Raw genomic sequence first — 144179 nt, 5'->3', positions numbered from 1 at the left:
CTCAGGCAATCCACCCACTTTGGCCTCCCAGAGTGCTAGGATTACAGGCATGAGCCACTGCCCCCAGTCCTCCCTGCAGTTTCTTCAGCTGTGTTCAACATTAGCAATAACTGAGGGTGCTTCAGTAGTCCAAGCTGTAGAAATTTGTGGCAGCAGCAGTGGTAGTGTAGGTTGTTAAGGTCCTCAGTAGCAGGGGCTTTTGTGGCCTTCCTAGTATCATTTTCCCCACAAGAAAGAGACTTAGCTGAGGGAAACCCTTGGCTTCAGGTCTTATATGGCTTACAGGCAGCTATAGTATTGCTGGGGTCCAGATGCAGGTGATCAGAGCAGTTGTAGGGGTTGGGCTCCTAGGCTCAGGGTATTGCAAACCTATTATGGTACCTGGGTCTTAAAGTGCAGTTTTGCGCACTGTGGCAGGGTTGGATATAGGTTATCCATAGAGCCTGGCTTGGTATTCTGAGGCACCTCTCTGCCGGCTCAGAACCAGTGGACCAGGTTGTAGCTGTGATTGTACTCTTGGGGTCAAGCCAAGGTATAGCACTGGCCTGACTCAGTGGAAGAAGGCATGCTGTGGAAATTTGGGCCTGGAGAGTAAGGTACAGCTGAAATTTGGGAACCTGAGCCAATAGAGTTTAGTCAGGCCCCAGGAGATAAGGCACCATGCCATGGTGACTCTAGACCCCAGGAGGGTGGGGTTTGGCTGTATCCCAGACTCTGTGAGGCTCAGTGCAGTGGCAGTAAATACTCCAGAATGGCAGATTACAACTGTTGTTTGGACCCTGGGGGGCAGAGGGGGCCAAGAAGCAGCACAGCAATGACCACGCCCTGGGAAGTGGGGAATGGAGCTTGGCATTTAACATTTTTGCATTACTCATTGCGTGACCTTTAAATTGTTTAATTTCTCTGGGTCTCCATTTCTCATTCCGAAAATAGGATTCACCTGTAGTTCCCCCAGGGCGTTGTGAGGATCATTTAGTAAACTTTTGCATGCTTCACGAACAGACATATGAGGTCTGAGTCTTCTACAAATTAACTATTTGACGGTGAATAAATCATTTAACCTTTCTGAAATCTTTTAAGAATAACATATACCTCATAAAATTGTTGAATGAAAATGTAAATGAAACTATGTAAAGCACCTGGTACAATGCCTAGCTTAGAGATGCCCAATAAATAGTGGCTATCACTATGTTTCAAATTTAATTGCCAAGTTTCAAGTTAAATTTGAAGCATTGACTGAAAGGTTCATCGATATCTTTCTACTGCTGTCTACGTGAGTAAGAAATTTTTTGAAGGAAATGCCGAAGTAGGAAGAAGCAAAGTGCAAGCTTTCAACATGTTGGCTTCCTTTTTTTTTTTTTTTCTTTTGTAATTGAGATTTTATTGGTTGTTTGGAAGTTCAGTACAGACACTGTAATTTGTACACAATTCTTAACATATGTATCCCAAATCTAATAAAGGTATTTATTGTAATTCTTTTGATGAGCAGGTGCATGAGTTGCCTTTTGGAAGTGGGGGTTGTTATTAGTTTTGTTGTTGTTGTATGGAGTCTTACTCTGTCCCCCTGAGTGGAGTGTCATGGCATCATCATAGCTCACTGCACCTCAGACTCCTGGGCTCCAGCAATCCTCCTGCCTTGGCCTCTGAAGTCGTTGAGACACTACTTGAGCAGCTATATCATGTGCCATGACGTCCAGCTGGGATGTGTGTGTGTGTGTGTGTGGATGTGGGGTCTGGCTCTTGCTCAGGCATATCTCTAACTCCTAAGCTCAAGCCATCCTCCTGCCTCAGCCTTCCAGAGTGCTAGGATTAAAGCCTTGACCCACTGCACCAGGCTATAATTCTCTTTTAAGCAGTTATTTCAGTGACTTTGCAGCTTAAAACCTGGAGGCAAATTTTCCTTGAGAGGCTATGAAGTACCAGTATTTTCAAATATCAATAAGAGGTTACATAAGTGCCGCCAGTCACAATTTATTTTAATACATACTATATACTCAAATTTTCAATCTTTTTCAGTACATGAACAAAATTATTAGGAAAACAGGGTGACTAAAGGTATTACAGAATGAATGTAATTCTGAAAGGGAGAGCCATGATCAAGGGGGTGGTTTTCTTTAGGAAACAATTTCTACTAAAAAAACAATAAGGGAATAGAAGTAAGTTAAAATGTTTAGGACATTCAATGCAGGACTGGAACTCCATATTCCCCATTTAGTATGTTGTGTATTGTAGGATATAAAAACTAGTATCATCTATGGAATGTTAAGCTGACACCCAAGACAGCTAAAGCCTTCCATAGTCAACATCCCACAGTATTTTCTGGTTGTACCAAAACATAAACAACCAGCAAAAGATTTCACCTCTTAAAAAATATTTTTACACTTAAAAAATAAGTTGAGAATACAGCAGCATCTCAGGTTACAAAATCAACATTTATAAATCGGTAGCCTTTATATATACCAACAATAGTCAAGCTGAAAAAACACTTAACGACTCTATTCCATTCACAGTAACGCCAAAGAAGATGAAATATTTGGGAGTTTATCTAACAAAGGACGTGAAAGATCTCTATAAAGAGAACTATGAAACTCTAAGAAAAGAAATAGTTGAAAATGTTAACAAATGGAAAAACATACCATGCTCATGGCTAGGAAGAATCAACATCGTTAAAATGTCTGTACTACCCAAAGCAATATACAATTTTAATACAATCCCTATTAAAGCTCCACTGTCATACTTTAAAAATCTAGAAAAATAATACTTCGTTTTACATGGAATCAGAAAACTCCTCGAATAGCCAAGACATTACTCAGAAATAAAAACAAAGCAGAGGAATTACACTACCAGACCTCAGACTATACTATAAATCGATAGTGATCAAAACAGCATGGTACTGGCACAAAAACAGAGAGGTACATGTATGGAACAGAATAGAGAACCAAGAGATGAACCCAGCTTCTTACCCTTATTTGATCTTTGACAAGCCAATGAAAACATTCAGTGGGGAAAAGATTCCCTATTTAACAAATGGTGCTGGGTGAACTGGCTGGCAACCTATAGAAGACTGAAACTGGACCCACACCTTTCACCATTAACTAAGATAGCCTCTCACTGGATTAAAGATTTTAAACTTAAGACATGAAACTATAAAAATACTGGAAGAGAGTGCAGGGAAAACCCTTGAAGAAATCCGTCTGGGCGAGTTTCAAGAGGAGGGCCCCACGGGCAATTGAAGCAGCTTCAAAAATACACTACTGGGACCTGATCAAACTAAAAAGCTTCTGCACAGCCAAGAACGCAGTAAGTAAAGCAAGCAATCAGCCCTCAGAATGGGAGAAGATATTTGCAGGTTATGTCTCAGACAAAGGTAATAACTAGAATCCACAGAGAACTCAAACGTATAAGCAAGAAAAGAACAAGTGATCCCATTGCAGGCTGGGCAAGGGACTTGAAGAAAAACTTCTCTGAAGAAGACAGGCATACAGCCTACAGACAGATGAAAAAATGCTCATCATCCTTAATCATCAAAGAAATGCAAATCCAAACTATTTTGAGATATCATCTAACTCCAGTAAGATTAGCCCATATCACAAAATCCCAAGACCAGAGATGTTGGCATGGATGTGGAGAAAAGGGAACACTTCTACAGTGCTTGTGGGAATGCAAATTAACACATTCCTTTTGGAAAGATGTTTGGAGATCACTTAGAGATCTAAAAATAGATCTGCCACTCAATCCTATAATTCCTCTACTAGGTATATACACAGAAGACCAAAAATCACATTATAACAAAGATATTTGTACCAGAATGTTTATTGCAGCCCAATTCATAATTACTAAATCATGGAAAAACCCCAAGTGCCCATCGATCCACGAATGGATTAATTAATTGTAGTATATGTACACCATGGAATATTATGCAGCCTTAAATATATATGGAGACTTTACCTCTTTCATGTTTACATGGATGGAGCTGGAACATATTCTTCTTTGTAAAGTATCTCAAGAATGGAAGAAAAAGTATCTAATCTACTCAGCCCTACTATGAAACTAATTTATGGCTTTCACATGAAAGCTATAACCCAGTTACAACCTAAGAATATGGGGAAGGGGGAGAGGGAGGGGAGGGAGGGGGAGGATGGGTGGAGGGAGGGTGATTGGTGGGATTACACCTGTGGTGCATCTTATAAGGATACATGTGAAACTTACTAAATCTAGAATACAAATGTCTTAACACAATAACTAAGAAAATGCCGGGAAGGCTATGTTAACCAGTGTGATGAAAATGTGTCAAACGGTCTATAAAATCGGTGTATGGTACCCCATGATCGCATTAATGTACACAGCTATGATTTAATAATACAAAAAATAAATAAATAAAAAGAAAAATATTAAAGAAAAATAATAAGGTGAGGTGGCATTCTATCCTTCTTAAAAATGTTTCTAAGGTGCCACACGGTGGCCCACGCCTGTAATCCTAGCACTCTGGGAGGGCGAAGAGGGTGGGTTGCCTGAGGTCACTGGTTCAGGACCAGCCTGAGCCAGAGCGAGACCCTGTCTCGAAAAACTGTGGGGTGTTGTGGTGAGTATCTATAGTCCCAATTACTCGGGAGGCAGAGAAAAGAGAGTTGGTTGAGCCTAAGAGTTTGTGGTTGCTGTGACAACCATATGAGCTATGACCCTACGCCACTCTATCAAAGGTGACAAAGTAAGACTCTGTCTCAAAAAAAACCCACTAATGTTTCTACGACTACTAAAATACTTGCATTTACAAAGTAGTTGATGAAAATATTCCTCTGGATTGTACCAAAAGAGAGACAGGGACCCCTGAGAAGACACGGTGTTTGATGTTAATCAGACTTGGCTTCTTTCTCTCCAAAGCGGCTGGATTCTCTTCAGTTTTAGTTTCTTCTTTTGCTCAGGTAAATCTTCTGTCGTTTCTTGGTTAGCTGCTTCAGCCTGTTTTCCCTTTGCTCCCCTTTTTCCTTTGGTCGCTCTTTTTTGTCTGAAGATTTACCCTTTCCTGCTTTTCTGGCTTCATTTCCACTTTCGCAGGAGCAGCTGACAACCGTGCGGATCTCCAATCTCCTCTGAGTCTCTTCCTTCACCGCGGTTTCTGCTCTTGGCGGCCTGGAGGGCGCCTGTAGTCCCAGCTACTCAGGAGTAGCCTACGCCCAGGAGTCGGAGGTTGCTGTGAGCTGTGATGCTGTGGCAATTACTGACAGCGATAAAATGAGACTGTCTCTAAAAAATAAAATAAAATAGGGCGGTGCCTGTGGCTCAGTGGGTAGGATGCCTGCCCCATATATAAAAATAAAAATAAAAATAATTTTAAAACAAAAAAGGGGGGGATGTAGGGGGTTAGGGGAGATAGAAAAGAAATGTGACATTAGCATTTTATATCAGTAGATGGCAGTCAAGGATCATTGCTAGCATCATGTAGCACTTACCGGGCCAGCGCGGGGTGTGTCAATGAAGTCCTTGGGAAAAGTTCCAGCTTTAGAGAACTCAAGTAGGAATGTTTTTGTATGGCGGGGAGATGGAGATAGAGAATCTAAGTCAGAAGAAGGCTTGTGAGGTTTGGCAAGAGGTCTCTATCTACTGTTACCATTGTTCACCTACCACCTCAATTAAAGCAGACTGGTCTCAACTCCTTAACTCAAGCAATCCTCCAGCCTCAGACTCCCAAACTGCTAGTATTATAGGTGTGAGCCACCAGGCCCAGCGACTCGCTGCACTTTGAAGTGAAAACCACAGAGCTCACACACATCCCAGGAATGAATCATCAGCTTTCCAAATACCTTTCTTTGTAAAGTTTTTCTCTAATATATTTAACTCTTAACAACCCAGCCACCTGGGAGGGTTTGTCAAGAGCCTGCAGGACCCTTTGCTCAGTGAGAGCTCTTGGTGGCACAGAGACGGAGCCATATGACATTATCTTTTATTTTCAATATCTGAAAAGATCTTCATCTACCCATGTGTTCATTTTCTATGGGCCTTCACTAGAATGCAAATACCGTGAGGGTCTGCCTGTCTGACATTCGGCAGAGAAGTGCGCACACAAGTGGCTGGGACTGGCCATGCAGTGTTAGGCTTTCCCACAAGAGGGCGGCCACAGGTTTCCTTTCAGTTTTTGCCTAGGAAATCTCCCTAGGGTAAAAAAAGAAAAAAAAGCCTGACTCAAATTTCACGCTTGACGTAGCTGGGTATACATACTATCATGTTTTGAGGGGTTTTTTTTTTTTTTTTAAATGTTTGCCTTGAGAGTTATAAAAAATGTTTTTCTGTGGGACTTCAGGTATTGCCCTGAGATGGGAAAAGGAGACTGACGGGGCCGCTGACTCCCTGTCATCCCTCTTCCCCATCGTGCTACGCTTAGGTTGACTTTGGCTCGAAGGAACCTGTACTTAAGTCCCAGCTGACCACATCCCGTGATCTCCAGATACATGGACATAAATTAACATTTCCTTGGTCATAACAGTGCCTTTAGTAATGACCCCAAATTTCCCAGTCAACTGGGTAATACTAAGAAAGTTTCAATTCAGTTTGATAAAGAGTGCTAAGGGCTTAACAGATGTAATAATGGAGGGGCAGACAGTGCTGGTTGGTTATTAATCTTTGCTGTAATTGAAGGTAGCTGTGGAATAGTGAAAAGAGCACTGGACCATGTCAGAAGACACAGTTGTGAAGGAGGGGCTGTGAGTCCTGACTTTGTCCCTTTCTAGCTGAATAACTACAACCCTGTAAGCCTATCTCTCCCATTTGTGTGAATGTCTGTGCTTCAATAGACGTGAAAGATGTTTTGAAAACAGGTGTGCAGCCAGTGGTAGTAAATTAGGGGATAATTATAACCGTTGCTAGCACAGTCATATTTGAGATCCCTGCAAAACTTGGACAGAAGGGTCCTGTGAAATGTGGACTTGAGAAGGGACCTGAAGAGTGTCTGAATGTGTTACCCAAATAAGGAGGAGGGCCAGAAGTTGTGTGGGAGCTGAGAAAGGAAGCCACAGGATCCCAGAGCAAGCAATATCATAAGAAGGGATGGTTTAGGGAGAGGAATGATTCTAGAAGAATATTTTTCATAGCTGGTTCCTGATGCTGAGACAGCACAGGTCTAAGCAGGTTGCCTAGAAGGGGACTGGACATTTTCTAATTTTTTTTCCAAATAGAAAGTATGTTGGCTTCAATATAGGAAGCTAGGGATATATATTTATCATTAGTAGGCATTTTGATTATTTTTAAAATCTGCCTCGTCATTTTTATAGTCTCTTGCTTTTTGTGCAGTTTTTCTTCTTTCCTTTATTTCTTTAAACCAATTAGACAAACAGTTTTGTAGTCTGTATTTATTCCAACATCTGAAGTCTTTGTGGGCCTGGTTCTGTGGTTTGCTGTTTCTGCAGTCCCTAACTCATGGCAGTCTTTTTTCTTACATGCATGGTGATTTTGACTGTGAGCTCCTAGTTTTTGGAATCTTATAATTCTGTACGGCCTTGAAAGTGCATTCCTGCAGGGAGGACTTGTGATTGCTTCTGTTAGGCACCAGGATATACTGATAATAAACCAGGGCCTATATTATTTTCTTTTTCAGATTCTACTTTAACTGATCATCTTGGGAGTTTTAAGACCTCGTGTAATGTAATGTCATTTTAGACACCATAATCACGCACTGGTCAGCCAGTACCTCAGAAAACTCAAAAGACTATTTTCCCCAACTACCCTAAGTCAAGAGTGACACAGACACTTTTCCTTGCCTCTTAGTTATACTATGCAGGTTTTCTGTTTTGTGTTTCATTGCTCACCCTTTTCCTTGGGGTATATCTCTTCCTGAGTAGTGGCTTTATGTTGTGCTCTCCAATTTGACTCTCGGCACAACATGGGTTAAAGGATCAGTGCAGAGAGTAGAACTTTGCCAGGAAATTCTGATTGTAGCAGTCCTGGGCCACTGGACCATAAAGAATCCCCCAAAGTGTATGACATTTTCTTCCCATGTATTCTCTTGGATCTGGCTTCAGTCCTGGCCTTAGGTTCCTCTTCTTTGAAGTCTCTTCCATTGATTGTAAAACATGTTTTCAAAAACTTTTTGTAATGTTGTTATATGTATCATTGACAGAGAGTTTCAGGGCAACCTCAGCACCACCTGGGGGCTCATAAGAAATGCAAATTCTGGGGCTCCACCCAGATCCTCTGAGTCAAAGTCTGCATCTTCACAGGAGCCCTGGGTGACTTATCCAGATTGGGCAACATGAGCTTCCCTTTACCACATGATCTGGACAGAAACAGGACATGCGCTTTGCATGGGTGTTCTAGGATGGGGGCATGATGAAGCTGTTTCTTTCCCTTCCTCCTGCCTCTCTCTAGGTCCAGTGGCTCAAAGAGAAGAAAAATGATAGGATTAGCCATGGCATCTCTGTCAGCTGCTACCTTTCTCAGTCCCACAGAGCCCTAAGTGGTTCCAGAGCAGGAGGGACCACCAGGAAGTTACTCAGAGGTCTCAGCACTGTCCTAGACTGCAGGGCCAGTGAGCCCACGTGCCCTCATGCCTGCTGAGTCCTCTCCCACTCCCTCCCTCTTGTGTCTCAGTCTGTATAACTGATTTCCTGCTCTCAAGAGAAGTTGTAGCCAGCCTTGAATACCAGTCCCCACCCCTCCGACCCTCAAGGAGAACTAGACTTTGAGTGCCTTCTCTCTGGACACCATCTGTCGGCCATTCACCCCCTAGTGTAACTAAGGAAACCTCCAAAGAGTTGTACACTGGTTTTTGGCCGAGTGTGTGCTTGTCTGGTTGATATAGTTTCCATCATTAGCAGAAGACTCCCATGGGTATCCACAGCACAGTGAAGCTGAGAGGACTTGGTCTCTCTGAATGCAAGGATCTATTTCCCTGGGGAGTAAGCAAATAAAGAAAGCAGTCCAGAATCCACTGTTAGGAACCATAGAATTAAATAAGGTTACTTTAAATTCCACTTAATAGAATGCCTCATTGTCCTGCTTGAACTTGACCTTGTATTAGCTACATCACGTGCTCAGTATCCCTGACTTTTCCAGTGCAGTGGCAACCCACTGAGTTGGTGCTGATGCTGGGTCAGACCCTGAGCTCGTTGCTTTATATACATCTCTTTGTTCCATCTCCACAACCTCCCCACACAAAGATGAGACAAGTGTGGCTCAGGAAGCTTCCATCAGTCAGTTGTCCAAAGTCATGGGGTTAGTAAGTGACAGAGCTTGGACTAGACCCCAAGTTTTTATGACACCAAAGCTTATTCTCTTTCCTCTCTTCTGTTTTGCTGCAAAGCACCTAGCACAAAGTAAGCACTCAACAAATGTTTTAAAAATAAACAAATCTTGCCATATAAACATGACTGTTTATTAAATGCCTACTATGTATGGGTTTTATATGTTAGGTCCTCACAACAATCCAGAAAGATATTTTTCCTGAAGATAAGTACACAAACAATCAGAGATTAAGAAAATTTCTCAAGGTCACACAGCTAATGAATTATTAAGCTGGGATTTGAATTCAAACCTTTGTGATGTCTAAAGCTGTGCATTTTCAGCTGTACCAACCTGTCCCTCAGGATTGACATGTTACCAGGGGTGCTAGGGTAAGCATATGGTGACTACAACCCTGTAAGCCTGTCTGTTCCATTTGTGAGGACATCTGTGCTCCAACAGATGTGAAAGGAGTTTTACAAATAGGTGTGCAGTATTGAAAAAGGTTGTCTCAGGGTTGACATGAGAATTGGGGCTGCGGGTGAGAATTACATAGAGATAGATGGTGGCTAGAGATCTGGAGCAACTTTTAGCAAGTGTTTGACAATGTGAGGGAGTGAGTCCCCCATCACTGGGGCTGACAGATGACCATCTCTTCAGAAATCCCAGAGAAATCCATGCCTGGAATGGCTGGCAGAGAGTGACCTCTGGGCTACCTTTGGCTATCTTAGGAAGATTAGAGAGAGGGAAGGAGGGAGGGGGTGGGGTCTCAGTGTATGACACATCTTGTACCCTCAATGAATCTCCAACAATAGTTTTCAGAAGAAAACTATCTTAGGCGCTGTCAATTTCTTGGTCAGCCCTGGACATCTCTCAAGAGAACAACTCAGTCATCCTCTCAGAGCAGGTTCATTCAGAAGGATACATTCTGGTTATTCCAGGTTTTGGTGAGTATGTGGGAAAGTCTTGGTTGATGAGGAAATCATCAGGGTGTGGATAACAACTCTTGGGTCAGCTCTTCCCTCCTGTGCCGCCTCACCCATTGGCCTTTCATGGGCCCAGTTACTTCCACACACACACACACAAGTAGAGAATGTGACATATCGATCTCCAGTACTGAGTCTCAGCCAGGAAAAATTGAAAGCTGAAACAAATAGAATCCATTTTTATTTAAAATTAAATTTCAAATAATGGGTCCCTTAAAATGCATTCTTTTAACCAAAGAATCTGAGTTCAGAGCTGCAAATTCTCTGTTTTAAAGACAAGTGATGTAATTAGTCCCCAGTCTGCCAAGTATTCTGAGTCTGTTTCCCTAAAGTCCACTGGCCTGGGACTTCCAGCCACTTCCTCTTCCATACTGAAAATCTTCTCAACTGCGAATGATAACTGTAATGATCACATTTGCACAGAAGGCTACAATTGACAGAGCATTTCCCCAACACTCCCATTGAGCCTCCAAAGACTCCACATAAAGGATAAAGTCAAGAATGTCATCCCACTATCCAGGGATGAACCTTGGAAAGATGGAGAGGTTGAGGCACTTGAGCCAAAGGCACATGGCTTCTAAAAAGCAGATCCAGGACCCCAATCCAGATCTCTTATTTTAAATTCACCTGTAGGTACTGACTGCCCTTCTCTGGGACAATCATTTAACTATTTTCATTAGTGTATCCTTTCAGAATGATTAAACCTTATTTAGGAAAAGAGTTTAATTTTGGAAAGGAAGAGCAGAGAGAGGGAAGGAGGGAGGGGGTGGGGTCTCAGTGTGTGATACATCTTGTACCCTCAATGAATCCCCAACAATAGTTTTCAGAAGAAAAAAGAGTTTAATTTCTGTAATCATGAAGATGGAAATGCTTCGGTGGATTATCTTAGGCTACAGCTATTCCCCATTCTCTTCCGCTCCTCCTCTCCTGTACCCCAGCAGAAAATCCTTCAGGGCTCCCTTGTGGTTATGACGATGTGCTTTCCTCTTTTCACCAGGGGAGGCAGTGTTGCATGAGCACCGAGAGCACAGGTTCAATCCTGCCTCCTCTTTAACTAGTGGCCTTGAACAAGTTAACTAACCAAGTTGAAGCCCAACTTAAGGGGATGTGGTGATGATTAATGAGATAAAGTATTGGAGGGCTTAGCACAGTATCTAGCACATCACAGGAGCTCAATAAATACAGATTGAACACAGCTATATAAAACAAAGACAATGCGTCAAACTCTGGATCTGCCAAGACTCCATTCATTCCAGCAGCACCAAATGTGCAGTCCCTAATGGGTGCTTCTGTGTTATTACTCATTGACTCCTCACTACTACCCTACGAGGCAGGTGTTATTATTTCCATTTTATACTTTAGGAAGCTGAGGCGTACTTGCCAGCTATGATATTCCATAGGTGTAGAGATGCGATTTGAATTCAACTCTTTGTGACTCTTATTCAAGTACTCCATTGTGCAATAGAAACTCACCAGCATGCAGAGACCTGGATCAGGCACAGTATAGACCAAAAGTTGTGGCAGGAGGCCCCACTGGGAGGTGTCCAGGGATTAGATCTCTAGGCCTGTAGCTCTGCCACCCTTGCTATGCAGCTTTGAGCCAGTCACATCCAGGTACATGATCCTGGAATGGAGGAAGTATAACAGGGGCCCCTAAAATTACAAATCAGTTTTGCCTTTTGAACCCATACGTTTGTGTATGAATTCAGAATCTGCCAGAGGAAAGCTCTCTAATTATCCTACAGGGATTAGCCCAGCTAGTAATTACCCTTATTATTTTTAATTGTATTTTATATGGTGCCTTTCATCCAGGATCTCAAAGGACTTCTCAAACATTCATTAGCTGAGCCCTACCTCCTCCCTGTGTGGATATGAAAGGCAGAATCTGATTTTAATGTCAGAAAGAAGATGTGAGGGGGAGAGAGAAAGGGGCTGAGATCCTGGGAGCAATTTTACCTCTGAGTTTAAAGGAGATAAGAGTAGAAACATGCCAGGGAAATTCTCTCCTTTGGGGGACATTCAGTGCAGAGCAGATGGATCAGGAAATGCCCCTCTTTAAAAAAAAATAAACTTCTAACTGTAAGTGCCCTGGAGAAAGTCATTCAGTTTGTGTTGGTTCGATTCTATTTGCTTCATTTCACATTAGATTTATTCATCAACAGCTATCTTTTGAGCTGAACTCCAGCATATAGACCTGTGCAGGATAATATGAAGGATGTAAGTGAAGCAAGATTGCAGTTTGGGCACATTGGTGTAAGCAGCAGGGGCCACAGGAGCCCCCCCAGGAGAGCTCTAATTGGCTGCCTTAAACAAATTGCTGAAGCCAAGGGTAAGATGCCTGAGCATGTGGCCAAGGCTTCTCCAACACCTCCCTGGCAGTAGGTGGAGAAAGAGTAAGTCTGGGCACTTATACTAAGTGCAGGGACCTGATTGACAGATACCATAGAAGAAAAGACTATTCTGAGCAACTCTTTATAGGTCCACACTTCTCTCTCTACTCCCCTCCACCAAGGTGCCTAGTGTATGCTGGCATGAAGTTCCTATCACCCAGGTCACTGTGAAGCCTGAGAAGCTTCATTCTTCAGAGTTGGGTGAGGGGCTAACAGTCTTTTCAGCCGGTCTGTGAGTTCCTGGACTCTGCCTATCTATTCATAATTCTCTCCCCAGCACACTAGCTAGATGCTTAGAACATATTTGTTGACTACAGGAGTAGTTCACAAAGCTGCCAACTTGTTTCTGGCCTTGAGAGATGGTCTGAGACAGGCCCCTCCAGAGAAGGGTCCTTTGCTTCCTCCACTTGGAGATGGCTAGATCCTAAGGACAGCCAGGGCCACTCAGTGCCAGTGACTTTAGGAGCCACACACAGAAATCATCACTGCTAATCAGTAGATAAGGATGCCAATAATGTGACTGAGGGCCTCAGGTGAGATGGAAGTGAAGCAGGTGCTGTGAGTTAGCAAAGAGGAAGACTGTCCTGGCTGCCAGAAGGATAGGGAGCTGTCAGTATTCCACTGATGGGGGCTCCAGGGGCCTTAGTTCCTTTGTTGATGGACAAAGGAAAAACAGGACAAAACAGCCTGGAGGGACATGGGTGACATGAGAGAAGGATGAGTCACGAGGAGCTAGTTTTGCTTTGGAGATTATACTTGACAAGGAGATCAGTTAGAGAACAATGCAAGAAGGATATTTGTCTCTGACTAAACTGCGTGTTTAGGAGAGAGAGGGTTGTATGCACTGCAGTATTTCTTGTTGGCCTGGCAAAGACCTGGGCACTTTTTATGCTCCAGATGCACATGAAGTTGAAGGGCATGAAAAGTTAGGTGGAATAATAGATGGGGAAAGGGAGGCACCTAAAGGCCAAATGCTGGGATAGCTTCAACAAGGGGGAGAAGCTATGGCTAGTGCTGAATAAAGGACAAATGAAAGTATGATAATTCCCACTTTGTCAAAGGCTTTCCCATAACAAGAAGCCTGTGCAGCGAGACAGTCAGGGAGAGGACTGAGAGGTTCTAAGTAGCAGAAGAACAGCTAGCAAGAGGACATCTAAGATTTTTGCCTGCCCAACAGCCATTCCTTTCTCTTCTGGGAATGCCACCCTGTCCTCATTCTTGGCCCATGGGTTTCATTCCAATGACATCATATGGCAGACCCAGCCAATCAGAGCACTGCACCCTTTGGCACAGAACTTGTTTAGGGCTTGAGCACATGACCCAGGCAAGGACAGTGAGAATTCCCTTGAGGGCTTTTTCTAGAACTCTTTTTTGTGGGGTTGCAAAACTAAAAGAATGTAGGCCTGGAGCTGTTGGTGGTAAATGTGGGCAATAGGTGGAGAAAGACTAAGGATGAAGCTAACATGGGGGAAAATACAGCTGCACAAAAAAGAGGAACTTCTGTAAACTAGTGATAATTATTTAGATATATTAGTCAATACATTTATTTTTTATTCCCCTGCAAGCTACTTTACATTTTTGTCACTTGTAACTGAAAAACTTTTTGTTTATGTGCCTAGTAGATGAGTGATGTTGTAGACCAGATCCTGGCTCTTCTAGTCCATTGTCAAGCTCCCTCCTGAGGATTTTCCTCATTCATCTCTCATCAATTCATCTATGTACTCATCCATTTGTCCACTCATCAATTTATCCATCCATCTTCCATCCATCCATTTTTCCATTTATCTATCCTTCCATCATTAATCATCCACTCTTCTATTTTCCCATTTATCCATCCTTCCATCCTTTCTTCCATCCATGTATCCATCCATCCCACATGTATCTAATGTATAGAGAAGTTCCTCACTGCACATTTTTTAAGTAATTAATGAACAGCTAATTTGCCATTATGTAGTCAATGGCAAAGATACATCTACTTCCCTTTAATACTAGGTGGAGACTGATCAACAGAGAACAAACCAAGTTACAAACTCGGAACTTGGAATTCAGTCACAAACTCAGTCCCTAGCAACACTGACTTTCATCAGTGTCATCAGCACCCAACCAGGCCTGAGACTTCCTTTGCCAAACATGATTCGGTCATGCTGATGCCACAGTTCAAGTGGGATGGGCCAGAATGTCATTGACAAGCATGTGGTTTTTCCTGTTGGAGCTGATGCCAATGCTTTGAGTTCTCCAGTGACATGAGTGATAACTACCAAGGAGGACTTCTTTGCCCTACCTGTTTATCCTCTGGTACCTCAGTAGCCACATTAAGCTTGGAGCTGCCCAAGAACCACAGAGATGAGTGCCAATTCTTTTAGGATGACTCTTACACTCAAGAGTCAGGCCATGTAGAAATAAACCAGTCACCTATTTCAAATTCCTGTGTTTCCAAGGAAAACTGCAACTCACAGAGAAAAAGGGTTGTGCCCAAACACACATAAAGAATTGTGTAGAGACCAGCTCTGAACTCCTAACTTCCAGTTTGGTGCTTATTATACTGTGCTACTCTCCATCCTTGGACCTCATGTCAAAATAGGTTAAGTGTGTCTCAAAGGGCTCATTTCTTTCTTTCTTTCTGTCTTTTTTTTTTTTTTTTTTTAGACAGAGTCTCACTTTGTCACCTGAGCTAGAGTGAAATGGTGTGATTACAACTCACTGCAACCTCCAACTCCAGACTCAAAAGATCCTTCTGTCTCAGCCTCTCAAGTAGCAAGGACTATAGGCAGGGGCCACCACACCCAGCTAATTTTTGTATTTTTTTGTAAAGACAGGGTCTCACTCTTACTCACGCTGTTCTCAAACTCCTCGTCTCAAGTGATCCTCCCACCTTGGCCTCCCAAAATGCTAGGATTACATACATGAGCCACTGTACCTGGCCTCATTTTCTCTTTGATCAGTTACTGGTGTTGTTAGGTTAGGGTAAGCTGCAGCTACTACACTGTATTTCATAGATATTCTTCCCATTGTCTACGACCATGTGCTTGTGGACCACATGGTGCAGTAATGATACATGGACACAGTGATCACAGAATTGGTAGGAAGAAACCTCAAAACTCACTTTTTCCAGTGCCTTTCTGATATTTTGATTTTCTCTATAGTACCCAGTGATCACCTGTCAGATTTGCACACAGCAGATTGAAGAGAAAAGAGCTTGGCTGATGGCCCTTTTTCTCCCCTGGTCCCTCCAGGATATAAATCCATCAATTCTCTCCTCTCTCCCTCTGTAAAATCTTCAGCCTTTTCTTCCTTCACCCTTCCTCTTGATTAACAGATATTTTAGCTCTCCTTCTCTTACAGAATACAAACCAATAAACAGTGATTCCTTCTTTTGATTTTGTCAAATGTCCAGTTATCTTCCTATCTTTCTTGTTTTTTTCCACTAAATTTCTTGAAATAATATTCATTTTTGCCTGTTGTTCACACTTCTTTATGATTCACCCATTCCTTAACATTTAACAGCTTCACTTCTTCCAGAGGTCACTAAAGATGTTCTAATATGAAATATTTTTGGCATTTTTTAGCCTTAAATTTTCTTGTTCCCTTTATATTATTTGAAATGCCAATTACCCAGTGCTCAGTCTCCCTTGACGTGATGTTGCTCAAATTTTCTTTCTTCACCTTGGGCCTGGGTTCTGGTTACACCTCTCTTGTCACTTCCTTGGCCCATTTGTTTTAAGTCTCTCCCAGAGAACTTGTCCAGTCATTGATAGCTCTGTCCATTCAGTTCCTAATTGACTGTCTGGTACTATGCTAGGAACTGGGGATTCTGAGATGGATCATATCTCGTTTTTAACCTCAGTGAGCTTACCTTCTATTGACAGGGATAGTTAACTCATCCCGACACCATGTGATGCTACATGGTGCACCAGCTACTACCTAGATTCAAAGAAATGCAGAAATTAGAGCTGAAAAGGACTTTAGAGGTCTCCTATTTCAAATCACATATTCTACAGAAGAGGGAATTGAGGCACAAGGAGAGGGGAGCAGTTGCCTGAGGCCTACAAAGAGATGGCAGAATAGCTAAGAAAAGCTGAAATCTCTTCAAATACATTCTTGTGAGACTGACTCTTGAGAGAATGACCAAAGATGACTTTCCAGTGAAAGGAAGGTATTGGCATGCAAAAAGGTACCTGGAGTTTGCTCTTATGTATTTCTCTGAGTTCTTTCTATAAGCAAAGATCCATCAGTGGAACCTATATCTTCCTTCACATACTCTGGCAAGAGAACATGCAGTAAAGACCCTAGAATTGAACCTTCCTAATGGAAAGAAAGAGAAATAATATTCACTGAGCACTTATTATGACCCAGAAAACTAAGGCTCAAACGCTAAGTGACTCACATCAATTTTGCAGCAAAACCAGGATTGGAGATCAGATTTTCTGTCCCTTGCCTATTGCTCTTTTCATGAGATCAAGAGCCATAAGCTCTAGGAATGCTGGCTTGCCACCTGCCTAGGACAAAGTATGGGAGCCCCCTGCAGAATCACTGTGTGCACTTGGATAAGAACCTGCCAGACAGGGCTAGCATCATAAGCATGTACCTATGAAGTTACATGGGGACTTATGCTTAGAAAGGCCCCATGTTTGGCTTAATGTTACTATCTTTAAATCCTTAATAATTTGTGAACAAGGGGCCCTGAAAATTACGTAGTCAATTCTGCACCCAATGCCAGCTTTTATTGTTGCTACTCTACAGCACCTCCCAGGTCATCTATTTGAATAGTTTGTTCTTTTCCTTGTTTCGATTCCCCTGGGAGGGCTAGTGGAAAGGTCACCTGAAAGTGAATTAAAGCTAGGTCAGGCAGGTGCCTTTCTGCATTCCTTGGACTACATAGTTTTTTTGAAGGATCTTATTCCTCCTTGGGCAGTATTGAGCTCTGTCCTTTGGGTCACATCAGAACATAGGATTTACCAGACCCCAAAAGCAAACGTCCACCATATCAATTATCTTCTCTGGTTCTAGAGCTCTTGGAGGCTCCCCAGCCTATAAAAGAGTCGAGCCTCCATAGTGGCATCCCAAGATGGTTCCAGTCCACCTGGGCAGCATCTCAGTGTTCACATATGGAGTCTGCACTCTGGCCTCAGTGTCTTCTTTTCCTTTTTCAGGTCCAGCTAGGACACCCTGACCTCTGCACCTTTCTTTTTCCATCTGAGCACATTGTCTTCATTCTTCTCACCTGCTGATGTTCCCCTATCCTTCAAGGCCCAGCTGTGGCCCCTTTTTCTCTGGAAAGTGTCTTCTCTGATGATCTCTTCTCTATCCTCACTCCCAACAAGGCTGCACACTTCTTGAAGACAGAGCCAGTGGTCCTGCCTGTCTACCCTCACCCCAACACTCAAAGTCACACAACCAACAGTGGTCAATAAATAGCTGCTGGTGCCTTGATTCTCACTGCAGGAGAAAATGCAGGAAGCCATTTTTCTGATGAGGCTTGGTCACATGCTCCCAGGACCCATCTTGCCCGTGGTTGGAGGGTGAGTCAGTGAAGGCCTTGTCTAACCTGTTTACCTAGCTCAGACTCTATATCCACACCCATCTCCAGTGCCCAGGGGACACTGGGGGATTTGGGAGCTGTTGGTTGGCTCAGATGTTCAGAGAAGGGAGGCAGCTTCTTTAACAAGTTCAAAAGAATGTGTGGATGCTAGGGGTGGAATCTCCAGGGCACAGAGAGGTTGCTTACAGTTCTCTGGCTGATCAGATTTAACCAGAATTGAGTGGGAGGTGGAAGGGCTACAAAGAAGAGGAGAGGTAGGGAAGCCATGCTAAATGGGAGGTGGCCGTAGGTACTAGGGTGAGTACATTAGAGGAAAGAAAGCTTGAGAGGATGTGACCCATGTCTTTAAGACTGTGGAAGGACTGCTGTGGACTAGTAGAAGTAGACTGGTTCTGCATAGTCCCTCAAGGCCAACATTGGATCAAAGCAGAAAAGTTACAGGAAGCAAAGTTCTGGAAGGGTCATGGAAGGGTCACAGGAAGGAGGGATCAGCTGGCTCTTCCTCAAAGGGAATGTCCGAGTAAAGGTTTCAACCTCCACTGCTCCTTCCCTACTACCCTTCTTTTTCTCTGCAGGACTCTCTCCCCTCATTTCCTAAATCAATCTTTAAAACTGCATCCTCCTCCTTAAGTCTCAGGTTCTACCCCACTGTAAATGCCTCAACCATGCTCTACCCCTATGGCCCCTCTTCTGGTCCCATCACCTCAATCTAACTGATGCCCCAGCCTGCTGCCTGCAATCCCACCAATCTACCTCCGTGTTGTCAGAGAGAGATTTCTAAAACCACAAATCTTGATCTGTTACATACTTGCACAAGGCTTCTGGTGGAGTCCTTAGGTCCTCATGAAATGGATGATTTCCTTACAGTGACCTTCAAGGTCCTTCGTGGCCTGGCCTGGCCAGCCTCATTCCTTGCCCTTTCCCCTGTACCTTACACATCAGTAAGACTGGACATTTTAGATCCCATACTCCACCATGCTCATTCTCACCTCTGTGCCTTTACTGATGCTGTTTCCCCTCCCTGCAAGACTTTCCTTTCTTACTACAACCTCCTATCTCTCCCACTGCATTCCACCCAGATCTCTGCTATATTCATCTATTAAGTTTCAGGTTCAGGGTTACTTCTTCCAGGAAGAATTCCTGGATTTCCTCAGCATCCTATCACTAGCTTCTGGCAAACAGTATCACATGTACCTATATTATTACCTGCACTCCACCCCTCCTCTCTCACTAGAGGGCAGGGACCATATTTTCCTGTGTTCACATTTATCTTCATTGACTAATTTCTGACACATAGTAGCTACTCAGTATATTTTTGTTGAATAAAACATTGTCCTTCTTCACAGAGAGACTGCTTAAGAGACTCCCACTTTGGGCCCTTTCCACATCAGCGATCATGATTCTACAAGACACACCTTTCCCTACCCTTAAATGATACATCATCATGTGTAACAGCAACTTACAGTGTTCACTTCCTGTTTCAAATAGAAATTCGCTGTAGGCTGTGATGCAAGAGGTAGCTGGAGTATCCTCGAGGATCCAGTATAAACAGAATTAGGTTGCACAATATGATTATAGAGAAAGAGTCACAGGTGAAATGTTTGGTTTCCATAGCATCAAGCTCACTCTGGATACACATGGGAGAGTAATTAATTTCCTGCAAGGGACTGGACAGCCATGCCACCTCCCTGTGGATTCTCTTACTTCTTTGACTCCTATAGAAACTGGTGGTACTCTCTCACTTGGCAGAAATAAATAAACAGAAATTCGATATCCAATAAAATGAACCTTGACATACTCATCCCACCTTGCACATGAACTAAAAGTAGATCATAGATCTAAATGTGAAATACACAAACATGAAAATTTTAGAAGAAAAAAAGAACATGAAAGAAAATGTTGTGATCTAAATTTAGGAGTAGAGTTCTTAGACATTAGTTCTTAGAACATCAGTTCTTAGACATTAGACAATCCAAAAAGGAAAAATGAATTAGCTGAACTTCATTACAATGAAAACTTTTGCTCTCTGAAAGACTCAGTTAAGAGGATGAAATGAAAAGCACTGACTGATAGAAAATATTCACAAATTACCTGACAACTTGTTTTCAGAATAAAGAACTCTCTAAGCTCAACAGACAATCTCATTAGAAAAAGCAAAATATTTGGACACGTCACTAAAATAAATGGGGGGAGGGCAAATAAAGAAATGAAAAGACATTAAATGTTTCTAGTTTTTAGGGAAATTTAAATTACAGAGATACTGCTGCATACCTACTAGGATGGCCAAAATAAAAAAATACTAATCAAGCAAATTCTGAAAAATATACTAAGAAACTGGATCTTGCTCATGGTTTTGGTGGGTGTGTAAAATGGTGCAACCATTCTGGAAATATGTAGGGCAATTTCTTTAAAGGTTAAAGATATATTTACTATGTGACCCATCAATCACAATCCCAAGCATTTATTCTAGAGTTATAAAAGTTGATAATCACACAGAAGCCTGTGCACAGATGTCCATAAGAGCTTTATTTGTAATCACTGAACACTGGGAACAACCCAAGCATCCTTGAATGGGTAAAGCTTAAATTCTGGTACATGTATACCCATACCATGGAATAGTACCCAGCAATAAAAAATGAATGAATTATTGTTCCATGAAGCAGTAACAATTTGGATCTTAAGAGTATTGTGCTGAGTGAATAAAGCCAGTCTCAAAAACTTAGACACTATAAGATTCTGTTTATAAAGATTCTCAAAATGATCTTATGGAGGTAGAGAAGAGGTAGGTGGTTGCCAGGGTTGTGGGAAGGTGAAAAGAGAAGCGTGACATAAAAGGGGCAGCACTAGAGAGCTTTACTGTGATGATTGATTGTATCTTGATTGTGGTGGTGAAGACATACAAAACACGTGCATGGATGCTGAAACTGGTGAAACTGAGTCGTGCTAATCATTGGTGATGTACTCATTATAGGTATATAAGAGGTCATCATGGCAGGTAGCCAAGTGATGGATCTGTGGAACATTTCTATACTATTTTTGAAATTTTTTGTGAGTATATATAATTATTTCAAAATAAAACTTTTAAGGAGTGGACTGGGAAGGAGGAGGCAAAGGAAACTCTTATAGGTTTAACTTGTGCTGGGGGCTTTTAGTTTGTTCATTTATTTATTCAATGCATTTGTTGAATGCTTTCTGTACACCAAGCATAGCATCTGGAATATAAAAGTAAATAAGATCCCTTCCACCTCTTCCACCATGTGAGGACAGATAATTTGTCCTTTCCTTTATAAAAGGATGCAGCAAAAAGGTGCCATCTATGAAGCAGAGAAGACTCACCAGACACAGGATTTGCTGGCACCTTGATCTTGGACTTTCCAGGCTCTAGAACTAGACTTGTTTAAGAAGAGTCACATGATCCTTCTGGCCAATGAAAGATAAGGGAAGTCAGCTGAAGTTGCTTCTCAAAAAGGCTTATTCTTAAAAAGAAATGTGTTTGAAGAAACAGAAACTCTATGCTGACTCTGGGTGTGGCTAGATGAGGAACTGTTGTCTAGAGCTGTTGCAGCCACTTGGGCCATGAAGAGAAATCACATAAATTAGCAAGCTGATATGCCAAAAGTAGAAGAAAAAGAAAGTGGCAAAAATCTGTTCCTTGATGCTTCTGAGTTTAGGAATTAACCAACTTTGCAACTCCCTATGTTAGTACAGGTTCTCCAGAGAAATAGAACTAATAGAATATGTGTGTGTGTGTGTGTGTGTGTATACATGTATATAAAATGAGGAATTAGCCCATGCAATTATGGAAGCTAACAGGTCCCAAATCTGCAGATGGCAAGGCAGAGACCCAAGAGAGCCCGTGGTATAATTCCTATCCAATAGTTGGCAGGCCTAGGAAGAGCTGATTCTTCAATTAGAGTTCAAAGGCAGGAAGAAAACAAAACCCCTGATTAAAAAAAACAAACTTTAAACAAAAACCCAATTTAAGGGCAGTCATGCAGGAGAAATTCCCTCTTATTGGTAAGACAGTCAGCCTTTTTGTTCTATCCAGGTCTTCAATTGATTGGGTGAGGCCCACCCACATGTGGGAGGGCAATTTGCTTTACTCAGTCTACTAATTTCATTGTTAAAGGCATCCAAAAATACTCTTGTGGAAACACCCAGGATAATGTTTGAGCAGATATCTGGGCATGCTGTGGCCCAATTTTAAGTTGATGCATAAAATTAACCATCATTCCCTACTTTTGTACTTTTTATTAAGCAAAATAATAATCTCTTATCGTTTCATAGAATAAAGGCATGAAAACCCTTCGGAGGGAGGGAGGTGGAGCCTTGGTGTGTGTCACACTTTATGGGGGCAAGACATGATTGCAAGAGGGACTTTACCTAACAATTGCAATCAGTGTAACCTGGCTTATTGTACCCTCAATGAATCCCCAACAATAAAAAAATAAATAAATAAAATAAATAAATAAAAGTAAACAAAAGTTAAAGTATCTTAGGAATGGAAAAATTAACACCACATATTTTCACTAATAAGTAGGAGCTAAACAATGGGCATACACTGCCCTAAGGTGGTGGAAAGAACATTGGAAACTAAGGAAAGGGGAGAGTGAGAGGGAGGTGAGGGATAAAAACTTAACCTTTCAGGTACAATGTGTGTTATTCTGGTGATGGGCACATGAAAAGCCCTGACTTCAGGGCTACACCATTCATCCATGTAACAAAAACACTTATACCCCATTAATATTCTTAAATTTTAAAACAGCAAGCAAAACTTTATTGCCTTTTTTACATTTATAGTCTAGCCCAGAAAGGTTAAGTAGCTTGGCCAAGTTCATGCTCTAGTAAGTGATAAAATTGGATGCAAACTTGTACAAAGCCAATGATGTCTCTAGAATTTTTAAAGTACCACATGGCCCCATAGCCCTCCTTCCACTTTTCTCTTCAATCTGCTGCTAACTCCATCCCCCTAGAATATCCTCAGATAATTAGCAATCCTATTTCCAAGGCTAAGATTTCTACCCTGGCCAGGTTTCCTCCCCTCCCCTCCCTTCTCTCTCCTTCCCTTCCCTCCCCTTTCCTCCCCTCCCCTCTCCTCCCCTCCCCTCCCCTTCCCTCTCCTCCTCTCCCCTTCCCTTATTTCCCTTCCCCTTCTCTTCCTTTCCCTTCCCTTCCCTTATTTCTTTTCTTCTTTTTTCCCTGTCAGATTGTCTCAGCCTTTTTGTCACTGAAGCAAAGGCTACTGTGGAAAGATGTTGGAACAAGAACTGATTTTTGGTCAAGCACAGTGGTATATACTTGTAGTCTCAGCTACTCAGAAGACTGAGGGAAGAGGATCTCTTGAGCTCAGGAGTTCAAGATGAGCCTGGGTAACACAGTGCAACTGGTCTCTTAAAAACAAAAACAAAACAAAACTGATCTTTGTTTCCATTTTTTTCTTTACATGAGACTTTAGGACATCGAACAATTTCATTAAAATTTTAGGATTACTTGAATGTTTGTTTTTTTTTTAGGATTACTTGAATGTTAAAAGTTGGTTTTCAACAAATATTTCTATACTTGTCAAGAATGAATAATAAAAAGAGAATAATATTTATAAAAAATAAGGACTGTTGGCACCTTGTTCCAACCTCAGTAAAATGAGAGTAATCCGAGTTTTCAGAAGTGTTCCTCTCCATTTTGCATCCCGATTGTGCTCTGACTGACTCATGGCCCCCGACTTATGCTGTCAGCTAGGAGTGTCCATCTCTCCTCCCTGGGGACTTCGCCTGTCCGAGACCTGTACCCTCTTCCCATAGTAATTAAGTGTGTTGAGATGTCTGTGGGCTGATGTCACTTGACTCTCAGGACAGGGTAGAACCAAGGAGAGAAACTCATTATTACTATCAGGATGTGTAACAGAACAGTCCAAACAGTGCCAGTCATTGAGGGAAGATGGGACCTTCCCAAGAGCAACTTGGAACCAGCAGCACATCCTTCCCTTAATCCTAAAGTTTCTGTTTTCTCTCCCTCAATATGGTAATAGGTTTTTTATTTTCTAATTATAAAATTAATAGACATAGTTTTTAATGTAGAAAAGTATAGAAAGGAGAGTAAAAATCTACTATAATCTCACTGTATCCTTCCAGATATATCACTATACCTTTCCTTTTTCTAGACCTACTTAATATCTGAAAGTACTAAGCAGACCAATATTTAGCAGGTTAAGCAAAAACTGTAGTTGAAATAATAAATGATAATAATAATAAAATATATACATAGTTTAAGTCTTTTGTTTTAACTTAAAATATATCAGTGTTTTGCTATAGCCTTTTATGTGGCTGTCAGTATGCTGGAAAAAGTTCATCTTTGTCTTTCTTAAAAGACATCATAACATTTTGTCTCCAGATTCTTGTTTTGGCTTCTTTCAAGAAGAAGAACTTAAAAACATTTGTGAAGCCCTGTAAGAGGGGAATCTTGAAGTTTTATGATCTCACTCCCATCCTTTGAAACTACCTCATCTACACACAATACGATAATTATTGAGGTCTTCAAATCACTGGACTTAGGTTTTTTATAGCTTTTTCTTGTTTCCACTCTTCCTTTTTGATCTATAGAAGAGATAGCAATGAAATTACAAGAACTAAGTTGGCATAAAGAAAGCTAACCAGAGAACTATGTAACTGTTTCCTAAAAGCACATGAGCAGTCTGGTGGGAGAAGGAGGTAGGTGCCTAGACTCCTCCAGAACCTCCAAAGGCCCAGAGCCTTGGCCCCAAAGGCTTTCTGGTTGCAAGAAAGGACTGACTCAACTGGTGAGTCAACTAAGTGGTTGGAAGTCAGTCAGAAGAAAGAGTTCACACTGTGGAAAAATACACACACCAAAATATAAGTTATTTACAAAAGATAATACGGGATTGTATGATACAGATGGTCTATTTTTTTGTTTATTGTGTTATTTATTGACATACCAATAAAGATAGACTGATAGTAACACTTTGAATTATTGCATAGTATTCCACTATATAAATATACCATCTTTTCCTAATCTCTAAGACCTGTTCCAGCAGTTCTTAACCTGTGGGTCACAGCATTAGGAAGGTTGAGAACCATTGTTGGACTTTATTTTGTTTTACACTTGTTTGTATTTTTATATTCTTTTTTCATTATTTCCTCAGGATAAATTTCTAGTGGTGGAATTACTGCATTAAAAGCTATCCATGGCTTGGTGCCCATAGCACAGTGGTTATGGTGGCACCAGCCACATGCACCAAAGGTGGAGGTTCAAAGCCACCTGGGCCAGCTAGACAGTAATGACAACCGCAACAAAAAAATAGCCAGGCTTTGCAGTGGGCACCCATAGTCCAAGCTACTTGGGAAGTTGAGGCAAGAGAATCCCTTAAACCCAAAAGTTGGGGGTTGCTCTGAGCTGTGATGCTATGACACTCTTCCGAGGGCAACATAGTAAGACTATGTCTCAAAAAAAAAAAGAAAAAGCTATCCATGTTATTAAGACTTTTCATGCACATTGCTACCAATTCCCAAGAAAATGGGTCCCTATTTACATACTTCCAGTAACATAACCCCCCAATTTTCTATTCTATAGCTATTCCCCCTCTTACCCAGCCTCTGGTGACCAATAAAACTCTCAGAGGAAATGGTTTGAAGGGTAATGAGACTCCCCCATAGAGATGCCAAATGGGTTTAACAGTGGTGCCAAAGTAGTAGATCCATTAGACACAGAGATTACTGAGAGAAGAGGGAGTAGGATGAGACCACTTCTTTCTTTCCTAGCATCTCAATGCAGCATGATGTGGCAGAGAGGGCCCAGGATGAGACCTCAAAATATCTGGCAAGCTGGATGACTCTGTCATTTATAGGGTGTATGACCTTCAGGCAAGCCATTTAACCTTTCTGAGCCTCAGTTTCTTCATCTCTACAGTAGTGTTATCCTTTGTTACCACATATATGTCAGTCTGCTATGCATTACAGCTGGACAAGTACCAGCCTGACCTTTACCAGGGAATTGCCACTTGGGTGTGGGGAAGGAATTAACCTTGGTCTTTGTGCTTACAACTTGGGTCCTGTCTAGCTGCTAGAAATAAGTCCTTGTTTGCTCCCACATTTGCTACCACATTTGGGGTCTCGGCCTTGTACCTGATAACCACATTTTCCATACTCTTGATTCCTATCAGGTGGGGGCCAGAAACACTAGGATGGAGGGTGATAGGCAAAGGGAGAGCACTGTTCCGTAGTATGAAGGTACTATATTGACAGATGGTGGTTAAAACCATTAAGGCATAGAAGAAAATCATGTGAAGGCATGACTGTGAGGTGGAAGTTGGTCATAGGGTAGAGTCTTTTCAATGGTGTCTTCCTCCACATACTATAATTTTTTGACCATGCAGTCTCAATTCACACTGCATCCCCCAGATGCTGGCTGGTGCTTTGCTTCAACAGTGATGGTTCCCAACAAGCCCACTACCCTGATCTCATCTATCCTTATGGGTCCCTATCCCTGAGGCACTTGGACCTCAGTGGGAATCCTCTCCCTTATCTCTCAGCAGTCTGGGATTTGAGGGAGTGGTCCCTGCCCCTTTCTGTCTGGCCTTCCCCAGTAAGCTTCAGTATCTCTTTTCCAAATCCAATATCACTGGGACAGGTCCCAACAAGACTGGGACCTAGTGAGTGTGAGAATGGAATATCAGTCTCCTCTTTTTGTAGACACTAAATATTTCCATTCATTTTCTTGAGATAGGGCAGATACTGTTCCTTGCCTGCCTTTCTACCTCCTTGTTTTCATTTTCTACAGGTCGTGGCTAGAGACCCCATGTCATCCACAGTGTAGCATAGGTGCTTACAGCAGCTCCAGAGGATGAATTTTTACTGGTCAAAGCAGTTCATAGTGCTTTCCTGCCTCTTGGCCTTTGATTGGTCTAATAACAGGCAGGTGACCCAATGTTTCTTGCCAAAGAAACAAAATGTGTGTCTAAGGGCAGGGGCAAAACTTAAGCCTCTACCAACTCCCCTTCGCCCCTTGTTCTTACCTTAAACAAGAGAAAATCTGGAAGTGCAACAGCATTTTTGCTACAGCAGCCATAGGAAACTAATGCGCTCAGTGAATATTTTCTCTCTTTTAGCTGTCTTTCTGGGCTCTGTAACACACACACACATACACATACTCATTATATAACAAATAATATATATTTCCATATATATTCCATTACCAATAGGAAAAACCTCTATTATTAGTTGGTGTGTTTGTTATAGCTGTTTTCTACACAAAGATATTTGTTTACTCTGCATGGATAGTAATTAAGAATTAATCAGTTTGCTTTATTTCCTACCAATACAGTTATTTGCCCACTGTCTCCCTCAGTCCATTTTCAGTAGCCCATGTATCGAATAATAGCACTGTGAAAGAATGTTAGCCTGTCATTCCAAGAGAAAGGCTTTGCTTCCACATCCTGGAAGAGGTTTTTTATTTGTTTGCTTGCTTTTTGTGTTGAAGATGTTAGGGCTGTCAGTTTTCTTCCTGTGGAAAGAAGCTGGTAAAGAAGCTGAAGTTCAGTGTGCCATAAAATTAGTACACAGGCAGATCAGTCCAAGGCCAGGAAATTGGAAATAATAAATCATGTAATCTCAGCTCATTGCCTATGGAGCCTGAGTTAGAAAAGAAAATCCATTATGAGAAATGAAATTCTTAATAATGCAATTTTATTCATGGATGAATGTGTGCAGGGGAGGCTATGGAATATGACTGAGGAGAGGTTTGGAATCTTAATATCTGAGGATTCAGTAGATGACTGTCAGAGATAATCAGAATGCAAATATTAAATTTTAAGTCACAGAATCATTTCATTCTTTTTTAATATTCTACACATGCCATACTCAGGAGAAAACACCTGATACAAGAAGATGCTATCAAAAATATTGTCAAAAGAGCCCCAGTGAAGACTCTACCTGGGTGGACTCGCTTGATAGCCCATGGTTCCTGGTGCTCTACATAGGCTGATTCTAGGAGGTGTTTAAATCTCTACCCCATTTCACAGAGGAGGCTGAAGGTCAGAGGAGCTCAGTTCCGTGGTCTGTAATGAATTAGTGTGAGATAGAAACTTGCATGCTAGGCCCATGCATCTTCCCAGTCACCACACTACCTCCCAGGACACCCCCGATACACACATACACATCCACTGCTTGCCTTATCAGAGCCACTATGGGCCTCAACTTCAGCCTTTTACACACTTGTTGAATCAGGCTAATCTGTGACAGACATTTATCGGGTAGAATTAAAAAACCTGGCTACTGGGTGGCACCTGTGGCTCAAGGAGTAGGGCGTCGGCCCCATATATCAGAGGTGGCGGGTTTGAACCTGGCCCCGGCCAAAACCTGCAAAAAAAAAAAAAAAACTGGCTACTTTATAATTGGCTAAGTAAAAAAAAAAGGTACCATTTAGATGTTTATCTGGTTTATTAAGCCCTACTGGTTACACTTGGCAAACAAGGTTCAAGTTGAGTTGGAGCACACTAGAACATCTGGATATGAGCAGGATTTCATAGCTCTTTAGTTGAGTCAAATCTTCTCTAGCCTAATACAAGCTCAAATCACTGTTGTCTTTGTAAACAGAAACTCTAAAGGAGCCTCACTTGAGCTGAAGCATCACATGGCTTCATTACCATCCCAATACCTGTAAGATCAAACTCCTCCAGTTTAGGCAAATGCAATATTTTATTTAACAAGTGGGAAAATATCCTGTTTTTGAGACTGGGTGATTTATCTTAGTAGCTGCAAAGTCCTGAATATCGTGACAACTACTTTCTCAATGTGGCTCTGGCAAGTCCCAGGGAAATATAGCTGATGAAGTCCATGTCAGGTTGATACAGAGCAAGTGCTTAGGAAAATTCTCATGTAGTCAAATCAGCAGTTGAGGGATATTGAGCAAGTGAATACCAGCTGACACCATTATCCATCATCCTCTCTGCACCTGGTAGTGGGCTTGGCAGAGATGGTTGTAGAGGAGAACCTCTACCCTATAATAGCTTCAGATTCCCTAACAAATGATCAGAAAGTAGGTGAAGAATGAGCAGCATTAGCAATATTTATTTGTTGATTCATTCATTCAACCAATCATTCTCAGAATTCTCCTTTCCCCTGGCTGCCTATTTTCTTGTAGGGGAGATTACAATAATACTTTTCTCTACTCCCTACTTTTCCCTTCCCATTTCCCTCTCTCATCACAAAGAGAGAAGAGACTTATATAATAAGAGAGTTTGGGAGACAAGTTTTTCATACTCAGATTAGCCTCTTGTTCTTCCCTTTGGGGTCTGCCTACCTGTGGACAGCATCCCTTTTGCTCCATTCCACATGTGCTTGGTCACTCAGATGCTTGAAGTGGTCCAGAACCACCAGAAATTGCAATAGGTAAGTCTCTAATTAAAGAGGTGAAGTATTAGAAGCCCATTGTCTAGAATACCTAAGCCCCTTTGATAATACCAGTTTTCATTACTAGTGAAGCTGGTATTCTCATCTATGTTCTGACTCTGTGTGTGTGTGTGTGTGTGTGTGTGTGTGTGTGTGTGTATCTTAATGGGTTCTGACCTTGGGTAGAGAAAAGAAGGTATTACTTTTTGGTCCCCACAACTCCCAAAATAAGCAGCTGCTTTGTGTAATAATTATGTAAGACCAGGGATCAAGCTGAATAGGATAGGATTCAACCTGAAGCCCCCCCGCCAATGGGGGACAAAGAAAAGTAGGGTGACCAAACTTGCCGCAGGTTTAGCACCGAAAGTCCAGTGTCCCAGGAAATCCCTTTGTCCCAGAAAGATGAGATGTTTGGTCATCTAGAAAGTAAAGAGTTCATTATGGGTTAATGCAATAATTTAACCACAAAGGGGCATGCAGAACACTAAAGAAGAACAGAGAGGGAAGTGTATGACTTCCTGGAGAGAGCAGGGAAGCTTCCAGAGGAAATGCCATTTACCTGGCAGTGAAGGGAAAGGACATGAAAGTGTAACTGGATGAACTGGATTGAGTTAAACTAGTTGCTGCACTGGCTAGCTCTCTGGTATAGCCAGAGGTAAATTTCAAAGAAGACAAAGCTTTTTATTTATTTTTTTTTAAGGCTCTTTTTTTTTTTAAGTTGCATAGTGAGTTAGCCAACTTGGAACCTGAAACTAGACCTCTTCACTCCTTAAACCAAGCCCCACAGCCCTTAAGACCCAAAACTAGTTTTCTAATTAAAGAAATAATCTTCCAATGTGTCAATGGGTGATGAAGGACTCGTAGTCTATTCCTGTTATTTCTTCCAATCTGTGACCTTCTGGAATTAAAATACCATGGCTTTAAAAAAATAGAAAAAATAAATTCCTAATAGTTAAAGTTGTACGTGCAAACTGCACCACATCCTGCTCCGAAGGATTGCTACCAGGACTGGCTGATACAGATGGACAAAGCCCACCCACCTCCTTTGCTTCAAGGCAGGGCAAACTCTGTGAGCCAATTGTATACTCCAGACCCTCCAATGACATCGTGTTGATACCAGACTGCCTAAAACATATTCTTGCTGTTTCTTCTTTTTTCCTGTATTAGTCATGGTTCTCCAGAGAAAGAGATCCAATGAGAAAGACAGATAGTCTTGATTGATCAATTGTAAGAAATTGGCTCATGAAATTGCAGGGGCTGGTCCAAAGCCATGGGGCAAGTCAGTGGGCTGGAAGCTGAACAGGTAGGAGTTGCAGTTTTGAATTTGAAGGCTAAAATTTCTAGGTTGCCCTTTGAAGGCAGAATTTGTTCTTCTTTGGGAAACCTCAGTGTTTGCTCTGGAGGCCTTTAATTGATTAAATAAGGCCTACCCGCACCATGTTGTAATCTGCTTTACTTTAAGTCAACTGATTTTAAATGTTGACTAAACATATCTACAAAAACCTTTATAACAAAATACCTAGACTAGTGTTTGACCAAGTAGCTGGTCCCCGTAGATTAACCAAGGGGACATAAAATTTAACCATCACATCCTTTCTCTCCCTAGCAGGTATTTTTAAGAGCACTGTCTTAAGAAATCACTCACATATCAGGCTCAGCCTCCTAGAGAACTTGCACTGAGACGAGTGATGTTTTGTGTCCTTGCTTTTAGCTTTCCTATTTATAGGCTTGCTTTTTTATTATTTCCCACCCACTCTAGATTCAAGTTGCTAGAGAGCCAGGATATAGTCCAGCTTGCTTACTGCTGTACCAGAGGTACCTAGAACAAGACCTAGCACATTACACATGGGGCTGGTCTTGTGCCAGATTTCTCTCACCCTCCATCTCCACTTACTTTTGCTCTGCTCTGATTTTAGGGAAACTTGGACTTGGAACTATATTCCCTAGATCTTGCCAACTGGCTTTCAGATAGGCTTTGCCAGTAAGGCACTGGTGGGAAATTGGAAGAGAGAAGAGGCACTTTTCTTGCTTCAAACTTCTCTTAGCAACCCTCCAGCAGACATAGAGAGCAACACATGTTTTGGGAACTTCTAGTACCTGTCAATGGAGCCACTTCCTCACAGCCTACACAGCTCTGCAACCAGTGTGGAGAGTCTACACTGTGGTCTTAGTATCAGCCACATGCTCAAAGCACCATCCCAGGCCTCCCTTTCTCCCAGGTTCTGGATCTGATAACACTGTGCTCTTTGTTACTCATGCCTTAGGGTGGAAGCTTTTTCCCCCTGCAGCTGTTATGTTCTGGGTTAATTGTAAGTCCCTTTTTGCTTTCCCAGCTCTTCCAACATTGTGTAACCACTTTCCCACATTAAATTCCCTGTGTTTAAAATATCTAGAGAGGTATAATGTTCTCATAAATGGATTGTCTCCACACTGACTGATATTTAGGCCCTCAATAAATACTTCTTGAACAAACAAATTATAGCCCCAAGCTCATATTCTTAGAATTCATAATTCAAAAGAAAGAAACCTGTCTTTTCCAGTATCTATGGATCAAAATACATGAAAGGACTTCATCCCACTTTGGCACATGCCTCTGCCCAGCCCTCTGGACAAGGGGATGGAGTACCCTGACTGGTCAGGCCAGCTCATGGCCTCATCCCTGCCACACAGTAGGCAGGGTGCTGAAATTGACAGTCTCACCTAAACTACTTGGGGTCAGGGAGAAGCACTATCCCAATGGAAGGAGGGAACTGGGCAAACAGAAACAGCATTTTCCTCCCACAGTGAACCTATAGTTTTATGAGGAAATAGACACATTGACAAATTGCCATATTACATAGTAAAGCACCAGGTGTTCTGAGAACACAGGGGAGCATTTGTTCTAAAAGCACTTTCACGTATGTTATATAATTTGTTTCTTGTGATGCCAGATGCTATGAAATAGGCATTCTCATCCTCACTTTATAGAATCTTCTTTGGCTTCCTGTGATCTGTCTCTTTTCTTTTTGACTTTAAGCCCCTCTCTGTCAAGTTCTCTTGAGAGATAGTCCTAGATTTCTTTCAATTCCCAAATATTTCAACCCCATTCCTTTTTTATGTAGAATTATTCTGATGGAGGAGGATGGCAAATAAGTTGTCCCTGGTCCCATAACAATATTGGCACTTACCATCCTACCCTGAGGCAGACACCATGTCATATACTTTTCTTTCTTTTTTTTTTTTTTTGTAGAGACAGAGTCTCACTTTACTGCCCTTGGTAGAGTGCCGTGGCATCACACAGCTCACAGCAACCTCCAGCTCTTGGGCTTATGTGATTCTCTTGCCTCAGCCTCCCGAGCAGCTGGGACTACAGGCGCCCGCCACAACGCCCGGCTATTTTTTTGTTGTTGCAGTTTGGCAGGGGCTGGGTTTGAACCCACCACCCTCAGCATATGGGGCCGGCGCCCTACTCACTGAGCCACATATACTTTTCATATATATTCTCTCATTTAGTTTTCTAAACAACTTTGCAAAATAGTAGTAGAATTGTGTGATTTAGCAAAGGGTACCTATATTCAAAGCTAGCTCTGTCTGGCTTCCAGATGGCGGTATTTTTGTCCTCCCCTCCTCCCCTCCTCCCCTCCCCGTTTTGTCTCCACATCAATTGAGGAATGGTTGAATGAACTGGGGATGTCTAACCAAGAGGACAACACACTTAGGGGGTTTATCACTCATTCCATTGTCTAAAAGGCTAGGATGTAGAAGACAAAATTCATTGGAATTTTGTGGGCCCATAAACTATGAACTGGACCAATTCTAGACCTAACAGTGAAGTAGACTTCTGCTCAATATAACCAAGTGATGGAAGATAGTGAGTATCCCATCACTGTGAGTTTTCAAGGAGATAGTGACAACAAGTGTTAAGGGGTGTGGGAGAGTAAAAGAACCCTAATTCAGGGAGCAGATTGGGTAGGAGATTTTAAAGATCCTGCAACCGTGAAATTACTCCTTGCTTTCTGCCCACCTTATTTTCTGAAGTTAGAATCCTTTCCAAGATTCTGAGTCAACTCCAGATGGTAAATTGATTTTTTCATAAAAAGTAAGTCAAAATGACACATTGGTTGGAGGGAAAAGTCGGGTGTTAATAACATGAATACCATTGAGACATTTTGCACATTTTTATGCATCTTTAAGCATTTTGATATGACTCAGACTGTCTCAGAGTTTTTAGTTTCATGCTCATGATTTAAAACTACTCAATTATTATCCAATTAAGATAACTCTACTTGTCTGAAAATATTTTTTCTGATTTAAATAGTCTGCCTCAGATTCTAAGTGAATTACCTTAGAATGAAAGGGCCCTGATTGGGTATTACGTGAGGGGCTGGCAAGAGGGCAGAGTCTAAGAGTTCTTAGAGGTGTCTTGTAGGCATTTTCATCGGTCTCCTTCTGCCAACACATGGGTTCATCACCTTAGGCTCTGCTCTAAGGAAACAATGTGGGACTGTTTGTACCTTACCATGAGGATAGTATCCTATAAATGTCCAAAGATGTTTGGGACTGAGATCAAACTAACATGGCCTTGGAGCTGAGAACTCCCTTCTTTCTCATCTGGGGCACATGGGGACTTACTGAGTTCAAAGTTCCATTTAGCATGTGAAAAAAACTGAGACCCAGAGAGGCTCACTGTCTTGCCAGAAGCCATACAACTGGGAATTAAGGAGTAAAGACTTGAAAGTTGGGTCCTGACACTCCTTCACCAGGTACCAAGGTCCCCTCTGATTGGTGGAACAGGAAGCCAGCCCTCTGTGGGTCTGTGATGTGGCCCAGTGGGGTCCCAGCTAGAGGCCTGGCCTCTGGTGCCCCGTATTCAGGTAACCCAGCAATACTGTGTATTGATCCTCCTTTCTGATCCACCCCACCCTTGGGACATGCCAACCCTAAGGGTTCTTCCTGCTGGGCCATGTGCAGCCTCCATAGCCTCAAGGTTCCCGATGTGGCTGGTGTCCGCACCTGTGTCATGAGCTTCACCCTCTCTCCCCCCAGCTCCCCACAGCAAAGGTGACCATTCTGCTCCTGAACCCTGAGGGAGGCAGAACGGGTTTGGAATTTGAAAATGAGTCATGTGACTAACTGAAATTATGAGCTACTGTATCCTGGATTAACCTCCAACTTTCAGCTCTTTCTTCCCTGTTCCTCCCCAACCGTGTTTTTAAGATGAGGTTCCTCATAATTTTTACTCCTCACCCAATAACGATTATTGAGTGCCTACTATGTGTTATATTCTGTACAAGCTCCAGGGATGCACTGATGAACAGAAAGAACCCTTAAATCAGAGTTGTGGACGGGAGGCAGAGACAGATGAGTAAACGGACAGTTATAATCCCCGGAGACAAATGCCGTGCCAGCATGCTGTGGGGGTGTGTAGAGGATGGTGGTCACCACAGCCCCAGTGATTATGAGATGTTTGGCACAAGAAGTGACATCCAATCCCTCCCAGCCCCAGCCCTCTTTCTGAGTGCTTATGCCCCAAGTACCTTTTATTTACTAGATACTCTCCTAGGTGCCATGGAGGGTTGGCTCTGGATTCCTGTGACCCCACTCAGTGGGTTCTCAATCAAGTTCTAAAATAAGTAAAGCTTGTCATCTTCCATTTCCTGCTACTTTCATTACCCACCCCACCCCCTACCCCACCCCAGAACCCAGTTCCCATCACTTCCTCCTACTTGGCCAAAGTCCTTCCTTATACCACTTTACCATGGCCTCTCCCTCTTGGAAGTGCCTCTAGTCTTAGAATGACTTCTAACTCACAACCCTTCACTCATAATCTGAAACTGCTCTTTTCTCACAACCTCTCAGAGAAATGCAATGAAATCAGACGAATTCTCCTTACTGACTTCCCTTACCCTCTATTGCGGGTTGAACTGTGTTAAAGTCCTAACTCCTGGCATCCATAAATGTGGCCCTATTTGGAAATAGGACTTTTGTAGAAAGAATAAAGGTAAAATGAAGTTATACTGGATTAGGATGGACCCTAATCCAATGACTACTATCCTTAATAATAAGAAGAAAATTTGGACACAGAGACAGGTACACAGGGAGAATGCCACTGTTGAGGCAGAGATTGGAGTGACATGCCAACAAACCATGGAAGGACAGGGATTGCTAGCAACCATCAGGAGAGAGGAGGAGGCAAGAAAAGATCCTTCTTAGAGCCTTCAGAGATGCTATGGCCCTAACCACACCTCAGATTAGGACTTTGAGCATCCAGAATTACTTGAGAATACATCTCTGTTGTTTTGAGCCACCCATTTTGGCATTTTGTTGAGACAAACCTAAGAAACTGACACACGTCCTGAATATGTTCACTTGTAAGGGCAAGTGAATCTCTGAGTCGTGGAATTTCAGGTAGTGTAGATCCCCCTTCTCTGTGAATTGTGCCCCTTTATGGTCCTTGCTAAAGCCTTTGGTGATCAGAGCAAAAATAAGCCACTCCTTCACAGCTGACTGGTCAAGGTAAATAAGTGACTGAGGGGCATCTAAGCCATTGAGTAAGTAACTGAAAATGGATTCTCCCTTCTAAGAATCTTCATGAAGAATCATATGGACAGTGGCCGGCAGGTGGTTGGTGCTGGCCTATAAAGTCTGGTAGAGTCAGAGCTGTTGTCAGGATCATGTGCAAGCAGAAGTTGTAGGGAAGCAGGGACCATGAGTAAGCAGAGGGACCCACTCTACCGAGAGAACAGAACAGGTGTGGAAGGCACAGAGGGAGAGAGAGAATATTGAGAGTGGCTGCCTTGGTCCCTGAGGGTTTCTCAATGCCCTCAATGGAGTCAAGACTTCACAGCAGGCAACAGGGAGCCACAGAGGGTTCAAGAGAGTAGCAGAATTTCACTCTACCATTCTGTTAGGTGTTCTCCCTCTCTTGTCATCCTGCCAATTGCCCTTGCTTATAATCCAAAAATCAGATGCATCAGGGACTCAGTGGCCTTGGGAATGACTCCAGTGCCTTCAGTTTGGGAAATCCAGATTATGTCATGTTTTGCCATCTATCCAAAGCACAATGAGGAATTATCTTTTATTTAGAAACTGAGGTGATAGTTAACCAAGTTGGCCTCAGATGGTGCTGCCTTCTATACGCTGGAGCAACTTGCATCACAGCCAGCCAGCTTGGCCAAATACCATGGGAACTGCTCTATTGCTGTAATTGGAGCAACAGTTGACAACAGATTTAACCAGTGCCTCTTTCTCTAGTGAACATAGAGCTGCAGGGAATGCAGTTTTCCTCATGAATACAAGTAATTTAGTGTGCAGGGCAGCCTGGTGATAGAAAAGAAGAACAACTGGATGGCACCTGTGGCCCAAAGGAGTAGGGTGCCGGCCCCATATGCCAGAGGTGGCGGCTTCAAACCCAGCCCTGGCCAAAAAAGAAAAAACTGCAAAAAGAAAAGAAGAACAATCACTCTTATTAAATGTCACCTGTTAGAAATATAAATAAATTTTGGCCAGTAGAACCTTGGCCATTATATTTTCTGTAAAGTTATGAATGTTCCAGAGCTAGGTTCATGATCAATGTTAAAGCCAAGTTTTCCCTAAGATTAACAGCTAACGTTTATAAAGCACTTACTATGTACACATTGTATTTAATCCTTTTTTTGATCCTCTATAAAGTAGATACTATTATTATTTCCATTTTACAGATGAGAGCATGGAGGCTAAAAGTGGTGTGGTTTCTTCCTAGGAGGAAGTAAGCCTCTAAAATCCATAACTCACCTTGACTCCCGCAAGTAGGTGTGTGTTTGAAGAAATCTTTGAAAAAATACCTGCAAAAGGCCCTAAACCTGTAGCTAGTAGTTCCTGGGCTTTGAACTTCTTGTCAATGACAATATTGATAGGGTCACACCAAGGGAACAGCACTGTCATTGTCATTGAATGTTCTTTACTTCAGCTCTTTAACCTTCTCCAGCCCGATGCTCTCAGGCAACTGCTTAAAGCTTCCTGAGCCATGTCTTTAAAGTGGGATGTTAATCCCTGTTCTCCCCACTTCATAAAGCTGTTAAAAATTTCAATCTAAGAGGAAGCAAAAGTGTTTTGCAAATAGCATAGAGGCAGAAACTGAGATTCTTCAATGCAGGTCAACATTTTTGAGCATAGCCTGGGTTAGGAAATATGCTAGGTGCCAGGAGTATAAACAAAATTGAATAACATGGTCTTTTACTATTCAATGACTGAATATTGAGTGGCTTCCATGGGCCATGCAGTGTGCTATGGGATGCAAGGGCTTTGTCTGAAACAGCCCCAGGTTCTGTGCTCACAGAACTGCTTATGCTGTGCAGATAAGATAGAGGTCCTAAATGTGAATGCAATAAAGCAATAATGTTCTATGAGGGCTGCGATAGGAGCCCCAGGGCAAGCTATGGGAGCACTAAACAGGCAGTCAGAACCTGTCTAGGAACCCAGGAAGGCCTTTCTGAGGAAGTGATGTTTAAGTGTCTTCTGGTTGCACAGGGACAACTGGAGGTGCAGATGGATCTATAAGTAAATAAATACACAGCTATGACGAATGGACATAGAAGCTTGAGGAGGGAGGCTTGCCACATCTATGTCAGAATCAAGGTGGATTTACTGACTAATTGTGAGTGTCACTGTCATAATTTGGACACATCCAGAAAATTTTCCATAGGAATAGATATTTAAATGTATCATGCAAGGAGGTGACTAAGACGCCAAATAGTAAACACTGAAAAGTAGGAACCCTTCCTTCTTTACCTTATCCCACTCCCTCTCACTTGTGCTGCACGTGCACGTGTGTGTACACACACACACACACACACACACACACATGTGAATCTGGTTAATCTGGCAAGTAAACTATAAAACATACACCATGACCTCCTAACCCAGCCCACATTAACTATGATTCCTAATACATCTCATGACTGGACCTTGGTGATCTGTATATAAAATGAAGTTTTTAACTTTTTATAGGTGAAGCTTTTTCATGGGTAGAAGACAAAAGATGGAGCATGACCCTCAACAATCCCTTCCCTGGCTCCTAAGCTTCCCAGCCACAAGAGTGTATGAATTTGGTGGTAGTTAGAAAGCCACTGCCCAAGGCTGGTGAGGCATCCATAGAGGATAGAGGAGTCTTCCTAGCCCTGTCTCTACCACTTCTTGGCAAGGGGCTTTGGTCAAAGCATTTTCCGCCCTACGCCTCAGTTTTCCCTTTTGTAAATAGAAGTTAGTGCAGTCCTTTTGAGCTAGTTTTATGACTTTCTGAAAAGGACTCTCTACCCCACCCTATCCCCAGATGCTAAAGGGGTACCTATGTTTATATTCTAGGCACTTTTCCTTTTTAATGCTTACCATCACCTTGACTCCCTTTTATCTATTTCTCCATCCATCAGTATTTGCCCCCCAGAAGAGCAGAGGTTGTGTTATCCACCAGTTTACTAGTATGTTTAGCCTGGACCTGGCACATGTTAGGAGTTCAAAAAACACCAGCCTGAAGGACAGCAAGCACTCACCCCACCCAGCCCCTCTGGCTTGGTACTGCAGAGGATCGGGATGGGATTTGTGACAAGCTTTCTGCTGACAGATGTGTGGGGTTTTCTTTTACATTCCAAAGGATTATTTTGGTGTCATTATTATTATTATTATTTTTTAGATAGAGTCTCACTTTGTCACCCTTGGTAGAGTGCCATGGCATCATAACTCACAGCAACCTCAAACTCTTGGGCTCAAGTGATTCTCTTGCCTTAGCCTCCTAAGTAGCTTAGACTACAGGCATCCACCACAATGCCCAGCTATTTTTTTTAGAGATAAGGTCTCACTCTGGCTCAGATTGGTCTCAAACTTGTAAGCTCAGACAATCCACCCACCTTGGCTCCCAGAGTGCTAGGATTACAGGTGTGAGCCACCACGCCCGGCTGGTGTCACTAATGAAATGATTACAACTACATGCCCCTTAAAAAACACACTGGTCCTTAATTGTCATTAATTGTCCTCATATCAAAATTGAGTACATAGGATTCATTCTTCTCCATTCTTGTGATGCTTTACTAAGAATAATGTCTTCCACTTCCATCCAGGTTAATACGAAGGATGTATGAATCCCCAACAATAAAAAAATAAAAAATAAAAAATAAAAAATAAATAAATAAATAAAAATAAAAATAAAACACATTGGTCCTTTCCAGAGGTGTAGAAGAAATGAAACAAGAATCGGAAGTTCAGTCAGAACAAAGTCAGTTGCCACCTATATTGTGACAGTGGAGACTAGCAAACCCAACACGGAATGTTTTAATGCAAGAATTGTTAAACATTGTGAAATCAATACTTCTTAGTGTGATTTATGGAATTAAGCTGTTTTTGATGTCATCTTACAAACCACTTTTCTAGTTGTACTTATTTATTTGTTCATTTGTTTCAACAACAATTCTTTTTCCGCTTCACCATGCCTGTATCAGACCTTGTACAAAGCATGATGAGGACACAAGTTGGATGTACACAAGTAGCTGACGGCCAAGAGGAAGAAACAGGATCCACAACAAGGCTGATGATGAGAGGTGTTTGTGAGCCTGTTTAATCAAAATCTGTCTCCTGCTTCTAGACAGTAAGCCTTAGAAGGCAGGAAAGAGGTTTATCTGTCTTGCTCAATCCTGAATCTCCAGTGCTGAACAGTGCCTAATACATCTCATGACTGGACCTTGGTGATCTGTATATAAAATGAAGTTTTTAACTTTTTATAGGTGAAGCTTTTTCATGGGTAGAAGACAAAAGATGGAGCATGACTCCTCAACAATCCCTTCCCTGGCTCCTAAGCTCCCCAGCCACAAGAGTGTATGAATTTGGTGATAGTTAGAAAGCCACTGCCCAAGGCTGGTGAGTACACAGCAGGAGCTCATTATATGTTTCTAGAATGAGGGGAGCAGTGCCACCTAAAACAAATCTAAAAGTGTCCGGGGGACTAGAAAGATAGAGCATGGTTAGAGCATGGTCTCAACTGGGGAAATTACCTGATCAAAGCTGAGAGGGACCACAGATGTCCCTCTGCTCTCACCCCTATTGTACAAATGAAGGCACTGTCGTGGAGAAGGGAAGTGATTTTCCCAGGGTCACATAGCATTACAGGATAAATTTTGTAATGCTGAAATTCATATATTGAAGTCCTAGCTCTGAGTACCTCAAAATGTGACTGTATTTGGGGATATTCTTTAAAGAGGTAACTGTTAAAATGAGGTCATTCAGGTGGGCCATTAACAAATATAACTAATGTTTTTATTTATTTTTTTATTTTTAGAGACAGAGTCTCAAGCTGTCACCCTGGGTAGAGTGCCATGGCATCATAGTTCACAGCAACCTCCAACTCAGGCTCAAGTGATCCTCTTGCTTCGGTTTTTCTATATTTAGTAGAGAGAGGGGTCTCACTTTTTGCTCAGACTGGTCTCGAATTCATGAGCTCATGCTATCCACCTGCCTTGGCCTCCCAGAGTGCTAGGATTACAGGAGTGAGCCACAGTGCCTGGCAACTAATGTTTTTATAAGAAGAAGAAATTAAGACACAGGTACATGCGGGGAGTCCACGTAAAGACTCAGGGAGAAGACAGTCATCTATAAGCCAAAGAGAGAGGTCTCAAAGAAACCAACCTTGCCAACACCTTGATCTCCGATTTCCAGCCTCTAGAACTGTGAGATCAATTTCTGTTGTTTAAGCCTCAAAATCTGAGGTACTTTATTATGACAGCTCTAGTAGATGAATACACATGGAAAGTGAAGGCAAAGTTTGAGCTAGAAGCCAAGTCTGCTGAATTTCTATCCTTGGTTTTTGGTGCTTTCCCCAACACCCCTTCTTAGGAGGACAATGATAACCCTAAAAGCTAACTCATTTATAGTGCTGAGTATTTACCAGGCACTCCTCCAACTATTGATACTTTATATACATTAGTTCATTTCATTTTCTCAATAGCATTGTGTAGCAAGAACTGTTCAGTTACCCCATTTTTACAGAGAATGAAACTGAAGCACAAAGACATTTAGCAGCTTGCCCAAGGGCACACAGATTCCAGGTGTGGGAGCTGGGATATAGATTCAGGCAGTCAGCTCCATCCAACAATATGCTTCTACCATCAGGCTCCTTTATTGGGGTTTCTCTATAAGCCAAAGGCATTTTCAAAGGTGAAAGGTAATGGCACTTAGTGGCATCACTGGGTTGGCTTTTATATAGCCATTAGATATAGATACACTCATCCCAATCTGAACTAGCTCATTGGAGGTACAAAACAAATGAGTGGAGGGGAACAGCCTGGCTAAGGAGTGGGGTGTTAGCCTTTATTTGCTCTAGAATCTTCCATTTGTTAGATATCAACGCAGACCCACTAAAGTAGCAGATTTTCAAGCCTCCCTTAGGTTCAACATTTTCTAAATCAGTCTTTGAAAATGTAAGAGCCAACCTGCTTTGGGCCAAGCACTTTTCAGTAAGAGACATGGGTTTGAATCCTCCCTCCCCCACTTACCAACTGGTGAGTTGAGGTTTATGAAACAAGTCTGAACTTCAGTTTCTTCTTCTGGAAGATGGAGAAAATAACAACCACTTCATGGATTAAACATAATGTATGCAAAACACCAGCATAGGTGCCAACACATAGTGAGTGATCAATAGCAAGAACTCTGATTTGTCAAGAGGAATGACCACAGCTAAAATGTCTCTCCTCTGAAAGGCTTCATGCTAACCTGTCTGAATTAATTTCTTTTTCTTCTGGCTTTTGATGGAAATTGCTTGCCCTTACATTTGTCATGCCGTTTGTCCTTCTTTGTATCATAGAAGACCCGGGGAAGTGGGAGCTTAGAAACACTGAAAATGATGATGGGGATTCTTTCCCAGGTGGCACACCTATCCATTCATCCAATCAGTGAAGTTGTCATGAGCACTTTCCATGTCCCAGTGCTATGTTGGGCAGTGGAAGTTCCAGGATGAATACTACATGGTTCCTGCCCTCAAAGAGCTTGGACTCTTGGGGTAACCTAGGGCTGGTATACCTAATAGGCAGAGACACTACAGTAATATTAATAATAACGAATCTACAATTTTCTTGTATCATGGTAGTACTTTTCATGGGAAAACTCAGCACTTCGGATTTCTAGACTCTTTAAGGGAGCCAGTGTTGTCACTTCTTTTACAAATTAGCTTCCCAAGATGAATGCTCTGGTTCAGCTTAGCAACGGATACATTACAAAGAATAATTACAAACAACTATTAAATATTGGACTAGAAAAACCCCAGTGTTTCCTGGGGGCTGAGGTAGGAGAGTCCCACTGCCCCACTGGAGGGCCCCAAGGGCAGGAACCACACTTATCTTTGCTTAGTAGACCTTCACGCCGGACAGGGCTTAAATGCCAGCTTCTTGAGTATGGTCCTCCAAAGGGCATGCGGAAGTGTACGCGTATGTGTGTGTATGTGGAGGGCGGGGCAGGTCTTGCCTAGTCCTCTAAGCTGCGTTGTGGAACAGTAATATTTTTTGTTTTGTGTGAAGAATCAGAACTCCAAATGGTAGAAGTAACTTGCCCAAGATAACGCGAATGGAGAGTGGCAAATATTTTAACAGCTAGTATCTACTGATTCCTTTGTATATGTATAAGCAGTGGCGGAGGGGATGTACATGCTTTTTCTAACTCCATCCTTCTGGCAATTCCATGAAGTAGGTTCCCTTATCTTCCCAATTTCACAGATAAGGAAATGGAGATAAAAGATTTTCACAAAGTCATCTAGCCATTAGGTAGCCAAGTCCTTATTTGCTCTCAATAGATGGTGGTTTATGTTGCAATAACAACCTGAACCTACCTGTGTGAACCATAGGGCAGGTGGACCCCAGGTGGAGGGTGGGGTCTCGGGCTAGGGCCCGGGGAGGGCATACTGCGGGGCGGGTCAGGGGCGGAGCCTCCACTGGGTCTTTCATAACTGGCCTCAGGGCTGCTGGAAAGTTCCGCCTCCAGCAGAGGCTAGACGGGGATTGGTTCTCGTGGCTGATTGACAGCTCAGGGCGCGAGCGCCGACCTCCGCGGCAGAGGCGGGAGCGCCAGCAGGAAGTGTGAGAAGAGGTGGCCCAGGGTGGGCTGGAGAGCGGGCTATTGACGGCTCTTTCCTACTTTTCCGCGGCCGCTGTGGGTGTCTGAGGAGATGGAGGGGCCGGGGCTGGGCTCGCAGGTGAGTGCGCCCGGGCGGTGACTGTCGGGGGAGGAGGGGCGGTGGGCGGAGAGCGGGTGCGGCTGTGGAGAGAAAGGGGGTTGTGCATGTGAGGCAGCCCGGTGAGGGGATTTGGGGGGCGGCGGGGCCTGGGCTGGGGAAGCGGGAACCTGGATACCCCAAGAATGATCCTGGAGATTCTTTCCCAAACGACCGAGGACGAATGGGTGAGGGCCCTAGACAGCCTCTTCAGCCTCCATCCCGGCACCAGGGCGCCCCCTAGAGCCGGCGCTCCGAGCCCAGCTGGGACCGCTGTAGGGCCTAGCGAGGAGAGGGTGGCGGTTCCCGGGAGAGGTGTCAGGTGACACACCTGAGTTGGACCGGCCCCGCTTGACCTTGGCTGGGAGTCTGAGCGGTTTTGTTGATTTCTTTTTCATCCTAAGCGCCTTGGCACCCGCCTTCGCCCCACCCAGCCCTGTCCTTAGCTCCTGTTCCTACATTCTTGCTTACTCCTTGAAAGAACTAAGGCTATGATGGAGGAAAGGGCATGGCTCTGTGATAGCGACCTGCAAAATCCCAAAGGACTATATTCTTTGGAGAAGGTATATAAGAGTTATATGTAGTTCTAGAGACCAGGAGCGGCCCAGTTGTAGGTAAATGTTGGGTCCAAAAGAACAAGATTTTTGTCCTTTTTGTTTATGGTCCTTTCCCAGTGCCTAGAATACCGACTGGCATATTGTAGACGTTCACTTATTTGTTGAAGAAATGAAGAATTTCCAGATTCATCCAGTTTTAATGAGTGTTTTGCAATTCCAATTGCTTTTATATGCATTATTTTATTTTATGATTGAAGCATATATTATCCCCATTTACAGATGAAAAAACTGAAGAGAGAGTTAGGTGGTAGATTTTCAAGCCGTTTGAGATAATCAGATTATTTGATCTCTGAAAAGGGCTTTCTACTCCTTATGCTCCCCCCTTTCCTTTCTTTCAACAGTCCAGTGTACGTTTAAGTGAGGAACCAGACATCTGGAGACGTGTCAGGGTGTCCTTATTGGGTAGTCTCGCATTTTGACAGGAAAAAAATGGTTTGCAGACATACCTAATTTTACAAAAGGGTGTTGAATCTTCACGTGGAAACTATGCCTCCTTCTTTTTCTCAAAGGGCCTCAAAGAAAAGTTGGTAGGAATGGCTATTGTGTCTTAATCGCTGGCACTTATTTACAAAAGCCTTCAAGTGCTTAAAAATTCACTGTCTTATGCTGAAGGCGAGACAGCCCTGCCTTGGTTTCCTGACGTATGGATGGAGAGAATAATTCAGAGGTAGAAATTAGTGAAGTGAGGCAGAGAGATCATTGTTGTTAATAATAATCATTAATATTTGAGTAATAATTAAGTTGTTCACTTTTTCAATAATAATGTTAAGACTTTACCTGTCTATGTTGCTTTACAGTTTGCAAAATACTTCTATGATCCTGTGATGTGGGGAAAAATGATTATTATAGTTTTAGAGTTGAGAACTGAAGATCAAAAAGTTGGAATAACTTGGTACAAGCCAACTAGCTGCTAAGTGATACAGACAAGACCACCAAGACTTTGTTCATTCAGCAATATGTTGTGAATGTCTACTAGGTATTAGACACTGTTCTAGGTGCTGGTGTTAATTTGTCAAACAAAATAGACAAAAATATTACTGCTGTCGTTGATTTTGTTCTCTTGATTCCAAGTTCAGAGCTAATGAGTTTGTGCCAGAATTTGCCTGTATGATCTGGTGCTGGGTTTCCTTCTGACCTCATCTTTTACTATCTTGCTTGCTCAGTCAACCCCAGCTCCGGGCCTTCATATTTGCTCTGCCTGGAATACTCTTACACTGTATAGCCATTTGGCTTATTCTCCTACCTCTTTAAAGTCTTGACACATTGTCACCTTAGTATGGCATTCTGTTACCCTCATATTTGAAATTGCAAGCCCAAGATGTAGAAAATCAAATTCAGAACTCTGCACTGTCAGCAACACTCCTTAGCTTCCCTTCCTTTACATTTCTTCTCAGTGTTTAATACCATTTAACATACTTATTAGTCCTATTTATTGTTTCTTTACCTTCCACTGACTATAAGTGCAATAAGGGCAGTGATTTTTATCTGTTATGTTCACTGCTGTGGGTCTGGCATCTAGAATAGAACCTGGTACTGGTGGGTACTCTGTAAATACTTGTCCCATGAATGAACTGGGAAATTTAACTCTGGTTCTATTAACATAAGGAGTTTTAATAACCATCTGCCAGATCTCTATTTCTCTCTCTCTCTTTCTATTTTTCTTTCTTTTTGTTTATGAATCTGTCAGGATAGTGACCCTCATCAGAGTTTTGAATTTGATTTTCTAGATCTTGGTTTTCTCTTAAGCTAATGCCCACTGGGGCATCAGCAATACTTAAATACTATTTAGAAAAATAATTGGATTCATGACATCTTTGTGTGAGAAATACTATACGATCCCCCTTATTTCTTAAAGATGCCCCAGTTAACTATTGTGGTATAAATTATCCCAGAATATAAGAGTATAAAATAGCCACTATCATGCGTATGGGTTCTATGTGTCAAGAATTTGGACAGACTTGTAGGAGGGTAGGTTTGTTTCTGTTCTACCACATCTAGAGCCTCAGCTGTAAAGACTCTTAAGCAGGGGATGACAGTTGGGGCTGGTATCATCTGGGAGTGGGTTTACTCACATCTGGCAGTTGATGTTTACTTTCAGTAGGGATGCCTGCATGTGACCTGGGCCTACATGGTGGCTGGATTTCCAGAGCAAACATCTCAAGAGACAGGGAGAGGAAGCTGCCAGTTTCTGGGCCTGTAAACTGACATAGCATCACTTCTGCAATATGTCATTAGTGAAGCAGTCAGAGTTCAGTCAAGAGAAAGAAACACAGTCCTCTACCTCTTGTTGGAGAAGTATCGAAGAATTCTGGGGCTGTGTTGTAAAAGTCACCACACATGTAACCATGTATCTCTTAGTTTTCTTATTATTTTGTTATTATTTTATCCCCTTGTGGAGAAGAGCCAGCAAACTACATGTCTCTCTCTAGGTCCTTGGTATCCCCTTTTCCCCCTCTTTTTCTTTTATTTGCATACATATTTCAATTAAAGTGGTGAGAACAACAAACATGTTATCCTTGGATCTTCTTGAGCCAGTGTTGTAGACTGGAGTCTTAGGAGGACTAGAGGAAGTAAAATGGAATAGAATACTTGGCACTAGAAGGCTTTTCTGTGACTTGCCTAGTTTTTTTTTGCAGTTTTTGGCCGGGGGCTGGGTTTGAAACCGCCACTTCCGGCATATGGGGCCGGTGCCCTACCCCTTTGAGCCACAGGTGCCGCCCAGTTCAGAGATTCTTAAACTGGTATATAGAAAGATAAATGTCAGGGCATTAGAGAACATCTTGAAATTATATTCAGAAGTTAGGTTTATATGTGTAGTTATATATTTCTCTGAGACTTAAAAGATTGACCTTAACTTGGTAACATTTTCCAAAAGAGCCATAACATTAGGTGTATCTGAGAACCATTGATGTGGTCTAACCTTTTTACTTCTCCCACTGAGACTTAGAAATAATAACTTATTTTCCAAAGATCTACAGCAGAGCCCAGATCTTGGGGCTCCTGAAGCAGTGCCTTTTCATTGCCATTCAAGTGACCTAGTCATGATGGTGATTTTGATTGATTGTTTGCTGTCACCTGGAGTCCACCCATTCTTCTGTTCAAGGCTTGAGGAGTCTGTTTACTACACTCTGAGGATGGGGAAGATAATATCTTACTAAGTAGGATGTAAGCTCCTTAAAAACCAGGGATCTTGTCTGTTTTGTTCATTGCCATATCCCTGAATGAATGATTAATGAAGACTCTTACGACTTTACTGGTGTGGTAAGAATTTATTCTGTTTTCTTATGTAGACAACCATGTAACAGTAAAGCTTCCGCATCCATAAATGGTGTTTGTTCATGCAGTGAAAGCTTAACCAGTGCACAACTCAATAATGATATTACTGTTAGGACCATACAACATGGGAGTTAAAAGAACTTTATAGCTATATTCATCTATCCCTTTTATTTTACAAATGTAGAAACCAAAGCTAAAGATAGGGTAGATGATTAGCCACCATTATACAACCAGCATGAGAGTAATAGGAATCTGGTCAGTTGACTTCTGTGTGATCAGGAGAGATTAGGCTGAGCAAATATTGCAGAAACAGAGACTCAGTCTCTTCTTCCCTACCTATGAGATTGAGAGTTGCTTTTCTACTTCTCTGTATGTCTTTACCCTCCTTTTCCTGACATCCTTCAACTTTACAAACAATAAATATTTCAGGTCCCCTCTGTTTGAACAGGGGGACAGGAACAGGTTTCAAAGTTTATATTATCATGGGTTGTAAGTAACTCCATGGGTTATAACGTGGGTCATGTTTTTATAAGAATTGACAATGTATTTCTAAATTATATTTGTTAATTAATAGCTCTATATACTAATGGCAAGATTTGAATTAACAGTTGTATCCCAAAGGGAAGTGTCAGGGACTCACATCACTGATGTTTTTGTATGTTCTATAGTTCTGTATCAACATACACAAACTAAAACATTGGTGGGGTCAGTCCCTGAATACCCCTGCCCCTAGAGATATAACTGTTTTAAAGATAGCAGGGTATAAATCTACCTCAACTTAGCCTTTTTGATAATTTTGAATTTTTTTGGAGAGTGGCTGACTTGTCAAACTGGATTAGATTGTCTTTGTTTATACTTCCTGTGACTGATGAAGAGCTGCTATGAATAGAATTGTCTGCTCTGCCATTTTGTTGCTTGCCTATGGGGTCCTCAAAATTTTTAAACAGGGGACCAGTTGACTGTCCCTCAGACCGTTGGAGGACCGGACTATAGTTTAAAAAAAAAAAAAAACTATGAACAAATTCCTATGCACACTGCACATCTTATTTTGAAATAAAAAAACAAAATGGGAACAAATACAATCACACTGCCTCATGTGGCCCGCAGGCTGTAGTTTGAGGACCCCTGGATACTGTCTATTACCTCAATTCATGGCTTCTTTGTAGAAATGAGTTAAGCCATTTGCTCATTTTGGGAGTGGTAAGTTAGTTAAAATTCAGTAATATAATTTGAAAATTACTTAACCTGGTCTATATCTATACAGTAATATCTTGAGGGTCTTGCTGTCACCTCCTCTGTTTGTAGAACCTTTACTCTGCCCTTATAAGCTGAGTAGGAAGAGTGGCCTGCTTGATATACACATCAGTGAGATTGCTAGTGTTAAAATTAGTAAAGCTTAAAAAAACTCAAATTTATAAATTTTATTTTTCTTATAATGGAAACGTTAACATTTCCTCCTCCCATATGTGGGTATCTGCACATATGGCCTTAAATATACTTTCCTCACTTTGGAGACCATTGACTTCATTGTCTTGTTTTTATAACATAATATGTAGGCTTTGAATTTATATAGTCATTTTAGGTTTTATTTTGATCTGGATATAGGTAAAAATTGATTATATGAGCAGAAGGTGCCCTCTGTTCTCTCTTCTCTTACTGCTATTTAGTTATATAGAATCATATATTGCCTTTTATCATCATTTTACTTTGATTGCCTCTGTTGTATCTTTGCTGTTAGACTTAAGCTCCTGGAGGATAGATACCCATGTCTTCTTTGTGCCCCTAACATAATGCTTTGAACGTCGTAACCACATTGTAATTAATTGCTGAATAAATAAATTCTCTGAATTATGGAAATTCTTTACTTTGAAGTGTATGATCCTTCTCAACTTCATACATTAAAAATGAAACTGGGACCCTTAACCTCTTAAAACTTTATAAGAAGCAATAAATTTGTATTTGTAGGATGAGTCAATTTTCCTATTATGAAAAATCTGTATATAAGCAAAGGATTAATCTTCCTAACATATAAATAGATACACATAATTCACTAGAAAAACAAGTAAACTGTGAAAAAGTACTGCACAAAAAAGGCCAATATACAAAACACTGACTCATTAGCAACTAGGGGAGGGCAAATGAAAAACAGGATGCCATCTTTTAGCCATTATATGGGCCAGATTGCAAAAAAATTGACAATATCCAGTTCTGGGAAGGTTTGCAGGGAAAAAGAATACTTATGTACTTGGCTATTGGATTGAATTGGAGAGGGTATTTGGTCAGTATCTATATTTATGTGTAAGATGGCATTTATTTTTTGATCCAACAGACCTCCTTTGGGGGAATCAATCCTATAGAACTAAAATGTACAGTATGTTAATTGTAGGATTGCTTATAGAATTGAAAGTCTGAAATCAGCCTGTACCTTAGAGCAATGGTTGAATAAATTATGCTCTATCTATACCACGGAGTAATATCCGACTATTACTGACCTGCAGGGCTGTATGCGATACATTGTTATGTGAGAAAAGCAAATTGAAGAATAATGCGTACAGTATGATCTCATTCTTTGTTAAATATAAGAAGAAAATTATTTTAAAATTATGTATATTCATTGTGATACATATGTTAAAATATAACATAAAAACAAGGAAGGATACACCAAACTGTTAATAATGGTTATTTCTGACAGTATAGTATTAGAGGGGAAGGTATCAAGATTCTTAGCACTTTATTGACTTATGTATTGCTACAAAATTAATATATATAATTTTATAATTTTAAAATTATTGTCTGGGTACAGTGGCTCATGCCTATAATCCTAGCACTCTGGGAGGCCAAGGCATATGGATTGCTTGAGCTCAGGAGTTTAAGACCAGCCTGAGCAAGAGCGAGACCTCATCTCTAAAAAAATAAATAAATAAATAATAGCCTGGCATGTGGCGAGCACCTGTAGTCCCAGGTACCAGGGAAGCTGAGGCAAGAGAATCACTTTGAGCCTGAGTTTGAGATTGTTGTGAGCTATGTATAATGCCATGGCACTCAACTGACAAAGTAAAACTGTCTCTAAAAAAAATTTTTTTTTAGTTAAAAAATTAAGTTTAATAGGCCAGGAGTGGCGGCTCAAGCCTCCAATCCTAGCATCTGGTAGGCCAAGGCAGGAGGATTACTTGAGGCCAGAAATTCAACACCAGCTTGGGCAACATAGGGAGACTCCATCTCTTAAAAAAAAAAAAAATTATCTAGGTGTGATGGTACATATCTGTAGTCCTAGCTTTTCCAGAGGCTGAGGCAAGAGGATCACTTGAGCCCGGGAGTTTGAGGCTCCAATGAGCTATGATGATGCCACTTCAGCCTGGGCAACAGGGTGAGACCTTATCTCTAGTTAAAAATAAAATAATAACTTCCATATAAAAAATAGACTAATTTCTCCATCAGTATTAGCTATACTTTTTTTTACATCTGTTACTTATTGACAAAATTCTTGAGTATAGTACAACTCTTCTTCAACTCTTTGTTGTTTTGTAATTGAATATGATTATAATTACTGTGATATCATGAAAAGAATCATAAAGTAATGTTCTTATTTACATTTTAATCTAACTGCCTACATATTTATTTTTAGCTGTGTGTCACCGTTTGTGTGTTTATTTACCAAATAAAGCAGAACTTACCTATTAAGAAGAGCAAGTAGATTGGAAAAGAAAAACACCAGAATTCAAAAACCACTGAACCAGTACTTCTTTTCTCTCTGGGTTGCCCCCAGCTTGAACTTAAGTCCTGGAAGAAAGCATCAGTGCAGACAGAGAGAGAGCAGAGAGCTCCGTGAAAAGCCATCTTGTTCAAGTTCAAGGAGGAGGAAAGTGGTCTGCTGTCAGCATAGACACCAGATATTCTGGAGGGAGAAATTTCTGAGGAATAGTGATTCCAAGACAGTACTTAGAAGTGACACCAGAAGTATAATTCATAAAAGAACAGACTGATAAGTTGGATTTATTCAAAATTTAATACTTATGCTCCTGAAAAGAGGCTTTGAAGAAATGGAAAGGTAAGCTACCAAGCAAGAGAAAATATGTACAACATAAACATTTCTCAAAACTTAAAAGTAAGAAAACAAATAGTCCACTTAAAAACTGTACAAAAAGACTTGAGCAGACCAAGTCTTCAAAAGATATACAGTGGCATATAAACATCTGAGATGATGGTCACTTCATTAGCCTTAGGCTAATTAAGATCATGATGCGATACCGCTATACGCCTATTAAGCTGATGATACCAAGTGCCAGTGTACATGCAGTGCCATTGGAACTTCTGTGCTTGTTAATGACAATGTCAGGTGGTACAGCCCCTCTGGAAAAACTTTTCACAAAGTTAAATAGTTTGGGCAAACAATCTCACTCTTAGAGAAGTGAAAACATAGTTACATAAAAGCTTGTACATGAGTATCTATAACAGTTCTATTTATAATTCCAAAGCTGTATACCAAAAAGTCGATTTTATATAAGTTGACTTTTTTTAATTTTGATTTTAATTTATTTTTTTATTGTTAAATCATAGCTGTGTACATTAGTGCAATCAAGGGGTACAATGTGCTGGTTTCATATACAATCTGAAATATTCTCATCAAACTGTTCAATGTAGCCTTCATGGCATTTTCTTAGTTATTATATGTAGACATTTGTATTCTGCATTTAGTGGGTTTCGCCTGTACCCATTCTAAGATGCACCGTAGGTGTGGCCCCACCCATTACCCTCTCTCCACCCTAACCTCTTCCCTCCCTTCCCCTCCCTTGGCCCTTTCCCCATATTCTTGTGCTATAGTTGGGTTATGGCCTTCATATGAAAGCTATAAATTAGCTTCATAGTAGGGCTGAGTACATTGGATACTTTTTCTTCCCTTCTTGAGAAACTTTGCTAAGAAGAATATGTTCCAGCTCCGTCCATGTAAACAGGAAAGAGGTAAAGTCTCCATCTTTCTTCAAGGCTGCATAGTATTCCCTAGTCCATTCGTGGGTCGATGGGCACTTGGGCTTCTTCCATGACTTAGCAATTATGAATTGGGCTGCAATAAACATTCTGGTACAGATGTCTTTGTTATATAAGTTGACTTCAAAACAAAACAAAACAAAACCCTTTGTCCCTGTAGAGAACTCCTTGAAGGGGTATGAGCTTATTTCAGTAAAATTATCATTTCTTAAACCTTTTTTTTTTTTTTTTTGAACTCTTAGTGAATAGACTTTGGCAAAGTATTTCAAATGTCTTCAATTTTTTATTTTTAATGGTATATTTATCCATTAAGATTGATTTTTTTAAAAAATACTGAAAATTTATTTAGAAGATCTGGTGAATAAGGTGGGTGAAAACTGGGCAATTTTATTTATGGTAAATAAGAAACTGGGATTACAAAAATAATAAGCCAGTTTGATTTCTAGGAATAGTTTGCCAGGTATAGTCATATATTGTGTTATGAGGTTTTAGATAATGCATAGTGGTTGGAGTAGTAGACTATACCGTATAGCCTAGGTTTATAGTAGGCTGTACCATCTAAGTATGTGAAAGTATACCCTATGATGTTCATACAATGACAAAATCGCCTAATGACATATTTCTCAGAATGTATCCCTGTTAAGTGACGTGACTATATTTGATATGATCCTTCCATTGAACACACCAAAAGATGCTAAATACAGTATCAAAACATTGTAAATATTTTATATTTTTTTATGCTATTGTAAATATTTTTTAAATATTCTTTAGGATATTCTGTGTATACAATCATGTTGTCTGCAAATAAAGGTGGATTTATTTCTTTTCTAATCTGTATGTGTTTTAATTTTTTTTCTTACTCTGTTGTACTGGGTAGAACTTCAATACGGTATTCATTAGAAGTGGTGATAATGGACATCCTTGCTTTGTTTCCAGTCGTAGAGTAAAAGCAGCTAGTTTTTTGCCAGTAAGTTGATGGTAGCTGTCAGTTACTTATAAATCTGTTTATCAGATTGGGGAGGTTCCCTTCTTTTCCTTGTGTTGAGAGTTTTTACCATCACTGGGTATTGAATTTTGTTAAATGTTTTATTCTACTGTGATAAGTTTGTATTTTTTCCTTTATTCTGTTAATATGATGAATTACATTGATTTATTTTGAGATGTTGAAACTTTATGTTCCTGGATTTACTTTGCTAATATTTTGCTTAGGATGTTTGCATCTATGTTCATAAAGGGATATTGGGTCTATAGTTTTCTTTACTTGAAATGTCTTTGTTGGTTTTGGAATAGTATAATGTGAGCTGGAAAGTTCTGTTTTCTGAAGGAATGGTATTATTTTTTCCTTAAATATTTGATAGAATTTATCAGTTAAGTTATATAGGCCTGGAATTTTTTTTATGGGAAAGTTTTTAATTATGAATCCAGTTTCTTTAATAGATATAATGTTATGTATTTCTTTTTAATCTATTTTGATACTGTGTGTCTTTGGAGGTATTTATACATTACATTTAAGTTGCTAATTTCTGACATAAAGTTTAGAATAGTCCCCTGTACTTTGTAGGATATTATAATGATATCCCTTTTTAAAAACTTTATAATTGATATCTTCTCATTTTTCTTGATAAATCTGATTAGAGGTATATCAACATTATTGGTTTAATGTTTGCAAAGAACCAGCTTTCCAAAGAAAATACAACGTGTTTCTGTTTTATAATTCATGGATTTCCTCTCTTTTTATTCTTTTCTTCATTGTATCTACTTTGAATTTAACTTTCTCTATATTAAGGAAAAAGTGCAGATAAATTATTATAGACCCTTCTTAACATAAGTGCTCAAAGCTGCACATTCCCTTTAGATACTGCTTAGGCTGCATCCTACACAATTTGATGTGTTATGTTTTCATTTTGATTCTGTTCAGAATATTTTTTAATTTTTCTTTGTTTTTTTCTTTGACTATGGATTATTTATAAGTATGTTTTTTAATTCCCAAATATTTGCTTAGTGTTTTTGCATGGCATATCTTTTTTCATTCTGTTACTCTACACCATGTATGTTTTTATATATAAAGTAGGTTTCTTATAGATAGCATATAGTTTATTTTTCTTTAATCCAGTCTAACAATCTTTGTCTTCAGGATTTTTAAGACCATTTGCATTTGATGTGATTATCATTATAGTTGGGATAAATATGAGATCTCACAATTAAGTTTGTAAGCTTATCCTAGAGAAAGTGCTACAACCTTATTGCTGAATGGTCACCTTGGAATTATTACCCTTTGGAAGTTATGTACTGATAGCAGTGCCTAGTCCACCCTTTAAAGCAATTTTGGAACTCTTTTTCTGGAATGACCATCAGAAGTGTCTTTTTGTAGCACACAAAAATATGTGACCAAAAAAACACCCTTAGCTTTAAAAGAAAAAAACGGCCACACAACCACAATAATGAGCATCACTCAGCAAGACATGGACACAAACACAGCTATGAGATGCTGATATACTAAGGTTATGAAACCTGAGTTGTTTATACAGTGCTGCCAAGGTAAAGCACACAGTGGCAAGTTTGTGAACTTAATTGTCAGGCCTCATATGCTTCTTTGAACATAATATATCTTTTTTTGTAGGCCTGTTTTTAAAATATTCTTTTTATCTTTATCATTGGTATTTTAGTGATTTGATTATGGTATTTCTTAGTGTAGGATTTTGGAGTTTGTCCTGCTTAGAATTCTTTGAGCTTCTAGTTACTGTGAGTCTATAATTTTTACCAAATTTGGAAGATTTTTGGCCAGTAGTTGTTCAGATATTTTTAAAAAGTTCTTCCTCCTCTTCTCCAACTCCAATTGCATATATTCAGTCTTTTCTGTGTTCCATTTTGGATACTTTTCATTGTTGTGTCTTCAAATTCAGTGGTTTTCCTTACTACTAATCTGCTATTAATCTCATCTAGTGTAATTTTTATTTTAGAGATAGTTTTTTTTTTATCTGTAGACAGTACCTAACCTTTTCTTCATGTCTTCAATTTATTTGCTCATTTTGTTCATATTTCCCTTTATTTAAATATTTCTCCATAGTTATATTAGCTGTTTTAATGTCTTTACTGCTCATTTTCTCATCCTTATTTCAAAGTCTATTGTTCTGGTTATGAGTCACATTTTTACTGCTTCTTTGGTATGTTTAGTGAATTTTGAATTGATTGTGGACTTTGTAAGTGCATGGTGTTGAGTATCTGGTATTCATTGCCTTCTTAAAAAGAAATGAGTATTATTTTGGCTGATGGTAAAGTTAATGCTACTCAGTTTGAGTCATTTGAAGCATGGTTTTAAGGCTTATTTATAGTGTTTCTGGGTTAGCCTTTACTCTTGGTATATAGTTCAGCCCCATTACTAAGGTATAGACCTCCAATGTCTTCACTGAATAAACCAGGGGGTCATCAAAGACTCTCCATTTTGGCTAGTCAGAATTTGGACATCTTCCTGATGCATCTAATTGTTCAGCTTACAACCCCTGGTCAATTTTTTGCCTAGCCTTATGGAGTACTTAATTGGTTTAGTGCTCACCAATACTCACAGGGCCTCATGTATAGAGTTTTGTTACCTTTTTATCTGCTTGGCTCTCTTCTTTTGAAATCTGGCCCCAATATCCAGCCACCTCAGCCTTTCTAACCTCCAATTTCTGCCTCCTCAATTTAGCAAGATTGCTGGGTACTAAACAAAGTGATTTCTTCTCAGTGCCCATAATTCCAAAACTGCTAGGATGATGGTGGGGCTTATATTATTTGTTCTCTTCTCAGCGATCACAGTCCTACTTTTCTTTTTTTTTTTTTTTGTTGATCACTTAGTTCCATTCTATTTATTTATTTTTTTATTAAGTCATATATACATCGATCATGAATACATTTATGCCTTTGTGGGATTCAATGTGTTGATTATTTGTACAGAGTGCTTACATCCAACTAATTAACATAGCTTTCACCTCATTTACTGAATCGCAGTGTTAAGACATTTGAGTTCTGTACTTGATAGATTTGACTTGTACCCTTGCAAAATGCTCCATAGGTGTGGTCCCACCATTAACCCTCCCTCTATAGAACCACCCCCTCCCTTCCCATCTCTCTCCCCTTCCCTTCTTCATCCTGGCTATAGTTGTAATTCATCTCTCATATGAAAATGTGAGTGATTATAAATTGGTTTCATGGTAGTACTGAGTACATTGAATATTTTTTTCCCATTCCTGAGATACTTTACTAAGAAGAATGTCTTCCAGCTCCATCCATGCAAACATAAAAGAGCTATAGTCTCCATCTTTTTTTAATGCTTCATAGTATTCCATGGTATACATATACCACAATTTATTAATCCATTCACAGGTTGATGGGCACTAGGGCTTCTTTCATAACTTGGCAATTACGAATTGAGCTGCAATGAACAATCTGGTGCAAAAATCTTTGTTACCAAATGATTTTTGGTCTTTTTGATATAAACCTAGTAGAGGAATTGCAGGATCAAATGGCAGGTCTACATTTAGATCCCTGAGTGTTCCCCAAACTTCTTTCCCAAAGGAACGCACTAGCTTGCATTCCCACCAGCAGTGCAGAAGTGTTCCCTTTTCTCCATATCCACGCCAACATATGTAGTTTTGAGATTTTTGTAGTTTTGTAGTGATGTGGGCTACTCTTACTGGAGTTAGATGATATCTCAAAGTGGTTTTGGTTTGCATTTCTCTGATGATTAAAGATGATGAGCATTTTTTCTTGTGTCTGTAGACCATGCGTCTATCTTCTTCAGAGAAGCTTCTGTTCACGTCCCTTGCTCACAGTGAAATGGGATCACTTGTTCTTTTCTTATTAGTATGTTTGAGTTGTCTGGTTATTAGACCTTTGTTGGAAATATAACCTGCAAAAATCCTCTCCTATTCTTTTTTTTTTTTTTTTTTGGATTTTTTTTTTTTTTTTTATTGTTGGGGATTCATTGAGGGTACAATAAGCCAGTTACACTGATTGCAATTGTTAGGTAAAGTCCCTCTTGCAATCATGTCTTGCCCCCATAAAATGTGACACACACTAAGGCCCCACCCTCCTCCCTCCAGCTAAGGAGACAATAACCAAAGCAAAGAGACAACCTACACAATGGGAAAGGATATTTGCATATTTTCAATCAGACAAAAGCTTGATAACCAGGATCTATAGAGAACTCAAATTAATCCACATGAAAAAAGCCAACAATCCCTTATATCAATGGGCAAGAGACATGAATAGAACTTTCTCTAAAGACGACAGACGAATGGCTAACAAACACATGAAAAAATGTTCATCATCTCTATATATTAGAGAAATGCAAATCAAAACAACCCTGAGATATCATCTAACCCCAGTGAGAATGGCCCACATCACAAAATCTCAAAACTGCAGATGCTGGCGTGGATGTGGAGAGAAGGGAACACTTTTACACTGCTGGTGGGACTGCAAACTAGTACAACCTTTCTGGAAGGAAGTATGGAGAAACCTCAAAGCACTCAACCTAGACCTCCCATTCGACCCTGCAATCCCATTACTGGGCATCTACCCAGAAGGAAAAAAATCCTTTTATCATAAGGACACTTGTACTAGACTGTTTATTGCAGCTCAATTTACCATTGCCAAAATGTGGAAACAGCCTAAATGCCCACCAACCCAGGAATGGATTAACAAGCTGTGGTATATGTATACCATGGAATACTATTCAGCCATTAAAAAAAATGGAGACTTTACATCCTTCGTATTAACCTGGATGGAAGTGGAAGACATTATTCTTAGTAAAGCATCACAAAAATGGAGAAGCATGAATCCTATGTACTCAATCTTGATATGAGGACAATTAATGACAATTAAGGTTATGGGGGGGAAGTCCTACTTTTCTTATTGTCCAGAGTCTGAATACAGATTTTTTCATACACAGTAGAACCTCCATTAGTTGCCCAACTCCTTACAATGACTACCTCTTTAAATTGACCTAATTTTAATAGACCAGACATGTACCACATGTACTCAGTGGAAGACTGACTCTATATATTGACCACCTCTGTAAGTCGTATCTTAACCACTTGAACTGTGACATATAATATTAATTTATCCTCTATAACTTGACAAGTTGAGTCCATTCTACACCAGGGCAGAAGGTGTGGGCTTTGCCCCTTTGTTGTATTATTTTTTCTCTAGTACACATTCTTTTTTCATGTTTTATTATTACCATGTGTTGGATTAGGCCTAATGTCCTATTATTTATCATGTGTTATGGAAGATTTTTTTCAACATGAAGAAGTGGTCTGAATTGTAGATACACCCTACAATTACTGATAAAATTTACAGTTAAGACATGATGTTTTAAAGGAAAGAACTCAAAGAGTTGGCATTAAAAGTAAAGATTGATCTTCTGCATTTTCTGGAAAGCAGCAGCCATAGAAAGATGGTGGAACATTTTGGTGTTAGCAAGACCACACTTAACAAGATCAAAAAACATGTAAACATGAGTACTTGGAGAGATATGGTAAAGAAAGTGGAGACCTAGAGTGAAAACTTCCCTTGATAAAGTCAATGATGCCACAATAAGGTGATTCAAATAAATGAGGGCAGTTAATACCTGGATCTCTGGGCCTATAATCCAAAAAGTTGCTAAAAAATTTGCACAGGAATTTGGGGTAGCAGGTTTCCAAGAATCAAGTGGTTGGCATGAGAAATTTGAACTGTGATGTAAGATGTCCCAGAAAGTCTAGTGTGATGAATCCAGGGAAGTTCCAGTAGAAGTTGTCAATGAGTTCATCACAAAGTTTCTGGATTTCTCTAGAGGCTTCAAAGATGACAACATCTTTAACACTGATGAGTGTAGACCCTTTTCAAAGTGCTGACTGGAGCCTTTTCATGAAGGGTAACAATTGTAAGAGAAGAAAACATTCCAAAGAACTTGTCACAGTTCTGCTTTGCACTAGCTCAGACAGACAGAAACTAAAGCCCTTGGTGATTGGTAAATCGGCAAAGCCACATGCATTCAAGCCCAAAGACTTCTCCATCACTTGGAGATCAAATAAATGCATAGGAATGACTGCTGTGCTATTTGAGGAGTGGCTAAGGGGTATCAACTGAGAAATGAAGAAGAAACCATCTATTCTAACAGTAGACAACTGTCCTAGCCACCCTTAAATAAATTATCTGAAAGATGTGACACTGAAATTTCTGCCTCTAAACATGAGTTCAAACAGGTCTTGACCAAGGCATCATCAAAACATTCAAAATGAATTACTGAGCCCAGCTTCTGCAGTGGGTCATTACTGAAACACAAACTAGTGGTCCACCTGTGGAAGCAACTTCATGTGCTACATCATTTAACAATCTGGATGCTGTCCTCTGAATCAGTGCTGCTTGGAGTAAAGTTCAGCCAGAAATGTTTTTAAAAAGTTGGATTTGTCACAACCTGAGAGCATGACGTTTTAGCCCCATCACGCAGCCTATCTCTCATGGCAGAGTTCAGGAGTGGATTTTGAAGATTTTGTTGGCAATGGATGATGAGGTGGCAAACTATAATGAACCTGACCCAGAAGCAATTTTGTAAGTGATGTTGACCGAAGTACAGACCAGCATGAAGCAGCTGATGAAGTGGAAGAATTCTGTGAGGATAACACAGAAATTGCCGAGACTCCAGTAGAAGAGGATGTCAATCATTTGATAATGCAATTGAAGTCAATTGCTGTAGAAAAATGCCCAGGTATGCTGAGTCGTATAACTAGCATTGAAAGTGCTTTCTTCACTTATGTTTATAATAAGGACGAGAAGTAGACCAAGATCAACTCTTCCTTCAGAAAGAATCATTAAATCATGAAAAAATAGTAAATATATTGATTTTATATAATTATGTATGATTTTACTGTCTTTTAATTATGGATGAGTTCGTATGATATTCTCTAATAAAGGAAGTATAAGAAAGTACATGTATATATCAGTACAGTAGGCCTAGGTCCATGTGTCAAACACCTCCATTTGTTGACCAGTTTGTTACAGTCACTTGAGTGATCAGCTTACCAAGGTTCTACTGTATTTTGTCCAGTATTCTAGTGTTGTTGTTTTTTAACGGCAAGACCTCAAAAGTTTAAGTACAGTTCTTGCTATGCCATCACATATAGAAGAAGACCTTACTTCATTTTATAACCAACATATAGCCAACAAAGAATATCTAGAATGTATAAGGGCTGCTATTCAAGAAGAAAAAAACAGAAATGCTGTGAAACAAAAGTAGAAGAATTGTTTAAACATGGACTTTAGAAAAGAACAACTCTGAATGGCCAATAAACATGAAAAAATATGCAACTTCATTAACAATTACAGGGAAATACAAATTATAGCCACTGTGGGGTTATTTACACATTCATCAGCTTGGCAAAAATTGCAGAATTTAATGATTAGAGCAACAGAAGTTCTCATACCCTGTTGGGGAAGTTTAGATGGTATAACCATTTTGAAGGTTAAGATAAGCGTATCTTAAAAGCCAACAATTTCACTTCTAGATATATCCTCTTGAGATTTGTTAGAATGTGTAATCCTAGAAACATGTACAAGAATGCTCATCACAATATTTTTTATAATAGCCCCAAACTGGTAATAAGTCAAATACCCACCCACAGTAAAATATATAAATTAATTGTGGTATGTTAATGTATTGGAACATGATATAGCAATGAAAATGAAACTATTATAGCTTTCATAACAATATGGATGAAGCTTATAACTCCAATGTTAAGCAAAACAAATTATAGAGAATATTATGTACATATAATGTGATTCCATTTATATAATGATTTAAAAATGTAAAACTGAAATGTATTCTTTAGGGTTGATGTGTAATGGATAAAATTATAAAGAAAAGCAAAACATAATTATTACTGAAGTCAGGAAATGTCCTTTCAGTGTGAGAATGTGTTAGAGTATAGCACTTGTCGGGGCAATCTTCTAGGGTGCTGGCAATAGTTTTATTTCTTAACTCAGGTGATATTCTCATGGAGGTTCTTTTTCTATTCTTTACACTTTAAGAAAGAAAAAAATCCCTATGTATATATAAAAAATGTAATATTTTAAGAGTTTAAAAATGTAATGAGTCTCATTTTTTATATGGCTTTGAGTACAGTTTCAGAAAGGAAATTCTAAAATCATTTCAAGGTAATGTCATTGGAATAATTAATAATCTCCCAAGGAGACTATTTTGAAGATGTAAGTTCTGGTGTAATTGTTTTTTAAAAAACAGCTATTTCAATTTTGGATAGGCACCCTTTAATTTGCTTAATAAGTACCATTAAGGAAGGTTGTACTTTAAGGTGTCATTTCTTTAGAGAAAGCAATATAATATGATACGTTTTATTAAAGTTGAATACTTTCACTTGAATCTATTCCTGCTTGGGATTCTCAGTAGTTTGAGATTAGTTAGATTGATTATCATGTAAATGAACAGTAAGATGTCTCACCATTATTAGGGTCACACTGGAGATCTGGCTTTTTTTTTAATATTTATTTAAAATATATGTAAACAGTATATACACTTGATATATTTGTGTTTGGGGGAAACTTTGAGAAATGTTCAGCATTTTATCTTTAGCTGAAATAGTCTTCCCAAGTAAAGTACGTCTTTGTTTTGAAGTGTTTCTGTGAGCCTCATTTATGCTAAAGACTTTAACCCCCTGCTTTTCCCTGTTTGTCCACCAAATATTTTAGCAAAGTTGTTGACAAGTGTCAAAAATTGCTGATTTAAATTTATTTTCTACCCTAGAGGTGATAATGAATCCAAATGGCCTTTAGTGGAAAGAAGAAACAAAATACATCTACAAAATGGATACTTGATCTTAAACTACTTTGGGGGGACTTTTCCCCCCCTTTTTAATAATGTTAGTCCTGTATTGGGTTTCTACTAAGGTCTAAGTTCAGTGTTTGAGATTAGAAATGCTCAATCTATTCAAATAGCCGATCTAAGATAATACTTCATTGAAAGAGAAATTTTTTAGGTTATCATTTGCTGCTACTTCTAATGGGTTGTCTGAATGTAACATTTGTAGATTAAGTTGATAGGACTGTCTTGGCAGTAATTCTTTTTACCCTCACCAAACCCTGCAGTCACTTCTGTATTAACTACATAACAAATTACCCCACAATTAGTGGTTTAAAAGAACACCTGTTTATTAGCACCATCTTCTAATCAACTGAGTTAGTGGCCTCATATCACACCTATTTATTACCTCAGAGTTTCTGTTTGTCAGAAGTCCAGGCATGGCTTAGCTGGGTCCTCTGGTTAGGGTCTCACAGGGTTGATGTGAAGACTGAACTGTGTTCCATTCTGGAGCTCAGGGCCCCTTTTCATGCTTATGTGGTTATTGGCAGAATTTGTCACGGTCTCAATTCTAGAATTTGGCAGAATTTGTTGTCATGGTCTGCTTTCATTTCTAGAAGCTGCCCACAGTTTGTTGCCATGTGACCCATAATGCATCTTGCTTTTCCGAGGCAAGCAAAAGAATCTATTTCTTCATTAGGCTAAGACAGTCTTATATATGTAATATAATCATGGGAGTGATTGTCTTACCACTTTTGTCATATTCCATTGTCTAGAAGCAAGTCACAGGTTTTGCCCATACTCAAAGGGAAAGGATTATACAAAAACTGGATTCACTGGATGGGTCTCCTTATGGTGTATTCACCACAAGCCCACAAAGCAGGAGCTTGGTGGCCTTCCTTCTGTGTAACGAGCCTCTATCCACTACAAGTAACAAGGTCCATTGTGCCTTTTCAGATGACCTTAGTTTCATGGCAAAATGTGTAATTTGGATTTTTCTAATATTAAATATTTTCCCTAGTGAACAGAATTAAGATAATTTTCTCTAGGATATACTTCTAAGACTCAAAAAAAAATTAAATTTATAGGTAGTGTTGACAGTAGCAAATGCTTCATTATATAATTGAATGTGACATTCTTTTCTATGCTTTGTCAAATTGCTCTTGTTCTTCAGTGCAGGAATCACAGCCATGGCCCCCACCCTCCAGGATTTGGTCGATGTAGCAACTGTACACATGAAAACAAGGAACTTGCCAAGGCAAGAGAAGCTCTTCCTCTTATAGAGGACTCTAGTAACTGTGACATTGTAAAAGCTACTCAGTAAGTCTTCCAAATGCTTTGTTGTATCCTTATGCATAAATTAATAATAGTTTATGGTACTCCATATGCTCACTTTCCTCACTTGATCATGGTGTTCATTAACACCAGCACTAAGTGTGTTTGTCATACCAGCATCAGAGTACTTAGTATAGTGTCCCTTACCTGTTTACACACTAGACTCTCCCACTAAGATTATGGGCAAACTTGTTAATAAATGTATATTTTCATCTTTGTCTTATATATGGGGTCCAACAAATGTTTGTTGAACGAATAAATGATTTAATTGATGATACTAAAGCTAGACTTTTTTTTATTAAATCATAGCTGTGTACAATAATGCAATCATGAAAGCTAGACTCTTAATTTGAAGCACAAATCTGAGTCTTTAAAATACACTGCAAGCTAAGTATGTGGATAGGATGAAAAATAACAGCTCACACACATTTATAGATATTTTTAAACAGTCATTTGTTTGTTGAGTACTTTCTATATGCTTATACTGAGTATGCTGGAAGAACGACAGTAAGGTAAGGTGGAAATATGTTCTCTGACCACTTGAAACATACAGTGTATTGTTTTGCTTACACTAAAAATAGACGTACATTTTGAAAGTTTTCCCTCAAGATCTCCCTATGTGGATGTTAACCTTAAGTCAATTATTTCCAGCATTTTTACCCTTGTGGATTATCAACATCCACCCTAGCTCTTGCCATTAAACATATTTTGAAATATTTTCTTCATCAAACTACATTAATTAGTAGTCTATTTTCTTAGTAATCAAACATAATCTGCTCTTGGGTTACTCATCATATATACTGTAAATCATGCCCATCAAATTAGCATGAAAAGGCCAGGCATGGTGGCTCATAACCTGTAATCCCAGCATTCTGGGAGGTGCGGCAGGTGGATTGCTTGAGCTCAGGAGTTTGAGACCAGCCTGAGCAAGAGGCAAGAGCAAGACCCCGTCTCTTAAAAAAAAAATAGCCAAGCATTGTGGCTGGTGCCTGTAGACGCAGGTACTGGGGAGGCTGAGGCAAGAGAATCGTTCGAGTCCAAGAGTTTGAGGTTGCTGTTAGTTATGACGCCACAGCACTCAATCCCAGGGCACTGTCTGAAAAAAAATTAGCGTGAAAGGAACTAATGTTACCACACTAATGTGGTATAATTTCCCTATGCTAATTATGAATATATATGAACTCTAGAAGCTCTGGGAACCACTATTTTAAGTGAATATTATTTGATATTATTTCTATTCATACAAATGAAAGTGTCCTTACGGTAAATACTTGCTTGAATGAGAATGGAAGCATTCAAATCTTTTTTTGCTACCTCTGGTCATGTTATGTGAGAAATTAGGCTAAATTCACAGGAAATCTGTGTAAAAACTCACATTTTGTATCTCTCCTTAAATGTTCTTCAGGCCTTGGACTTTCCCAAGTAGTTGTGGGGGGATCTGTAAGGTAGTATTTAGAAAGGACAAAAGAGAGCTGGATATGTATGTGTGTTTGTATATGTTTGTATGTGTTTTCTAAACCGCCAAAATCCTAATTAATGTTTATTCTTTTTTTTTTTTATTGTTGGGGATTCATTTAGGCTTAATGTTTATTCTTACTATGCTTCTCAAATAAAGGGACTTTTTCTTTTCCCCTGAAATGTTAAAGATGACATTTAAAAGATGGAGAGTATAAATATATGTATGTTTCATTATCAAAAATTTACTTATTAATATTTTCCCTTGGTACTGTCAAACAGATGTCTCTGTCTTATAAAAATGCCAAAAAGACAAACACACACACACCCAGTTTAGTAAGGCTGAAATTATTTTTAATTCAACAGTGTCAGAAATAGAGGAAATTCTGCCATTTGGTTTGACTTTTGACTCTTGAAACGTTTAAGTCCTTCTAAATAGAAATAAATTTTAAAGCAAGCGCTCAATAGTTTGGACTTCACAGTTTCTGTTGAAAAGAAATATTGCTGATGAATGATTTTTCTTTTTGTTGTTGCAGTTTGGCCGGGGCTGGGTTTGAACCCTCCACCCTCGGCATATGGGGCCGGCGCCCTGCTCACTGAGCCACAGGCGCTGCCGATTTTTTTTTTAATTGTAGTATTACATAGAGGCATTTGTGGGACTACAAACTAGTACTACCTCTTTGGAAAGTAGTATGGCAATACCTTAGAGAACTAAAAATAGACCTACCCATTTGACCCAGCATCCCACCATGGGGTATTTACTCAAAAAAGAAATATCATTCCGTAAAAAAGACACTTGGATTTGAATGTTTATAGCAGCAAAATTCACAATTGCCAAGATATGGAAACGACCCAGTGTGCCCATCAATACGTGAATGGATTAATAAAGTATGATATATATACTATGGAGTATTACTCAGCTATTTAAAAAAAGGCTGAACTAATACCTTTTGTTACAACCCAGATGGAACTAGATACCACCTAAGTGAAGTATCAGAAGAATGGAAAAATAAACACCACATGTGCTCACTTTTAAAATGGAACTAAATGTGTGTGTACATATGGTAGCAAAATTCAATGAAAATCAAGCAGGTGGAAGTGGGGAAGAGGACATGGGTAAATTCACACCAACAGACACAATGAATACTATCAGAGGGATAGACATAATATAACTTTGACTCAAACCATACAAAAGTAATGCATGTAACCAAAACATTTGTACCCTTATAACATTCTGAAATAAAATAAGCAAATTAATTAATTAAATTTTTTAAAGGAAGTCTTTCTCACCCTAACAGTCAGTCAGTGTCTTTCAAGTCCATCCTTGCTTTTACATTCCAATTGCCTCTCTTACTTTAGGCTCTCATTTGCTCTCACCGGTATTTATTACTGTAGCCTCTAAAGTGGTCTCTCAGTCTCTGTCCTCACCCTGTTCTAAGCTGCTTTCATACTGCCACTAATGTGATCTTTCTTAGACTCCAACATCTGAGTGCTTTCCTCTTTTAAACCCTTTCTTGGTTTCCCGTTGAACTATAGGTAAAGACTAAACTTCATAGCATGACATAGAAGGTACATGTGGTCTTTACCTACTGCTTCTAGCTTCATCTCTCACCATTCTCTCTCTTATGGTTTATGCTTCAGCAATGCTAAATTTTTATTTTTCCGAATATCCATGTTGTATCATATCTCTGATTTTTGTACATGCTATTTCCACTGCCTGAAATGCCCTCCCCTTCCATCAGCCTACAAACCAGTAGTTCTCAACCTGTGGGTCAGACCCCTTTTTAACAATGAAAACACATTGCATTAGGAAGGTTGAGAACCACTGCTATAAACTATATCTTAGTTTATCTCATTGAAGAAGGGCTAATCATTCCTATTTCTGCTATACTTATATCTATATTTTGTTGTTGAATTTATCCCATTCTGAGTTTCCTTTTAGTCTTTCTTCCTTACTGTGCAGTTATTGCGTGGGTTTGGTTGGATTCAGGGATAAAAACTACAGTGAGGAATCAGCACTATGTGTTTTGGCACATGGTAGGGGATCAAATAAAACTTAACTGAAGGAAGGCAATGTAACTGTTAAAGTTTATTTAAAAAGATTAAGTTCAACTCCAAATATATTAATCTTATAAGTAAGTTAAACCAGGTTTACTTTTGTTATTTTGCTTTATACCATGTCCTGTTTGTGAGTATCTTTGTTGTTAATTATTCCATTTGTTGGCCAAAAGATAGTTTGAATAAAGGAAAAGCTTTGGTAAAAGGAAGAAATTTTAATATTTGAAATTATTTTAACAATATCAATTATACTTTTTTTCTTATTTGAGATATGGGATTTTTGAACGATGTAAAGAGTTGGTAGAAGCAGGATATGATGTCCGACAACCAGACAAAGAAAATGTGTCACTTCTTCATTGGGCTGCTATTAACAACAGGCTGGAACTTGTAAAGTAAGATGGGATATATGTGTGTTAATTGTGTATTTTTATAATTTTAGACCTCTCTTTCATTTATCTTTTTCTTCGAGTGCAAGTATGAGCATTGAGCCATCTATAATCCTTTATTATAAGCAAAGTCCTGAAACTTTCTGCCACACACATCAGTTAATGTTTTTTTTTTAAATAAATGTGAATACAGTTGTAAATGGACATGGCTTGGATTGTATAAAGTATTTACCTTTTATAAAGCACGACTACTTATTTTTTTTGTTTTATGCCTTAGCATGTAAAATGTATATGTTCATGTGACTATGTATGTTTGTATTATAGAATTATATACAGGATGGCTATAATGGCCATAACTGTATGGCCATCCTCTATTTAAAATATTCAAGGTTTAAGAAAATGAAAGTATATAAAGTTTAAAATATTCTAACACAAATTACACTCACAGGCAGACTCCTTTTCTGTGGAAATAAACTGATATAATGTTTAGATAATACAATGTATGAAGTATAACTTTGGGGTAATGAAACTAACTTTTATAAACCATAGAAGAAAATCAGTCTTATTAACTTACACATTTACTGTATGTAATGTATCCCATGCCCCCAAGGAAAGAGCAAAACACTCAAAATGTCTAACTTTTCTGAAAGGACTTTAACTTTTAACTACTTTTAGAATTCATACCCTATTAGTAATTCTAATTTTGAACTGTTGAAAGTGACATAATTTGCCTTTCTCCTTCCAAGTTAAGTAAGAATGTCTGATCCTAAGTCTTTTGCATATAAACTATTTCAAGAGTGCCATGGTAGGTAGTTAGACTATGCAGAAAGTAGTGGTTATGTGTTTGGTATATAAGTTATAATGGAATGCTAATTATGGCAAGAGTTATTACCTATATTCTAAGAATGTTTCACCATGGATATGCCTGATACTGTCAAGTGAATCTTTCAGACTTCTATAAATCTGGGTGCTTTGGGGAGGGTTATTTTCATAATTTTAATTATCTAACATTAATTACTAAGAAAACTTTAGTGTATTTTTTCTAAATATGTATTTTAAGTTTCAAATCTTATTTTTATATATGTTTGCTTTTAATAGGTTTTATATTTCAAAAGGTGCTGTTGTAGATCAGTTGGGTGGAGATTTAAATTCAACTCCTCTTCACTGGGCTGTCCGGTAAGATTTTTATAAACACTGAAATTAAATAGGGGCATGTAGCTAGTGGTCACCATATTGGAAAACACAGTTTTAGATGATTCAAAGGACTTTCTTTTCTTCCCCCCCCCCCTTTTTTATTTAAAAATAAATGACAGCTTTAAAGAGTTTTCAGAAAGGATACTTGTGATACTTGGTTTAGGGTTCCATTATGATTATTAAATCTAAATATGTGTATTATACTTTTTTATAATTAGGATAAATTTTTTTTCTATTTGTTCACATCAATAAAAGCAGTAGTTCAGTGAACTATAAACTCTGTCAGTTTAGTCTTATAACAGAGCCTATTTGGAAACTTACAGTTGTAATTTTATTTTAAAGAGCTGGATTTTTCTCTCAGGTAAATGTAAAGTATGTATCAAATGGGTCAAATGAGTCAACTCTTTTGAAAATTGCTTCAGGATTTGTAAGAAATTTTGAGTATGTCAACTTAGAACATTTATATCCTTTGGTCACTGTCCTCTTTTCTCTGATGTGTATTGGCCATCTGAAGCTGAAATTAATAAGGCTTGATACTTAACAGCTTCTTCTTTTATTTAAACTCTACTTTCTGTGGTTGGTGGGGTTGACATAAACCTGAAACTGAAGTTAATAATTGTTCAGGTAATGCAAAGAGTTGAATCTTTTCTCCATAGCCAAGAGATTTGTAGAATCTATGGGTAACTCAACCTCTTTAAGCTACTGAGGTATAGTGATTTACATGACAAATGAACCATATTCAAGTGTAAGAATGTATAGTTCTTAAGAATATCATAATGTAACCATAGTTTGTGAATATTATACTTCTGTATATCTGACTCATGATTACATTTTGCTTTTAAAATAGCAACAATAAAGTCTAAGTGATTTTAAAGTCTTCTCATTAGCATGTTATATAAAATTATTACATAAGGTTTAAAGTAGATTGTGAAGTTACCAAGTTTATCATTTACACTAAAGAATGACTATCCATATAGTTCTAAGTTTGAAATATCTAAGTAGAAGATATATTTGGCTTAGAAATCTGAGTTTCTCACTGTATTTTTTTCTTTTTCTGCATGCTACAGAATAATTTTTTGTCTTTTATTTATAGACAAGGACATTTACCTATGGTTATATTATTACTCCAGCATGGTGCAGACCCCACTCTCATTGATGGAGAGGGATTCAGCAGTATCCACCTGGCAGTATTATTTCAACACATGCCTATTATAGCATATCTCATCTCAAAAGGACAGGTATATTTTAAAATGTGTACTATACTCCACCTATTATAATTTGAAGACACTAGGGAGATTATTAGTAATTTGTCCTCATATTAAAAGTAAAGGTTAATTGCTATCCAGGTATTCAAATATTAGCCTCAGTAATTGAATACTGCTTTTTGAAGTAGCTATTGAATACTGCTTTTTCTGCTTCATTGGTAGGAAAAGGACAAGTCATTTAGCTCAGTAACATAAAATTGATGTTTCTGAAACTTATTAAACCTGTAATAGTTTTTCTCATGAACCCAGTAATTTGCTTTGTTTTTTAAAAACATGACTTCAAAGCCCATATTTTCTTCTGGTTGAATATAAAAATGGTAGTCAGATCACTAAATTAACCCATAATTTGCTTTCATTGTTTGAGCCTAACTGGGAGGCCAATTTGAATGTATGCTTCTTATTATTCTCCTAAATAATTCTGTAAAAAATGATTTGCCTTAGAGGCACAGGTTAAACTTGAGGTTATTGACAGCAGGAGTTTCACCGTCAACTGTACTTGTCTGAAGTATGCTTTCTGGTAGCAAAGTAGTTTACGTGCTAACAGACTTGTGAAAACATGTTTGCACAAATGCTATTGGAATGATTGCACTCTCTAAATAAGCACTTTTTCTCAGACTTAGCCTATTGAAGTAGAATAATTATAAGTCTTGGGCTTCATTTTGGAAAGAGGTATGAGGAGGTATCTTTCCTACTTCTCTTGGGACTCCTTCTTAAGTTCTGTTTCTCCAAAGTTCGTAAGAATCTTCTTTTTTATTGGCTTGGTTGGAACCATTATTGTACACATTTAACTGGACCTGTTTTGTTATAAGGAACATATCTTCATGGAGATATGATTTCCTTTTTTTTCTATTCCAGAAAATAAAAAAATATTTTTGTGTGTTTTACTCTTCAAAAATTCATATTTAATTTCAAAAATACAAGTTGCCTTAGAAGATGGGGAGGTCACTATTACTGGAAGTATTTGAGTAGAGACTGGATAACTTTGTACTGTGTATAAGAAATGGTAGCATGAATTAACGTTTCAACTAAAGTCTAAAGTAGATGACTTTTAAGGTTTGTATTGTCTCTTATATTTGATGGTGGCTGTCAACATCCTACTCTTTTCCTTAGCTGTCCTCTGTTCACATCATACAATGTTTTACATCATATATCCAAATTTTCCCCTTTAAAAATATTTTGTCAAAGCCAAGTGCAGTGAGTGGCTCACGACTGTAATCCTAGCACTCTGGGAGGCTGAGGTGGGTAGATAGCTTTAGCTCAGAAGTTCCAGACCAGCCTGAGCAACAGCTAAACCCTGTCTCTACTATAAATAGAAAAACTAGCTGGGTGTATTGGCGGGTGCCTGTAGTCCCAGCTACACAGGAGGCTGAGGCAAGAAGCTTGCTTAATACCAAGAGTTTGAGGTTGCTGTGAGCTATGGTGCCATGGCACTCTACCAAGAGCAACAAAATGAATGTGAAGCTAACTCTGTCACAAAGAGTATGTATATATATTTTGTGGAAATCCATGGATTTTTTAGTACATGGATTTTTTTTTTTTTTACCCTATGGAAATGAAACAGAACTTTCAAATGACATTTGAACCCTTCATGGAGACATAATAGTAATATTAAATGTATTAAAGAGATATTTCTATTGAGAAGAAACAAAATTTTGAGTATGTTTATATTTATACAAATTGTTTTCTTTTCAACTAGAGTGTGAATATGACAGCTGTAAATGGGCAGACACCTCTCATGTTATCAGCTTATAAAGTAATTGGGTAAGTAAGTTCAAGTGAATTGCCTCAATCTGATTCTTGGTTTCAACAATTTCTTTCCTGTATATACAATTTTAAGTATCTCAGTCTATGTGAGATGGTAGTACATTGTAAAGAAAATGAGATTTTACACTGTGACAGTAATATGGAATTTTAGGGTAATTATAATTGGAAAAGTACCATAGAAAAGTACCGTATTTTTTTTTCTTTTCTGGCAGTTTTGGTGAAAAGTTTGAAAGCTACTAATAAGAGAAAAATGTCTTTGCAGATCAGGTAGAGTTTCCTTAGCATATAATTGTTAACATGGCTTATATTTCTTCTTTTGCATTTAAAAAAATGCCTACAAATTTGAACATTCTGATAATTTGAAATCTAGATTATAAATCTGTTTTTTGGAAAATAATAAATTTTTAGATTCTCTGACATCAGAGTATTAGTATGTTTAGATTTTTGTATTCATTTTTATAGACACATGTGAGTCATGACCACTATCTAGTCCACCTTCTAGTATTCATCTATGCACATACATGCTACAGTTTTCCTCTATCAGTTTGTGTCTATGTTGTAGTAAATCTCTGATTCTGCTTTTAACTAGGACTTCTCTTCTGGGAATTGAGTTAACTTTAATACCATTTTCTTTTTGATCATGGAGTGGTGGGGCTAGGCGTAGAATTTTCTTAAAAAAGTATTTTCTGCTTTTCATTGATAACTTTGAAGTCAGTTATAGTTTCTAAAGAACCTGATGGAATAATTAATTTAGAATATTGTTTTATTAATAAAATCTCCTGGAGTCATGAAGGAAGGGAAGGCATTGATGATGAAGTAAAAATATTTTATGAATTCTATCTTCTAGTTTATAACTTTCTAAGATATAAAATACTTTATGTCATAATTTATATTTGTTTTATTTAATAATTGATTAAAGAGTGTGAAGCTAACTCTTGGTTTATCGCCTCATATATAACATACATTTAGCCTTTAATTGGATAAATGACATAGTATTTAATATTACCCAACGTTAAATCCACAATTTTAAAAAATGTTAACCAGTAGAACAATAACATGAAAGTAAACATTTGAAAAACAAAAGCAGTATTCTACTGTATTGATGTTAAACTTATCTAGATAGCAGGCTGTCACTTCATAGATGTCCTTTATGGAGTGGAGGGATATTCCTTACTAGTACCTAGACTAGAATTTGGCACAAAGAGCATCTTCGCTTGTTCAGAATACTTACTGATTGGTTAATTGATAATTAGCTTAACAAATTCATTATTTGCATTTATTCCTGAAATCATCATGTCTCTTACTGAACTTTGGTATTTTACTGTTTTGAGACAGGCCAGAACCAACTGGATTTCTTTTAAAGTTTAATCCTTCTCTTAATGTGGTTGATAAAATACATCAGAACACTCCACTTCATTGGGCAGTTGCAGCAGGAAATGTTAATGCAGTTGATAAACTTTTGGAAGCTGGTTCTAGCCTGGATATTCAAAATGTTAAGGTATGACCAGGTATTTATCTCTTTTAGTGTCTTACATCTTCAGTTAGAAGATTGATAAATTAACACAAAGATAAGCTATGTTTTCATTTACCACTATACATATAGATAGACAATAATAGCTGGCTAAGCTTGAAATAAATGTGTTGAATATGATTGTGGTTAGTTTTAAAAAAATTATTTAGCACCCACAGTATATCAAAAATATCACTAAACTTCTACTCCCTCTTTTTTTTTTTAAGGGAGAAACACCTCTTGATATGGCTGTGCAGAACAAAAATCAGCTCATTATTCATATGCTAAAAACAGAAGCCAAAATGAGAGCTAACCAAAAGTTCAGACTTTGGAGGTGGCTGCAGAAATGTGAGGTATTTTCATATGGGCCCTGTTCTGTGGGATGTAAGAACCTTTTGTTCATTTGTTTTGTTTTGTTTGTTTCTTAAGGCTTCAGAGGAAACCAGAGAATTGCATTTTTGCTGCATTATATGTGCTGATTATATCTTTTCCATGTATCCCATGACCCAAAGTTAGAAATTTGGCATTTCCATTGGCTTTTTATTGTTCCTCAGCTAGATGGCTCCAAAACTACAGGTTACCTTTTGAACATTATGGCATACTTCTGTATTTATTTAATGAATTAATTGAAATGCAAATAGCTTGATTCTTAGAGAAGCAAATAAAGCACACCTTTTTACAAGGAATTTTATAGAAGCCTATCTTAAAGTGCTTATTTCTTATTAAATTTTTTCTCAAACTGAAAGTAACAACATTTAAAAATTTTTATTCAAATCCTAAAGACTTGGAAAACTGACAATATTACAAACTTTAAGTATATGATGTCACTTCATAAGATAAAACATCTAGAATTTTGAAATTTGAAACCCAAATTTTATTTATTCTCTTAGCAATTCTGACTGGTATTCTTTTAAAACTTAAAGTGAATTGATAATAGAAAAAGTTAGAAAATTGAGCTTATTCTCGTGAATGGCTAGTAAAAGTAAAGTCACATGTAGTGAATATATGAGGTCTGACCATTAAGTTTGCTAACTCATCCTAGAAAAAGTGCCGCATGCCTCATTGCTGAATATCCTTATAGTGACCTTTGAAGTACTCTCCTTGGCCTTCTGAATAGTAATATTCAGCAATGATATATGTAGCACTTTTTCTAGGATGAGTTCACAAATTTAATGGTCAGACCTCATACCATGATAGCTCTGGTGGCCATTCCAGAAAAAGAACTGCAAAATTACTTTGAAGTGTGGACAAGGGGCTGGCATCAGTGCATAGCTTTCAAGGGGAGTAGCTTAAAGGTGACTGTAGTAACATATAACAAGCAATGAGACATGTAGCTTTTTTTCTAGGATGAGTTTGCTAACTTAAGTGTCCGACCTCATAAGTCTAATTGTTAAAAAGAGATAGTGGATTGATTCCCTGTTTCTAATGTTTTCAAATATGATACCATAATCTTATCCAATAATAATTAGAAATTATACTTTCAGAGTGATTCTAAATTAACACACACCAGGTTTCTCTGTAGAACACCATCATGAGTGCTACACTTGTTTTGCATTATGTATGTGAGGAGGAGAGAAAGAAGAAACAGTCACCTCTTAGTCTCTTGCTAGTTCCTCCACTTCTTCCTCATCTCTTATTGGTAGGGTGCCATGGGATTTTGTGCTTGAACCTCTTTTCTATCTAATCTTTCCCTAAATGCTGCCTATGTGTTGGCAACTACCTAATTTATCTCTAGACCAGACCTTTCCAGACTCATATAATATTTGATATATCCATTTACCTACTTGACACGTCCATTTCCATATCCAGTGGGCATCTCTTAATCTCCACACCTCACCCCAACTAAGCATCCCCATCTCAGTAAGCGGCAACTCTAGCATTCCAGTCAACTTCCCCTTTCTCTTTCATACCACATATCTAGTCCATTAGAAAGATATGTTGGCTAGTTCTGCCTTCAGTTCATATCCAGAATCTGAGCCCTTCTCATCATTCCACCAATGCTGTGTTGGTCCAGCAGATGAATCTTTTAAAATATAAGTCACGTCATACCAGTCATCTCAAATTCCTATGATGTATCCCCTTTTTTCCCTAAGTAAAAGCAAAGTCATTACTATGGCCTGCAAGGTACCATGTGATCCAACTCTTTTATATGCTATAAAATTTACGTAATACATTTATCTATCTTCCCTAGCTAGAATTTAAAATAATTGATATACTCAAAACTCATTGATGTGTTCTAAATGCTCAGAACAGTACCTTCCATATAGTATGTCCTCCAATATTTGTTGAATGAATATAACATCTTTGTCTTGCTCATCTATAAGAGTGTTATATCTGGGATTTAGAATTTTGAGGTTCAATTTAATTGTCTCTGTTCTGAGATTATGTTGCTTGTGGATTCTAAGTTGTTTTTTTTTAATCTACACTTGCTCATTTTATGTCATTATGCCAAATGAAATTGGAAGCATTTTAAAGATTTGATGTCATTTGAAATTATCCTCTCCCAGATATAGCTTAGAGATATGAAAATGGAAGAAGATAGGGCAAAACACATTTTTTTCATCTTCGTTTTTACAAAAGCCCTGCTTGCTTTCAAGGTCTGGTATCTTGTAGTTAAGGGACTGCATTGCACAAATGTGGAGTCTGGCATCAGTATGACTGTTGGTTCATAGTAGTTTGATTCTTTTAACTTTGCCAAGAAAGACCTGAATCAGTAGCATTCGGAAGACTCATTGCACTCTATGATCTCTGTGTCACATTTCACACTAAGAACTTTTCCCTTCTTGAAGCTCTGTTTCCTGGTTTCTTTAAAACTTTTCTTTCTTATCCTGCCTTTCTGATCACTCTTTCTTTGTTGCCTTTGGAGACAGCTTTTTTCCCCTTAGATGTTTATTTTAGGTCAGATTCTGCACCTTTGTACCTATACATAGTCTTTGGGATATTTTTTGCTTATGATTTTACCTATAAACCAGTAATTCTCATATCTTCCAGAATGATAGGTAGAACTTCCTTTTTTTATTGTCTTCTAGATATCTCCTAGATATCCGTAGGCATTATAATTCTTCATTCCCCAAACAAAACTTTTGCAAACTTATTCTATCTAATCTTCTTTATTATGTGGTGGCACCATCTGGTGCTCAGGTTGGAGCTTTTATACTCCCCTCGTAAAGGATGTATTGATTTTTATGTGGTTCCCCTATCTTGTTTATGCTTTCTGACATAGAATCCTGTTTGCAAGAAATTATTTTTAAATTTTCACCTTTTATTAGCACTTTTCTAAAACTTGACTATTTCTGATAGGGAAGAAAAAGCAAAACAAAATATGTTTAAACAATATTTTATAAAAGGTAGGTCTTTTAAAAGATTATTTCCAAGATATATAATTTCTCAAACTTCAGATTTGTCAATTAGCAGTTTTGAAGAAAAACTCTGATAGTTCTGTTATTATATTAATTGCTATATATTTGGGAAGTCATTCTTATATTTTATATTAAACTGATTATTAGTGGATACTTAAGAGGTAAAATCCATAAAGTTCTAAAATTCTGCATCTGTTAATAGCTCTTCTTACTGCTGATGCTTTCTGTGATTACCATGTGGGCTGTTGGATACATATTGGACTTCAATTCCGATTCTTGGCTTTTAAAAGGATGTCTTCTAATAACATTGTTTTTTCTAACATCTTTGTTTCCAAGGTATGTATGTTAGTCTTTGCAAGGCAAGTTATTGTATTTTTAATTTAATTGCTCATTTCCATTGTTAATTAGCTGGAATCACAGATTTTTATCAAGCAGTAAATGTTCCTTACCACATAAAAACATTCTGCTGGTTGGTGGGAGGAGAGGGCTTTCGTAGCATATGATTTGGCTAAAAGTAAATTGTTTAACCTAGTAATTTGATTGAATTGACAATTGGTGGAAAATAAATATCCTGTGTCACTTTTTGAGTTATTAATTTAGTAAATAATGGAGAAATTTTTGTAATCATTTTACATCTTAAAGCAAGCAATTTTGCTCATTTTTCAGAAATCTTATGGGTTATTTTTTGCCTAAATCTAAATTCATTTTAAGTTAGTTATTTTTGCTATCAGGGATTTTTAGTTAAAACAGCCTAATTAAATTGTGGGAAATTATAAAAAAGTAAATTTTGTTATGTTTTTATTTTTAGGAAAGTACTTATACATGATTCTGTATAGTTCATGGTTAAGAGTCAGGTTGCCTGGATTCAAGTCAAGCTTTGCCACATAGTGGTCTGGCATTCAACAAGTTGGTTTACTTCTCTATTCCTCAATTTATTCATCTATAAAGTGAAGATAATTATTTTAATAATGTCTGAGTCATGTTAATACTACATGTATATGCTTACAACAGTGGCTGACACATAGTACTCAATAATCATATCACACCCCATCTCTTCTCCTTCTCTCCTTTCTCAGTAAAATTACATCTAGTTCCTCACATGTATAGAGGTGTCATTCTGGGATTCCTGTTATCCTCTCCTCACCGCCCACATCCAGCCCATTACCAAGTGCTCTCTTCTCTGCTTCTGTTTATCTCCACAACTGGCACTGACCTCAACTCTTATACCTCTTGTAATTCACCCTACTTAGCAATCAAGGTGGTCTTTTAGAAAGGCAGATCAATTTCTGTCTTTCTCCCTGCTCAAAACCCTCTAGTAGCTTTCTCTTATACTCAGAGTAAAGTCCAAACTCCTGCCGATGAGCTATTAGGGGATTCATTCCCTCCCTGCTGATGTAATCTCTCCTCCCACCCTCACTACACCGCACACACCTTCTGTTCCTGAAACACATCAGGCTCAGGCTGGGAACTTGGCTTTTGCTTGTGTTTTTGTCTGAAGTGTTCTGACACCATAACTTTGCATTGCTGCAGATGTCATTCAGGCCTCAATTTAGGTCTCACCTCCATAGTGAGGCTGTCCCTCTACTGTTTCACCCTGTTTTACTTTCTTCATAACTCTTAATAACTTTCCTGCAATGTAAGGCCCACACAAACAGAAAACTTGTTTCTGCTGTTAAACATTTTCACTTACTGAGTGAAAAAAAAAAAATACATATAATAATGTTGATCCATAGAAAAGGATCTAAAAGGAAATATAGTGTTACTCTTTGCCAGGTGTTTTTATGAGTACACCTATGTCTTTCTGTTGCTTACCAGCACTTTCTGGAATAAGGATGCACTGATTTTGTCATAAGAGAAAACAGAGTATTTAGAAGGATCTTACTACCATGTCACCCAATAACAGGACAATTGTGTGGAAATGAATTAGAATTTAAATGTACAATAAAAGTTCAAATTTCTGAAAAATAGCAAAATGCCTAAATTTTTCCATTATTCATAAGACTTGTCACTTACAGATATTCATTCATTTTCCACTAATTGGATTGATTCAGTCTCTAAATAAGGTTTAAGTCAAGTCACTAGGAATCACAATCATTACTCTTTTTTCAGAGAGGAAGCAAGGGATGGCAACATCTACTCATCCAAGATAGGAAGGAGCTTTTGAGATTTTGTTTGGCTATTGTTTATTTTAGTCAAGACCTACATTGTAGGGAGGACCAGGCACACTGGCGCACACCTATAATCCCAGCACTCTGGGGGCTTAGGTGGGCAAATTGCTTGAGCTCAGGAGTTCTAGACCAGCCTGAGCAAGAGCGAGACTCAGTCTTTAAAAAATTGCCAGGCTGTTTTTTGTGGTGGATGCCTATAGTCTCAGCTACTTGGAAGGCTGAGGCAAGAGAATCACCTGAGCCCAAGAGTTTGAGGTTGCTGTGAGCTGTGACACCACAGCACTCAACCCAGGGTGACTAAGTGAGGCCCTGTCTCCAAAAAAAAAAAAAAACCCTACATTATTAAAAACCATGTAAAAACTTGTTTTTGATGACAGTGAGTTGAAGGCTTACTATACTGTGCTTAGCATATGGACATAATTTAAATGTGAGCCAATTACATGTGGTAACTTTACCATATTGCTTTTATTTCTCTCATACTCCTCTATAGGAGTCCCAGTGTCATAGAGGTAAGCACCTGTGAACTTCTATTATCATTGTTATTATTGCAGGGGTAGTAGTTTATTGATCTTCGCTGTTAGGTGACACTTGTCAGAAGTAGACAGGTAGTAGTAGCAGGCTCTTACAAATTAGTAATTTCATTACACTATGTAATTAGGTCACATGCATTTTTTGCTACAAAATCACAGGCCATACTCTGGAAGTTACATGGGCTCCATTTGGCTTATTTTGGCAGCATATTGGATATTTGAGGTTTGAGGATATCTTTAGTTCTTCTCAGATATGAACTTAACATAATTATGGTTATGATCCTGATACCTATTGTTAATCATTGCTTTTTCCTGGTATATATTTTAAAATATATTCAGGTAAGCTGTATTCACACATAGATTGCCACATTTAGTGTAAAAGACAGATTTTTTTTTTCTCGCCCTTGGTAGAGTGCTGTGGCATCACCGCTCACAGCAACCTCAGACTGTTGGCTTAAGCGATTCTCTTGCCTCAGCCTCCCAAGTTGCTGGGGCTACTGGTGCCCCCACAATGCCTGACTATTTTTGTTGTAGTTGTTGTAGTTGTCATTGTTTTGCAGGCCCGGGCTGGGTTCGAACGTGCCAGTCCCAGTGTCTGTGGTCAGTGCCCTTAGGGCACTGAGCAACAGGCACTAAATCAGATTTTTTTTTTCTTTTGAAGTTATAGAATTATAGTATTAAACATTTCAAGTAGAGTTTTATGTGGACTTCAAGTTGCTTGTTACCCAAGTGCGATTGTTAGTGTTATGATGACTAGCATCACTTATAGCCTTTATGTATCTTTTCATATAAGGTATCTGCTTCTCAACATGGGATTGCAGGATGAAAGTACATAAGATTGTTTACATCTGTATGTGTCATAAATACACTACCTCTGGAAGAAAGCTTATCAAATGTATCTAAATTTTTGCATTTTGGAGTATTTAAAAATATATGCCAAAAAAGAAATTCAACTATAAGTCTCGGTAGAAATGTAAAAGATTCATTGAAAATGTATGTTAACTTATTGTGAATGACATAATAAATAAGTTGGTTAGAAGAACTAAAACATATACTTCTTGGGAGTCATTTTGTGTCAGTTTTTTTTTTTTTTTTCCTTTTGAGACAGAGTCTCACTTTGTTGCCCTTGGTAGAGTACGATGGCATCATAGCTCACAGCAACCTCAAACTCTTGGGCTTAAGTGATTCTCCTGCCTCAGCCTCCTGAAAGGCTAGAACTATAGGCATCCACCAGAATGCCCAGCTATTTTTTTTTTGGCATTTTTATTTATGTATTTATTTATTTTGACCAGGGCTGGCTTTGAACCTGCTGCCTCCAGTATATGGGGCTGGCACCCTACTCCTTTGAGCCACAGGTGCTGCCCCCAGCTATTTTTTTTTTTTTTTTAAGAGAGGAGGTCTCACTCTTGCTCAGGCTGGTCTCAAACCTTTGAAATCAGGCAATCCACCTGCCTTAGCCTCCCAGAGTGCTAGGATTACAACATGGGCTGCTTGCTTCCATTTTCTTATGTATACAATGGAGTGACAATGGTACATAACTCATATTACCCCATGAAAAATGACACATAGTAAGTACTCAGTATGTGAAAGTTATTGCTACTGCTGCTACTATTATTATTACTGTCATTATTATTTAGAGAAATTTAAAAGTAGAATTAAAATGAGCCATACTGATATTTTATTCCACTAATGCCTTATGTTTATCTTTTTTTTTTTCTTTTAGGTTCCTGGTTGGTTATAAGAATCTTGTATACTTACCCACAGTCTTTCTGCTAAGTTCCGTTTTTTGGATATTTATGACTTGGTTCATCTTATTCTTTCCTGATATCCTTTAAGCTCAACTTTAGATGGATATCTCATTTTGCCTTTAAAAAATAGTACTGCCATTGCTAGGAATTTAAATATTAGAAAAAATACAGAAATGCAACTTACATTTGCACTCATATATTTAATGATTCTGGTTGAAGATGTTTGATCTGTTCGATTCTAGATGTAATCTAAAGCACACTATAGAAATAGTATGTGTCCAGTGTATATTACTCATAGGAAGGGAACAGTAGAATGAATTATTGTTTCATTTGGACCCATAAAAATTTGTTGGATTGTTTTGATACTTCTTCAAGGTCAGATGGTTCTTTTAACTGAGTCAGCAATTATTTCTGGGTGCCAAGATGGCCTGTATGGGAAGGATATTGGAAAATGTGGCTTCCTGCATCATGGTAAGTGGCAATGATGCTATCTAAGGCAGTGATTTGCAATCCTAATTAAAAATAAATTTATTTTGTCACCCAAAATACAAGTGAAACCAAAGTTTCAGAAAACAGTACTCCTAATGTGTGCTTTACCCTATTTTGTTGTTTTATCCTATTATCTTTAAAGATTTTTTTTTTAGTCACAGCCCACTTAATTCCTTGATGACCTACTGATGAATGGCAGCCTGTAGTTTAAGAAAACTTAAATATGAGTTGAGGCAAGATGGCAGGCCAAAAGGATCGTTCAGCTGACCTCTCCTAGAATGACTGGGGAAAAAGAGAGAACTCAGCCATACCTGGCATAGGGACCTTACCCAGAGTCATAGCTCAGGGAGCACAGTGAGGAGGTGGTAAGCTGGATACAGCATATGATCTAGAGTGGTGGAAATCTGATGAATTAGGCAAGTGATGGTAACCAGCTGGGATCAGCCGCATCCCTACAAAGGTCCAGGATGGGAGAAAGTCTTTCTGGAGTTTTCAATTGTTAGGGGAAGCTGCATATTGTGTAGAAAGCTTGGAAGAGTGGGCGGACTTGAGCAGTATACAGCAACCAGATTTGAATGCAGGTTGGAATGGATTTGCCATAGGTTTGGTGGCTGCCAAGGCAGCCATACTGAGAAGGTCTCGGTGGCCATCTGGCCGCCCATTGTGGGAAGGTCATGAGAAGGTCTTAGCAGGAGCCTAAAGCACAGCCATCTTTATTCCACTTGCCAGGATCAGAACTTCACTCTTGGGACAGGCTGAGTGACTCCTGCAGCGCATGGAAACTGGAGTCAGGAGGCAAGTGAAACCAGCCCCGTAAGGATTCTTGTGAGCTTTAAGATTTCACCCTTGCAACCTGCAGAGTCTGAATGCTGAGGAAACAATCAGGTGATCACCAAAGGCAACTAAGTTTGGAATAAGGACCACAGAGGTTGCTAGCTGTGCTCTCTGTCTCTTTAAAAAAACCACAGCATCGCCTGATGTCCTGGCAACATAGTGCAACACACTGTCATTAAGAGCAAGGACTTCTGTTTGCAGCAAAGGAGGCAGTGAGAAAAAAAAAGGAAGACCAGCCCAGCATAGTGGCTCGCACCTATGATCCTCGCACTCTGGGAGGCTGAGGCAGGTGAATTGCTTGAGCTCATGGGTTCAAGACCAGCCTGAGCAAGATCCCATTTCTACTAAACAGAAAAAACTGAGGCAAGAGTATATCACTTGAGCCCATGAGTTGCTGTGAGCTATAATGATGCATAATGATGCCATGGCACTCTATCCAGGGTGGACAGCTTGAGACTCTGTCAAAAAAATAAAAAGAACAGAAAAAGAAAAGAAAAAGGACATAGAGGTGAACAAGAAGAAAGAACATGTGAGGAGGAAGCAATAGAAAAATTTGGGTAACATGAAAAACCGAAACAGAGGAATCCCCCCCAAGGGACCATGAGGCAGCTACTGCAGAAGACTCCACCTATAAAGAATTAATGGACTTGACAAAAAGGGAATTTAAAATATGGTTGATAAAGACATCAAAGGAATAAATGAGAAAATGGAGAGACAGAAGCAAAAGTTGGGCAAGATATATGTAGAATATAGAAGGAATATGGTGGTACTTAAGGAAATGAAGGGGATAATCAGGGAATGCAAAGATGCAGTGTAAAGTATCAAAAATAGATTAGACCATGGAGAAGAAAGAACCTAAGAGCTAGCAGATAAAGTTTTCAAGTTAACCCAGGTAGTTAAAAAGGCAGAAAAGAAGAGAAAGAAAACAGAACAGGCCCTTAGAGAACTGCAAGACTCCATGAAGCATTCAAACATATGAATAATAGGGATTCCTGAAGGGGAAGAAGATTGTCCCAAGGGAATGGAAGCCCTATTGGAGACTATCATAAGTTAAAACTTCCCAAGTTTTACTAAAGACCCGTATACACTCCTTTCAGATGGATATTGAATCCTGAGTCATCTAAACTCAAACAGGGCCTGCCAAGTCACATTGTAGTGAACCTGTCCAAAGTCTAGATGCAAGAAAAAATTCTGTAAGTAGCCATTAGTAAGCGCTAACTGACCTACAGAGGCAGATTGATTACGATGACAGCAGACTTTTCAACTGAAACCTTCCTAGCCAGAAGAACATTATTATTTACCTTCAACCTTCTTAAAACAATTTTCAACCAAGAATTCAATGTTCTGCTAAACTTCAAAATTGATGGAGAAATCAAATCTTTTGTGGATATACAAGCAATGAGGAAATTTTCCACAATGAGACCAGCTCTACAGGAAATGCTTAGACGTATTCTCAACACTGACCACCCCAATGACCCACCAGCAAAGTAAATACCCAGAAGCTAAAGGTCAAAACTTAGCTTCCACAGTGGCACAGAGGATAACACTACTCAATGGACTTTCACAAAATAAGATGAATAGAACTCCACCACACTTATCAGTTCTCTAAATGAATGTCAGTGAACTGAATTCACTACTGAAGAGGCACAACTGGCTGATTGGATAAAAAAAGTAGAGCCATCCATATGCTGTCTCCAGGAGATATACCTAGCCTTGGAGTACAAATCAAGACTCAGGGTTAAGGGATGGAAAACAGTATTTCAAGCAAATGGAATTCAGAAGAAAGGAGGGGTTGCCATCTTATTTTAAGATACAAGTGGATTTAAAGCCATTAAAGTTAAGAAAGACAAAATGGACACTGTATACTGGTCAGAGGAACAATACAACAAGAAAACATTTCAATTTTAAATATTTATGCACCCAACTTAAATGCTTTCAGATTTATGTAACAGACCTTGATGGATCTAAACAATATGATATTACTATAACACCAGAATACCTAGGAACTTTAATACCCCTTTGAAAGAAGTGGACAGGGACTTTAATACCCCTCTGATAAAACTGGACAGATCCTCTAAACAGAATCTAAACAAAGATGCAAAGGACTTAAATGTCACCCTAGAACATACGGGATTAATAGACATATACAGAACATACCATCCCAAAACTAAGGAATATACATATTTCTCATCAGCCCATGGTGCATACTCCAAAATGGACCACATCCTGGGATACAAATCAAACCTCAGCAAAATTAAAAGAATAGACGTTATACCTTGTATCTTCTGAGACCACAGGCAATAAAGGTGGAACTCAACTCCAACAAAAATGTTCATCCTTACACAAAGACTTAGGAATTAAACAATCTTATGCTAAATGATAGTTGGGTTCAGGAAGAGATAAAAGAAGAAATTATTGAGAAGCCTAACCCCTGCTGAGATTGAGGGAGGGAGGAGGTTCTTCAGTGGTGCCCCCCCCTTCCTGTCTACCGGACAAAGCATGTTCCCAGCAAGAGACTCTGGGGGCCGCACAAAGAACCCCCACCCAGGACCTCCACTGGCAGCTGCGGAGCCTAGCACCCCACAACCCACCGCCTGCATGGACCTCTGTTCGAGTGGCGCTGGGACACATGACCCGCCCAGACCTCCCTACGAGCAGTATCATAACCCACGACCAGCCTGGACCTTCGTATGAGAATCCCCGTGACCCACAACCCGTGGCCTGCCCGGACCTCCCTACGAGTGGTGCCGCGACCCACGGCCTGCTCAGACCTCCGTACGATCAGCCCCATGACCCGCCCGTACATCCATATGAGTGGCACCACAATCCACAACCCGCAGCCTGTCCACACCTCTATACGAGCGGGGCCGTGACCCGTGCCCGCCAGAACCTCCGTACAAGTGGCGCCACGACCCACATCCGCCCGGACTTCCGTACGAGTGGTGCTCTGACCCGCGCCTGCCAGGCCTCTGCACGCCCTGACCAGAAACTCTGGGAGCTGCGCAAACCCACATCCTACCTCCCATACTCTCCCTACCTCCACACTGGCCTGGTCATCTGTCCAGGGACTCTGGTAACTGTGCGCCATCCAGAGCCCTCCCTGCTCCTGTACAGAGCCCTTCTGCTGGTCAGAGAGTGCTGGAAACTTGGGCTCTCTGTGCCAAAAATCACTGAGCACCAGGCACTCCCAAAACCGGGTGACCTCCCCTGCCCTGTTGCTGGATCCAGGTGTGTCACACTCCGGAGCTGCTCCTACAACCAGAACTCCCTAGCTGGGACAACCCCAGAGGAGCTACACAGGGTCACTCCTTACAAATATCCAGCAATAATAGAGGGATCCCACTGGGGTCTAATCTTGGAGAGACACCACCCCAACTCTGAGGACGTCCAGAGGCAACCGTGAAAAACAATCATGAGGTGAAATCAACAAAAAAACTCTGGAAATGTGAATAATCAGAGTAGATCAACTCCCCCAAGGAACAATGGGGCAGACACAGCCCAAGATCCCATGCACAAACAAATAGCTGAGATGTCAGAAATCGAATTCAGAATCTGCATAGCAAATAAGATCGAATTAGAATTCCAAACAGTGACCCAAAAGATGTCTCAAGAATTCAACGACTTCAAAGACCAAATGACCAAAGATTTTGAGACACTGAGACAAGAAGTTGCAGCCCTCAAAGCTCTGAGAAACACAATAGAATCCCTCAGTAACAGAATGGAGCAAGCAGAAGAAAGGATTTCTGACAATGAAGACAAAGCCTTCGAACGCTCCCAAACTCTCAAAGAGGAAGAGAAATGGAGGGCAAAAACAGATCACTCTCTCAGAGAGCTCTGGGATAATTCGATGAAAACCAATATTCGTCTCATTGGGATCCCAGAAAGCGACGAAGTAGCTTCACAAGGCACAGAGTCTCTTCTTTGTGATATTATGAAAGAGAACTTTCCAGACCTGCCAAGCGATTCTGAAATTCAGATAGCCGACATTTTCAGAACTCCAGCACAACTCAACCCAAATAAGACATCCCCCAGACACATCATAATCAATTTCACTAAAGTTAATATGAAGGAGAAAATTCTGAAAGCAGCCAGATGAAAGAAAACCATAACCTACAAGGGGAAGAATATTAGAATAACTGAAGATCCCTCTGTTTCCCCTAAAACAAAATAACTTTCAACCCAGGATCCTGTATTGCCCTAAACTGAGTTTCATTTATGATGGAGAAATTAAATACGTTAATGACATTCACATGTTGAAGAAATTTGCCATAACTAAACTAGCTCTCCAGGATATTCTCAGACCTATAATCCATAAAGACCGGTGTAATCCTCCACCACAAAAGTAAACCCACCCAGAAAATTTTGAACAAATTCCAACTTCCACAGTTGCAAAAGGATTAAAAATGTCCACCAGACTCTCGAAGGGCTTATCAATATTCTCAATTAATATGAATGGTTTAAATTGTCCTCTAAAGAGGCACAGGTTGGCTGACTGGATATAAAAACTCAGGCCAGATATCTGCTGCATACAAGAATCTCATCTTTAAAAGACGAATATAAACTCAAGGTGAAGGGATGGTCATCTATACTCAAGGCAAATGGAAAGCAGAAAAAAGCAGGTGTTGCAATCCTATTTGCAGATACAATAGGCTTTACACCAACCAAAATAAGGAAGGATAAGGATGGACACTTCCTATTTGTTAAAGGTAATACTCAATATGATGAGATTTCAATTATTAATATTTATGCACCCAACCAGAACGCACCCAATTTATAAGAGAAACTAATAGACGTGAGCAACTTCATTTCCTCCAATTCCATAGTAGTTGGAGATTCTAGCACCCCTTTAGCAGTGCTAGATAGATCCTCCAAAAAGAAGCTAAGCAAAGAAATTTTAGATTTAAACTTAACCATTCAACACCTGGATTTAACAGACATCTACAGAATATTTCATCCCAAAAAACTGAATACACATTCTTCTCATCAGCCCATGGGAAATACTCCAAAAATCGACCACATCCTAGACCACATTTTAAAAAGTAGAAATTATTCCTTGCATCTTCTCAGACCATCATGGAATAAAGGGTGAACTCAATAACAACAGGAATCTGCATACCCTTATAAAAACATGGAAGCTAAATAACCTTATGCTGAAGGATAGATGGGTTATAGATGAGATTAAGAAGAAAATCACCAAATTTTTGGAACAAAACAACAATCAAGACACAAATTACCAGAACCTCTGGGATACTGCAAAGGCAGTCCTAAGAGGGAAATTTATAGCACTGCAAGCCTTCCTCAAGAAAATGGAAAGAGAGGAAGTCAATAACTTAATGGGACATCCCAAGCAACTGGAGAAGGAAGAACACTCCAACCCCACACCCAGCAGAAGAAAAGAAATAACCAAAATCAGAGCAGAATGAAATCAAATTAAAAACAAAAGAATTATACAACAGATCAATAAATCCAAAAGTTGGTTTTTTGAAAAGATCAATAAAATAGATAAACTTTGGCCAACCTAACCAGGAAAAAAAGAGTAAAATCTCTAATTTCATCAATCAGAACTGGTAACAATGAAATAACAACTGACACCTCAGAAATTCAAAAAATCCTTAATGAATACTATAAGAAACTTTACTCTCAGAAACACGAAAATCTGAAAGAAATCGACCAATACCTAAAAGTACACCACCTACCAAGACTTAACCAGAATGAAGTGGAAATGTTGAACAGGCCTATATCAAGTTCTGAAATAGTATCAACTATACAAAATCTCCCTAAAAAGAAAAGCCCAGCGCCAGATGGCTTTACATCAGAATTCTACCAAACCTTTAAAGAAGACCTAGTACCTATATTACTAAACCTTTTCCAAAATATAGAAAAAGAAGGAATATTGGGCGGTGCCTGTGGCTCAGTGAGCAGGGCGCCAGCCCCATATACCAAGGGTGGCGGGTTCAAACCCGGCCCCGGCCAAACTGCAACAACAAAAAAATAGCCAGGCATTGTGGCAGGCACCTGTAGTCCCAGCTACTCGGGAGGCTGAAGCAGGAGAATCGCCTAGGCCCAGGAGTTGGAGGTTGCTGTGAGCTGTGTGACGCCACGGCACTCTACCGAGGGTGATAAAGTGAAACTCTGTCTCTACAAAAAAAAAAAAAAAGAAAGAAAAGAAAAAGAAGGAATACTACCCAACACATTCTGCGACACAAACATCACTTTGATCCCTAAAGCAGGGAAAGACCCAACCAGAAAAGAAAATTATAGACCAATATCACTAATGAATATTGATGTAAAAATACTCAATAAGATCTTAACAAACAGAATTCAACAACACATCAAAAAAATTATACACCATGACCAAGTGGGATTTATCCCAGGGTCTCAAGACTGGTTCAATATACGTAAATCTACAAATGTAATTCAGCACATAAACAAACTAAAAAATAAAGACCATATGATTCTCTCAATTGATGCAGAAAAAGCTTTTGATAATATCCAGCATTCCTTCATGATCAGAACACTTAATAATATTGGTATAGAAGGGACATTTTTAAACTAATAGAGGCCATCTACAGCAAACCCACAGCCAATATTGTATTGAATGGAATTAAATTGAAATCATTTCCACTCAGATCAGGAACCAGACAAGGCTGCCCATTGTCTCCATTGCTCTTTAACATTGTAATGGAAGTTTTATCCATTGCAATTGGGGAAGAAAAGGCGAACAAGACTATTCACATTGGGTCAGAAGAGATCAAACTTTAAATCTTTGTAGATGATATGTTCATATATCGGGAAAACAGCAGGGATTCTGCTACAAAACTTTTAGAAGTGATCAATGAATACAGCAGTGTCTCAGGCTACAAAATCAACACTCATAAATCTGTAGCCTTTATATTTACCAACAATAGCCAAGCCGATAAAACAGTCAAGGACACTATTCCTTTCACAGTAGTGCCAAAGAATGAAATATTTGGGAGTATACCTAACAAAATATGTGAAAGATCTCTATAAAGAGAAGTATGAAATTTTAAGAAAAGAAATAGCTGAAGATGTTAACAAATGGAAAAACATACCATGCTCATGACTGGGAAGAATCAACATTGTTAAAATGTCTATACCACCCAAAGCAATATATAATTTTAACGCAATTCCTATTAAAGCTTCATTGTCATATCTTAAAGATCTTGAAAAAAATAATACTTCATTTTACATGGAATCAGAAAAAAACCTCGAATAGCCAAAACATTTCTCAGAAATAAACATAAAGCAATGATTTAGTAAAAAAAGAAAAAAGCAGGAGGAATCACACTACCAGACCTGAGACTGTACTATAAATTGATAGTGATCAAAACAGCATGGTACTGGCACAAAAACAGAGAAGTAGATGGTTTTCTATTCTGGAACAGAAAACCATCAGATGAATCCAGCTACTTACCATTATTTGATCTTTGAGAAGCCAATTAAAAACATTCAATGGGGAGAATATTCCCTATTTAACAAATGGTGCTGGGTGAACTGGCTGGGGTCCTGTAAAAGACTGAAACTGGACCCACACCTTTCACCATTAACTAAGATAGACTCTCACTGGATAAAAGATTTAAACTTAAGACATGAAACTATAAAAAAATACTTGAAGAAAGTGCAGACAAAACTCTTGAAGGAACTGGCCTGGGTGAATATTTTATGAGGAGGACTCCCCAGGCAATTGAAGCAGTATCAAAAATACGTTACTGGGACCTGATCAAACTAAAAAGCTTCTGCACAGCCAAGAACACAATAAGTAAAGCAAGCAGACAGCCCTCAGAATGGGAGAAAATATTTGCAGGTTATACCTCCAATAAATGTTTAATAACCAGAATCCACAGAGAACTCAAACGTATAAGTAAGAAAAGAACTTGTGATTCCATCTCAGGGTGGGCAAGGGACTTGAAGAGAAACTTCTCTAAAGAAGACAGACATACAATCTACAGACACATGAAAAAAAAGCTCATCATCCTTAATCATCAGAGAAATGCAAATCAAAACTACTTTGAGATATCACCTAACCCCAGTAAGAGTAGCCTATATAACAAAATCCCAAAACCAGAAATGTTGGCGTGGATGTGGAGAAAAGGGCACACTTCTTCACTGCTGGTGGGAATGCACACTAATACGTTCCTTTTGGAAGGATGTTTGGAGAATACTTAGAGATCTAAAAATAGACCTGCTATTCGATCCTTTAATTCATTTACTAGGTATATATCCAGAAGGCCAGAAGTCACAATATAACAAAGACATCTGTACCAGAATGTTTATTGCAGCCCAATTCATAATTGCTAAGTCATGGAAGAAGCCCAAGTGCCCATCGACCCACGAATGGACTAGCAAATTGTGGTACATGTATACCATGGAATATTATGCAGTCTTAAAGAAAGGTGGAGACTTTACCTCTTTCATGTTTACATGGATGTAGCTGTAACTTATTTTTCTTAGCAGAGCATCTCAAGAATGGAAGAAAAATTATCCAATGTACTCAGATGCACAAACTCATATGAAGCTAATTTATGGCTTTCATATGAAGGCTATAACACAACTATAGCACAAGAATATGGGGAAAGGGCCAATGGAGGGGAAGGGAGTGGGGAGCTTTGAGTGGAGGGAAGGTAATGGGTGGGGCCCACCTTCGGTGCATCTTAGAATGGGTACCGGCAAAACTTACTAAATGCAGAATACAAATGTCTACATACAATAACTAAGAAAATGCCATGAAGGCTATATTGAACAGTTTGATGAGAATATTTCAGATTGTATATACAACCAGCACATTGTACCCCTGGATTGCACTAATGTACACGGGTATGATTTAACAATAATAATAATAATAATAAAAAGATATGTTACCTTGACACTGAATAAAAATAAAAAAGAAGGAGAAATTGTTAATTTCCTTAAACATAACAATGAAAACACAAGTTACTAAAACCTGTGGGATACAGCAAAAGCAGTCTTAAGAGGGAAATTTATCACATTAGATCCCTACATTAGAAAAATAGAAATAGAGCAGATCAACAAACTCATGAACCATCTTATGGAATTGGAAAAGGAAGAATAATCTAATCCCAAACCCAGCAGAAGAAAAGAAATAACCAAAATTAAATCAGAGATGAATGAAATTGAAAACAAAAGAATCATTCAGAAAATTAGCAAAACAAAAAGTTGGTTTTTCAAAAAAATAAAATCGATAAACCTTTGGGCAGATTAACTAGAAACAGAAAAGTAAAATCTCTAATAACCTCAATCAGAAACAATAAAGGGGAAATAACAACAGAAGCCACAGAGATATAAGAGATTATTTGTGAGTACTATAAGCAACTCTATGCCCAGAAATTTGAGAATTGGAGGATATATATCAATATCCGGCTGTAACCATTTATAACTCTAATTAAGGCATTTTCAATTTTCACACTTCTTTCCAGACTCCCTCTCTCCTTCCATGGACCCCAGAAAGCCATACAGCCTTGCTTTGTTTTCAGAGTAGGAGAAGAAATGTTATAGATTGAAATGTACCATTTATTGGATTTCTTTAACTTCTATGTTATTTATATTTCTGGTAGTGGTATTTCTGAAAATCAAGAACAGTGTTTATGGGACAGATGCACAAACTCAATACAAGAACATTTTTCTCCCACAGGAATAAATGGGAAGTGTGATGGGCATATGAGTACTCAAGAGTTTTTACAATTTACATCTACATCCATTATAGCATGTTTTTGCTTTAATGATGCTTTTTATTTCTTAGCATTTTCTCTAATTTTTTTCAGATTTTTAAAAATGAATGGCATAACATGGATGCCATTTGGCTTTTTAAAAAATATTTTATTATATCTGATCTTTGTCTCATGATTACTGAGTTGGGGGAAGCTTTTTATTAAGCACTAGAGTTATTACCACCACTTAATGAAGACCTGGATGATATTATTATATGGTATAAAAATATTTTGTAAATAACCATGAGTGTACCAAGTAACAGCATAGTATATGTTGTCACTTGCAGAAGACACAGGGCTCATAAATTCTATGGTAATTGAAATGAATCTGGGGACAGATGGCTGATATTTTGTTTGCCAATCCATGTGGTAGTTTTAAAAATTTTGTTTTTGATTATTTTATTAATTTAAGAAGCCTAAATTATTTCAGATTTTCCACAAACTTTTTAAATGATTTCAAATTTGCAAAATAAAAATTTATATAAATATCTATTGTAGTTTGAAAACCTCAATTAGAGAAAGTAATATTCAGTTACATTTATCTAGAAATTGTTCAATATTTATGAAGATGTTATTATATTAGAAGAATTTATTTCCATAGCTAGACACACTCTTAAGATGTTGGAATTATGACAAGATGGAATATTTTACTTGTTTGTATAGCTTTAAGCCATTTAATCTAGGTGTCCATCCAAACCTGTTATTAGAAGGGCCTGTGAGTCAGTAGGTGGCATACTTCACTGTCAGAACAATGTTTTGCAAGCTAAACATGTGAAATGCTATTGGAACTGCCCTGTGAGTGAACTGAAGCGCTGCCCTATAAAGACCAATCCTAAGTACTTAGGCTAGTCTTGTCTCGGGTTACAAGTCTGGGTTGAATAAGGGCTTCTGCTCCCAAAGATAATGGTCTATTATGGGAAGACATTCCTGGGCCCTGTGGAAAGAGTATGGTTTTTGGTATCAGACAAAATGATTTTGAGGTTTAACCTTTCTCTTTCTAATTATGTACCATTGGGCAAGACACTTAATTTCCCTAACCTTAGTTTTCTGTAAATTGGGGGTAATGGTACCAAGCCCAGGATGTGGCTCCAAGAACAATTACAAAGTGCTGGCCATAGTTCCCATTGCAAAATTGGCATTCTATGACAGTACCTACTATTTTATTATTAGTTACTCTTATGAATAAAGTCTGTGTGGTAGGCTGCATGTTGAAACTAATTTTAAGGGCAATTCTAGCTTGACTCCTTAGACCAGTGGTTCTCAACCTTCCTAATGCCGCAAACCTTTAATACACTTGAAAGGGGTTGCAACCCACAAGTTGAGAACCACTGCCTTAGACAATCAATTTCTTTTGGTACCTTTTATATCTTCGGCAAGCAATGTATTTGGCTTTCGTGAGAGGGGTTGAATGAGAGAATAGGACCTTACTGATGAGTTTGAAGCTAAAATTAAGACACAGGAAAGAAGTGGTGAACTGCTGAATATTACATTTGTGATGCTGGCTGTAACTAACTGAGTTAAGTTTAAGAGGGATAAATACATGTAAAATCCTGTACTTATTTTCAGAGAATCAGCTGTACAAGTGCATGTTATGGTTGACATATGACATAGCTCTGGTCAAGTGAAAAGAAAACAGGAGCTGTGACTGAATGCCCAGTTGGGGTGGTGATTCAGGTGCAAGGAAACTAGTATATTCTGAAATGGTATTACAAGGATTTGAGTGTACAAGCAAAGGACAACATCAGTCTCCTTGCCCCCTGTACTGGTGTTTGCTCTGTTTTGAATTCTGTTCTTTTAAAAGAGATAATGACAAATGGGAGCACCAAGAGAGAAACAACTAGGATACTGTTGTATAAGGGACAGTGTTGCTATTTATCTTTGAGTATTATCTTTGAGGTATGAGGCCTTCCAACTTCAATGTTTGGAAGTCTGTCATTGGGAATCCAATGCGCTGTCTAGAATAGGTGCTCAGTGAAAAGATATTGAACAAATGAGGGAATAAGCTATGTAGAGTAGATCTAAAGGATATAAAAAATGAAAAATGTTTTGGTCAAATTTATGCAAAGAAGGGTCATGGTTTACTGGGGAGGCTGATGTGTCCATACATAACTGTAGTCTAAGGACTATAGAAAAAGCATTCTTCAGTTCAGGAAAGGAGGCAGGAGTGGGGAAGGGAATCCTTCTCTCTAGGGAATCGGAAAAGACTTCAAAGGGGAGGAGAATGAAAGTTAGTCCTTGAAGGCATTTAGGACATGGACATCCAGAAAGTATGATTTTAAAAGTAAATGAGAGGACATGGAAACATTTGAAGTCAGTGAACCACACAGGCAAGGGCTCACAGGCAAGGAATATGTTTGGCTTTTCTATGAGGGAATAGAGTGCAATTCACTTGGAGAGTAGGGAAAAATCCAATGATTCTCCTGGGATTTGTTTTGTAAACTATTCAGAACAGCAGCCCAAAATTCAGTTAGCTCAATATGCAGGACCATTGTATGATTCAAGTGAATGTTTTAAAGAACATGTCATACAATTTGACCAGGATTTTATGGAAAAAATAGCATGTGTTTCTTTAACAAAAGGTCTTGCCTTATGTATAGTTTAATAGTGTTCTTAATTCATTCTTAGGTAAACTTCATTAAAATTGAATTTCAGGCAGGGCGTGGGTGGCTCACGCCCATAATCCTAGCACTCTGGGAGACCCAGGCAGGTGGATTGCCTGAGCTCAAGAGTTTGAGACCAGCCTGAGCTAGAGAGAGATCCCATGTCTTTAAAAAAAAAAAAAAGAAAGAAAAAGTACTAGGCCTTGTAATGGGTGCCTTGTAGTCCTAGCTACTTAGGAGGCTGAGGCAAGAGGATCACTCGAGCCTGAGAGTTTGAGGTTGCTGTGAATTATGATGCTACAGCACTCAATCCCAGGGTGACAAAGTGAGACTCTGTCTCTAAAAAATAAAGATAAAAATAAATAATAAAATAAAATATAAAATAAAATTTCCCTTGGCCCCATCTCTTTCTTAAAGCTCAGCCCACCTTTAGATAAACGGTGACCAATTAAGCCAACATGATGTGTTCCTACCTGCCTAAACCAGATGTGGTTGTGCTGGTCTTCATGGGGTAGAATGGTGCTTCTCAGATTTTAATATGCATGTGAAGCCTGTGGAGATCTTGTTAAAATTCAGAGTCTGGGTCTGTAGATCTTAGGGTGGAGCCTGAAGTTGTTCTTTCCTAACAAGCTTGCAGGTGAAACTTTTGCTGCAGGTGTGTGGACCAGACTTTGAATAGCAAGGGTTTAGAGTCTATTTTATGGCCACTTCATTCACTCTGAAGGGGTGGGTACCTGTAATCCCAGTTACTGGGGAGGCTGAGACAAGAGAATCACCTACGCCTATGCCCAAGAGCTGTAGGTTGCTGTGAGCTGTGATGTAACAGTACTCTACCAAGGGCGACAAAGTGAGACTCTGTCTCTAAAAAAATAAAATGAAATGAAATAAAAAAATGGAAGTTTGATATATTCCTTAACTTGGCTTTAACATTTAGCAGGAAGCTTTTTCTATTTTTCTTTCATTTTCAGCATTATAGCCTTTCTCTATTTTTTCTACAAGACTTGGGCAACTGATCCAGGCTTCACAAAGGCTTCTGAAGAAGAAAAGAAAGTGGTGAGCTTCTTTTGTTACTGATATTTTTCATAGACGGTCATATAAACTTCAGAAAGTCACAGGAATGTGTTTTTTTGTCATAGCTGCATGACATGTAGGATAATTAAATGAGAAAAATTGAGATTTCCCCACTGTTATAATTTTTCATTTATGTATATGACAATTTTAAAAAATATTTTTATTTTCTATTAAAGTTATAAACCCGTCAAGATTTTCTCAGATGTGATTCTGATAGGGAGATGATCTTCTGCTTCCTTTTAACAACATTTAGATAACGGTTCATTTAGCTTAAATTTCCTCATTTAATACTACACATGGAGGGTAACTAAGCAGGGACTTGGCGGGGAGTGTGGTTTCTTCTCCTGATTAACCAGGAGAAGGAGGAGATGCCCCTTCTCTTCCTCAAACATGAAGTTGTCAGATGACAGAGCATGGTCTTCCTTTGCTTTTGAATGTTTAGAAGTTAGACAGAGTATTGTCTTTGTTACCTAAAGCCAGTGTTCCTGAAAGACCTAGCAATTTCAGCCCCCGGTGCTTGTAACCTTCAATTTTGATGTGTACTAGTGAATTTTGTTTCTTTTTTAAGGGGTGTGTATATATATATATGCGTATGTATTTCTCTCTAGCAGATGATAACTAGGAGATGATTGCCATTATGGAGAGGAAGTGGTAGGCAGGATTGGTGGGACAGTGTAATTTTTATGCATTTTAATTTATTGGTTATTGGTTGAAAATACAGGCTTGAAGAGTCACATTATTTCATGTACAGAATGATTGGTGGCAAGTATTCCAAATTGTTTTTCTAGCTTCTTCAGTTTGGAGCAAGAACTGTGAGAATGGTTCATAACCATGCATAATACATTGCCCAATAAAATGGCAATTGTAAGGTCAAATTTCATGTCTTTCAGAATATTATCACCCTTGCAGAGACTGGCTGTCTGGACTTCAGAACATTTTGTACATCATGTCTTGTGAGTCTTTTCTGTATATAATTTTTTTGTCCATAGTAAAAACAAATTCTTGTAATACTGCTCATGTCAGTACTTGTCAAATCTTCATAGTATATTTATACTTCTTTGTTTTTAACCAATTCTTATTTTGTGTTACTGTTAGAATAGGTTTTTTGTTTTAAACATATGGAGAAATGATGTTTATAATTTCTTTGATTTGCCTGTGGTTACATCTCTCTGTGAATTATCCTTCGTGTGTTTTGCTTGCTTTTCCCTGTCATGAAGCACATATTAGAACTCTCTTCAAGTTAGAGGCCCATAATGACCCTAGAAACCTCTTATAAAACCTCTCATTCTCAACTGAGGAATTAAGGGAGGAAGTAAATCCATCCAAGGTTATCGTGGAGCTAGAAATGGAGCTTGGGTTACCTTTTTCTTATTATTTTGTTCTGTGGTGTGACCTCATTTCCCCTTAGCCACTATAAATAGCCTCTAGAATTCAGATCACCCTTAGTGATGGCCTCATCAAGGTAGACATTCAGAAGTAAATATGAATAAGGCACTCCAGAGCCTTTGTGTGCATTGATTGTCTATTGAGGAGGATTTGTGCTGATGTCATTATAATCTCAGATTAAAATTTTGCTTGTGATTTGTTACAACTTTGAGACACTGGTTTTTGCTTAGGCCTTTTTTAATTGTCCACTTAGATAAGGAAGCCATTACGGTCACTCCACTGCCATGTGTGCAATGCCTGTGTGGCTCGGTATGATCAACACTGCCTGTGGACTGGACGGTGCATAGGTGAGAGGTTTAGTTTTTCAGTTACCACTATGAAGCTAAGCATATGTTTAATTTTATGTGTGACTCCTAGAAAAAGTAGAAGGGCATCCAAGGGTTCCATTTTCAGTATTCCAATAACAATGAACCCATACATCTTTATCACACTGCATTTAACATAGTGTTTTCACATGCATTATCCTCTTTGGGTGCCACAGGTCTGTGATGTAGACAGGAAAGGTATTATCTCCAGATTACAAGACACAATTAGTAATCTGTAAACAAAAGTCTCCTGATTCCAATGGGTATTTCTCATTCTGTTGGGCTTTGCTGCTTCAAGAGAAGATGAGACCATGAGCATTTGCTTTGAAACTCTCCCATCTTCACTATCAAGAAAGAAGCATGTGTAAGAGAAGGACTTGGCTGCCTGGCCCTGTTTCCCTTTCTTCCCCTCTGTATACCTTTCACAGCTGCAGGTTGTTCTTTGCTGTGTCCAGTGTTCTGCAATATATATTGCTACTCCTCAGATTCATCCATCCTTGGTGTTCAGAGGTTGAACTTCTATAAACACAATTTGTGGAGGAAAGAAAGAGATAGGGTAGGATTTGTCCAAAGTCCTGCCTGCTCCCCTCCCTCCATCACAGGATAGGCCAGCCTCGAGCTATGCTTGCTTAATTATCTTTCTTCCTTTCAAAAAAAAAAGTATCTTAAAAAATAAGTAAGTAGACATTCGTGAGACACAGCCTAGAAGAGATAAGAAAACCCCAAGGCAGGAGTCATGTCAGCCAAACCCAAGCTCTATTACTTCCATGGCAGGGGCAGGATGGAGTCTATCCGCTGGCTGCTGGCTGCAGCTGGAGTGGAGTTTGAAGAAGAATTTTTTGAAACAAGAGAACAATATGAAAAGTTGCAGAAAGATGGACGCCTGCTTTTCGGCCAAGTGCCTTTGGTTGAAATTGATGGAATGCTGCTGACGCAGACTAGAGCCATCCTCAGCTACCTCGCTGCTAAGTATGACCTCTACGGGAAGGACCTGAAGGAGAGAGTCAGGATCGACATGTACACAGATGGCACCCTGGATCTGATGATGATGATAGCAGTGGCTCCCTTCAAACCCCCTAAAGAAAAAGAGGAGGCCTTGGCTTTAGTGGTGAAGAAAGCTAAAACCCGCTACTTGCCCGTCTTTGAAAAGATTTTGAAAGACCAAGGAGAAGATTTTCTCGTTGGCAACAAATTCAGTTGGGCAGATGTGCAATTGCTGGAAGCTATTTTGATGGTGGAAGAACTGGATGCTTCTGCTCTTTCTGACTTCCCTTTGCTAACGGCATTTAAAACACGTATCAGCAACATCCCTACAATTAAGAAGTTCCTGCAGCCTGGGAGTCAAAGGAAGCCGCCCCCGGACAGCCACTATGTTGAAGTAGTCAGGAACATTTTGCAGTTCTAACGACAGCAGGTCTCCTGATGGCAGGAGTGACAATCTAATCACAGTACCAGCACACGCCACCCATAGTGAATAACAGGCAAACTGTAGGTTCTAGGGGCTAAGAGTCTGAAAAGAATAAGCCATGCTGCCATCAGTGGCAGACACTGAATAAACGCAATATAAAACCGTTAAAAAAAAAAATAAGTAAGTAATGAATAAATATTCAGTTAACATGGACAACTGACTATTACATATCAGAACTGTTTGGTTTGGTTTAATGGTATTTAAAGTAAAGCAAGAGCCTTATTTCTGTTTTACTAAAGGCTTTTAACAGTCAGGAGGTCTTATCTGAAAAAATCATAATAAAAGAAAATATTAAGTATGATTTTTTTTTTCTTTTTGATTTAGGTTTTGGAAACCATCGCTATTACATATTCTTTTTGTTCTTCCTCTCTATGGTATGTGACTGGATTATATATGGATCTTTCATCTGTAAGTATAATTTTTTCTTATAACACACCCACTTTACTCTTGCCTTGTAAACCCTTGTGTATCACATTCAGGCCAGGTGAGAATAAACCATACCCCTAATAAAAATAAAGTGGTTTCCTCTTTGACTGTCTCTCTCAGCAATGGAAAGCTGTAAGCCATGCTAGATGAGGTTATTTCTCAGTACTTTGTGAGGGAACCTTGATAAATTTGAGAAGTGGTCAAAAAATAGAAATTCATTTAAGGCAAGTGCAGATTTGTACCCCAGTGAAGAGGAAAAGTCAGCTACTCAAGTTTAAAGTAGGAGGTATTAGGTAAACAAAACAGGGACATGGACATTGGCAGAGAGCTTGGGCAGCGATGGTCACAAAAGCTTAGCAAAAAAGCTCAGAAAGCACATGCCATTGATAAGTATCAAGTTAAAACTAAGAACTGATTAAAAACTGACAATTGAAAGGTTGGAAATAATAGCTCGAAAGAGAACATTAGATCACTTATTCTGCAGTCCTGAAAAAGGATAGCAGTTTAACTGTCAGTAGCGGTTTAAAAGAGTGTCTGGGAGTCTCTTGTAGGTAATGACAGCCAGTTGCTCCAACGTGATTTACTAAGAAGGGCAGGGTTTAAATTAAAATAAGAAAAGATTTTGGTTAACTCTTAAAAATTACATGATTGCTTTTCAGACCTTGGAAGAGGTTACCTAACTGGAAAAACCTATATTGCTTGTAGTTTATTATTTATTTGGACTTTGTTTAATGTTTATTACTTATCTTGAAGGTTTTGAGAGAATTTGGCTGTGAATGCAGAGGCTTCACTTTTAATGTGTTTCCATCCATCTTCCTGTTTTATTCACATTCAAGTCTTAGGCTTTACCAGTAGAGCTCCAATTTGTTGTTTGAGCTAAAATCTGTAGTAATTCAGAAAGACTTTAAGAAAGATTATTCCTTTAGCATTCTAATCCCCACCATACACACATTCATTCTCTCTCTCCCTCCCTCCCGCTCTTTCTTGCTTTCTTTATTTTAAATTTTGTTTTGTTTTTGAAAGATAATTTTTCTACACTTATCTCCCAGCCTCCCAGTTACCCTACCTAGAAACATCTAGTACTATGAATTTTTTGTTTGATATTTCATTTCTAGAGATTATTAATATTTATGTGTAATAGGTTATTTTTTGCCTTGCTGTAGGCATGGTGAGGATATCAGTTATCTTATCAGAGCCTTTCCCACCTGAAACTTTGGGTGTCTCTGCTCACTACGGATTGCTTTTTAAATGTATTTACCTTCACCAACTTGAATAGGTCTAATAGTGAAAAGGTTGTGATCCCTAAGTTCAGTTCTTATCAAAGGCTACCAGTAACCTTGAGCATTAGACTTGTAAAGCAGCTCTTAGATTATGCCTTGTGGTGTAAGGAATCGAAGATTTTTTTTTTTTTTGTGGATAGTGCTCTTTTGTGTTGAGAAAGTTGCCTTTTTAAGGCCTGACAGTGAAGCATATTCCTGTAAAACCTTTCTAGGTTAGCCCATGGACCAACTTGTCTCTTGGACTAGATCCTCAGGGAGAGGAGCCAGACTTTATACCATTCTTGTTTCTCTTCTCTCTCCTCACTAAAAATAGTCACCTTTGTTTGGTATCTGTGTCCAGCATGAGACCATGTTGATAAGGACAGAAACAATTTTCCATCACAGTATTTCTAAGTTAGTTTTTTATCACACAGATTGATTCTTCCCTTTTTGTTGTCTTTTTTCTCTGATTGCGAACCAGTTTTAATTATATTTTGTTTCTTTGGAACAGCCCCACCTTATATTCATTTACAACTGTGTAAACTAGCTGAGTATATTTTGTTACTTTTATTCTACTTATATTCTAGCAATATTTTTCTTTTTTTTTTTTTTTGAAGACAGTCTCAAGCTATCATCCTGGGTAGAGTGCCGTGGCATCACAGCTCACAGCAACCTAAACACTTGGGCTTAAGTGATTCTCTTGCCTCAGCCTCCCAAGTAGCTAGGACTACAGGCACCCACCACAAAGCCTGGCTATTTTATTTTTGTTATAGTTGTCTTTGTTGTTTTAGCTGGCCCGGGCCGGGTTTAAACCCACCATCCTCAGTGTACATGGCGGGCATCCTACTCACTGAGCTATGGGCACTGCCCCTAGCAATATTTCTTTATATTGAGTGAAGGCATTGTGTCATTTATCATTACTTCACAGATAGGAAAGATGAACTTGTCCTCCCTGTCTCTAATGAGATGTCACTCTCATCCCACCTCCTTCGTTTATCATTAACACTTCTGTTGCTAGAGCCCTGCTGTATACCCTCCTTCTCCTTGATCAGTTAGCTCCTACTTCTGTATAGCCTCTATCCATTTCATCTTTTGTGAGGTCTGTTTTCAAGGTGGACAGTAAGTGACTCAAAAACTATCAACATCTTACAGGTTACAGGAAGAAAGATTTTAGATCGATATCAGGAAGAACTTTGTCAGAGCTTTCCAAAGACGAAAACAATTGACTGGCGACCACATGAGTTCCCTGTCATTAGCCATTGGCCACCTAATAAGAATGTATTATTAGCATAAATTAAAGTGTTATGCATAAAATAATGTGCATGACAATTTGCAGTCGTATCTCTGATGTTAAATCTGAAGTTAGCACTATGAAAACTCGAGTATGAGGTCTTACTGTGTGATCATAAGAATTCCCAGAAAGAAGCAGTATAAATCCATAAGCTGAAAGAAAGTAGGGTTGTTGTTGTTATTTTTTCTCTCAAAAGCTGTTTTCACCACCAGCTGTTGGAAATTAATATTATGTTTTGTGATAGTGTATCAAGTGCATGGGATGTGTCTTTCTTAGCTGTCCTAATGAGAAACTCTATAGAGAGAGTAATTTGCCTTAACTTGTTACCTTGATAGTTACTTTAAGATGATTGCTCTTAGCATGCTTCTGGCATATATTCATGAAAAACAGTTAGGAATCAAATAAGACTCAAAGAGGAAAAAAAAATAGAATTTTAGGGCTTAAATGGACAGACAATTGACAGTAAAGTCATAGACTCATTTTCTTACTGTCCCAGGAGCTCTTCAGAGCTACTTTGAGAGAATGTCTAAAACAACTTATTAAATTGTCAGAGGCATTTATGAAATCTCAAGGTGCAAATCTACAGCATTCACATTTCAAAAATAATTCCCTCTTTATGCACAGTCATGGTGCCTGTAAAAGACATTTAATTAGGTAACCTGGAAAATCTCTTCCCTTGTTTCTGCTGCTGCCTGCCCGTGTTTCCTTTTACTGCTGCTCTTAGCTGCATGTGTTAGAGGGTGATATCATGAAGGCTATGTCGAAGTCCTCTCTTTTAATTGGCATAAATGTTCCTGAGGGAGAAACTGAGCTGTGACCATCTTCGAATCTTGCTCTGTATTCTTTCTCTGGAATTATCGGTCTCATGAAGTTCTTTACCTGGACTTTCTTGCTCCGCAGGATTAGTTGTTGTGCCAATGCAGAACTACACTCATGCCCAGCTCCCTGCATGCTATTAGGTTATGTCTCATAGTATCTAGGTGTTTATAGAGTATCTTGTATTCACAGCAATGGCCTGTTCATCTGAACCCTTAATAAGAATTTATATTCAGTCCTGTAACATACCGATAACTTACTATAACGTGGATAAGACAGAGAATTTTCTATACAAATATTTGATTTATTAGATCTCAACTGTCAAGTCCTTGAAAAATTAACTTCTAGCTGGTGCATTTTATGCTGCATATGCTGATGTTACTAAAGGTTTTATGGACTTTTTTCACTTTTATTTTGTCAAATACTAATGTAGTATTATTACAGCCTTAATTAACCTGGAGGCATCATTTTTTCACCTTTGGTAGTTGAGTTGGCATTAGGAAGTTAAGATATTAAAGTTGCATTCTGATCTATGCTTTCATGTCCTACTTTCTCTTCTCCCTAAATAGAAGTACAGTCATTTTATCTTCTTGGAGAATGATCACTAATTTGTTGCCTTTTTTAATGAGCTCCCTTTTTTTATTCACAGATTGGTCAAATCATTGCACCACAACATTCAAAAAAGATGGACTATGGACGTATCTCACTCAGATTGTGGCCTGTTCCCCTTGGGTTTTATATATCTTCATGCTAGCAGTTTTCCATTTCTCCTGGTCAACATTTTTATTATTAAATCAACTCTTTCAGGTATTTTATTTCTCTTATAATGCCTTTGAGTAACTATAGTGCGGCAGAAAGATTTAATTAAAAATCAGAAGATGTAGATTGTAGTTTCATATCTCTCACTTTCATGTTTGTCGATCCAGACATGTCATTTTAACACTCTTGTATTTCAGTTTCCTTGCGTATAAAATGAAGATAGTAATGCTGTGGACTTTCACAAAATGGTTTAAAAGTTAGAATAATATAAATCATTAGAGCCAGACCTAGGAGTTATCTCATCTGACCCCTTTATTTTGCAAATAAAAATGCAGAAAGGTAAATTGAATTGTTCAAGGTCACCTAGTACGCGTCAGAATCAGAACTGGAAACTTAGCTCCTCTGACAGTTCCATTTAAGGTTTTTTTCCATCATGCAAATAAATTATATGGTGTGTACAAGCATGGTATAACTATAAAGTATGTGCAAATGTGAGATGATATTTTTCCCCAGGTTTTTCCATCCCTGTTTGTTACACTTGTTACTATGCAGTGCTTAGTGGATGGGAGTGGGAAGAAATGAAAGGTAAAGCATTACCCAATGGACGTGGTAATTACATTTTCAGAGAAGACAATGGCTATTAGAAAGTTCAAGCTCCAGGGCAATAGTCACCTTCAGCTTTCTCCAAAGCTTCTGTCCCTTCCCTGCTACCTTCCTTCCCTTATGAGCCTAACCTGATTTTCATAGTCACCATCCCCTGCTCACAAGGAATGGACAGCAGGTGGTGATCATCTGTCTGAGTCAATTACTACAGGACCTCAGATAATTAGAGCATTATTCAATCAAAGCAAAATGTATTCTACTTTTATGGGGAAGTAGCCAAAAGAGAAAGAGACGAGGAAAAAGAAAAAAAATGTTAAGGAAATGAATTGAGTCAATAATAGTAACTAAACTGAGATTTCTGAACATTCATCTTAATCTCCTATCTCCCTGATATCAATAGACTTGGGCAGCAAAAAAATGGTTATCATCAGTGATAATTAATGTTATCATTTATAATGCTTACTATTTGTGTTTTATTTATTGTTCAAAGCACTTCTCCTTATATTTACTCACAAGCATTTGAGGTATAGACTGTGCTAAAGTAGTATTCCTGTTTTATAGAAGAGAAAACTAAACCTAAGAGATGTTGAGTGCCTTGCTTATAACCGTAGGCCTAATAAGAGATGGAGTAAAAATTACACATGAAGATTTGAGACATCAATCTTAATTCTCTTTTTTCTGGACTCTTAGGACAATATCCTTGATTTTTGTTGATATATTTTTCTGTACTTTCTAAGTATAAAAAGAAGAAGAGGACTCAAAGTTTCAAATAATATTCAAACACAAGAATTTAGAATAAAATTCTTTCTTAATGAACAAAATAGTCCAGTTCCTTGAAAACCTGCATTTCCTGAGTCCTCTGGTTAGTCATGGGTTAGACATCAAGAAGTCAGTAGCGCAGGTTGCTTCTCACACTGACTAAGGTGTCATCAGTCCCAGGTCTGCTGTGTGGCCTTGAACCGGTTACTTCTCCTCTAAGCCTCTGCATTAGGTATTTTAAATATATTTTCTAAAGTCCTTCAAACAATAGGACGAGGATAGTGTAGTAAGCTCCATTACAGATAAGGGACTTGTTATTTCAGTTGTTTTAAGGATTAAATGAGATAACTGTGAATAGTACTTCGATGATTCAGGAAGTTTTAAATCACCTTAATTCATACTCTTCTCCAAATTTATGGATTTAAATGTTTTTCACTTCTGGTTATTAACTTTTTCTTTGGCCCCTTTCAAAGAGATACTAACAAGATACAGGGTGAATTAATTGCACTGATACTTAGATTGTTTTATTCATCTAAAAATTCCACACTGAATATGTTGAGGATATAAATGTGACCGTAAGCCATGACTTTAATTAATGAAACAATTATTTCATAACTCTAAGTCAGTGCACATTGCTTTTTTTGAAGTAAATTAGAGACAACAACAAAATGCCCAGCTATTAGATTTACATGGGAGAGTATAGTTTAAGGCTGCTGAGTCTCTGCCCTCACCATGGTCATGCTCCTTGGTTAGAAGGCTAGAGGGTGTTGTCCTTGGGGGAGTACTAATGTCTGCCTGTGTCCTGTGATGGAGTCACTATGTGGTATTTTTCACATATCTTCCAACCTTCTTTTTCAGATTGCTTTTCTGGGCCTGACCTCCCATGAGAGAATCAGCTTGCTGAAACAGAGCAGGCACATGAAACAGACACTGTCCCTCAGAAAGACACCATACAAGTAAGCAAGATCTATTCTGGCCCCAAGTCCTGTGGAAGAATCTTAGACACACTAGTTCCCAACCTTGTGCCACTGCTGTGGCCATGCTGCTGTTCTCTAACTTGATATCTGGTGGAGTTGAACCCCTCTTTCTTGGAAGCCTTGCTGATGGCATGAGCAGGACGGTCTTGAGCCCCAAGGTGATAAGAATTTGAGATTTAGTTGACTGGACTCAGCATGAGTAATAAGTGACTTTGAAGTTTTGCCAAGATGGGAATCTCTCCACTCAAGCCCCATGGTCACAAGGTTTCGTGTTGCTGGCATGGAGTCACTGTGAGATAATTAAGCATGTGGCTGAGAAAGTCAGCCACAGGGCTCTCTGAAGAAAGTGTTGGATTATGTGCTTTGCCAGGGTTTTCACCCCTGGCCTTCTTTTGCCAGTAATTCTTTTAGCTCTGTGTTTATTGTGCCACCTGTGTTAGTGAGAAGCCAAGTTTTCGGGTTTGAGATATGTTCCCCCTGGAACATTAGTTGTAAAAAACATGTTCTTTTGAAAATGAGAGTATTTGTAAGAAGGTCATCATCTATGATTTGAAAGATCAGTCTTTGAAGCTTATCTCCCTACCACCTATATCAAGGTCTTGGAGGCTGGGAGTGCTGCAGAGGTGACCCAGAGCCCTGTAGGGATTTGAATGCTCACTGCATATCTCACAAGCAGTCTATTTTAAAGCATACTCATGGTACAAGATGAAAGTGTTAGGCTGTTAGACAAGGGAGTTAGAGACTGGACTATGATTACAATGTGTATTTGGAGGAAAGAAATTTATTTACTTAGGAAGAGATATCTAAAGCAATGGGAGTGGTGAGCAGCGTAAAGCCTGTGATAATTGTTTCACACTGGCAGTGATAATAAAATCCCTTTCTTGGCTGCTCAACAAGAGGAATAAATATTTACCCTACAATGTATAGAAGCATTGTGGTGGAGGTGGAATTTGAGGCTGAGCATTGAGAGATGTTGGGCAGGACATGATGGAGAAGGGAGAAAGGGCATTCAAAGCCCTGGAGAAGAGTCTGATAGAGGGACAGGTGAGAGAGTTGGAGCGCGTATTTGTTCAGTAATGGGAGCATAAACTAGAAGAACTGAAGGTAAAACCCTAGAGCTGCTTAGAATCTAATTTCCAAAATCCTGCCCAAACTAAAGATTGTTTGTCCCCCTTAAGTTACTTTCATTCACTATAGTGGTCTCCCCTTATCCACAGGAGATGTATATCATGTCCCCTAGCAGATGAAACCATAGATAGTACTAAACCCTATACACATGTGTATGCTGTGTTTTTCAGTCTCATAACTAAAATCGTTACCAGGTAGGTAGCAGAGACCGTGTGGCTATACTGGACAAAGGGATAATTCATGTCTTGGGCACATAGAGCTGGATGGCTTGAGATTTCATCATGCCACTCAGAATGGCATGCAGTTTTAAAGTTTATGAATTTATTTATTTCTGGAATTTTTCATTTAATATTTTCAGACCACAGTTGGCCACAGGTAATTGAAACTGAAACCTTGGATAATGGGTGACCACTATAGCTTTTGAGCCAGACCCTATATATTCCTAGAGTGTCTATGACTGCCACCCCATCAATTCCATATAGTCAGCACTCTCCTGAGAAAGCTGCTTCTGAGTAGCATTGGTCTTTTACTGACACCACCATCATTATCCCCCATGCATAACATAGTCATCCAAATAGCAGCACTATCATCCCCGTGCACATTTGTGTTTTGATGTATGTGAAGGATTGGGCTAGACACTTAAAAGACAGGGAGTGTGTATAAAAAAATTAGTATCCCCTAAGAGGAATAGATAGCAATACTTCAGGAATTTAATGGAGAAAAGTATGATACTGAAGACAGTTGTAATCAGGGAGGCTCCAGTGGGAATGCGGACATTGACTTGGGCCTTAAGAACTGGTAAGACTTAAATTGATAAGAGGGTTACTTGAGGTAGAGGCTGAGCTTCCCCCCAGGTGGATTCCAGACACATGCACTTATGATTGTGGGAAAATAGAGCCAGAATAGCTGGAGCCAGAGGTTTATAAAGATGAGTTTGGGGAGCTAGAATGTGAGTAGTACATTGTATAGTAGGACATTGAATACAAAGATGTGGAATTTGGATTTAAGCCTTGAGGGAGAGAAGGAGCCTTAAAGGGTTTTGACTGGGAGGTGACAAGCTATGAACAGATCAGGGTTTTAGGAGGAGAAGACAGTCTGCAATATGTAAGATGAGTTAGGAGGTATTGAGACCAGGTTAACATTTAGAGAGCTACTTAGAAGGTTAAGGGACAAAAAAGCATTTTGTTGAGTTCAGGTGTTCTGGCTTTTGTGACCTTTAAGATAATCAAAGTTTAAATAAGGGCAGAGAGAATTAAAAGAAAGAAATTGATGTTAGTAAAACCAGTGAGTGGGAGACCCAAAATAAAGTGCTGAAAAAAAAAAAACAAAAACAATTAATTTGCTATACATCCAGGGAATCTCAAGACAGGGATTTAAGCTTACAAAAGGAATTAGGCTTCAGTTTTAAGGTCTCAGAAACCCAGGAACGATCATATTTACTTCTGGATTTCTTCTGCAGAAACTTTGAAGGACATTGTATATTATAGATGCTCAACAAATGTGTGTGGTATGAGTGAACATTTGTCAAGAACTACACAGGAAATGTAGTAAGATATGTTTTCTTTTTTTGGCAGCCTCGGATTCATCCAGAACCTGGCAGATTTCTTTCAATGTGGCTGCTTTGGCCTGGTGAAGCCCTGTGTGGTGGATTGGACATCACAGTACACCATGGTCTTTCACCCGGCCAAGGAGAAAGTTCTTCGCTCAGTATAAAGCAAAGTAACCCAAAACTCTCAGTCTGATTTGTTTTTGTGTATGTTGACGCCCTATGATCTGAAAGTGAAGATTTAGAGTTCACCTAAGCCCAAGGGGAAACATCAGTAGTTTTCAAAGCCATTTTGTAAAAACAGAAGTTCTCAATAAAGGCATTACAGTTTTTTAGATTTCGAAAGAGGGACTATTCCTGTGTAATTTGGCAGACATCTAAAAAAAAAAAAAATAATAATATTTTTCACAGGAAAGTGAAAATTCCCGTTTTTTAGAGATAAGATTCACCAATTATGGATAAAATGAAGTATTTTCAGATACATTATTGGCTATTTCAAAATAGTACTATTCTTTAAACTTGAAATTTTTGCTAAGTTATTTGTCTCTGTTGTGTCTATAAATATGTAAAAAAATTAAGTAGCTGTATCTGTTTTACTTTCACACTTAATAAAAAAATTTTTTTGTAGTTGAGACTTACTTTGTGATGCTTAACACTTCTAGAATTTTAAATTGAGAAAAGATGTATCTAGGACATAGAGAAACTAGTTTATAATTACAGGAATGAATTGAGATTACTGTTAGCAATAATAAGCAAGAACTTATTTAGTTTTCCATCTTACTTAGAAAATAGAACATAGAAATTCTTGAAGATTGGTTCAGCACCCATACCACAATGGTTATGGGGCCAGCCACATACACGGAGGCTGGCGGGTTCAATCCCCGGCCAGCTAAACAACAATGTCAACTGCAACAAAAAATAGCTGGGCATTGTGACATGCACCTGTAGTCCCAGCTACTTGGGAGACTGAGGCAAGAGAATCACCTAAGTTTAAGAGTCGGAGGTTGCTGTGAGCTATAACACCATGGCACCCAATGGAGGGTGACAAAAGTGAAAAAAGAAATTCTTGAAGAATAGTATTTTTAATGCCCTCAAAGTAAACTGGTGTTCTGGAGAAAATGTGTATAATATATATATGCCCTTGGGTGTGGCACCATTCTGCTGAAAAACCTGTGGGCTCCCATTGCTTTGGGGGTAAAAGCTAAAATTCTTATCATGACCTACAAGGCCCTGAATGATATAATCCTGTTTTACTGCCATCAAGCTGGACCATGCTTAGTACTCTAATCACATTGACCTTTCAGTTCTTCAAGGATCCATTCTCCTTTCTCTGCAAAGCCTCTGCATATAAGGAAACTAAAGTCAAAAGAAGTTTGTGTCTTCTCCAAGGTCACATAGATCCTAAGTGGGGTTGCCGCTCTAGAGTCTCAGCCACCTAAAATATTACCTGACACATGGTGTTCACTCAGTAAATACTTGAATTATTTTTTTAACAAATTAAAGGGGTTTTAAGCAAGACATGATGTGATCAAAATCGTGTTTGAAGCTGATTCTAAATTGAGGGACAAAAGGACTTTTTTTAGGCTATGTCCTTTCTCAGTAACCCCTACCAAGTAAGTATTATGGTCCAAATTGTCCAAAGGTCATTTAGATTAAAAACACAAGGGTAGGGTGGGGGTCCCGGGCTCACTTGTTAAAAATTCTTAACCACCTTTTTCAGACATTTCAAATCAGTCTCTGTGGTGTGAGTTCTCAAATTCTAATGTTTGTCAGATTCTTACCTGTGTGATTCTTACCTGTACACACTACTGTTTGAAAATCATTTGCTTAAGGAATCTTACCCCTTCCCTTCTAGTTTTCCTTTCCCTCAGGTACACATAGGTGTGAAAGGTTTTTTTTTAAATAAAAGTTTGAGAATCTGTTTTATAGGTAGGCAGTTGTGGCAAAGAGACCAGTTTCTAAGGACCCTGGGTTTGAATCCTGGTCCCCCTAGTTATCATATGTTACTTTTATTTCTTTGGGCAAACAACTAAGCTCCCCAGTGCCTCCATTTCCTCATTTGTATGGAGTAATAATTTACTATTATTATTGATAATAATGGTATATGCCTCCAAAAATTGTGAGGATTAATGTATTAATTTCAAAAGTGCTTAGAATTGTACTTGGTAAATGTTGGCTATGAATTTAGAAGGCTTATGAAAAACTGATTACAGGGAAAGAAGCTGGAGGAAGAGAAACACACCAAATCTACCCTTCTGTACCCTGTGTTTTATGTTTTGGGGTTAGGATTCTGTAATCTACAGCCTTCTTGCTACCAGACTTCCCATTAAAGTCTGCCAGTAGACTGGTAGGAGGGGAGATAACTGCACTTTGTCCGTCGTATTTGCTAGCTATTCTTCCCAGTGGTGTTCTGACAAGGGCCCTTCACCATGACAGTTGAAATCGTGTCTAATTTTTCTTCTGTACAAAGCAAAATCTGCCTCATCATGCCCTCTTAGAAGCACTAGCAATGACCAGTCAGGGCTCTATCTTCAGAGGCCTGACCCCTACCCTGGGAGACTTCCCCCCCTAAGCATCCAAATTATGATATCGCATCATTTTTCTGTTTCCCCAGCCCCAAGAGTGGAGCTGCTTCCAGCAATTAATATCTCTGTGTTAGGTCAGTGTGTTTCCTCTTTACTTCTCCAAAAAAAATCAGCATCTGTTTAGCCAATTTCCTCTATTAAATTCTCTCTGTTAAAATAACTAGTATGGTTTTTGCATTTCTCACAAAAGAATGTTTGGAGATAAGCTGTTGATGAGGGTCTAGGTAAGAAGTAATAAAGGCTTGAAACAGTGACATAGGAGAAATTCCATAGGCCCATGTCACTGGTTGGATGTGGGGGGAAAAAAGGACAAAGATGGGCTTTGTCCCTGGAGGTGGGGTTGAATGCAATGAATGAGAGGGCGGCAATCCTGTTCTGAAAAATAAGGAAAACATTGGGGGAGACTAGCTAATGCATTTGGTGGTTGTGTGTCTACTGAGTTCAAGATACTTGCAGTCTATCTAGTGGGAACATCTGGAAGGCAGTTACAAAGAGAGCAAGGCACGGATAGGAGTCATCTGCATAGATGATGTGATTGTCACCAGAATCTAGTGGCTCAGAGGAGGGCAGAAGGCAGTATCTTGGGGCATAATAGTAAGGTTTAGTTTTTGTTTCATTTTAAGGCCAAGGTAAACCCAGTTGTCAGGGCCAGGGGAATGTGACTATTAAGCTAACTGCCATAACTTGATTATTTTCTGCGAAGATCTTTATAGTCACAAAGTTGAAACAACAAATTTGAACAACTTCCACAAATATTAAGCAAAATCTTGATGATGCCCCCTGGGGCTTAGACAGGATGACACTGTCCCATAGCTGGTATATAATTAACATCATAACAATGACACTGAACCTGTGAGAAGTAGAATGATTTGAATGTAGCACATTTGATATTTCAGGTGTGTATTAGTCTGGGAAATTAATGTGATGATAAATATTCCCCTAATCCCAGTGGCTTAACACAGTGTTACTTATTCCTTATGTTACAGTCCATTTAGCTGTTAAGAAGAGTCCTTCCATGAGGGTCCCAAGCTCCTTTCCAGCTGGTGGCTCAACTATTTCCTAAAATCTGCGTCCAGAGGTATGGAGAGAATGGAGGCTGACCTAAAGGTTATAGAAGCCAGGTCTCCACTGGCCATACCCAGTCACACGTCCCACTCAACAGCAGGGGTGCCTGAGAAATATAGTAAACTATGTGCCCAAGAAGCAGAAGAAACTCAGCTGCCCCTGAACCACAGTGAGGTTCTGCCTTTGTTTTGTTTATTCCTTTCTAAGCTCCTACCCTCCAGTATGTAACAGTCCCTTATTTTAAATTCTAGCAGACTTTGCATGTAGTTTGGTCTACACTTCCGTTTCATTCATTCAACAAATGGTTGTTAAGTGGCTACTATTTGTCCAGTCCTATGAATGTAAGCATGTCACATGCTAACAAAGAGGCAAATGGGAATTCAAAATTTCAATGCAATGAAATAGTGTGATGTTAATTATATACCAGCTATGGTAGGTAGCACAGAGGTGGATTAATTCTGCTCAGGTAGTTGAGGGATGATTTGCAGAGGAGATGGCCTTCGACCTGTGACTGTCTTAATAGGAATTCACCAGGCTAAGCAGTTGGGTTAAAGGGTAAAGTCAGGGGGTTCCATCTTCCAGGAATTCCAGGCAGAAGTAACAGCATGAGCAAAGGCATGCTGGGGTGAGGGTACAGGGCATAGTTGGGAAGCTTCATGTCTTTTCAGTGTAGCTGAAACTTGGATGGAAGAGATTATCTAAAGCTAATAATCTGAGGGGGTAAGGCTGAGGCCAGCTTGTGAAAATCCTTACATTATAAACTGTTAATGGCTTGAATTGTATCTCCCAAAAATCCTTACATTGAAGCCCTATCCCCTAGTACCTCAGAATGTAATTACATTTGGAGAAAGAGCCTTTAAAGAGATAATTACGTTTAAATGAGGTTATTTAAGGAATGATTGCTTTGAAAGTATGTGCAGAGCTTTGTCCAAGACAGCACCTACCCAGTCCCAAATTTAAAGAAAGCCTTAAGGCCTGTCGGGGTGGCTCACCCCTGTAATCCACTCCCACTCAGGGAGACCAAGGTGGATGGATTGTTTGAGGCCAGGAGTTTGAGACCAGTCCGAACAAGAACAAGACCCAATCTCTACTAAAAATAGAAAAAGTAGCCAGGCATGTGACAGGCACCTGTAGTCCCCACCACTCGGGAGGCTAAGGCAGGAGGATTGCTTGAGTCCAGGAGTTTGAGGTTGCTGTGAGCTAAGCTGACACCATAGCACTCTAGCCTGGGCAACTGGGTGAGACTGTCTCAAAAAAAAAAAAATCCAACAAACACAAACCTTTCTTGGACTTGAAGCATAGAAAAACCTGTGGGTTATCCTGGTGTTTCCTAGTTTTTATCAATAGATTTTCATTTGCTTTCATTTACTCCAAGTAATTCAGAATTGCTTGGTGGTGAGAGAAATGCTGTGGTTGTTAACAGAAGCCTGAGAAAATACAAACACTTGAGCTGTGAGAACTTATTGAAGAAGCGAAGAAAGACATTTCTAATTGGCTGCATTTCATTTGACAGGCTGGCAATTTAATGTAGAAGTTTTAAGAAAATTGCTAAACCCCAGGGAATTGTCCTAAAATAAAAGAAAATCTTCCACATGTCATTTATAATACAGAAGCAAATGCCACATTTTGTTGTCATTTTTTAGTTTTCATGAAACGTTTAATATTACAAAGCTCACGTTAGGACAAAGGATCACCTCTTCAGCAATTTTATTAGTTTTGATTTTCCTTTTAGAATTTGCTATCATGTTCTCTATTTTCTCCCAAAATTGTTTTCTTCTCCATTAACAGTAACTCAGAAACACTCAACAGAAAGAACGCCTTCATTTCCCGGATGTTTGTTCCTTCTGACTCCTTTTCCAGTTGACACCCAGACTTATTACATGCTCTGCAAAAAGTTTTTTGAACTAGCTTTATGCTTTGTTGAAAATTTCCCTTTATCCAAGACAAAAGATCTGGACACAACCCAAGATACCACTAAAATGTATTTATTGCCTCTCCCACCCCATGTATCGTACATAATAAAACATTTGTTACAGATTAAATTTTATGTAATTTTCATCCAAAGATCTCTTCTAACTTTAGGTAAACACTATTATCACTTCTGAAGAGAAACACTGTCCAACTACAAGTGAGAGGCTGTTTGGGGAACGGTTTCTGTGTAGGATTACTTGTCAAATACTTGAGGCTGGCGAAAAATCTGAGAGACGGTACACCTTTTCACTCCTTCTTTTCCACTTGATGTGTAAGGCCTCCAAACCCAATACCCGTAGGCCCAAAATTTTTGGCATAGCAAACTGTGAACGAGAAGGGGATGAGGGGAGAGAGAATGCATTGGTTAGCACCGTTATTGCAGAGTCTACACTCTGGGCACTGTCCTTTTACCTTTTAGAGGCACCCTCTTGATGACTTTATGCCTAAGTTAAGTTTTAAATAAATTCAAAAATGATTGATCTGCCAATAAAATCGTTTATACTTCTTCTCACTTTACTAGGTGTGTTTGTTCAATCATTTTCTCATTTACTCAACAGAATCTGGCTCTGGATTGCCTGCCCAGCCTCATCCCTTCCTGCCTCCCTTCCAACACTGCAGACACAGAAGACCACTTGCAGTTCTTGGAATGAACCGTGATGTCCCTCCTTAGGCTCTTTGTAATCACAGCTCCCTCTTCCTGGAATGCTCCCTCCAAACCCACATCCATTCACTCTTCACACCCTCGGGGCAGCGTGTCTTCTCTGGTGCCTTTCTCATCACCCCAACCTGATTACTTTCTGTTTTATAGTCCATCGCATTATGAATGTTCCTCTACTATAGCTCTTTTCATTTTGAAATGCAATTGTTGATGCATTACATGCTGATCTCCCTGCTGACTGCAGCAACATTTGGGGGTTTTATAGCCTATGAATGCCAAGGACCCTCCATGTCTTCTACTGCCAGGAGACAGCAATCATCTGTCAGATAGTGGATTGTTCCTGTCTCATCATGGGAAAAGCTTTGCCAACCTACAGTCAATGATTAATAAAGTCCTCCCTGCTGAGGTCCTTTCCACAGCTCTTCCTGCTCCATTTCAACATACTCATTCAGTGATCTTGAGGCACCATCACTAAATGATGAAGCTCCACAAAGCAAAAGAATTGTTGTTCTGCCATTGATCTCTTCCATTCCTGGTTCCAGGAAGGGGAGCTAAGCCTCTACCACTTCTCCTCAAGACCAAGGGATTATGGAGACTTGAAAGAGGCAGAGCTGTGAGGACCAGGAGGAAAACCAGATCTGTCCCTGTGGTCAATAGTGATATGCATCAGAAACAGAAATGTCAGGTGGGGAGGGAAGGAGGAGGACAGAGATACGTAGTGATAAACTCGAAGGTTCACTCTCCTCCAGTCACCCCTTATTGGGCACTTAGGTGGACAGAGGCATTTGGATTTTCAGAAGGGACTATGATGCTGTTTGTCCATGCTTCAGGCCTCTTCCAAGGCCAGGGGTGTCACACCTTCCTCTCTTCCTCTCTTCCCCAGACACCCAGCTACCCTGAACCACTGAGCATCAGCAAGTGTCCAGTTGCTGCCAGGTGCTCCAATGGAGAGGACCAGAGCTGGGTGGGCAGGAGATCGCTTTTCCAGAGGTGGATTTTCCCTCCATCCTGAGAATGCAAACCCTGCCCAGGCTGAGTGGAGCTGCCTCTGGCAGACACAGGCAGGTCCTTACGTGTGAACACAACTTCTCTTCCCAAGAGACTTTCTTTCCAAGAAAGATTCTGGAATCATTTACCTTTGCAGTAAAGTTCTCCATCTTTGTCAGTGACATTCGTTGACTCCAGACTTTTCCCACAGATGGCACAGCGGAAACAGGTCTTGTGCCAAGGCTAAAGGGCATAAGAGAGTTGCACATTTATTGAAGTGAGCAGTACATTCTGTTTTCATTTCAAGTCCCCTGACCAGCAGCATGCAAAGCAGTGCCATTGTATCAGCCCTTCACTGACCCAGTGGACCCCCAAAATAATTTTCCAGGGGTTTGGAGAAAGTGAAATGCTATGACTTTGGCCAGCAATTCTCAGAGCCCTGTAAATGGAGTGAGTCATCAGGGTGATGTGTGTATGTATTCCCTCAGAATACACTGATCAGGGAAGGGCTTCCCCCAGCCAATAAGATCTAAGCAAATGGTCAGAAAAGGACTTGGGCTTGGAGCAGTGGGCAACATTTACATTGAATATAAAGTTAAAAGAAGGTAAAAAGTAAGAAATAAGGCGATTATGCAGGAAATTCACTCATTTTAAAAAATTTTGAGATGGCAGTCTCTCTATGTTGTCCAGGCTGACCTAGAACTCCTGGGCTCAAGTGATGTTCCCATCTCAGCCTAGAGGTTCTCTTATGTCTTCAGATGGCTGGTCTTGGGGTGGAAACTGCCAGTGTTTGAGGCCAGATGCTCTCCATAGTTCTTCTCTCCCCTCCCCAATTTGGTGTAAACAGGATTTTCTCTTTCCTCAGGTCCAGCTGAGGAAATACCCTGGCTCTGGGACTGAAACTGGAACTTGCAGAGTGTGAATGCATGACTATCTCAGACATCTGATGCCTTCCCAGACAGCTGGGACATTTATGAATTAGGATACTTCTTGCTACTGTGAGCCATTTCCTATATCCATGGGATGTGATGCCTACAGCAGGCTGAGTTAAGCAATGGTGAGGGGTCCAGGGATGACATCTTTTTGGAAAGACTGTGAACACTTAGGATCAGGGAGCATGTGGACCTTTGCATTCCTGCAGATTTTACTGGACGCTGCCCATCTAGTAAGTTAATGCTTGTTGCATCTAACTGCACTAATTCTAATTTTCGAAGGGCCTACAGGACAGTGGTCACATCCTGGGAGAGTGGGTGAGGGTGTGTGGTTTTCCAAAGTGGTTCTAGAAGCTAAGGAGAATGAGAGGCCTGGCCCCGCCTGCCTGCAGTTCCCACTTTCTCGCCCATTCTTTCCAGCTGGTCTGGTGGCGATGAGCAAATCCCCTTCAACTTACACAGAAGGCCTTACCTTGCCACCTCCCATGACCTTCTCAGCAGCATAGACTGACTTTCCGCATCGAGGGCACTTCTCTGACTCTCCAAACTTCGCAGTGAACTTGGAAGGGTTGCTGGTGGTAGCTGAGCGCGCTGGCTTTGGGGACCTGGTGCAAATAGGCAGAAGAATGAAACGTAGACCTCCTTTGCCCAACAGTACAAGCTGTGTGACCTTAAGTAAGTTACTTCACTTCTCTGTGCCTTAGACTCCTCATCTGGAAAGGGGGATAATCATGGTGCCTTTCTCATAGCGTTGTTGAGAGGGTTCAGTGAGGTGACATATGTAAAGCACCTAGAAGCGTGAATGTAGGAAGAGCTAATACACGTTAGCTACGATGGTTTAAATTTTTCCTTTCTGTTGTGAAGTACTTAACAAGCGTTCCTGGCGTGTCAGCCTGTGTTGTCATTGCTGGTTGTCAATGCTGCCGTGCTTGTTTGTGTTTTCCTGTACTATCTTGAAGGCCACTGTTTTCCTCTCTGAAGTGAGCTGTGAAAATTAGAGGGCAAGATGAGACCTTGACAGTTGGTGTTACTCAGTTCCTGACAAACCACAGTCCAATGAACTGGTGAGTTCCTCATTACAGTTCCCGCTGTCATTCTGCATCTGAAGGTCACCTGTTCAGGAGAACAGTGTCCAAAACAGATGCACAATGATAGTCCCTTGGGTGCTTATTTCTTTACATGTTTCCTTGCACATCAGGTTCCTTGAACCTGGCCGCAACCCTGTACAGTAGTAAGTAGAGCCGGGGGAGCAGAGTGGGATCAACAGGATGATCCTTGCAATGCCAAGGGTGGGCAGCTCACATATGTGGTGCAGCTGGGATGAAATCCCCGGTCTTAAGACTTTTGTTACTGTTTGTGCAGCATCAAAAGAAAGCCCTAATGGTGAAAGATGAACTCCAGTCATTGTGAGACAGAGAATGCTGTTGGTATCATCTTTTCTTTGAGAAGAGGAGTCTCCAGCTGAGATTGACTAATGAGAAAAATTAACAAAGAGAAATTCTCTCCTTAACGGGACTAATCACGCATTCCTCCACTTTTCCAGGCTCTCCCATGGGTCACTCTCTTTTGAAGGGCTGACTCCTCAGATATCTGAGTGCTCTCTGAGGCAGTGCCACCATGGGACACTTCCTCAGCCGAGGTGGGCCTTTGTGTCCAGTTCCACTATAGAGCTGAGCCCAGATGCTAGCTGGCCAGATAGTAGCTGCAGGCCAGTGGCCATCAGACTATCCTCAGGTCTGAGATTTGGTCAGTGTGATCATTAAGAAAATGGACCAAGGGGAGCAGGCTTGTGGATGGAAGCAGCCAGTGTGACGTCCCAGCTCCCCTGGGATAACGGTGGGTGCACTCGATTGGCCAGCACTATATTGGCCATGGGCTGCCAGGGAGGCCCCAAGAATAATCATAATTGGTTGTTTATTCCGAAGCTCAGCTCATCCCTGCAGACACACTCCCCCTGCCATGGGACATTAGTCATCTTACAACCTAAGGTCAGAAATCTTTTCCTGACAAGCACATAGAGAATAGCCATTGCATCCCTGCCACATTTTCGTGATTTACACAGAAACGCTCAAAGGGGAAAAAAAGAGACTCCATGTGATTTTTGCAGAGGTCAAACAATGTAACATCTGTACATTCTGGGTTTTCTCTTGACATGCAAACCAAGAGCCATGGTGTAAAAGTAATTGCCCTTTAGAAAGGCAGATAATTTAAAGAGAGTCTTTGGAGAGATGACACAGTGTTCAAACTTGGTCAGGCTGAGTATCCTATTGTTGGCAAGTCAACAATAGAGTCAATTCGCTCGCTTCCACAAAACGTTGTTATGGGAACTGAATGAACTGTCTTGATAACTCAGAGACTCTAACAGGGAGGGGGGAGTGGGTGGTAACTCACTGTTGGAACTGGAGGCCGAGGTGCTCGCCCGTGTCCGTGCTGAGACAGCCAGCGCCTTGTCCATACCCGATCCCCTTGGGGCCATACCTACGTCCGTAACAGATCTTACAGTAGATCTCTGATTCATGCGCCGCAACTGTCGTGCTGTCCAGGGCCTTCCTGCAGGCCACTGCCAGGGAAAGGAAGGGTCAGTGAGTTGGAGTTGAGAATCTTTTCCTTCCCTGCACTTGCAATGCCAGGCCCTGTGCCAGAGACCCAGCACGGGGGCCCTTGAGCCAACAATACAACTTTGATTCTTGACCAGAGCATCCTTCCTAAATTATACACTCCAAGATGGTCCTGATTTCACAGATGAGGAGATTGGGTTGAACGGAAACCATCTAAAAATGGGTGAAGGGCCAGGCGCAGTGGCTCAAGCCTGTAATCCTAGCACTCTGAGAGGCCATGGCAGTTGGATTGCCTGAGCTCACAGGTTTTGAGACCAACCTGAGCAAGTGCAAGACCCCGTCTCTAAAAAATAGCTGGGCATTGTGGCAGGCACCTGTAGTCCCAGCTACTTGGGAGGCTGAGATAAGAAGATTGCTTGAGCCCAAGAGTCTGAAGTTGCTATGAGCTATGATGCCACAGCACTCTACCAAGGGCAACAAAGTGGAGACTCTGTCCCAAAAATAAATAAATAAATAAAAATTAAAAGGGGAGAAGGTCATCCCTGAAACCATGTGGGTGGTCTTAGACCTACTAAGAACCACGTCCCTGAGTGTTTTACCCAAATGACACCAGGGAAGTATGTGTGTGTGTGTGTACCTGTGGAGGCAGGAGAGATGCTTATTTGTTTTTAATCTTGTAAGAATCAGGATTGAGTGGCTCTGTGCTATTCATGGCCCTTGAAGAGCATTGTGATATTCATAGAGTCTAATTTAATTTTGGTCCAGTCTGGAAGCAGGTGAGGTAGTAATGGGAACAGACCTGACACCCCCCCCATTACTGCATATTGCCTAAAATAAAACAGCCCCAAATATAAGGCAACAAATTTTCCCATTTTTCCAAAGAGAAGATTTACAGAAATATTTTTTTTGCAAGCTTAAATTTTTAAAGATATAAAGGAAAATGTCAAGCAGCACCTGTGGCTCAAAGGAGTAGGGCACCAGCCCCATATATCAGAGGTGGTGGGTTCAAACCCAGCCCCAGCCAAAAAAAAAAAAGTGAAAAAAAAAGAAAATGTCAAATATATACTTGTAGTATTTAATTTAGTAAAATAAGTCAACAATATATTGATTTGGAAATGTATTTTTTTTAATATCACACAAATTCAGGGGACAAATCTCTCCAATTCCTTGCATCTTCAATATCAGCATCTTCCTCATCGCCAGAGTCACTTTAGGGGGCAGCTGACCCCACTTTCCTGAGCAGCTCATCTTTACTCTGTCTGTACCATTTGAGAATCAGCCCTATTTTATACTTGAGTAGGAGATTGTCACCCAGAAATTGTATCTCAGCAAGAAAGACCTAGGAGCATAACATTAGGTCAGCTTTAAAAAAAAGATACAGGAGCTCCGCAGTTTAACAACTTGCTACATTGCTTCGAAACAATGACAGTTGCAAAGCAGTTGTTCATTGTGATACTCAGTGCTTATAACAGTGAGATTGTATCCCAGGAATGATAACATATGTGCATTAAATTTATTTGCCTTTTATTTAATAATAAAAAAATCCATCAGATGATCTCTATAAGCAATCCAGCATTAAATGAGGTTATTTCAGTCTCACAAAGTCATGTGAGTCGGGCAAAGCCAGATTTTGTTGTTTAAAAAAAATGAAGTAATTGAATATGGAAGTGAAGGAAGAGATGAGGTTGTAGATGAGGTAGGATCAGCCAGGGGCTGAGATCGTGCACTAGGCATAAGGGCACCTGGGAGTTCATTTAACTATTCCATCAACATTGTGTTGTGTTTAAAATTCTCTGAAAAGTATCAAATGTACTTGATACTAATATGAAACCAATATATAAACAACTACACGGCCACACCAAAGAAAAATGTTAAGTATAGCCTAGCAAAGGGGAGTGGAAAGGAAGGCTTTCGGCTGGAGGAGGGAGGGTGATTGGTGGGATCTCACCCAAGGTGCACAATGTGAGGGTGTCCAGCACGCCCCCCTGGGTGAAGGGCTCAACTACAACTTGAACTTTCCCTTGGAAATGAAAACAATGTAACCTAAACATTTGTACTCTCACGGCAATCTGAAATTTAAAAAAAGAAAAAAGTAATTTAAAGGCAAATTATTTTATGAAGACTAATTTTTAGGGAAAATGCCTCCTATACCTATCTCTACCCTCTTACTGCTGTCGGTTACCAGTCTCCAGAACAGTTGATCACATAGTCACTGATAGTCAACAGCCTTGAAGATAAGGCTGTCTTAATAGCTCCAGAACCTCGCACAGGGCCTGGCCAGAATTAGTTCTCTGTAAACATTTGTTGACAGGATGAACGAATGAATCCATTCATGTGTCAATATAGGTCAAGCACTTGTCCACTATTAGCCAATAATAAGTTGCAAAGTCATCCATGGCTAATCTCAGGTCTTTTGACTCCTAGTCCAGTACTCAGACTTATCACTCCAAGACTGTCTATACCAGTGGTTCTCAACCTTCCTAATGCCTCCTAATGCTGTGACCCTTTAATACAGTTCCTCATGTTGTGGTGACCCCCCAACCATAAAATTATTTTTGTTTCTGCTTCATAACTATAATTTTGCTACTGTTATGAATCGTAAAGTAAATATCTAATATGCAGGATGTGTTTTCATTGTTACAAAGGGGTCACGACCCACAGGTTGAGAACCACTGGTCTATACCCTCCCATGACCTGTCCAATTCTGCAGCCACTTACTGGCTTCTAACCAGTTTCTATACAAAAAGAACAGCTGTGCTGTCCAATAACACAGCCACTAGTCACATGATGTGTTCTAAGCACAAAATGGCACACCAGATTTTAAACTCTTAGTACAAATACAAAAGAATGTAAAATATTCCATTAATAGCTTTTATATTGATTATACATTGAAATTGTAATATTTTGGATATATTGGGTTAAGTGAAATGTTTTAAAATTAATCTCATCTGTTTCTCTGTGCCCTTTTAAAACTATGATTAATATTAGAACATTTATATTTATAATACATACGTGGCCTTCGTTATATTTCTTTTGCATGATGTTTCTTTTGGGCAGCAGAGAATTAGTCTAGAGTCTGATTATAGAGATTTGTCTAGAAATCAAGGGAACCCTGGCCAGGGAAAAATCTAAGGTTGACCCTGCCTTTGTGAATCTATTTCCAGCAGCTATAAGATTACCCGTGGACAGGTAAATCTTGTAGTGAAAATACAGAAAAGCAAGCTCCTCTCCAGGGCCCTCGGTCCACCACTACTGAAACTTACCCTGTGCAGATCCCCAGTCCACATATGAATTCTAAGGAAAATATCAAAGAGTTAAAAGGGTTGTCCTATCAAATGTTCAAGTTCCCTCTACCAAGGATCCTTTGAAAAGGGCATCTTCCTGCTACCTGTGAAAGACAAGACAGCCCCTACCATGGAAATCTTGCTGACCGTTTCCTGTCCCCACTCAGGCAACAAAGTTGATGGAAGGAGAATAAAAGCCTTAGAAGGCTGGACTTCAGATCAAGAGCCCCAATTTCTTCCTTATTACCAGCTGTCATCTTACAGATGGGAAATTTGGGCTCACAGTGGTGAAACGACCAGTCCAAGGTCACACAGTTAGTACACAGCAGAACCCAGACTCAAACCTTAGTCCTTTCTACTCCAATTCCAGTGTCCTTTCTAGTACTCTTCAGTCCTCTTGTTAAAGGACATTGGCTATTTTTGGACAAAAGCCAGAGGTTATGGAAAGACTTCTCATGAGCAATGAATTCTGGCTAATTATAATAAAAATGGTGAATCTGAGGGATGTATAAAATGACTTAAAAACAATTACCTATCATTAAAACCCAAAGCATTAGTAAGTCAAATAACCCAATCACTCAGAACTGTGGCTCACCTATTCTTCAGTGGTAATTATGTTTGCCGTGGGAGGTAAGTGATAATGGAAACTCCTGTGGCTGATAAGATGTTACTGACAGTATAAGAATGGAGTATTTCCCTGTCCTAACAGATGTTCTATTTGAAACAGCTTGTAGCTACTGGGTGTCTTGCAGGCACTGGGCTGAGGTATGGGGCTATGATGGGGTGTGAGCAGGGACCTAGATAGGGAGGAGGCCTGCTAAATACCTAGGAAAGCTAGCCCTTCAGCCAGACCTACTGGAAGGAAGCAGAGAGGTAAGTGGCCATTTCAAAGCCATGGCTGATTTTTCCCCAAATAGGACCGATCCACCAAGAGGCCCTACAGAATGTACTCATGCAAAGAACACTGGACTGGGAGTCTGCAGGTACTGGCTCTGCTGCTCCTGCAGATGCACACAACCTGGGCTTACAGGTGAGAATGACTTGTTCAAAGTCATGTGAGTCGGGCAAAGCCAGACTTTCAGGGGGATCACAGGATCTCAAAGTTCCCCCCAGTTTTGATATTTGTGAGTCTGTGTCTGGAGGGTGATGGTCAACATTCCCTTCCTAAAGTTGCTGGTGCCCAGGCCCTGAAATGATTCCCTTTCTGACTCTTACAGAATTGGCACCTGTTGCCCCTGCCTGATGCAGTTTCTTTCTTAGGCAAGACCAGTCACAGTTGGCTTCAGTGACAGCTGGCCAGTGGGGGCAACACAGAGAGCCAAATCCACCCTAGCTCCAGATAAATGCTGGCTTCCTTTCTCTGCCAAGTCACACATTGCCCATGTTGCCACTGGGCCAAAGTTTTCCCTGCAGAAAGCGGTGGCAGGCCAGCTTGTTCTGACTTTGAGCTGCAGGGAAATGGATAGTCTCTGAGCTGGAAGAGCACCCTCACTTCTAGGTGGCCTAGGAGTTCTACCAAGTTCCCAGGGGATGGTAATACTGCTGGGCTCAGGACGGCACCACTCGAACCACACTGCCTAACATTATCTGCAGTTAAATGTGAACTTGGCTATGCCCTCTGGCTGTGATGGGCCCCACTGTGGTCACTCAACTCACTGCAGTGGAAACAGGTCTTGTGGAAACTCCTTCCATTGCACTGGATTTCTTCCGCGTGGTAGACGGTCTTGTCGCAGGCCCCGCATTTTGCACCTCCGCCCCAATTTGGCATCTTGAAGACTCTCTGACCAAAGTCAAGCCTAACAGGATATAAAGAAAATACCCTAAATTTAGGTGGCCCCAGAAGTCAACCAATCCCTAGTAGTGCTATAGCCTGAAGACCAGGATCCAGCCCAGTTCGTTTGGTGGTTTGTTCATTCATCACATAGCAACTGTGTGCTAGTCATTAAGTTCAGACTTGCAGATGGTTTTGAGTGATCACTTACCACTTCAGGACTCAGTTTCCTCTTCTTTTAAATTTGTTCCCTTATGTCATCTCACAGGGTTCTCAGAAGGAATGAGTGGGCTAATTTTGTGTACATAAAATGATACACAATTTTTAAGAATTATTATTTTTCCATCTAAAGTTTAAAAAATTATTCCATTAGAAGTGGGAGTTATCTAGGAAGATGGTATTATCCTCATGTCTAGCTCAGTGCTTCTCAATCCCTTTGGATCTTGCTAAAATGCAGATCTGGGGAGAGGCATGAAATCCTGCAGTTCTAATAGACTCCAGGCAATGCTGCCGCTGCTGGCACTGGACTATCCTTTGGGTAGTAGAGTCTTAGCTTATCTCGCTGATAGGAATATATCATATATAAAATCTCCAATTTACATTTATTCCTCTTATTGCTGAATTCCTTTTTAAGAGCCTTATCACCCAGACAGTAAGGTATATCGGCACCATGCTAAGTCTGGAAACCTAACTCCTGCTTCCAGGGCTACCACCTAGCTTCTCTTGACTTCTGTTTTCCCCTGATACAATGAAGGGAGCTATTCTTTTCCTTGCTGCTTTACATTTTTTAGAGAACCAAATGACATGAGGTACAGGAAGGTGATGACTAAATTCACAGTGCTCAGCAGGAGCCAAACCGTGGTGTGGACGTGTCCTCCTGCACTCCTTGAAACATTCTGTTGCGAGGAGCTGCTGATAGCCCTAGTGCTGTCATTGCCTCCTCAGTAAAGGGCTGTGCTTAAGAGGTATTGCTCAGAAAAGAGGATTCAAAAATAATTTTCTTTCTGTGTCTGTGTGTAAGTATGAGTCTAAGTGTTCAGTTTCCCCAGAGCAGAAATGAAATAAGCTATTGATATGCAATGAAATTTCTTAAATGCTGCCAGCTTCCCACAGAAGCTGAATTTCCACTGGGATCCTTTGGTTTCTAAGAAGCGCAGTGTGTCATTTTGTCATTGACGCTAAGCACTATCAGGCTACTCTGAGTGGCTGCTTCTGACCTTCCCTTTCCCTTCTGGGAAGCCAGTCACCTTCTTATAATAGTTGGTGATTAACACTAAGCCCTCTTGGGTCAACTGGTCCGGATTGTATCTCACAGTCTCATAATAAAGACAGTTTTTTGCTAAGAAACGGAAAGTAAATAGAAAACAGAACCTGATAATCAGACTGAAGGGAACATTCCTATCTAAATAGTCCCCCAAAGAGCTTTTCCCACTTAGAAAAACTGTGAGGTTAGCTAGTAACAGCCTATCCTTCCTCTCATAGAAGCAGGCTCTTCTGTTTATTCAGTAAAAATTTTAAAAATAACTTTTAAAAAGGAAACATTTAGTGTTTCTATTTCTTGTTCAGGTTGTTTCGTATACAGTGGAAAAAATAAAGGATTTTGAATTGCGTTGAAAGGCTTGGAATCAAGTCTACATTCACTCACTCACTCACCATGCTTTATACTACCTATCAGGTGTCAAACATTGCACTAGGTACTCAATGAAGGATTAAGAGAGGAAAACTTATACAAATGAGTAATGTGTGTCCTCTGGCATTAAGAAGAACTGCGTGCTCTAGTGAGGAAGTTGGGCAGAAATCAGAATACTTCATACCAGGTAAGAGTCTTGTGGGAAGTACTATGAAAATTCATATGAGGGAATAGCTACCCACATTTGGTGTGGAGGTGAAAGTAATTAGTTTCTGGAGGGTCACCGAAGAGATCACATTCAAACAGGGTTTTGAAGGGTTAATAGGAGTTCACCAAATAGAGAAAAAGGGAAAAAACATTCATGCAGGAAAAAGACCAAGCAGTAAGGGATAGAGGCATTAATATCCCCTCCAAAAAAGCCCAGGATGTTTACTTCTGGACTCCATTTCAACTATTGATTTTTAGGGTTGGAATAGATTTTTAAGATTGCCCAATCCCCTCATTTAGAATTAAGGTGTAGCATAAAAATGTAAACATTAATGGGTATTTTCTTAAGCTAACTTCTTCTAAGATCCATTCTTCTCTCATTAAAGATAATATATTTTCTTTAAAAAGGGTAGAATCACATCATTTTGGTCACATTCATTTTGATCTGGAGTTTCAACATAAAATAGAGGAGAAATTTAATAAATTCTATTGAGGAATATGACAGTGACAATTATAAAATTAAAGATGTAGAACTGTTCAATGAAAACAACCCTAGATTGAAATTTTTGGTAGAGATGTCATTGGCATGTCCTGCAAGTTAATGGAGTTGGAAGTGTGTGTGTGTGTGTGTGTGTATGCGCGTGTATTAACAATGCCTAGACATCTGTTTTAAAATGAGAATAAGGGCCGGGTGCGGTGGCTCACACCTGTAATCCCAGCACTCTGGGAAGCTGAGGTGGGTGGATTTCGTGAGCTCAGGAGTTGGAGATCAGCCTAATCAAGAGCAATACCCCATCCCTACTAAAAATGGAAAAACTAGCTGGGCGTTGTGGTGGGCGCTGTAGTCCCAGCTACTAGGGAGGCTGAGGTAAGAGGATCACTTGAACCCAAGAGTTTGAGGTTGCTGTGGGCTATACTGATACCATGGCACTCTACCCAGGGCAACCAAGTGAGACTCTGTCTTAAAAAAGAATATATAAATAGGAATACGATTACAGATAATACTGTGTTTATAAGCTAATGTATTCTAGCACAGGTTGTTTTTAAGTGGTCATAAAAATCTGGCCTATGCACGTCATCAGGACATGAAACCCAACACAGATCTGTTAAGTAGTCTTGGATATTCAGTTCCATTTCTGAAGGTGGGAATCTGTCTACAAAAGATATCTTAACACAGATGTCTCTAAAAGCAAAGGATGTTTTAAAGCACCCTAAATCTGAGACATGGATCCCGATATTGACCTTATACACTTGAACTTGGGCGAAAAATGTTGATAATATTATTTCCTGCCTGGGAAGGTCATGGATGTATGATGGAATTTAAAGTGGTATTGGGAAGTTCTTCAAAGGCAAGGCATTGTTGCTCACCTCAGGTTATTCAAGTAGTGCCAATGTGCTAATTAAGTAACTATGATTTGAAATCCCATTTAGTTCCTGGCTTACATATATAACTTTTTCAGCCGTCTGCATTGCTTTGGAATTCCTATGTCTCAACACTCCCCTAGCCAGGCCTGGAATGTGAGTTTATCCTGGCAAAGTGCCAAGGGATGGACCATTTGTTTATCAGTGTTGCCTGGTACTGGCAAGGGTCATTGAAGGTGGGATGCCAAATATAGGCTTGCCCGTCACTCAGCCCCATTTGTCACCTGGGTCACAATCTCCATCACACCACCTGGCATTACTCTCTGGGCCAGTCCTTGAGATGGCTATGTTGTCACAGACAAATCATGGGTCAGGATTGAAATTGGGGACAGTCTGGCATGTCAACAGATAGAATGGAGAGCTCTGGTGCATTGGCCTGAGGAGGGTGTACTCCAGAGTTGGATACCTGGATCCCAGTGAGAGACTACTTTGTGTAGACTAATAATGCTGTGGAAGAGACTGTGCTGGGAATGTACTTCAGTGGGTGCATGGAAAATGTACAGGATTAGATGTAATCTAGTTCTATCTTGCCTCTTTAAAGCTGCCGAATCTGGGAAAACTGTTTAACTTGCTCTGAACTTCAGTATCCCAGCTAAAATGAGGGCAATAGTCTCTTTTAGCTCTCTATTGTGAGGGGAATCATATCATTTCAAATACCATCAAATCACATTGTAAATTATAGAGTATTATAATATATAAGAGGTGGCCAGGCATGGTGGCTCATGCCTATAATCCTAGCACTCTGGAAGGCTGAGAAGGTTGGATTGCTTGAGCTTAAGAGTTTAAGACAAGACTGAGCAAGAGTGAGATCCCCATCTCTACTGAAAATAGAAAAAAAACTAGCCAGGCATCATGGAAGGCACCTGTAGTCCCAGCTACTAGGAAGGCTGAGTCAAGAGGATGGCTTGAGCCCAGGAGTTTTAGGTTGCTGTGAACTATAATGACACCATGGCACTCTACTCAGGGCAACAGAGTGAGACTCTGTCTCAAAAAACAAAAATGAAGAAACATGAAAGGTAATTAGTTCTGACACAACGCTAAATTGTCACTTACCAGTCTAAATTTTTAAAAGAGTAACAAAACTGTGTGTCTTGGGCAAATTCTTCCTAATCCAATTCCCTTTTTCCCTCCCTTCCTCCTTTCCTTCCTTCCTCTCTCCCTCCTCTTCTTTTTCCTCCCTCCCACCTTCTTTCTCTCTCTCTCAAACTCTCCTTTCTTTCTTTTACTACCAACTATAAGATAACACCTTAGAACAAAAGTAGTGGGATACGTGAAATGGACACTTAGTGATTCAGTTTCTCCTTTGTAGGTCTATTAAAGTGCCTGGGAGGGAACATTACCCCCGACGTGCTGCAGAGACTTTAAACAACAATGCCCACATGCTGCTGTTTTCAGCTCAGTGCTGAGTCCCTCGGTCATCCCACTAGATGCCTAATTCCATACAGTAATACACGATTGTCTACTGGCTGAGACAAAGATTTTAGATCACGGGATCACATATGTGGAATCTAAGTGATAATCATCATCATTACTAATATAATGATGTTATTATTGAAGCTAATAGTTCTAGAGCACAGCCCTAGGGCCAGTCACTGTAGATACAATTATAACATTTACTTTGTAGATGGGGAGATGGAGTTTTAGGGATATTCCATCACTTCCCCAAAGTCACATGACTGGTATGTGTCACATGGCTGGATTGGATCTTAGGGTTTCCTGACTTCCAAGCTGTGTTCTTAGATCAGTTTTAGTTACTACTTTTCTTTTACTATTTATCTGTTGCTTTTTGTAAGTTATCTTTGATACTTACAGAAGCCCCACAGAGCAGATTTTGTTATCCACATTTTGCAGATGAGAAAACTGAACAGAGAGCTTAAGTGGCTTGTCCAAGGTCACCCAGCTAGTAAGAGGCAGAGCTGCAATTCAAACCCCAGTTACGCTGCTTCTGCATCTCATGCTCCTTAAGACACTGAAGAGGAGACAAGGGTCAACGCCTCCGGTGACCAAACTTCACCACTGATGGGAATTGAGGTGTGATGGATGCACAAAGGTCTTTCCATGGGACAGAGAGGAAACACACAGGTGAGAGTGATGGGGAAACTCAATGGGATTAAGTAGCATGCAGGACTTTCTAAGAGTCAGCACTGTTCAAACACGGAAAAGGCTCCCTTGAGTTGGAGAGTTCTCTCACACTATTGATTTTCAGCTTGGGTGGGGACGGATGTCCAAGTGGCTGCTATGCAGTGAAGTCCCTTCTAGGGTACTTTAAGACAGATTGAAGGATCTGAACAGCAACTGAAGCTTCACCTTGAGGAAATACTGCCCAGATGTGCCCCCTCTAAACACAGCCTCCTCTCTAGTGTTCTCTTAATTCAGTAAGAAAGATGGCACAGCAAAACAGAAATGCATGCTTTGGAAAGACACAAGCCAGGGTTCAAAAGCATTAACCGTTAAGATTGTACTTTCAGAGGTCATTTCTGTAGTTCCTTACCAGAGAAGTTTCTCTGAACATGCAAAGCTGGCCACTATTTGCCATTAATGATGGTTCTTCTCTCCCTTTGGGGGACTAAGAGGGAGAGGATGCATCCTGAGTGGTTCCAGGTTTTTTACAGTGGTTAAAAAAACATACATATATGCTAACAGGGCAAATTGCTCTCATATTCTCTGAGTTCAGTATCCTCATGCGTGTTAAAACTAGATGGAGAAGGCTTGTCTGCCAAGGTTGTCTTCTGGTTAAATAATAACAACAGCTTAGACAATACATAGGTATTGTCTACAGAGCAGGCATCTAATAATATTAGTTGCCTGCATTATTACCATTGTTGTTATTAGTATTGTTTTACCACCAGTGTTCAAATCTGTTTCCTTAAAACAATCAAATCTCTCCCTGCTTCTCTCTGTCCTTCTGGTTCAGACTGCAAATCAACTTTGTTTTTCAGCCTTCAGAGTATGCCACACCTGGGGACAGGTGAGAGTGGCCCCCTCGGGTTGGATCACTTGGAAGCAGCGTGCCTGTGCAGGGTCCCTGTGGCCCTGTGTAAGACACTCTAGGTCAGTGGCTTCCTTCTAAGCTTCTGAACACAGACACATGAAGTCCCCAGCCTGTGGCATTTCACTAAGCCCAGGAAGCATAGGTTGCTTATTGCCAGCATGGAAATAAACCCAAGTTCACCCCTTTAAAAAGTCATACAGGTAGACGTACCCATTAAACCAAGGCTATAACACATGGTCATGTTACACCTTTTCTGAAATGTGGCTGACTTTTACTCTCTGAAACTCACTCTTTGGTCTATTTTGACTTTCACAATTTATTTTTAAAGATCACATTGTACCCCAGGTTACATGCTGGCTGTGCCACTTCTAAGCCATGCAACCCTGAGCAATTGCTATGCTTTCTTGAACTTTAGTTTCTTGCCCTGAAGAATGACTTCTTTGCAAGATGTGTTGTGACAGTGAAATAAGCCAGTACTTGTTCCACACCAGCCCAGGGCAGTCAGCAACTACTGAATCGTGAGGAACTCTTTCCCACGCATGATGGGATCCACAGTGAAGCTCAGAAAAGGCTCCCTCCTCCTTGACATCATTGCTGTCTCCCTTCCCACTTTTCTTCACTGGATTAATAACTGCAGGTTTCCTCACTGGCAGGCACCACGTTTCTCTGACCATGAAGCCCCACCCTTGATGTATGGCAGTCCCAAATTTCTGAACAGGTCATATGCAGTTAAAAGGCCGCCTCCCCTGGGAGTTGTATTCCACATGTATTAATTCCTAGTCTTTGTTCTTCTAACTTCTGGTCAGCTTGTTACCCACTCTGACCTCTGGACTTTTATCATCCCACTTGTACTCAGCAGGAAACCCTCCCCAAATCCAAATGGATTTGTCTCTGTGCCTTTTCTAAATGGCCCCGCACATTTGTACAGTTTTCTTAAACTTCAGAACATCCTTTTCCATGCTGCATCTCATTCGATTCTCCCAAATCCCTGTGCTATAGGTGGCTTTACCTTAATTTCACTGTTCAGAAAATGGAAACTCTGAGAAGGTCAATGCTATTCAGAGCTGTAATTTGAACAGACTCTTAACAGATGTTCTTCATTTTCTTCTATTTTCTTCTCAAACTTTCAGGGTTTCTGAATTTATATCCTACCAAGATTCCATCCCCACTCTCTATGTGAGGATTTTGGCTGTTCGCCTTTGGATGCTGCCGCCCACTCTTCCTTCCCCTCCCCGCTCCCCTGCTCTCCCTGCTTGGCTCCCCTGCCTCTGAAGGATGGACGGACAGCGGTCTGTGTGTCCGGGCCCTCTGGAGGGCAGCAAGCCCTGGGAGTCACTGTACCTCCTGCCCCACAGCTGCAGCTGCTCGCTCCCACAGACCACAAGTGACTGGGTTGTTCAGAAAGGAACCAAAGCCAAGTCAGAAGAATCCCTGGGTTATAAAGCAGTTTTACGTGAGTTGTGACAAATTGGATGGGTTCACGGTTGAGATTCAGTCCTCGGGATAAGCTGATGACACAAGCCATCTCCCTTTCCCCATCCTTCCTGCTGTTCATGCCCACCCTTCCCTGCATGGGCTGCCTCCCCCTCCCTCCAACCGGGGTTACGGGACGACCGTCAATGTGTGCCGGTTACATTGCATTGACGTGTACTGTGGGGAGGCAAGTTTCCTCACACACTCACTCCACTCCTCCCGCTCAGAGGAGTCCCCATCCTGGCCCAGGGACAGAGCAGAAATTAAAGGTAGCGACTTTGATCTTTCAGCATTTCCACTGCTTAAAACCACATCTTATTCTCAGTCACACTTATTTACGCCTGTCACTCACTAGGGTATTTTACCAAAGAAAAGTTCTTGACCGAAACTTGGAAGATACGCTGGAAATCACCCCTCCTCCCAATCTGGGAATTACTGTCTCATTTAGTAAAGCTTTTTCTTTTTTTTTTTGTAGAGACAGAGTCTCACTGTACCGCCCTCGGGGTGGAGTGGCATGATGTCACACGGCTCCCAACAACCTCTAACTACTGGGCTTACGCGATTCTCTTGAAAGCTTATAATGGATTCTCAACATACCAATGTTTTGTGGGGGTCCAGTTTTGATTACTTTTAAATGATTAAAAGTAAGTCTATTGCTGAATGTCTTTGGGATGGAGGAAGTATTTTAAAACAGCCTAAAATCTCAGTCATTCACCCACACCTTTCGAATAGCACAATTCAAAAGCATGATTAGAGCAGGGAAAGCCATCTTCTGCAGTATTGCATCTATTACAGCCACTTTGTATCTGTACATTTCTTCACAGTTTAGAAAAATGTGGCTGTTTTCTATCGATCCTTGCAGAGGCAGGAACCAAGACCCCGAGGGACTTTCTCAAAGTCTCTCACCCACTAATTGTTTGCTGGTCTGAGGACTAGATGCGAGTCTTATTGAAATTTGGTCCAGTGGACTTTCTCTCATTTCCTTCTGCTTTCCTGCCATCCTATTTAAGACAATAGGGAACATTATTCCTCCATGACTGTAGTTTTATACCAAAAATAATCACTCATTTTTCTGTCTATGAGATTCCCTTGAGCCACCTATTAATCATCCTTAATCTGGGAATTTTTTAATCCTCACTAGATCCACAGCAGAGTCAAGTATAACTTGAACCTCCTTGCACTGAACCAGAGTGGATACTGAATATGAAACACATCCTTATTCTACGTGATGCTTTCTAATCCCAGCTAGATACCCCGCCAGACCACCCCCAGCCCAACTGCTTCACTCCAACTCACCTGCCTACGTGGTCTCTGTTCGGCTCAACTGAGTAAGGGGAGCCTTCGTGCTCTTTAAATATATAGAGGCTGTCACCAGTCTTGGCTTGCCAAGGGAAGGGCAGGAGGGAGGCCAAGGGGAGAGGGTGAATGAGACAAGAGTAACACAACTGCTATCAGAGGCTGAAAATAGCCTGTGACCAAAGCCCTGAGTTTGGTCCTCCCCCCTCACACCAGCTGCGAATATCTTGGAGAACAATATCACTTGGGTTCTATTTTAATTGACAGTTGCTTATAGCACCAAGGAATCAATTTATGGCATATATAATTTCTGATCAAGTGATTCAAATGGGAACAAGAGCAAAGGATTTTATATCTAAAATCATTTCTCCAGTCCTCCACCCTGCTGACTTTGCTGGGAATCAAATTGAGGTACCTGCAATGAAGCATGAGTCATATCTGGGAGCCCTCTGGAACTCTGCGCCACAGTCACTACACCCGTGAAAAGAACGCAGAACTAAAAATAAGAGTGATGGGTGTCTGAAATGATACTTAGGTAATCTCCTCAAAGAAGCTTGTAGGAGAAAAGGTCCATTAATCATCAGAAGCCTGTCTCTCCTTATATATTTCAAAGGAAAGTTTCCTCTCAAAAGTTTTGAGTTACTTTGTCCCTCATCTTTTTCTACTTCAGAATTTGACACAGCAGTGCATAACATCATATTTATCATACAAGTTTTCATAAGTCTCTATAGACCCACATTTTCTTTGGAGGTTTAATTTCTCCTTGCCTGGAATTTATACAGTTTGACTTTGATCAAGCATCATGAACTGATAAAAAAAATTACAGAATTATAAGACCTGGAAAAAATGTGTAGAGATTTAAAGACCAAGTTCTCATGTCACAGGTGAGGAGACCGAGGCACAGACAATGGAATGCAGGCCCCCTGCTCCATGGTGACCTGGGTGTGGAGGTTAGGTCTTGGTACCACCCGACCAGGAGGTTTATGAAACCCAGCCCTTCAACTCAGTCATATTAGCCTTTCAGTTACCTGCCCACAAAGCGATTGGTTGAATGATGGGATTTTCACTGTTGACAAGGTTGTGGGTATTTCACAAAAATGGGCTATGACACAGCCCCCTTGGTTAGCGTTTTCATGGAACAGCGTGTTTATCATAGAACTGAGGCAATCGTGACAACCCTACAAAGCTAAAGCTAGAGAGGACTTTACAAGTCTTCTAGGACAGTGGCTTTCAAACTTTTGCAGATAGTTTGTGTGTGGGGGGGGGTTGTTGTTTGTTTTTGTTGTTGTTTGTTTGTTTTGCATCAGAGTGCTTTTCTCTATACCAGTGATTTTCAACTAGAGCATTGCAAAAATTTTTAAAGATCATTCATTAAATTATTTTTGAAAGAAGTTCAAATCACAGTAAGTATATCCTTTTCCCCCCTCTTTTTCTTGATCAGCGTAATTTAAATGAGCTATAGAGTTTAACTATAGGTTCAAGTGTGCATGAGATTTTTAAAAAGGTTGAAAAGCACTGCTCTACAGAATTAAACAGAATATTACAATATAGACCAGATAGAAGGGGAGCTTCATTGCTTAATGTAACAGCACACTTTCACCACGACCACCACCCGCTTTGCCACCCTTTCCTTGCCTTTATACCCTGTCCACAACACAATGTACGGATCATCTGGGATTTTATTTTTGGATTGTAATTAGTTCATTATGCACTAGTACTTATTTAAGCCTTATTAGCAATTGTACTGCTTCTTTTTTTTTTTTTTTTTGCAGTTTTTGGCGGGGGCTGGGTTTGAACCCACCACCTCCAGCATATGAGGCCAGTGTCCTGCTCCTTTGAGCCACAGGCGCCGCCCTGTACTGCTTCTTTTTCAACTACTGCTCCTTGTATACTTTATGTATCTTACATTTTTAATTCTGTGTGTGTGTGTGTGTGAGAGAGAGAGATACAATGCACCTTTTTTATCATTTGTTTAACATTATGTAACTAAAATTCACCTAGAATGTATTCTTGATGAATTCACTAGGTCTGTTGTAAAGTTACTAAATTCTCATACAATGTCACAAATGCCATAGACTGAGTGGTTTAAACAATGGAAATTTATTTTCTCACAATTCTGGAGGCTGAGAATCCAAGATCAAGGTGTGGGGAGGGCTGATTCTTCTGAGGCCTCTCTGGACTGGTAGGTGGCCATTTCTCCTGTGTCTTCACATGGTCTTCCCTCTGCGTCTCTGTCCTAACTCCCTCTTCTTATACGGACATCAGTCTCATTGTATTGGGACCCACCCCTATGACCCCATCTTAACTTAAATACCTCTTTTAAAAAGACTCTATCTCCAAATAGAGTGACATTCTGAGGTACATAAAAATTTTGGAAGAACGCAATTCTGCCCTTAACAGTCCTAAATTTGCTTTCGCTTAAATGCTAGTTTGGTGGAATTCAAGAATAATTTTAGTCAGAATTCTGGAGACATTTTTCTGTTCTCTTTTACTGATAGCAATGTGGTAGATGAGAGTTCTGGCACCAATCTTATTTGCATTTCTTTATTGACTTGGTTTGTAGCCTCTGGACATTTTCACAATCTTCTTTCAAATTTTGTGACAATTTTCCTAGTTATGATCTTTTAAAATTTACTTTGCTTTGAATTTAGTGGGTCAGTTCAAGCTGAAAACTCACATTTTTTCCAGCTGTGGGAGATTTTCTTTTATTATTTCTTTCACCAGTCCCTCCTTCTAATTGGTATGCTTCCTCCTGCAGGAACGCCTATCAGAAGTTAGAATCTCTTTGTTCTCCTATGTTGGTTCAAGGAGAATTCCTTGGCTCCATCTTACATAGAACTAATTTGCATTTCATCCAGTATACTCTTCTACTCAGCTCATTCTACACATTTTTACGCTTGATCTTAGCCAAAAGGCCGAGAAGTGATTCATTCTACAAATTTTTAAAATAATTACATTCATGATCTAACTTTTTTCTTATAGCCTATCCTTGCTTTATGAATGATATATTATCTTTAATCTCTCTGAGGCTATTCATTATACTAATCAGGGGGAGACTTCTTGTGTCTTCTCTATTAATTCTGTTTTCTTGGATAGCGGTTCTTTGGTTGAGTTTAGTGTTTCTCCTTCATGGTGCTGGTTTTTCGAATCTTTTGGGGATTCTTCCTTACATATTTATCATGTTAGCTGAAAATTCCTATTGACCTCTTGGTAGATACCCCTTCTGATTAAAGATGCTTTCCTGTAGTGAGTGTGGGACAGACTGGGAAAGAGCCTGCTGCCAGGTGTGTGCGGTGGGGCTTGTCTTCCAGGCTTGGAGCTTCCAGCCCCTCTGGAGGTGACTGGTTCTCTGCAGTGTCTCCCAGAGCCCCCTTTTACCCTGCGTGTCTTCAAGTTTAGAATGCTCACAACAGGTCTCCACTAATACTTTGCTCTGCTACGTGTGTTAGGAAGTTCTTTCTCTGTTAACCCGTATCATTCTGCTTTCTCTCTGGAATTCTTCACAGTTCATGACTTGCCAATGGACTTTTTTTGTTGTTCTTGGTGTTATTTCTGATTTATTTTCTTTTAAAGCTTTCCCTGGAGTTCTACATCCAGCAATCTCTAAAGCTGTGCTTTCCAACCCAGTAGCCAATAGCAACTGAATAATACTATGCAGCCTTAAAGAAAGATGGAGACTTTACCTCTTTATGTTTACATGGATGGAGCTGGAACAGATTCTTCTTAGCAAAGTATCTCAGGAACGGAGGAAAAAGTATCCAATGTACTCAGCCCTACTATGAAGCTAAATTATAGCTTTCACATGAAGACTATAACCCAACTATAGCACAAGACTATGGGGAAAGGGCCAAGGAAGGGGAAGGGAGGGGGGAGGTTTTGGTGGAGGGAGGGATATGGGTGGGGCCACATCTACGGTGCATCTTAGAATGGGTACAGGCGATTGCACTAATGTACACAGCTATGATTTAACAATAAAAATAAAAATAAAAATAATTAAATTAATAAATAATTATAAGAAATAATTAATTAAATTAATAAATAAACATAAATAATAAATTAAACTTAATTAATTAATTATTTAAAATAATTAATTAAAAATTCAGTTTTGTAGCCACATTGTAAATGCCTAATAGCCACATGAGGCTAGTGCTTATGCTCGGAACAGCATAGATGCAGAATGTGACTATCAACATAGAAAGTTCTGTTGGGCAGCACTGCTCTAAAGTGTCTTAAATGAAGACATCTCCAAGCCCCTTTGGGGGTGCCATGAGGTGCAGATAATATGGAGCATGGGTTGGAGACATGGCCGGGTGCTCAATCAATGCCAACTGACTGTTCACACACTGGTAAGTGAAGGGTGATGCCAGGACTTGAACCCACACTCTGTCCTCATTGCTCCCACAGAATCACCATAAATGAGTAAGCCACCAAGAAACAGAGGGCATGAAGGAGGCAAGAGAATGAGGTGGGACAGTGGGGTCAGTGTAAAACGTGTCCTAAAGGGCTACTTCTGTACCTGAAATCAGAAAGAAAAGGGAACAAAATTAGAAACAGTCTTTAGTCTTCACAGTAACTCTGTCAAGGAGGTATTATGATTATTCCCATTTATGAGTGAGGAATGAGGTAAATATAGTTCATCAAAATGAGGTAAATCCTCCAAGTCCACATCACAAAGTAACAGGGAAATTTAAACCAAGATCTCACCCCAAAGCCATTCTACAACAATGGTTCCCCAAGTGTGTTTGATCGTGGTCCCCTCAGAAAACATTTTTAACCCATACAATGTTTATAAATGGATTGTAATATATGTACACATTGGGAAACATATTCAAAACTATGCACTAAAAAAAGATATACATAAATATAATGAAAGCTGTAATTCTTTCTCTCATGCCCTAGTATTATTTCGCATGTTCCCTAGGGTGCTGTTCCCCTCCCCCACTTTGGAAACTACTGCTCTAAATCAGGCCACACAATAGAGAGAATGTGTTTCAGAAGGAAACCTTCTGCAGACCTGGGAATCTGGGCTTCCATCTGCTCATCTAAATTACTATGAAAAAAAATACAATTGTATTCTTTGAGGAACTAGGGATTTTTATTCTTTCTGTGTACCCAATTTCCTGATATTTCTCATTGGTTCTTTTTTTTTTCCCCCGAGACACAGTATTACTTTGTCACCCTCACAGCAACCTTAAACTCTTGGTCTCAAGCGATTCTCTTGCCTCAGCCTCCCAAGTAGCTGGGATTACAAGCGCCCACCACAACACAAGGTCTTGCACTGGCTCAGGCTGGTCTTGAACTCCTAAGCTCAGGCAATCCACCCACTTTAGCCTCTCAGAGTGCTAGGATCACAGACATAAGCCACCGTGCCCAGCCTGCTATTCGTTCTTATTTCAAAAGGAGAATTAACTCTACTCTACCATTCAAAGGTTGCTTCTGGTCACATGTCCCATCTATGGGTGGCATGGGAAAAGGTAAAGCAACGTATGAGTGCATCAAACCAGTTATTTTTTCCCAAGAAATAAAAACAAATCTTGTCATCTTTACTGAAGTGAAGTGAGATTTGACTAAATAAATAGCTCATTTATTTATATCATCCAGATTTTAAAAATTGGCCCCCTGGTTTTCTTGGCTATGTAACCATGTTTCTCACACGCTGCTTTTCAGTTTAAAAGCACTGCGGTGTATTTGATTCTTAGGTGCAATCTCTCTCCTCTCTGTCTCTGTACCTTGAACTCTTTGTTTCTGTCTCTCACCCAAGCAGAGGGAGGCTACAGGTGTTATTACTCCCTTTTTATAGATGAAGAACTTGGCTTGAGAGCTTAGGTTACACAACTAGTGAATGGTAAAGTCAGACTTCGAACCCAGGTTCTCTGCTCCTGAGCCAACACTTTGATGGAAATTTTAACTATCTAGCTGGCACTGTGTAGATGGGAGAGAGGAGGCTGTGGGTCTGAGCACCTGCTCAAAGTACCAACTCAACTTCATCTTGCATGGAGAGATTAGCAGGGCTTTACATAATCAGCCCCTCGGAATCAGTAGAGGCTGTTTCTTTTTCTTTTTTGTTTTTTGAGACAGAGTCTCACTTTGTCGCCCTAGGTAGAGTGCCATGGTGTCACAGCTCACAGCAACCTCAAACTTTTGGGACTTACACGATTCTCTTGCCTCAACCTCCCAAGTAGCTGGGACTACAGGCTCCTGCCAGAATGCCCAGCTATTTTTAGAGACAGGGTCTTGGTCTTGCTTAGGCTGGTCTGGAATCCATACGCTCAGGCAATCCACTCGCCTTGGCCTCCCAGAGTGCTAGGATTACAGGTATCAGCCACCACACCAGGCCTCAGTAGAGGCTATTTCTACGTTTGCAATTCAGCCAGTACGAAGCCTCCAGGTATAGGGAAATCCCTGGGCTGCACAGGGCCCTGAGGTGGGTATCACACAGCCAGCAAATAGACAGATGCAAATCAGCTCTTGGAGGCTCAGAAGAGAGTGGGACCATCTTAGGAGGTATTTCCATGAGTCAAATAGTCTTTATTGTTCACCTAGATCAACAACAGATTCAAACATCTTTTGAATCAGCTCTTCCTTTTATAACTGTCTGGGTGGCGCCTGTGGCTCAAGGAGTAGGGCGCCGGTCCCATATGCCAGAGGTGGCGGGTTCAAACCCAGCCCCGGCCGAAAACCAAAAAAAAAGAAATGCCTTTTATAACTGTCCTTCTTATCTGCCTGGCATAGCTTTCTTACCTAGACTTCTTCAGACAGGGTTTTCAAGTTTCTTCATCTTGCCCCAAATTAACTTTTGAACTTCTCCCACCATCCCACTTTCCTTTATCCTATCTCCCAACCTCTCCAGTCTAATCACTGTTCTCCAAAAATAGCCAGTACGTTCATGCCTGTCCGCTTTGCTCATACTCACTCCTCTGCCTGGAATGTCCTCCATCTCCTCCACCTCCTCCCTCTGGTGGAATCTTCCTCATCCTTCAATAAACAGCTCAAATTGCTTCTTCAAGGGGAGGCCTCCACCCGTACCCTTTCCAGATAGGACGTGCCATTCTCTGCTCTGGGCCCCGCACCCCCCTCACCACCACACACAGGCTCTTCACACTTCTCCCTTGTTGTAGGAAGTTTTGGCTGGTTGTTCACACTCTTTCTGGCTCATTAGAGTGATGGTAAATTCCTTTGGGGGAAAAGATGGCATTTTATTCATCACTGGGCCCTCAGTGTCGACACCCAGTAGGCATTTAAAAATTGGGGATGGCATTTATTCATCTGAGTATTTTTGAGAGGTCTTCAAGGGGCTAAATTCCTACCACATCTGATTTAAACAGCAGGAGACAAAGCACAAATTCAACACACACAAAAAGCCCAACTTATTTAAGTATATAGCCAATAAGGATCGGAAGCATTTTTATAACAGGTAGAAGCTTTTTATTGGTGTTACTGAGTTTGTGCTGTGCCTACAGTGGAAACATTGTAGTGAACAGTTAGGGATTTCTGCTCTTAGCTTTGCTACTAAATAGCTGTGTTCCCATTTGACAAGTTAGTTCTCCTTTCTAGTTTCTTACCTCTGGAATATTTGTGCTAGGCAAAATGATTTCTCAGGCATCTTTTGATTTTATCATTCGATGATTTTTATTTTCTAGTAGGGAAAACCACGTCTTTATTTCCCTTTGATTGTAATGGACCATTAGGAGTAAGAGCAGACATTCTATATTGTCATAAAAACATCTTTGTCCTACTATGGACATAAAATTTGTGTATTATAAATGGTACCAGATATATGAGACCTGACCATGTAGTTCATGAACTCATCCTAGAAAAAGTGCTACATACCTCATTGCTGAATATCATTATGGTCCCCTTCGAAGTACTCCCCTTGGGATGCTATGCATCGATGCCAGCCCTGGTTTACCCTTCAAAGCAATTGTGAAGATCTTTTTCTAGAATGGCCATCAGAGCTGTCATCATATTACCCTTGGTGTCCTGAATGTCATCAAAATGTCTTCCTTTCTTCCTTTCCTTTGTTTTCAGGGAAAGAAAAAAGTCACTGGGGGCCAGATCATATGACTAAGGGAGGGGGTGTTCCAATACAGTTATTTGTTCACTGGCTAAAAAGTCCCTCACAGCGCTGTGTGAGCTGGTACCTTGCTGGCAAAAAGTTCAGTTTCCTTTTGTGTAACTTTTTTGTGCAGCCTTTTCAGCCCTTCCTAATAGTACACTTGGTTAATTAATTATCTAATTGGTACAAATTCATAATGAACAAGCCCTCTGATATCAAAAATGTTTAGCAACCTCACTTTGACTCTTGATTCAGATTGACAGAACGTTTTTGGTCATGGAGAACTGGCTGACTTCCCTTGTGAACTTTGACACTTTGTCATATTGATACACCCATGTTTCATCACAAGTGATAACATGACCCAAAACATTGTCTTGGCTCTCCAGAAAATATTGGCAAACTTTGACTCTCCTTTGTTTTTGTTTATCGGTGAGTGCCTTTGGGACCATTTTTGCACATTCCTTTTTCATGACAAGATTTTTAGGTATGAATAGAGTTAAGAAAGAGTTCCCTTATACCCCCAGGTCCCACACATGCCCTATCTCTCCATTGATGTTTGCTTGGTCTAATATGCTTCTTACAGTCCCTGACGATTTTGACACACAATTTGATGGGTTTTTGCAATGTTTTTGTCAGTTCTGCTCATTACTAGACACCCTAATCTCTTTTCATCGGTGACCCTCTCTCCCCTCGGAAAACATTTAATCCATTTGTGCACTGCTGTTTTCGTCATGGCATTATCCCCATAAAGTGGAACTAACCAGCTTCTCATTTCATTTCCACTCTTGCCACATTTAGCAAGAAATTTAATGTTTGTTCATCACTCTAGTTCAAGCTCTGATAGTCTCGTGATGGCACACAAAAACAATAATGAACGCCACTCCTCAAGACACTGCCGCACGTCGACATGAACACAACTGTGAGACATTGATACGCCACGGTCATGAAACCTGACCGGGCTGTTTGTACAGCACTGCCAACACAAGCACATGGTGGCAAATTCACGAACTTCATTGTCAGACCTTCACGTTATGAAGTGAGAGGTCCTGATAAGGGGCTGAGGAAGGCAAAAACAACTAACAAACAAAAACACTTTACTGCCAAAAAGCCAGGGCTCTGCCCCTTTGAAGTAGGAGAAGAAAAAGATCCTATATTAGCTGATTTGGGGGTTTATAAAGGTGAAAGAAAGAAAAAAGTGATCAAGTCACACTTGAACATGTTTTGGGGCAAAAGGAGACGATCTTTGGATGTTGAGTTTAAACCTCAGGGCTTTAGGGAAGGCATTTTGTATAATGAACCAGGTACAGAAAGAATTGGAACCTTGAAGGTGCTGTGTGCAGCGGCGTCCCTGGCTCCTACTAGATACCGTGGTAATTACCCTTTGTATAAGAAGAAACCTGAAAGACCCCCAAAGTTATGAAATAATTTTATTCCCATTTCTTAAAGATAGTCTTTATTTTTTTAGAACATTTTTGGGTTCACAGAAAAATTGAGTGGAAGATACAGAATTCCCATCCATTTCCAGGCCAGACACATACACAGCTTCTCCTGGTATCAATATTTAGTACCACAGAGATACATTTGTCACAATCAATAAACATACAATGACACATCATTATCACCCCCAAACTCCATAGTTTACATTAGGGTTCACTTTGCTGTCATTCTGTGGGTTTGGATGTATGTATAATGACATGTCCACCATTACGGTGTCATGCAGAATAATGTCACTGCCTTAAAAATCCTTGTGTTTCCCCTGTTCATCTCTTTCCTTCAACCACTGACAATCACTGGTCTTTTTATTGTGTCCATAGTTTTGTCTCTTCCAGAATATCATACAGATGAAATTATATAGTATGTAGCCTTTTTCAGACTGGCTTCTTTCACTCAATAATGTACATTTAAGATTCTTCCCTGTCTTTTCATGGCTTCATAGCTCATTTCTTTTTAGCACTGAATGATATTTCATTGTCTGGAGGTAACACAGTTTATTCACTCATACACACACTGAAGAACACCTTGGTTGCTTCCAAGTTTTGGCACTTAAATAAATAAAACTGCTATGAGTCTTTGTGTGCGTTTTTTTGTCCTGAGCTTAACTTTTTGTGTGAACATAAATCATTTGATAACTACCAAATCCTCTATTCCAGGATTATATGGTAAGAGTATATTTAGATTTGTAAGAAATTGCTAACACGTTTTCCAAAGTGCATTTCCATTAGTAATAAATGAAAGTTCTTGTTGTTCCTTACCCCCACTGGCATTTAGTGTTGACAGTGTTTTAAATTTTTGCCATTCTAAGAGTTGTGTAGTGACATCTCCTTGTTGCTTTAATTTGTAGTGTCCTAATCACATATATTGAACATCTTATGTGATTTCCTCATTTACTCTCTATATGTATTTGGTGAAGCGTCTGATCAGGTCTTTTGTCCTTTTTAAAATCAGGTTGTTTTAGGAGTTCTTTGTATGTTTTAGATAACAGTTCTTTAACATATGTATGTTTTGCAAACATCTCTCAGTCTGTGGCTTCTCTTTTCTTTCTCTTGACATTATTTTTTGCAA

At 39.8% G+C, this 144179-nt stretch overlaps 3 protein-coding genes and 1 pseudogene across 5 annotated transcripts; 3 read left to right on the top strand and 1 right to left on the bottom strand.

Moving 5' to 3' along the window:
- Positions 1-43524: 43524 nt before the first annotated feature.
- ZDHHC13 (zinc finger DHHC-type palmitoyltransferase 13) lies at positions 43525-109381 on the top strand. Of its 2 annotated transcripts, none has more exons than XM_053561882.1 (17): positions 43525-43706; positions 63610-63755; positions 67553-67675; positions 68768-68845; positions 69957-70101; positions 71825-71889; positions 73228-73390; positions 73630-73755; positions 76964-77097; positions 81183-81285; positions 95807-95929; positions 96838-96900; positions 97587-97680; positions 99491-99574; positions 103608-103765; positions 105938-106035; positions 108759-109381. In XM_053561882.1, the coding sequence occupies exons 1-17, from the start codon at positions 43680-43682 to the stop codon at positions 108895-108897; spliced, it is 1869 nt and encodes a 622-aa protein (XP_053417857.1). In that variant the 5' UTR covers positions 43525-43679; the 3' UTR covers positions 108898-109381. The 2 variants fall into 2 exon arrangements, with proteins under 2 accessions (XP_053417857.1, XP_053417858.1); XM_053561883.1 differs by having other exon boundaries at positions 43526-43706; positions 63615-63755.
- LOC128565439 (glutathione S-transferase A4) lies at positions 98404-99118 on the top strand. The gene has a single exon (XM_053561884.1). The coding sequence runs from the start codon at positions 98435-98437 to the stop codon at positions 99101-99103; it is 669 nt and encodes a 222-aa protein (XP_053417859.1). The 5' UTR covers positions 98404-98434; the 3' UTR covers positions 99104-99118.
- Positions 109382-114349: 4968 nt separating the features above from the next.
- Positions 114350-124566, bottom strand: CSRP3 (cysteine and glycine rich protein 3). 2 transcript variants are annotated; one of them, XM_053562184.1, is made up of 5 exons: positions 124427-124566; positions 119320-119488; positions 117401-117533; positions 116146-116239; positions 114350-114674 (listed from the first exon to the last, which is right to left on the bottom strand). In XM_053562184.1, exons 1-5 carry the CDS (start codon positions 124536-124538, stop codon positions 114598-114600), a joined length of 585 nt encoding a protein of 194 aa, XP_053418159.1. In that variant the 5' UTR covers positions 124539-124566; the 3' UTR covers positions 114350-114597. The 2 variants fall into 2 exon arrangements, with proteins under 2 accessions (XP_053418159.1, XP_053418160.1); XM_053562185.1 differs by lacking the exon at positions 119320-119488 and having other exon boundaries at positions 124427-124562.
- A 5686-nt stretch (positions 124567-130252) lies between these two features.
- On the top strand, positions 130253-130396 carry LOC128566283 (uncharacterized; annotated as a pseudogene).
- Positions 130397-144179: the final 13783 nt, after the last annotated feature.

This window comes from Nycticebus coucang, chromosome 14 (genome assembly GCF_027406575.1).
Source record: "Nycticebus coucang isolate mNycCou1 chromosome 14, mNycCou1.pri, whole genome shotgun sequence".
NCBI classification, from domain to species: domain Eukaryota; kingdom Metazoa; phylum Chordata; class Mammalia; order Primates; family Lorisidae; genus Nycticebus; species Nycticebus coucang.
The sequence above is the reverse complement of the archived record's forward strand: the minus strand, read 5'-3'. Positions and strand labels throughout refer to the sequence as shown.

Coding starts and splice junctions, on each gene's coding strand:
- ZDHHC13 (XM_053561882.1), top strand. CDS start 43,680: ATGGAGGGGCCGGGGCTGGGCTCGCAG. Junction 43,707..63,609: donor GGCCGGGGCTGGGCTCGCAG/GTGAGTGCGCCC, acceptor CTTGTTCTTCAG/TGCAGGAATCACAGCCATGG. Junction 73,391..73,629: donor TGGATATTCAAAATGTTAAG/GTATGACCAGGT, acceptor TTTTTTTTTAAG/GGAGAAACACCTCTTGATAT.
- LOC128565439 (XM_053561884.1), top strand. CDS start 98,435: ATGTCAGCCAAACCCAAGCTCTATTACTTCCATGGCAGGGGCAGGATG.
- CSRP3 (XM_053562184.1), bottom strand. CDS start 124,538: ATGCCAAATTGGGGCGGAGGTGCAAAATGCGGGGCCTGCGACAAGACC. Junction 116,240..117,400: donor AGGTCATGGGAGGTGGCAAG/GTAAGGCCTTCT, acceptor TATGCCCTTTAG/CCTTGGCACAAGACCTGTTT. Junction 114,675..116,145: donor TGGAGAACTTTACTGCAAAG/GTAAATGATTCC, acceptor TCTCGTTCACAG/TTTGCTATGCCAAAAATTTT.